This window comes from Paroedura picta, chromosome 10 (genome assembly GCF_049243985.1).
Source record: "Paroedura picta isolate Pp20150507F chromosome 10, Ppicta_v3.0, whole genome shotgun sequence".
Lineage (NCBI taxonomy): Eukaryota > Metazoa > Chordata > Lepidosauria > Squamata > Gekkonidae > Paroedura > Paroedura picta.
Genome location: NC_135378.1, coordinates 68,553,952 through 68,698,130, shown reverse-complemented (window position 1 = coordinate 68,698,130; position 144,179 = coordinate 68,553,952). Strand labels below are relative to the sequence as shown.

Genomic DNA, 144,179 nt, shown 5'->3' with positions numbered 1-144,179 from the left:
AAGTATGAAGGCCAGAGAAAGCACTCTTGTTAATAATCTGGAATTTCATCTTCAGGGGGTCGGTAGGAGGTCGCTTTGCACTGGAGAACCACATTTAACCCTTTGCTTCCCCTAAGCTACGAGACATCTGGTTTCATTCTGTTCACTCCTCGTAGCCAAAATTAGAAAGAGAATAATGAAACAGATTAGATTTTATATTGTGCCCTGATTGTATGAGCAGTTGTGTTAAAGTGTCTTCTTGGAGGTAAAGGGCCCTAACTACTTTTTCCCCTATCTGAAAACACATAGGTCATGGCTATACCTGTGCCAATTCTCCTCCTGTCCCCTAGACAGGTGGGGGGAAAAACCAAGCCTCTATCTTCACCCTCTTGCCAGACTTGTCGGGCGTCGGGTCACCATGCCCCACAGTGCTCCCCACTGGTGAGTCACTCCGGCCGTCAGGCTGCAGCTCCAAGTTGTCATCCCACCCCTCCGTCATCCCAGCCTGGATAAGCAGCAGTGATGATTATGGTCACAAACCGGTTGCCTCATTTAGTGTGCAAGAAAGCAATGGGTGGTACGAATGAGCTGATTGACCCTGCAGTGTTGGCTTGTAACGCTTGGTTTGGCTCGCTTCAGTGACAATTTCCAGTCCAAATTGCATTTGACCCTAACTCCACATAGTCCCCTGTCTACCTGACACTGGCTTTTGTCCTTCTTACTGACACATTTTGAAATTCCATTATGTCTCTTGATACTGCCATGCTGTGAACGTCTTCTGCATATGTCTATACATTTTTGTATGGAGACCTAACCTCTCCCCTCCCCACCACCAGAAGTCTAATTGTAGCTTTTTGTGTTTGGATTAGAAGAATGAAACAGATTTCCGCCACCCACAGTGTTTTAATTTGTCCTCTTCTCAGTTCTGATGAACAATGAAGAACTGAAGAGCTGTCTAAGTGCTATGTGTTTATGTTCATGCCGTTTGCTTTGTTGTGAGTGGAATAACTCTGAGAAATGCTGAATATCTAATCCCAGATTAATCTGCAGCAAAATAAAAGGTTGCCATTGGTATATTTGGAATGGTGCCTGGCAATCTCATATGTATGTGTGTGTTTATGTACAGATAAAAGGTTCTGCTTAAAGAAAACAAGGGAAATGAAGCTTCTTAGAAACAATTGCCAGAATTTTCTGCTGTATTTTCTGAAGGCTTTATCTAAAATTGTCCTCTCATGGCTCTATGTTCCCTAAAGATTCTACCCACTTCTCTGATTGCTGGGATGTAACAAAAGTGCTTTGGGGTCCTGCAGTCCTGTCATTTCTACTTTACAATTCTAACTTGCTCTCTTCTGTTTGCCACAAATGACACACTGTATCCCCATCAAGCTGATAATTGTTTCCTAACCCCAAATTTTAGGGATTCCTTTCACAATCAGCAACTGTTCATTAGCAAACAATCAAGTTCCAAGGCATTTTATTTATTTGGTGCACATTTATCTTGCCCTTCCTCCTAGGAGTTCAGCCTGTTATAAATGTCCCTCTTCTTCAACCTCACAACAATTTCCTGAGGTAAATTCAGCTGAGAGAGCGTGGGACTGGCCTAAGTTCATCTGCTAACTGATGTGTGAGGATACGTGGGTCAGCCCAGGTTTTTTTGACGACTGTGCCACACTAGTACAGGACAAGTCTGATAACCTTTATTTATTTAATGCATTTTATGAATACAGTGGCTCAGAGGAGCATTAGGACAGGCTTGTGTATTTTTGTCTGGCATCTTTCATCATGTGCTTTGCCTAGGTGTTAGGTGGTCTAAGCAGCGGCCAATTGCCAGGTATATTCATGTTACGTTTTGCAGCCTTGGAGATGCTTGTGGAATTGTAAGGCAGCTTTCCCATCTTTCATTATCACCCTGAGTTGGCTTACTGGGAGGGTGGTATAGAAATCTAAAAATGGATGGATGGATGGATGGATGGATGGATGGATGGATGGATGGATGGATGGATGGATGGATAGATAGATAGATACATAGATAATGTATCTGCAAGGCTAGAACTTAATGCTAGAAGAAGCACAGGGCTCCAGCAGAAAATAGTACTCCTTAGCAAGATTTTGCATTGAGCAGGGGGTTGGACTAGATGGCCTGTATGGCCCCTTCCAACTTTATGATACTATGAAATATAACTAACAATAATAACTGAAACAACCTCTTACACCAATTTTAAAACAATAAAATGTTCTCTCTCTCTCTGCCCCTGCCTGTCTCTTTTATAATCTATGACTGTGGCTATGTTTTCAAATATATGGCTAAAATCTATTTTTTTAATATGTCAATCAGTTTAAGCTGATTGGGAGCATGTCAACAAGTCAGGCAAGTTCTTATAGAACTAAACGTTTCTTCTTACTTGCCTGTAGGTAGCAAAGACAAGAGAAGGAGACTTATCAATTACAACACTGCTTCTAAATGAAGAAAATGTTCCAGTAGGTACCAATAGGTGAGAGCCAGTTTGGTGTAGTGGTTAGGAGTGCGGGCTTCTAATCTGGCAAGCCGGGTTAGATTCTGCACTCCCCCACATGCAGCCAGCTTGTGGCTCGCTACGGCACTGATAAAGCTGTTCTGACTGAGCAGTGATATCAGGGCCCTCTCAGCCTCACCTACCTTACAGGGTGTCTGTTGTGGGGAGAGGAAAGGGAAGGCAATTGTAACCTGCTTTGAAACTCCTTTGGGGAGAGGCATATAAGAACCAACTCTTCTTCTTCAGTAATATCAGGGCTCTCTCAGCCTCACCCACCTCACAGGGTGTCTGTTGTGAGGAGAGGAAAGGGAAGGCAACTGTAAGCCAATCTTTAAGGACCCGTGTCTGATATCTCTAAGTTCAGCATGTGCTCATCCATTTTTAAACTCATCTTGCAAAACAATTCTCCTCCCTAAAACATACTTATTTCAACATTTCTATCTGACTTTTCTCCCACACTGAGGATTCAAAAAGGCTTGCAGAGTAAGATCCACATAAAAAACACAAAACATAAAACAGGTGAAGAATGCAAGTGTGTCCCAGGCAGAGTGGCCGGGCCTTTTCTCTCAACCCATAGGAGCTTTAGGAGGAAGGAGGTAGATAGGGAAAAGAATCAATGTTAATGTATTATTTCCAAATTTCACCTGGAAGTGATGCCATGATGCCCTAGGAATTCCCCCAAACTATATGGGGAAACCACATTATTTTGGAGGCTTCCTAGAGTATTGTGACATCAATGACTCGCCCCTCTGGCCAAGCTTGCAAAATAGGGTGGGAAGAGGCTGATCCCCCATCTTATTAGGCTGGCTTAGATCTTACCAGTTTCCTTACGTGTACACCAGTCCAAGCTTAGCTTCAAAATACCTACAAATCAAATGAATCCATGTGCTTATCAGGTCCACATCTCCAATGACCACTTTATGGATCTGATAAGTTTTGTTTTTACTCATGAAAGCATATGCTGCAATTAAGGCATCCATTATCAAACCTCCAGCTGCTAATTTCTTCCCGCAGCATACTAACTTGGCAGCTCTTTTGGAATGACCTTCTGAAAACAGTAGAATATCACATTCTCAAACCAGAGTGAGCTAGCCTCATTGGTGTCCCTCCTTAACTGAACTCATACAACACAATTAATGTCCGCCTGCCATGTCAGTTAAGGATATGATGCTATGAAAAGGTAGATGGAAAACATCTTTGTCTGTTGTACTTCCATGTCTTTCCCTCTCTTCCCCCAACTATGTAAGTTGGCCTGGTGCTCACACACTGCCTTGCATTCTTGAGAGCAGCTTTTGGGCTCAGACCAAAATGCTGGGCAATAGGCATTCTGGGATGTCTGGGGTCTGCTGTGCTTTTCATCCTGGAGCCATTTCAAATTTCTAGAGACTTGGGTGGTGGGTTTTTCTTTGGCCAATTTTTTTTTTTAAGTTTCATCGTTGTGAGCCTCATGGGTGGTAGAGTGTCCAGCCATAACGTGTGAATGAAAGAGAGATGGAAAGGGAAAGCAGGGTTGGGGGATGTAGGGAAGGGGTGGGCCGGCAGCACCGTTTTTACAATAGATGTCTATTATTCAAAATAAGGGAGGCAGTTTTATAAGGCCTGCGAGTGCACATTTCCCAGCCTGCTTCTTCTTAAATTACCAGGAATGCAACAAAAAATAACCAATAGTTTGACCTCTTAAATCACAAATTGGATAGGTTTACTACTAAAGTGCATTGTAAATATGTTTCCTATTATTTAGCTCATTTAGCATGTTCAGCAGTGAACACTCGGATGTTTTGTGTATTATTTTTTCAGAGAAGGCATTTGATGATTTTTCGAAGCCATGGGGATGTTTTTAAAAAGACTGGAATACAACTGGCACCATGCTATAATAGGTCATCATAAGCCATCTGGATACAGACTGAGGAAGACGAAAGATGTAATACACTCAGATCAGGTTGTTTATATTGGAGGCCTGAATGATAAAATCTTTGTAACATACTCAGCATTGTACCAAAAAAAAATCCCTTGCATGTTTATTCAAACCTTATGGAAATGAGGCCTCAGAGTGCGATACTGATGCTATTCCCTGTATTGCTTGACCTGCCTTGCCATGGACTGTTTTGATGTCATAACCATATTTTGAACTTTTACCTTGTATTACTTGTATCGCTTGACCTGTCTTGTCATAGGTGGTTTCCTGTCCTGTCTGAATATCACTGTCGTCTTTGATCCTATAGGAGCATTTGATGCATTATTGATTGAAAGGTGTGAATGTAGCTAGCCAGCTTGGGATTTTATGGATAGGTCCTGTGTTTGAAGATGCAGAAATGACCTTCTTTCCCACCATGTTTGGGACTTCGCCAATGCCTGCATCTGTCCCGGCCATTTGGACAGGAAAATGGATGGAGGGTAGATAGGGTTGGCTGTAAGGGGCTACCCTTTTTAGTCTTAGCTAGAGCCCCTTGATGATCAGTTTGCTGTTCTTTCAATAAAGAGATTGTCCTTCAGTGAAGTCTGTTTATTGGGAGTAATTGACAGAACCTCACAGTGAGCTTAGAGAGTTGGCCTAGGCTCTAGGAGACTCAGGCTCCAATCTGAAGCTCTGAAGCTTAGGGTCACTCCTCCTCTCAAACCTACTTTCCAGGTTTAATGTTTTGAGGATAAAAAGGAGGTAAGAACAATGTTGTATGTTGTTGAGAGGTTTTCTTTTGCTGTCAAGGCAAGTGGCATTCTGAGCTGGTTTTCCATGTCCTGCCTCCAAGTAGTTGCCCTGGTATTTCTTGGTGCTCTCCCTTCCAAATACTGACCAGGGCTTCTGAGAGCTGATGAGATTGGGCTACCCTGGGCTATATAGGTTAGGGAGAGGGGAAATTATTGTATTGATAAATAAGCATTTCCTTGCTTCTGGGATTCTAGAGGGCTTTTAACATTTTCTGTTCCCTAAATGGGTTGTAGTTCTACAATTTAAAATATCTAGTCTGCATTTTCGATAGATCTTTCGCAGTTCCCTCCCCAAAATGTGTGGATCCTGATCACACTTCAGAGACATGGCCCAAGAGGCAGCCATGATATCTCCTGCTGTTTTCTTATCTGGTCTCATTGCCCATCCTTTCTGTTTTCTGTGCAACACACCTGCAGATTTGCTCATTACAGCAGGACCAGACAGAGGAACTGGTATGAAAAGCTACAGCTGCCTCTTCTCCTCAATGTATTGGGGAATTTAGACCTTCTCCCCCCACTCACTCCCATCAGCTGTATATAGATCATCTCAGGGCAATTTTTTTTTCTTTGACCAGTGACCATGGGAGACAATCTAAGGTTTCCAAGTGTACCTTTCCAAGATACTCAGAAGATACAATATAATGCTAAAAAACAAATTAGGGGCATACAGCTTGTTTTATTTTGGGGGTTTCCAGAATTTCATTCAATTTCCTTTCATTCATCATTGCATTCATTTTTTCCCATTGGTTTTCATGGGAAGCACCTTTCCACCTGTAACTTCCAAGCTGGAAGACATTACTGAGGATCATGTTGCCCACCTAGGAGACCAGGTCTGCCAAGTTTCACATGGATCAGAGAATGACTCCCAGCTTTATATGCATTTAAAGGCAAAACTCAATTCTGCTTGCAATGTGTTTATCCAATTTGGGATTAAATTCTCAGAAATTGTACCCTTTACCCAAGAGATCCTCCCTGCAGAATTTCAGAGCAACTGAGGAAAAGGGTATCAGTTTATTTAGATTATTACTTGTAGGGCAGGCAGAGCCATGGGCCGAAGCATGGCAGCATAATGTAGTAGGCATAAGACGGGTGGCAGGGCTCAACATCTGGCATTTGTCACCCCAAGTAATCAGGTAGAGTTACAAAGAACTACAAAGATGCTTAAGCTTCTCCTTTGACTGTCTGGAAGCCTGTGCTGCTAATTTGTTCTTTAAAACCATTCTGTAAAATGTTATTTGCATAGAGCTCATGTCACAGTGCTCTCCATGTTTTTGGCAGTGAACCCAAAGCCTTTAGACTCACTGCCCTACAAACATTTTGTAACTGAGGGGAAGTTTACATTTCTAAAGAAACCTGGTCCTCCCCCCCTAAAATCATAAGAGTCCGTGTAGATCCCCCCTCAGCCATTAGAATTTTGTTGTTGTTAGGTGCAAAGTCATGTCTGACTCATCGCAACCCCATGGACAATGATCCTCCAGGCCTTCCTGTCCTCTACCATTCCCCGGAGTCCATTTAAGTTTGCACCGACTGCTTCAGTGACTCCATCCAGCCACCTCATTCTCTGCCGTCCCCTTCTTCTTTTGCCCTCAATCGCTCCCAGCATTAGGCTCTTCTCCAGGGAGTCCTTCCTTCTCATGAGGCGGTCAAAGTATATGAGTCATCTTCAGGATCTGGCCTTCTAAGAAGCAATCCGGGCTGATCTCCTCTAGGACTGATTGGTTTGTTCACCTTGCAGAAAACAAGAATCAACGGAGCAATAGTGATAGTCCTGTTCTTAAAAAATGGCAGGTGGATCCTCCTCTCCTCTTGTACAATTCAAACTGCAACATAAGGTTGTATTGCTCAGGCCTTTCCCTGAATTGTTGTAATGGCATTTAATTGTGTTATTTTTCTAACATCAGGGTACGCTATCGTACTTGCATGATTGTAAACCTCTTTGAGTCTTGAGGAAAGGCACAATAGAAATTCTTGGAGTAAATAGTACCACAGTAACAGACTCTGTTGTTCTAGTTAAATCAATACTTAAACATTCCTTTGCTTTTATAATGTATATCCTGTAAATATATTTCCAGATTTCTCCGCCTGCATTTTATTGTTCTTTGGGCTTATTTTTCCATCATCCGTTTTACATATTTTTAAACTGAAGAAAATATGCACTGGAACAGCTAGGATAATGGAGGGAGGAACAAGGATTCCCAAATGCTGCATTAAGGAAACAGGCAGCCTTTCAATACCAAAGCCAGAAGTTGCAATCCTGCCCCATTAAAATTAATGAGAGTTTTGCTTTGATTTCTTTAGGTTTAGGATTGCACTCTGAATAAACTAGCTCAACACAGCCTACAAACCATGTAAAACTTTGCATTTAAATTGACTTTATTCCCCTTGGTTTCAATGCAATTGTACTGGCTTATGTGGTTGGCAGATCCCAGGGTCAGATCTTGAAAGGAAAGAGAATTAAAAGATCTTGGGCTAATGATCCATGGATGTTTCAACAGTTTATGAACTAATAGAGCATCCTTGGCCAGCTGCATCCATATCGAAAGAGCGCATATGTTAAGCAAGTTCATGCACTTCCCTGAATTAGGCCCCATGCCTTAAAAATTTATGAACATGTTTAATGGGTAGCTTGGGACTAGGCTCTATGAATATAGTAAAATTACCTCCATGCTGAAAGTGGAGGATAGACTTAATCTAAGTGTCCATGCACTGATTCACTCTTCTAATTGTGCATGAACTTGAAGAATCCATTTATAAAAGAATTCCATTAGCCATATGGCACAGGTTCGGGGCATTCTCTAGAACTCTAGATTTTGGTACAGAGGACGTCATGTATTTTGCTTGTGATAAAATTTACTAAGCCCCATTATTGACTCAAACGGTGAGCAATGCTGTCCTACAAGAAGGCTCAAGCAAAATGCCTAGGGGCTACAATTGTCTTGAGAAAACCCTAGAATTTGACTTGAGAAAATCATAGAAATTTAGGGCTGGTGTCTAGAGAAGTAGGAGTTTGGGAAGACGAGAGCTCAGTGGAGACATGATGCCATAGAGTCTACCTGCTGAAGCTGCCATTTCCTCATGGGCAAATTATTAATTCTGTGGGTTCAGTAAGACATGGAACCAACAACTTTACTGGAACCAGAAATTCTGAAAAACAGACAAGCAAACAGTGGAACTTACATACAATTTGGAACTCTCACTCACCCATTATGCATAGGGCAATATGCCGGGGCTGGCAGTGACAGGGCTGCGGGGCTAATTCCAGATTATGCCTGATGTTGCTGCCATCCCAGGTGCTGTCCAGCCCTGGCCCAACTCAAGCCCTCGGATGGCCCGCTGTAAGGGAACGCAGAGTCTTCTGCATTCCCTAGGATTCCATGAGCACCACTGGGGGCAAGGTTGGGCTGGCACTGTGCATCATCAGTCCCCCCCCCCCAACCTATAGTGTCCCTGTAGGGACACCACATGGCCATGTCAACTCTGCGGAGCTGGCCACAGCATTCCCCCACCCCCACCTTGGTGGAAGAGCGGCATGCCACTCCCCACCATGCTCCCTGCTTTCCCCTGTTGCCACTGCTGCCAGGCAGTGCACTGGGCTTTCCCGCTCTAGTGTTGTATGCTCACACATGCTACGCTAGAGCAGTCCGCATATGCCGAGGGATTCCCTTCCCCACGGGGAGCAACAGGGCATTCCACCCTGGTGTACGGACCCGGGAGCAGCCCATCATGGCTGCTGTCATGTATAATGGGTCACTGACACACTCAGTTGGTCATTAGTGAAGGCCTTGGATTGGTCCATAACTCTCTTCTGTTATAAGTTAAGAGCCTGGGGCTACCAAATCCCAAATCAGGATTACAGCATCATGTCTCAAGACCCAAGTCTTGCACAGTCTCTGAGTGTCTGCATACACAACACAACTGATTTCTAGAGTCTGGAGATCAGTTGTAATTCTGGAAGAACTCCAGGCCCATCAGTTGGGGTTCCTATCACTGTGCACTTCATGTAGCAGGAGTCCACATTAGTATGCAGCAGGACAGTCTAATCAGTTTATTAGCACATCATCTATTCTAGAAAACCAAGGAAATAAGTGTGTGTGTGTGTGTGTGTGTGTGTTTAAACCAAAGAAACCTGGGGCTGTTTGGATTACTTCCTAATTCTTTTGAAATCAGCAAGTCTGATTAAGGTGACCAGATTGTCCCCCTTTTGGAGGGACATCTGGGGGCACCTGGCAAATTGTACTTATGTTGAAATTAAATATATATATATTACAATACTATTTATGCGTTCTATGAAACTTTTTGTTGCTCCATATAGACCCCCCTCGGTCAATGGTGTCCTGCTTTACCAATGTTAAAATGTGGTCACCTTAAGTTTGATGCAGTCCAGTAAATGCTGAATGATATAGCAAGCAATCAAATTATTTTGATGCTGTTCAGCCTCCTTTTGGTCTCTGGGCTATGGCTTGTCTGTCTTCTTCTTTCCCCTGCAATGGCCTCAGCATCATTTGCCCTCTTCATGGCTTCATCAAAGCGGCTGTGGCAACTCATGCAGATTTTATTTACAAGCATGTGCAACAGCACCACACCAGATGTAGCATCAAATTATTAATTTAAAAATTATATATGGGTCTATGAAGACCATAGGACCAGAGCTGGAATGTACCAAGTTAGCCATCTAGTCCCGCCCCCTGCTCCATGCAGGAATATACCACCACAGAAAGACTGACTGATACATATCTAGCCTCTGCTTCAAGATCTCCACTACCTTCCTAAGGCAGTCCATTCCACCACTGAACACCTCTTAACATTAGGAAGTATATCTTGCTCAGGAGGTGGTAGACTCTCTCTGTCTCTCTCTGTCTCTCTCCCTTGACATGGGCAAAGGCTTCCCAACATATTAGCCATCCCTGAATGCTATGAAGGAGAGATTTATGTCAATCACTCTGCTCTGAATTTGACATTAAAGGTGCAACGGGATTTTAGCAAGTGTGAAATGTCTTTAAATTCCTTTATCCTCACACTGCTCAACAGCTACCCATATTAGCTAAAAGAGCCATGGTGTGAAAGTATTCCTGGTTGCTGACAATCCAGGGTCTAATGCTGTATTTAAAATTAAGCTCTGATTGCAAAGGATAAGGATTGTTTCCTTTAATTTTTCATCTGGGGAGACATAAAGTGACCTGTGGTTAGCCAGAGGAAATGAAAGAAGGATGAGACCTACAATTAGAAGAGAGCCAGGTGGTTTTACTGCTTCCTTATTTTTCTTCTTTCTTGCATTTCTCTCTCTCTTTCTTTCTCTGTATGTCTGTATGATGAAAACCTTGTGATATCATGAAGGGAAGAATGTAACTCTGCCATTTTATTTCATTTTATATAAAGGCACAATGTGTTTCATTAAAACGAGATTCCAGACGTGTTTCATTAAAATAAGATCGTTGAAAAATACTCCACTGATGACTAGATCTTAGGCAAAAGATTAATGGAATGCTTGTCATGGTCTGTGAACAGATAGCATTTTATCTGTAATTCCTGGGATATATTGCATACAATACACAGTATGATTATCCTTTCAAGTTGCCCCAGTAAAGAATATAGTTTAATGTATTTATTGGTTATAGAAGACCATTCTTGGGAGATTTTGCTATATGCATGAAAAGATTAGTTATTTTTGAAAGAGAGATGTAGTGAACCACAGCCAATTGAATATTTCTAAACTTCCTTGTGCTCCTGCTTTGATATTTTACCCTAAAGAATGTGGGAGAGGATAATCCACCTTCATACTGGTGGGAACTGATAAGGAATTCACAGGGAAAGATGGGGCAAAGAGAGGATAAAGTGTCTTGTTGTCATCCTGTGTCTATGAGCATAAGAACCCACTGGTGATCCATTCCATGTTTTGAGACCTTTCTGGAACTGGCTTCCGTGAATTCGTTCACAGGATCCAGGTAAGATGACCATGAGGAACTCAGCTCTGTGAGTAAAGATTTTTCTAGCCCTACCCTTCCCTCTGGCCCCTAACCTACTGTGTTAGCAGGTTTGGTGGATATTTACAAAGTTGGTGGGAAGGAACTAAAGAACTACTTTTGCAATCCCAAAGATTTCGTATGACCAGCGTAATAATGTATAATTCTGCTTTGTGTTAACAGTGGCTTTTTAAATGCCCTTGAATTTGAACATAGCTATTTATAGGGTATTGTTACCCAACCTCCAGGTGGGACTTGGAGATCTCTTGGAATTCCAGATGATCTCTAGATTTAAGAGATTAGTTCCTTTGATAATATGGCTGCTTTGGAGAGTAGACTCAATGGTACTGTTCTGTGATGAGCTCCCTCCCCTCCCCAATCTTCACCTTCACTAGGCTGCACCCCAAAATCTCCAAGAATTTTCTAACCCACAGTCAGCAACCCTGTTTGGGGACCAGGGTTTGCTACCTGTGTGCTAGTAGTGTAGTCCTAGGCTATCTTAGAAGTATGGGATGACTGAAGTGTGAATCATGGCCCTTCATATATAAGCTGGAAGCCAATATTTCATTTCTGTCAAGATACATCATGTATTCTGAAAGACCCTGCATGACAAAAATGAAAGGCTGACAGTGAAGGTGAGTACGTGTGTAGGACAGAGAGGCAGACAATGCATCAAAGACAAATTGTCTCTCTTCCCCTAGGAAATCACCTCCAAAATCTAGCATTCCTCCATCCTTGTAGTACCTCATTCTGATACCCTTTTATGCTGAGAAAAAGGAGCACACAGCATACCTGGTCCATGAATATAGTCTAGTCTCTCATACCCTCTTTACACCTAGGAGAGGCATGATGACTATAATGGTGGTGAGCCCTGCAGTGGATTTTTCTTGTTAGGAGTGAAATAGGGAAGGCCGTGCAAGAGCAGTACTAGTTGTGCGACAGATCACCAGACTACATAAATGAGTTTTTTTGGAGGAGATGGCACTTTTGTTGGAGGACATAGTGACTGTTTGTCACAGTCATGAACTCTCTTATGCCTTTCACTACTACACGAAACTTCTGATATCATTGCTGATCTTTCTGGGATCAGATACCAAGCATATTTAGTCAGTTTTCACTAGACAAGGAAGGAAACTAGCAGGTTGTTCATGTGTGTGTGTGATCTCTGCCTCCAACTGGAATCTTCTGCCACTCAAAGGAATAATGTTCAATCATCAATCAAAACCTTCTCAAGATCTTTTTACCATTCAGTGCTTGGGAGTGATGACAGCTGCCTGCCCTTTCAGGGTTACTAATGGATTTAGATATAAAGTGGTTTACAAAGTGCTAGTAATGATAAGACCAAAGTGGGCCCCAGAGCTGTATCTTAACAGCCCAGACTGTATTATGCAAATATCCTAAAAAGGAGGTAGTAGAAGATACAGTAAAACGATGGTAAGATTAATCCACAGCTGAAGAATGTGAATTTACTTTCAGCTTTTTAGTAAACTAATAGTAAATAGTAAACTGGCAAATAGTAAACTTTGAAACAAGCCCCACACAACCTTTGTTTTACAATTAAAGGATACCAACATTCAACCTAGTGGAATCATCAGATGTGCTCCGGTCCTTGAAACCTTTTAAGTACATCCTAAAAAAGCATGCAATTATAGTAAATTTAGATGGATTGTGATTGAGAAATCAAAGTTCAATTCAGATCACTTTCATCCATACCTCCATGGGTGTTCATCACTTTCATCAGAGCGTAGCTTCAGGGGGCACTCCTGCTTTTAGAGTTGGATCAGTGATTCATAAGTTGTTTTCATTTTGTGTTCTAATGGGTTGTTTCTATGTTGTTGTTTTTAACTGGAAAGTTCCACTGGAATTTGGTTCACATGTGCATGTACATTACTTAGCGACTGCTATGAGTTTCCAAAGACAGGGTGGAATATGAATTCCAAAACAAATAAATGTAAAGTGCTGGCTTGCGTGTATAAATGGGTCATTGCAGATGCTGTGCCACAGTTAGGCCTCAAATGCGATGTGTGCACAAAATGCAAGGGTTATGCATGCAGAGCAAGTAGTAGTAGCAGCAGGGGATCTTTAATATGGTCATAGACCAGCATACGCATGCATGCAGATCAACTCTGCCCATAGGTTGTTTGGCAAGGAGATTAAATTCAGCCTCCCACTCCCGCCCACCAAAGTCTTATCTTTGTTTATCAGCCGAGACTCTGGTTGCATAGCCCTAGATGTTGGACTGGGTCAAAAATCTCCATGCATTTGGAGACGGTCCCAAGGTTCAATCTCTGTCACTTGGGTTTTGCTCATTTATTTTGATTTTAACTGAAAAGGTTTTAAATTATTATTGTAATCTGCTTTGGAATCATGAAGAAAGGTGGGATATAACTAAGTAAATACATCTTCAGTTAAAGGATGCAATGTACATGATATGAAAGAACATGATTTCTAGCACCTGAGACCAGGTGAGATCTTCTGTGTATAAACTTTCCAAAAGCAGCCCCGTTCTTTCAGTGTCCCATGTCCTTAAAGCTCAGGTCATAATAAAATTCCTTTGTCTTCAAGGCTCACTGCAGGATAAATGTATCAGCTAATGATTCTGGATGGGGATGCCCATTCTGTTTTCATTAAAAGGCACACTCAGTCAGTTCTATGGGACTTGTATACAGATGTTGATGCAGACCCAGATGTGCACGTGCACCTGAATTAGTTGCAAACACAAGTTCTCTCTGCCTTTTTCAAACGTAACGTTTTTGCAGGGCCATCAATACTTAAAAAAAAAATCCAACACTAGCTCCAGTGGGGACTTGGAAAAGGCTCTGGAAAAAAGAAAAGGACATCGCTCCTGATTCTGTCCATTGGGAAAGTGGCTGAAAGCGCAACAAGACAGCGGAACCTGAAATGATTAAATGATCAAAGCATGCTGAAAAGTTGAAACATTGCATTTAAAATGAGTGTTATTTTTTTCCATTGGAAAACCCAAGAAGAAATAAATTGTATCAGCACCTGTAATCAGGACAAGGAAAACAAGGTGGAAGTTACACTTCCGTCAGCAAAACTTAATTGTTTGTTGACACTAATATTGGCTGATTTGTTTGTCCTTATAGGTAAGAACGAATAATTGCCCTTCGTATAGTCAAGGGATGCCATCAGGATTTTAAAAGGAACTTGTCTGCAATTCCCTGTATAGCCAAATAACACATTAATGCATGGAGTAATAGTGTAATCAAATCCTGCTATGAGACAGAGGAAAGCAATTTTTTCCCCTTCCTTTTTTTTTTTTTAACTATAGGAATTTAGCAACTTCCAGTAATCACATTGATATACGCTAGGCTCATACTTTCTCCTAGAGACGTTATCAAGGGAATAACAACAGATGCTAGACCGGGTATCAGTCTCTTGTGAAATTAAAAACAACATTGACAGCTTTGAGTGGGGAAGGTTTACATTCAGAAAGTGTTGGAAGATCTAGTTGAAGATTAGTATTAAACCTCATGTGGGGGGGGGGGGGAGGTGAAGTCTTGTCCATAAATCATCCAGATACTTAATTTGATATCAAACATGAACCTTAGCATGTGTCATATAATCTGGTTTAATACTCCCGGGGCTTATTAAAATGGTGCGAGCCAAAGAGTGCAGTTACTGAGACAAATCGGAACAACTCTTTGCAAGGAAGGAAGAAAAAAAAAACTACCTAAATTTATAATTGGTTTGAAATTAAAGAGAGTTTTTATCAGTTTAGCCACCAAAAATATAATTCATCAAGAAATAACGTTCAGACTGGAAGGTTTGCTGGGAGTACAATAGGTAAAGAAACAGCTGATCTAGAAAATACATGCAAGGTTGTACCTATTGTTGGTGCCACGCAAAATGAACAGGCTTTATCATCCCAGTGAAACAAACAGCTTCAGGAACTCCATAACCCAACCATCATTTGATACATAACTGTACATGCTAGGAGGATTGGTCTGCTGCAGCCAACATAACAATGAGTCTGTTGGCACCTTTAACAAACTAATTGTAGGAGAAAACTTTGTGGGCCAGCAAGGTTCTCAGGTATTAAGCTAATCAGGCAGGAGAGAAGAATTCAGAGTTGAGCTGGGGTCACAGCACTGGAGGGTCTGAGACCAACTTGAGAATCTAAGACAGGATCTGACCAGATATCAGGATCCATGGTGGTGGTGAGGATGTACGCAGTCTGAGAACAGGCAGAAGCATGGCTGAAGTCAAGCAGAGTCAAAATTATCAAGACTAGAGATCAAGTGAGCAGCCATAAAGAACCAGCTAACCAGAATTAATATAGCCTTAACACGTACAGTCAGATGGCTCACACTGAAGGGCCCAGTTTTATATCTGCAGGCCAGCTCTTATTGGATGCTTTAGCTACCTGATACTAGTAATTCTTCTTGGATGCCTCCAGAAAGGTGGCACATACATTTTCTAAATAAATAATGCTGCACAACACTTCCTGAAATACAGCTTAAAGAATGATCCACCACCATGAATCTTCCTTCAATGGGTAGGTAGAAGAAAATGTTGTCATTTCAATCAATGTGGGGCAATGTTGAGTATATGAGTCAAAGCAGACTTGATTCCAAGAGTTTCAGGTTCAAGGCACTCAAGCATTTTTTCTTTCTAAATAGCAGCCATGCAGGACCCAATTTTCACTAAGAAAGAATTATTGTAGAACCAGAGTGACATATATCAGCAAAAATTGACAAAAACAGTATATGGTATCCTTTATGACGTTACCCAGAGCTGATCAAGTTGTGATTAACAGCCTTATGGTGGAATTATGTATTATTCTTGGGGAACAAGTGGAATTTCAGACTGCATTAAGTATTCACTAAACAGAGGTAAGGCAATCAAGCTTAATCACATTTCCAGAAACTCACACATTCTTTCCCCTTCCTTTTTGGAAAGAGAATTCCATCAGCAACACTGCATTGTTCTTAAATCTATAAGGGGACACCAGCGGTCTACAGTTTCACTATCACTTCCTACAGACTATAGGAGCAGACATTTCATGTCACCTTTCCATGACAGAGCAAGGGAGAAAGTTCAACCCAGCTCATGAGATTTAAGTGCATATTGCTAGGGCAAAGTGGAGAATCGAGGTCTATCATGAAGTCAAGTTTGATGGACACAAAAAGTAAATGAAATAAGCAGAATCAAAGCTGAGCTTATTTTTTTGTCTTCCACAAATTATCTGTGAATGTTAAATATCTGGTGTGCATTTTTAGTACAAGTTGTCAGGATGCATGTTACTAGAGGAATTGTGCTAGATTTGAACTTTGATTCCTGATCATGTAGTGTTGTCATATGGTTTAAACCATTATTTTTTGGGTACACGGTGGATGTATTTTGCATTATGCCATAATAGGCTTATGTTGCTATGGAAGCACACAAAATGTTGTCTTAGTTGTCATAGGTAACCCAGAAACAGTTTCTGATCATGCCTGTCACAATGCAGCTCAGTCCAGACAATTCTGTTTCCTGTTTTCTAAAAATCAGGCTGCTAGGTTGAACAGTCAGTTGCATGAGAAAATGAACACGGAAGCCTAAATGACTGTGCAGGAAACATGGTTCTTCTCCATCTGACTCTGATTAGAAAGGTTGTTGGTAGTTTCAGAGCATCAGTTCTCTGCAGCCTACTCTTCTTTCCCATCCATAGAAATGAGAAAAGATAATAAATGACTGATGTGAACTGAGCAGTTTCCATCACTGGCATTAAAGGGTACTTAAGGTACATTCAGTGGCACATCCAGGAGTGATTAAGGGTTTGTGGGGTCCGTAACACCAAAGCCAGTTTAAGGATTTATAGGGCCCCAGAAGAGTACAATCATGGTGGGGTTGGGGGTGGAGGGGGCTCCCACATTGGAAAGGGTTGTTACTCCGAGTGTCCTTAAAGAGGGAAAAGGTCTGATCCATGGGGGGAAAGCACCATGCGGGGCTCCTGGAAGTGCTGGATCCATAGCATTTGCTACATATGCTACATGGTTCACTCCTGGAGAAGATGGAAGGATATCTGCTTGGCATGTGGAAGACCCTATCTACAACCCCTGGCATCTCTAGTTGAATGGATCAGTTTCTAAGTGATGTCAAAGACTTACTCCAGAGACCCTGAAAAGTTGCTATCGGTCAGAACAGACAATGCTGACTTTGATAGGTCAGTGGTCTGACTTGATATAAAGCAGCTTCATTTTCAGCTGTCCTTAAACCACAAACCTACTGATGATCTTGGCTCGGATATGAACACTGTTCTCGTCTTGTGAATGGTTCAACATGTCACAAAGTTGCTTCAAGCATGGGGTGGATGTACAGCCTTTGTCTAGAAATTATGGCTTTTCTGGGTGTGGTACCTGTTCCTGGCTACAATCCTCTATGGGCTCAGCATCAGGAGTTAACAGCACACAGCCCAGCACATCTGTGTTTTCTGGCCTGGGATGGTTTTTTTCATTACTCCATCCATTTGGGGGTGGAAGACGGAATCTGCTACTTAGGGGAGAAAAGCCAGGGAAGTGATTGTGCCAAACTGAATCATCCAATCAACAGCACATTTAAACAATCGTGACAATACCAGTTCCTTTCCATACCAGACATGTACAGTGTAATCCTAAACATGGTCACGCCCTTCTAACTTCATTGAAGCCAACAGGCTTAGAAGGGGTAACCATTTAGAACTGCACTGTGAGAGTACAATGAAGGCTGCAGTTTGTGCATATTTACCTGGGAGTAAATCCAACTGTATTAAATGGGATGTTTCTGAGAATATATGCGCTAACTGAAACCAAACAATGCGTTTGTTCCTATAACACAATTTGTCCACAGGGCAGGACTGCAATAAAGATTTCCAGACGATGATAAAGAGCATTGAAGATTTAATTGAGGATAACGTATGGAAAGTATTAACTATAGGTGTGATTTGTTACCATGTTCAGTCAAAAGGGCATGTTTGACTGTACCATACGTGCCGATGTGAAGGTGGCTCACTCTTCAAATTGAGAGCAAATTCACAATAGCATGGCCTGAGTATAGATATTATTACCTTCCTTCTACCACTTCTTATTCCCAGGCTAAAGGAGCTGGATCTTAAGGTGTTGCACCAAAATAAAGGAAGGGGCTCAAGCTGTACATTGACCCACACAGGCATTAATGATCTGCTGGCAAAGGGGGTGAACCTCCTTCCCCAATCTGAAAGGATAATCTAGTAAAATTGAGACTGTGTTGAAGAGAAACAGCAGACTCCAGCAAGCCGCATGAGCAAAAACTGCAACACCATAATGCCCACATTAAAGTATAAATAGTACATATCCCCTATAAACACTGTGCAGCGCAATGTGCCTCCCCCAAAAGGAGGAGGCAGCAGGTGCATCAAAAGACAGAACCATTTCCCAGACAGAGGTCCAAACATTCAGTAAGAGAAAATTCCCAAAGGAAGAGCAGGGGATCAAGTCTTATGATTGTTCCAGAGAGTATAAGGGAGCAGGTGACAAGTAACAGAGTGAAAGCTGGATTGGGTAGGACATGTATCTTAGATCAGGAGTAGTCATCCTGTGGTCCTCGAGATGTCCATGGACTACAATTCCCATGAGCCCCTGCCAGCATTTGCTGGCAGGGGCTCATGGGAATCGTAGTCCATGAACATCTGGAAGACCACAGATTGACTACCCCTGTCTTAGATGACACTGCGAAGCATACCGAAATACTCCACAATTTGTTGATATTGTGTATTGGGTATCTTAGATGACACTGCGAAGCATACCAAAATACTCCACAATGTGTCAATAGGTTCTGACTTCAATTATAGAGCTGGAGCCTTGAGTTAAAAGCAAACTATTCTTTTCTTTCCAGACTTGGAAAGCCCAGAGTGTCCTAAATAAGAGATTTCAGGAGAGATTTGGAGAAGAGAGTATGTATAAATCTTAGGTATATTTCCAAATAATGAAAGAGAGCCCAATCTCAGGGTGAAACTGTGTGGAAGACAGTTTTGACTGGAACATTGAATGGAAGTTTAGGTGCAGAATTGAAAGAACAAACAAACAGATTGCTGTGAACTGAGCATTTCTGTGTGAGGAATGTCATGTGGATTTAGCTCTGTCTAAGGCCTAGGTTCTAGTGAGATCATTATGTTAAATATTCTTAGATTAATCTTAGAGACGGTGGAATGCCAATACCCAAGTTGTGATCTGGAGATCCCTTGGAATTAAAGTTTATCCCCAGAAGACAGAGATCAGCTCCCCTAGAGAAACCGGCTGCTTTGGTGGGTGGGCTCCGTAGCATTACACTCCACTGAAGTCACTCCCTGACCCATATCTCTCCCCCTCCCAGCTCCACTCCCAAAGACTCCAAGTATTTCCCAACCCAGAGCTGGCAACCCTACACAGAGACCTTGATTAAAGTCTGAAGGCTAAATGTGGGGTAAGGCCTTTATTCTTTTGGAGGCTGTTATGGTTCCCAATTATTGTAATTAATTTAAGATGCCCTCACTCCTCTAGATTGTTTATGCACTGGGAAATTCACTGCCCCAGCTCCCAAGCAGGAGCACAAATTGAGGGTGGATGAGGTGCACCAGGCCAAATGCTACCCCATGTGGGTGCAGGAAGAGGTGGGGCAACCTGCCACGACTAAAACTCCAGCCTGCAGCCCGGCATGAAACCTCCAGTGCATAAACGGTCCTAGTGAGTGCTCAGAGGTCTCAGGTGTTAATGGTCAGAAACCTCTTTTTCTTGTCCCTTCCTAATCAAATAAAACTGGGCCCCATGTTCTCAAGGTGGAAAGAGAAAGGAAGGTGAACAAAAGGTAGAGATTTGATGACAATAGATCTTGGGGCCAAAATGCATCTAGCCCCTCCCAGTAGTGATGACTGGTGCTGGTGATGACTCCTGCTGGTTGCCAACCATTTGCTGGCCACTCTATCAGGGTTCAACTCATTGCCTAGAAGGAATTGCATGTTTCCTTTCTAGCCGATGATATTCTAATTAATTCCATATTTCTGGATCCAACTCATTGCCTAGAAGGAATTGTATCTTTGTTTCTCTGGCCCTTGCAATTCCAATTAATTCTATGACATTTCTTACAGATTTGTATACTAGCCATGACATCTAGCCTGGGCTATCAAAGCCAGGAGACAATTTAGCTCAAAAGTATTTAATTTTGACTGCAACTTGCCCATTCTTACCTTTATAGGCTGCCAGTATACTGTTGTAACAATACTTTTCAAAGCCACTCTTTCTTGACTTGATACAAATGGGTCTTGGCATCCTTACAGGCCTGGACTTTTCTCCTTTTGATATGTTTCTATAGCGAGCTTCTTATACATTTCATTTATATAGGATTATGATATGATTTATATATCACCCCTTTCGGTCTCACCATCTCAGGGTGATGGACAACAATGTCAGTCTTATAACATCCCAACAAGAAACATTAAAGTAGCATAAAATTTTGAATTATAGTAATAATTAAAATTACAGCAGCTATCAGCACCGGTGAAGGGTGGTCATAGACATTAGTATTATAAGATAAGGAGGAAAGCATCAGGGGTGGGGGGGTGGGGAGGCGCTGATGGATGTTACCATGTAGTTTCTGACTGGCCTCAATGGTAAGCCTGGTAGAAGAACTTCATCTTACAGACCCTACAGCAGGGGTAGTCAACCTGTGGTCCTCCAGATATCCATGGACTACAATTCCCATGAGCCCCTGCCAGCATTTGCTGGCAGGGGCTCATGGGAATTGTAATCCATGAACATCTGGAGGACCACAGGTTGACTACCCCTGCCCTACAGAACTTAGTACGTTCTGTTAGGCCCCCGATCTCCCTAGGGAGCTCATTCTACCCAGCAGCAGTCTTCAAATGCAAATTTTACCCCCTCCTCCCACAAACACATAGACAAACTATAAACTGCTTTGCATTGATGACTGTGCAAGGTATAATCATCGCGGAAAATGTCTCTCTGCTTTCCATTGAAAGAGTCAATATACTTCAGTCCCTCTGAAACCACTTAAGAGAACCAAACTCTGCACTGGGTTGTTGCTCTAATAAATGAGACGGATTGAGGCATATGAATGAACAGATTATGAAAGGGTGTCAATGGTCAAAAAGAAATGTGGGGAGGGGGGGAGCTTAGGGGCAGAGAGACAGAAAGCCAGCAACAGTCTGGGCAGGATTCAGCAGGAAAAGGGCAGAACTAGGAAAAGGCAGCTAAGAAAGACAGGCAGATCAGAATCAGAGACAATACACTCTTATTGGAGTAATTTACTGGCCTGCAAGTGGATTCCTACCGCTTCCTATGAAAAGGACTGCTGGACGGCCACAGCTATGGAAAGCAGTGACACTTAAGGTGCTTCCAGAGAGCTCACATCCCTAGGGTGGAGGAGCTGATTGTGAGAAGGAGATATACAGAAGTGTTTACATGGCTTCTTGACCGCTGCCCAGTGAACGCAGCTGTTTTTGATCACGCCAATTGAATAAAAACAAGCTTCATTGTAAATTTTGTTACAAGGAGAATTGGTTTCCACTGGTTTCAATGAAAATTACATTCATCATAAAGTTTCAGAACTGGAAGGAGCAGGAAAAGCTATGCAGTCTAATCCTGCTGTACAACAGGGCCCTTTACCTTGCTCTCCCTTCCAGATCAACCTATCCAGATCGCAAACAAGGAGCAGGTGCAGTGAAATGCGTAGAGCGGAGTGTTTCCAGTGATTTCATGCCAGTGAGCTTAGCTTCGTGATGGATGGCTGAACGCGGATGTGCATAGAAACTCAAATGGGTGATTGCCACAGGTAATGATCTGCAACACAAGCTCTGGGTTATTTCTCACATAGAACCCGATTCTCTGAAGGAACACCTGAAGGAGCTCCAGGGGTGTGCATTGCTGGTGCATATGTAGCCCTACTACAGAGGTTGGTTAGTATATTTATGAAATATACTATTAGAATGTTAGAAGAAGAAGAGTTGGTTCTCATATGCCTCTTTTCTCTACCACCCTTTGTCCCAAAAGAGAGGAAAAAATCCACCTGACACCTATATTGTGCCTATTGTGGATTAAAGCAACCCAATCAGGAATTTTTTGAACAGGGAAACAGAGAAGGGTAAAGAATTCATTCCCTTTTCCACTGTTGCGCCCCCAGCCCAGATAAGTTACCCCCTTCCCAGTTGCTTTTTTATGGCTATACTGCACAATGCCATACTTTCATGTGGGTAACCATGTTGGTCTATGGGAGAAGAGACAGATTTGAGTCCAGTAGAACCTTAAGGACCAACTGGATTCCCAGGATTTACTATCAAGTCAAAGCATCTGACAAAGGGAACTTTGAGTTTTGAAATCTTATACTCTGAAAAGTGTATCAGTGTTTAAGGTGTCACTGAATGCAAATCTAGCTCTGAATTCCATTCATTCATTCATTCATTCATTCATTCATTCATTCATTCATTCATTCATTCCCTGCCTTTCTCCCCAGTGGGGACCCAAAGCAGCTCACATCCTTCTTCTCTCCTCCATGTTTATCCTGGGAGGTAGGTGAGGCTGAGAGAGTGTGACTGGCCCAAGGTCACCCAGAAAGCTTCCTGGCACAAGTCTGGATTTGAACCTGAGTCTCCCATGTACTACTCTGACACTGTTGACCACTATGCCACACTGGCCCTGCAGCATCACATATAGGCTGCTTCCACACAGTGGCAGAAACTATGCTATTTTTTCTACACTGTAACAGTAACTCACAACTGGGTTTTCCTGTGTGGATAAGACAATTATTGGACAGCACAGGATCTAACATGGTGTGGATGCAGTGATAATTTTTCCCCATGCCTGCAAGCACTGCTGTATTGAAGCTATGCTATGTGATATAAACCATCCTCAAAGCAGAAGGCCCCTGTTTAATAAGGGACAAAATGGTACGGGACAAGTTTGTACGTGAACATGGCAGACAGTGGCAATGCAAGCACACCAATATTGCAGTCATCCTAGTGGGGCACTTGGCATGGAAAACCAAGGCTGGGTTTGTGACAGAGCCAACGAGCTGAAATATTATCAGTGAGGTATTTTCACTGTTTTCTTATTGTTATTCATAGAATCATAGAATCACAGAACCACAGAAACACAAAATCATAGAGTTGGAAGGGGCCACACAGGCCATCTAGTCCAACCCCCTGCTCAACGCAGGATCAGCCCAAAGCATCCAAGAAAAGTGTGTATCCAGCCTTTGCTTGAAGACTGCCAGTGAGGGGGAGCTCACCACCTCCTTAGGCAGCCTATTCCACTGCTGAACTACTCTGACTGTGAAAATTGTTTTCCTGATATCTAGCCTATATCGTTGTATATTCAGAAAAGGCTAGTTAACCTTTCAGTTTTTTGGCAACACTGATAAGAACTTACAAATGTTTCACATTCTGAATTGGAGAATATATTCAGTTTTGTAGTTCAAATTTGTAGTTCTTTAAAATTATTGAATGTACGCATAAAACTAAATGGGTGCCCCCTAGTGGAAAACTCTGAATTCTCAAGTTGATCAAAGCTAGAATTTCAAAATCAGTCAGTATCCCAGGATGATTTTTCAAATGCTTTTCACCCTTTATGGGGTTTTTTTTTTGCCTGTTATTGTCTGTTTGTAGTTTGTATTCTTTCTTCTTTCTCAGAGAAGCACCACAAACAATCGCTTGGTAACTTTTTCTTTCGTCAGATGTGTATGTTAGACTTATGTAGGGTGGACTTTAATAAACTCAGAGACATGACGAGAGTCATCCCATGGCCAAGAATGCTGGAGGAGAAAGGAGCAAGTGTAGGGCAGGCTCTCCCTAAATAAGAACTATTGCATGCCCATGACTATTCCAGCAAGACAGACAGGCCAGGGAAGAAGAAGGAGCCAGGTGGTGAGCTGCTGAAGTGGTGAGTGCTGCTTCTTTCTGTTCTTACAGTGCGTTAGTGTTTGTTTGAGGGAATATAACTTGCAGGAGAGTGTTTGAATAAATGTTGTTTTTGTCTGTTCATTGCCTAGGTGGTAAGTGACTGCAGCTGATTGGATTAGGTGGTTGGGATAACACTCACAATTGGTATATTAGGATTGAGGAGTACAACTTATTTAAAAGGGACAGACAAATAAAGAAAGGGGGAGGAATAGCAGTATATGTGGCAAACAGATGGACTGGTATTGCAATATACTTGGTGAAAAAAGAAAAGATTAGCCATAGAGCGCGCATAAATTGTGGGTTGTCAAATTGGTCCATTAAAAAAAATCCAAAATCATCAAGATTTACTTATTGGGACTATCTAAAATGCCACAAAGTAATGAACAGCTAGCCCAAATGACAATTCTGAGGCAATTGGTTGTCCTTACCGCCACTATCAGCAAGCCATCTCTCAGGGGGTTACAACAATAAAACCCCATAATAAAATAGTACAATTCCAACATTAAAACCCACTCTGACCCAGCAGTGAACTAAAACCCACCTCCTCTTGAAAGTTTGTTCTATGATATTATTATTTATCTCAAGGTATTCTACGGTCTTTGTGTATTTTTAATCTTTAATTCATATATTGTATATTTACCTGAGATACGATTATAATTATATTTTTATTCTACACCTTGAGGTGGTGTACAGGCTCCCCTCCACATGTTGTTTTATCTTCACGAAATCATTGTAAGGTAAATTAGGTTACAGTGACAGGCCTTTTTGGCAAAATAGGAATTTTAAATGTATCTACCCTTGGCCCTAATCTATTGTCATCATCGTATAATGAGAAGAGCTTTGGAGTCATCAGTATAGTAAACCAGTTGAACTGGTCTCACAGAGGTGAAGCTATTTTAGTCTGCCATAATGAAATTAAACAGGAGTCTGGCCGTACCATAAAAAAAAAAATTCAGCCCTTAAGGTGCTATGGACACGATTCATTTTCTGGTGTTCAAATTTTCCAACAATGTATTGTATTGGTGTTTGAACAATGCCCAAAATAAGATGGGGGGTGGGAGAAATATGTCTATTAGAAGATGCAGACTATATTACGTCAGTAATAAATATATTTTATATAAATGTTAATTTTTAAAACCCATTTGTGCCCTGAGAATGGCATCACAGTAAATTTCATCACGACTAAGACAAATTTCATGGAAGGGAAGATGTTTAAAACGAAAGAACATGTTATGACTTGAACGTTTATGGCAATCTTGCATGATGGACGGCCTGAGAATGCAAAAGAAGCTTTTGGAAAGGTCTGCTGCTGAGAGAATGTTAAACAAACACTTCAACCAAGACAACAATATCTCAGGGCTGCTACTGACAGGAGGAGAAGCCGCAGATTGGCTAGAAGTTTTCGCTGGCTGTCTTCGTGCCTTTGACAAGTTCCGGTCTTCTGCTATCCTCCCTAGTTATGGGGAGTTAGAGGGGTAAGTGTTATGCCTCTCTTGGGAGGAGAAACTTGAGATAATCTGAAATGAAGAAGAGATGGACTCTGGTGAATTAACGGTGATGAGTTGAAGGCACAGTGCACCTACAGATGAGTTTAACAGTTGGTCTCCTCAGGAGTGCAAGAGCCTTATTTATGGCAATGCAGCTGGAGGCTCGAAAACCTAGGGATTTAGTAGGCTTTAGTAATGGAAGTTTGCACTGACAAAAAGTTGGCCAGCGATTACCTTACAGGTAATTCAGATTGTCAGGGAACTGACTTATTGAACCAGAGCTGGTCAAAGCTATTAACTGGAGAGGAAAGGCAAGGTGTGGTTAAAGAACTTGGCAACACTAATTTCAACTACCTGACCAGCCTCAGGACTTGCCGCGCAAAAGCCTTTTTGTGGTCACTTAACAGCTCACAGGACCCCTCATAGTTCAGTGCCCCACAACAAGCAAATGAGTCCCATTCAGCTTTCTTCAGCTCACTAGCCAAAAAAAGAGCTATTAGCGTAATATCAGAACTGAAATTAATATAGGACAAGGAGAAATAAGATGCTGGGGGAGTTATTATCTGTCTTCCAGATGCAGAGGGTGAGGAAAATATGGGAGGAACCATACATTTTGAAAAATTCATATTCTGATGGCCACAATCCAGGACCTGACTAATGAGCTTGAAATGTTGCAGACAGAAGTTAAACAGGCATCTAGTTCCAGATTCTCAAGGGAGTCCTTGATCAAGGGCAGAGAGAGCCAAAAGAAAGGGGAAGCACTGATAACTGGAGCCAAATCAAGAAAGGGAAAAAAATCCACCAGATCTGTAACTACTACAAGTATTAATGAAAGGAACATCCTTTGCAAATTAGAAAATATTTGCTGCTTCTCTGATAAGGTTTTATTTTTTTAAAAATATTGTTATGGTTTAAGGTGAAAGGTACCATTGAGGACAGAGTAATTACATAAAAGCCTAGGGGGCTGGCCATAAGATCAAATGATCTTATTGAAGTATCTGGTGTGTATTTTGATTGTACCTGAGAATGTCAAAGAAAGGTGACATTCACAGAAAGGTGAAGGAGCAAGGAGACCATGCAAGGAGTAGAAGAGTTCAGCTGTGTGGTTGGAGGATCATCAAAATGGATGAGCTTCCTCAGAATATGGCTGTGCTATTTTCCATGAGCATTTCACTGTAGCTGATTCAAGAGAATCCACAATCAGCAGACTTGTTCTGGTTTGTTTGGGAAAGTGACATTTGACTATATAATTTAAGCATTTGTAGAAATAGAGGGATGCTTGAGTAAAAGAGATTTGTAGTGTGTGTGTGGGGAGAAGGGTCTGTTATTTAGGAATGTATAAACAAATCTTTCTGTATCTTTACCTGATCAAGAAGTTAAAGTTTACTAAAGTAATGCACTGTAGGTGAGGGTTGAATTACAAAGCCACTTCAGCCATGTTCTGTAGACTCTGGTGAAGGAATCCAGAAGGATCTCCACAAATTGAGTGAACAACAATATGGCAAGAAAAGTTCAATGTTGATAACTATAATTATGGCTGCAAGAAAAGTTCAGTGTTGATAAGTTTAAAGTGGTGCGCACTGGGAGAGATAATTCCAGCCTCAAGTATATGTTAATGGGTTTTGAACGGAGAGGGGAAAATGATGATTGATCTCCAGCCTATAGAGATCAATTCTCTTGGAGAACATGGCAGCTTCAGAGGACACACCTTCCAAGTGAAATCCCTCCCTCCCCAGGTTTCCCCTCCACTGATACTGCCCCCAAATCTCCAGGAATTTCCCAAGCTGGAGTTGAAATATTTAGCCTAGGGCAGGGGTAGTCAACCTGTGGTCCTCCAGATGTCCATGGACTACAATTCCCATGATCCCCTGCCAGCAAACGCTGGCAGGGGCTCATGGGAATTGTAGTCCATGGACATCTGGAGGACCACAGGTTGACTACCCCTGCCCTAGGGTACATACGAATGGGTAATTTCAAATTATCCACTGAAACCTTTAAAAAAAACTATTGAAATTCTGTGGAATATTCTGTAACAAGTGATTGTAAAATATTGTAAGAACTAGAAGGCAATGAAAATATTTTCAGGAAATGTCAGAATCAAAGAGGAGATAATACATACAAGTAGTAGAATTTCATTGTCTAAAATGTGCAGGTGTGCAATGTCTAAGAAGCCTTGCAATGTTTCAGTGTTCCCTACAAGGCACAGTTAATGGGTCTGCAAAACAATACCTTTCAGCTTATGCATTACATTTCCTTGTGGACTGAGTTGCATTGGCTATGAATGAAATCATTCTGTTCTACAGAGTGGTAAACACAGTGCTCCCTGCAGATTCATTTGTAGATTTTGATAAGCATGAGAGGCACAGAACTCCCTCTTCCCCCATATGCAGCAAAAATTGCAAAAAGAGTGTCATATCCTGTCGGCTTGTTCCACTAGTGGTGGAACAAGATTTCTGCTGATGCCTTTCCCTGAGGCTTATAGCCTGTGCCATAGGGGAAGGCTTCTTCTACTGAAGGAAAGTTGCTTTTCTAGTAGCATAGATCTGTGGGATCCAACTCAACACAGACCGTTTATGCACTGGAGGTTGTATGCCAGACTGCAGGCTGGAGTTTTAGTTGTGGCAGGTTGTCCCACCTCTTTCTGCACCCACACGGGGGAGCATTTGGCTTGGTGCACCTCATCCGCCCCCGATTTGTCCTCCTGAATGGGAGCTGGGGCAATGAAGTTCCCAGTGCGTAAATGGTTACAGTGAGCATTTCTTCCACACTGGGTCACCAATGGGTTCCATAATATCCATATCATATACACATGGTAGTCATGTATTACGTGCTATCAAGTTGCTTTGTACTTATGATGACCCTATGTAATAATGACCTCCACAAAGGTCCTATGATTAATGACCTTGCTCAGGTCTTCAAATGGGGTCTGTGACTTTTCTCTGATTGATCTATCTCATCTTGGGTTTTCCTTTCTACTTTCCCTAGAATTATTGTCTTTTCCCATGACTCTTATTGTTCTTTAATGTATGGTGGAATATTCTCAGAAAACTCTGGGTTCTTGAATGAGATATCCATGGGAGCTTGGAGCAGGTCTGAAGTGAGGTATCTGTAAGAAGAAATATACGGTATCAATTTGAAAGAGTCAGCAAGAGACCGAGATTGCTGAGAGAAAGATTGGCATAATGCAGAGTCTCTTTCTCTGGGATCTGATGTGGAGTAGTGGCTGTGCTGCCTTGTGTAAATGCATCCATGTCTCCACTCGTTCTTTGTTCCTATGGACATACGCCGCCAACCTTCAATATCCTGTTATTCAAAGGAAAGCAAACGTGGAACTTCTTACTGCTCGGAGAAACAGAGATACATACAGATGGGTTCTGCTCCATTAACAGTGTTGCTTTCCTCCAACTCAAGGAGCCTTCTGTTGATGCAAGAGGCAGTTCTGCCAGCAAAGCTGATCCACCCAAGTATGATATATAGTAATGGATCCTTCGACTAGAATGTAATGCAGTCTTGGCTCTGGAAAACCATCTGTCAACAGGGGAGAACGGGAGAGGGGGAGTGAATCCCTCTGGTCTTGCCATTTGAACTAGTGTTGGGATGGGAACTCTACCTTTTCTGGAAGGGAAACAGACCCTCGTGTGTGAGGCATATTTTGCCATCACATCATCAGAAAGCCTTCTAGTCCTTTTGTCTGAGGCTGGCTTCCAACCAGAATGATCTGAGCAGAAAGCCACCCAACCTTTTTTATTAACCACCCCATTACTTTTCCTTCCTTAATGGATCATAATGTGGTCTGGGCTTCTTCTTTTGCCAGTGCAGCACTTCCTTTGCGCACAGCTGGCAGGTCAAGATCGCACCTGTCCTCACCATTTTGCAATTGACAGGCGCTTAATTCACAGCCTCTTGGTCTTCCTTCAACGGGGCTTGCGGTGGATTTTCCAGACAATAGTTTAAAAAGTGATGCTCCAAATCATCTTTAGCATATGACTGTCATGCATCGTTGCTCTTAAAATATGAGGACTGGAAGTCCCATCCACAGCACATCCACCTTGGCTGCCTGACAAATGGAATTTAAATTACAGCAGCACTTCAGGAGCATTTCGGATTCCCAGCTATATTAAATGCATCTGGTGTCCTGTGGTGGGGATGGAGGCTGCTAAGAATTCGACAACAGCTCCATCCTCAAAGCACTTATGCCAGAACTTTTAAAGTGAGCCCCAAATGGCACCATTGACAGCAATGGAGACCTGACCTATGGCTTTGTTCATCTTCCCTGCTGTGAAGGCACAACTGTTCTTCCCTTCCTCTCTCCACAACAGACACCCTGTGAGGTAGGTGGGGCTGAGAGAGCTCTTAGAGAACTGTGACTGGCCCAAGGTCCCTCATCTGGCTGCATGTGGGGAATCAAACCTGGTGCTCCAGTTTAGAGGCTAACATTCTTAACGCATACACCAAGAATATGCAGGAGGAAGAAGAAGGCACTTATGCTGTTGCACCTTTCTTTCCAACAAGTGCAGGACTCTGTTCCATTGCTGTAACCATTGGTGGGGTCTCCAGATTGGCGGGTCCATCTTGCAGGGAACTACAGAGGCTGATGAAGCAGTGGTGTAATGGAAAAGCTAAGCGACTCCCCATTTGGAAACTCTCCTCTACCATGATCTCATTAGGTGGCCTTCTGCAAACCACTCTTTCTCACCCCCAGCTTCCCCCATCTGCCATATGGGGATAATAATACTGACCTTACAGCCTAAGGATTCCAACAAGATAAAGTATGTGAGTGATTTATAGGAGAGATCTGAACACAGAAGCCTGCACTGATCGCTTCTCTCTGGACCGCTGCCAGTGCATTTAGGCCAAAGAACATGAGAAGTTTAGGCCAAACTTTCCGCCTTCAGTAATGCATAAGAGCATCAAGTGTACAGGATTTTGTCTGCTGAGTTTGTTTCGATGGATTTGAGGCAGCATTTGCAAGTTTCTTGCTTGGAGAGATTGTGTCACAATCCTGCTGTTGCCGGGAGGATCTCCCAAAACAATGCCCTTGAAACCCACATTCAAGCCTAAGAAATGTGGCTTGGACTGGAACCATTGTTTGGAAGCCTCTCTCTTGCACGGCTTCCCTGCCATGTAGCAATAGGACGATGACATTTGACTTCCAACTCAGGATCTTAGTAAACACAAGATTAGTAAAATGTGAACCAAGATTCCAGAATGCTGAAAAGAATTTGTTCAAAATAAGAGAGAGAGTGAGTGACAGTGAAACTAGGAAGACCAGTGAAAAAACAAAAAAATGATTCTGGAGCAACATTTTTCTTTTGTTACAGAAGAGAGATAAAAATCTAAGGTTGCCAGCTCTGGTTTGGGAACTACTTGGAGACTTTGGAGGTGGATGAGGGAATGGGTAGGATTTGGGTTGGGGAGGGACCTCAGTGGAATATAATGCAATGGAATCCATCCTCGAAAGCATTTTCTCCAGGGGAACTGATCTCTGTTGCCTGGAGAAGAGCTGTAATTCCAGGTCCCACCTGGGGACTGACATCCCTAAAGTTACAGCCTTTTTCCTCTGCTCAAGGGCAGCTTGAAAAATCCCTCACTACCATAGTACTGTTGGGGCCTTGAGAAAACCGGAGAGCAAGAATTGGGTGAGCAGGAAAGCCAATGGAACTGGAACACGCACACTTACTGCTTCCCCCAGTCCTCTCCACCTTGTACAGTGAGGGCCAATTCATCTTCCTTTCCCAGCATGTGCATCTGACTCCTAAGATTCATCTTCAGGCTAAATATTTTTACCTTCGTGTCCGGATGGAAATACTATGAAGAGACAGCCCTGCACTGTTTTGGCACTCCTACAGACTTGGCTCAAACAGGAAAGTCCAGAGGTGCAGTGAAATGAAAAGCAATGTAACAAAGAATATATCATAACTGTCAGTGTGATGCATGCTGCAGCCAGACAGTAACTCCATAGAAGCTGCAGAATCGCGATTCCTCTGCTCTGTCTTTTAAAAAAGAAAACCCTATCGTGATAGAAAACACGGAGAATTAATGCACGTCAATAAGCATATAAGAGCCTTGCTGGATCATATCTAAAAGTCCACCTGTTCTAGCATGCTGTTGCTCACAGGAGCCAATTGGATACCTCCTGGTATGTCTACAAGTACAGCATGAGGGCCAAGGTGTCCCTTGGCTGCTGCCCAGCACCTGTTACTTAGAGGAACGATTCCTCTGAATATAGAGGCTCCGTGTCCAGCCATTAGCGCCAATAACCATTGATGAGCCTGTCTTCCATGGGTGTGTCTAGCTACCTTTCAAAATTATGCAGCCTAGTGTCCATGATCCCACCCTTTCGTAGGAAAGGTTGAAGACTAATTCTTAGGGATGCCAACCTCCAGGGGGAGGCTGGCAATCTCCTGGGATTACAACTGATTTCCAGGCGATAGAGAACAGTGCCCCTGGAGGAAATGGCCATTTGGGAAGGCAGAATCTATGGAATTATTTCCCATTGAAGCCCCTTCCTTTCCCACTCCCCTCAGGCTATTTCCGAACCCAGAAGTGGCAGCTCTCCTAATTCTGCATTTTGTGGAATTTTCCCATGAGCCTATGTGGGGTTTTTTTTTGGGGGGGGGAGGTTGTTGTTGTTAAGAAGGAAAGGTGGGACACAACAATTTAAATAAACCAATGAATTCATGAATTTGAGAAGAGACAGAGAAAAAGAAGCTGCAACCCCATGTTGACTAAATGCATGGGAAGGGAGAGGAAGCACAAGTGTACTTCCTCAGTGTGATCACTGAGAGCCAGCATGGTGTAGTGGTTAAAAGCAGCAGATTCTAATCTGGAGAACTGGGTTTGAGTCCCTGCTCCTCCACATGCAGCCAGCTGGGTGACCTTAGTCACAGGTCTCTTGGGCTGTTCTCACAGAGCAGTTCTCTTAGAGTTCTCTCAGCCCCACCTACCTCATTGGGTGTCTATTGTGGCGAGAGGAAGGGAAAGGTGTTTATAAGACACTTTGAGACTCTTGGGTAGGGAGAAGCAGGCTATAAAAAAAACAGCCCTTCTCTTCTGCCTGCGGCAAATCCACAGAGGAAGTACCCATACCCTCTCCCAGTGAGTAAGAACTTTGAATGTTGCTGATCATGGGGAGGAAGTGTGTGTGCAGATAATAGGGATGCCAGTCCCTTGGAATCATAGCTAATCTTCAGGCAACAGAGATCTGTTCCCCTACAGAAAACGGCTGCTTTGGGGGGTGGATGCCATAGCATTATACTCCACTGGGGTCCTTCTGCACCCCAAATCCAGCCAACTCCCACCTTCACCCCCAAAATTTCCAGGTATTTCTCAACCCAGAGCTGGAACTCTAGCAAATACTTATTCTGCACATGCACCCAGATTGTGGTGGGGAGGTAGGGCCAGTATGTTTGTGTTTGTGCTGTCTCTCCCTGCCCATTCAGTGCATGCACGGGAAGTGTTCTGTGTGGAGCTACTGAGAAAAAACTAATGGGTATGCAGCACAACTCCCTATTCACTTTTCATTATCTCCCGGGATATGACAAATCCTGCATATAGGCATAGAATATCCGGATCAGTACTAATCCAAGAGATGATATGCTAAGAAGGAATCCCCCAAAGGATCTTGTTATCACTGACATATTATGTGACCTTTTGGTGGAGAAATTTCAACGCCAGTACTTTATGTTCTCTTCTACGTTGGTTTCTCTTCCGGAGAGAAATCGGATATAAATGTTTCAAATAAATAGAATACGATCTTGTAAAGCCGGGATAATACTCCTGCAGTATCTTCCAGCAGTTCCATGAGAGCTTTGTTTCTTTGCTTCCTACAACTTTGAAGGCATAGTTGATGGGAAATGTGTACTGTGGCGCTATCTGACTGCATGTTGTTCCATTTTGTGCCAGTGGTTTTCTCCCCATTCAGAAAAGTTGTCTGACGCAAGAGGTCCATTGGTGGGGAAGCGGGGGAGGACTTGATGCAGCAGTTGATTCAGTGCAATCAAATGGTTGTCATTCATAAAATAAGCCTTAATGGCTGACCGTTGTTTGTAAATATGTGATTAATGCTCATGCGATGGCTGTGACAGTTCCAAAACCAACAAGAACAAACAGATCAGCAGTGTACTCCATCTGATGGCGTACTTATTTTCCATAAGAGTGATTGTGTTCCAAGCTCTATCTAGATGACATTTCCAGGGCAAAACATACTGTCCTAGTTCTACTATTCCTTTCCTGGCTGTTGCCTTTCAGTAGGAGGAGAGGGGCTTTGCCCCCTAAATGGCACAGCTGTAGGATGCTGCAATTATAGCAGGGTGGTCCCATTCCCTACTTCTGGCACTCTTTATCCACAAATAGATTTCTTGGTAAAATCTTTTTGCAGCCATCTGATGTTTCTTTATGCCCAAGGTGGGCCACATGGTTCTTCCATCCTCCATTTTATCCTCACAACAACCCTGAGAGGCTGAGATTGTGTGATTGGTTCAAGGTCACCCAGCAAGCTTCCATGGCAGAGGGGATATTCAAAAATACGTTGCCCAGATCTTAGCCAGACACTGTAAATTGTACACCACATTGGCCTTTCAGTAGGGTTGCTAGGCCCAGTTTTGTTTTGTTTTTTTACCAACATAGCAAACAGTGTTGCATTGCGAGACAAGGCAGCATGCAGCCTGGTCTTGTCTAATCCTGCACACTAAGCAGGGTTGGTACTTGGATGGGAGACTGTTACCCTAGAGGTAGCCCATAATGGAAGGGTGCCTCACACAGAGATATCTTCATGCACAGAAGCCCATGACTGGACTCTGAGCAGGTTGGCACACACAGAAACCAGCCTGGCAGAGACTGACTATGGAGTCAGTAGGGCCCCTTAGGAAACCTAGGAAGCCAGGCTAAGTCTCCATTTTGTTTGAGCTTCACTAGATTTCTTACATTTCCTCCTTGCCCAACTGACTGAGCTAAATGTGCACGTTATCTAAATCACCCCCCCCCCCCCAGCCAAAGACCATTAGACTATCTACAGGAAAGGAATATCCCTTCAAGGTACTAACTGCAACTTCTTTTGTCTCTCTTGTCCAGTGTAATTTCTGTCTAGCACCATCTCTTATCCCCAAATGTCTTCCCCCAGTCCTTCCTGATAAAACAAAGACAAGGCCATTAGCCACACATTACACCTAGCCAAGGTATTATTCTACTTGATGAGATTACTCCACACCTCCCACTCTAGTGACATCACAGTTCAAACTCACCTATCAGGTACTCATAATATCAGAGACCAATCATCAATCATGGACCTCCCAGTGGGCAGTCTCTGGGGCTGCCCAGGAATTTCAAACACTATATCTAGCCTTGCGCACACCCTGTGTGTGTGTGTGTGTGTTGTGTTATCCACACCCGGCATCCTGTCACCCCTGATGTCGTCAACCCTGTGTCTGGGCTGCTTGGATCCAAGAAAGGTGCAGTATCTTGAACTTGTCCCCCTGTAGAAAGTGAACTTGTCCCCTGTAGAACTTAGTGTAACTTGTCCCCCTGTAGAACTTAGTGAACTTGTCCCCTGTAGAACTTAGTGTAACTTGTCCCCCTGTAGAACTTAGTGTATGTATGTTTTTGCTCTGTGTGTGTTTTGAGTGTATCCCAATATTTTCCCCAAATAAATCCCATGAGTGTAAGCTTTTGTCTTCTTCATTTAAAAAGGGTTTCTTCCAGGGAAAGGACCCCGTAAAAATTGGTAGTAAAGATCCTGTGTTACCCAGCCTCTTGCTATCCCCAGCAATTTGGGTAACAAGACCAACAAGGAATACTCTGCAGAGGAAGGCACTGGCAAACCACCTATGATTTGATTTGCCTTGTTATGCCAAGAAAGTTGTTTTGAGTCTCACTTGCCTGGAAAACTCAATGTAAGTTGGTTGCAACTCAACAGCAATTATAGATGTATGTATGTATCCAGTGTTGCACTTGGATGATGATGCTCCAGGAGTTAAGACTGTGCAGGATTGTATTATTAAGCGAATATGTGCCAGACAGCATTGTACTTGCTAATAAGAGCATTAAACTTCTCTGGAAAGTGAAAATGAACTGTGTTTGCTGACTAAGATGGCATTTGAGTACCATCTATCCCCAGCAATGGAAGACAGGGTATGTAGGACAAAAAGAATCATACAGTAATCAGCACTAGGAAGAGATCTGGAAAAAGGATAAGGGGAAGAACTGAAGAACAGAACCTTGCTGAGGGCTCTGATGCTCAAAATGTCTCTGTAGTAGAGAAGAGTTCCCTCTAATTAAGCCTGGGCAGCAGAAGACTTTGATCACCAGGTTTACATTCTTTCCAAGTGGGTGAAGAAACAATAATCCCATATTACAAATAGAAGATGATTTTACAAAGCCTCCAGTATGTATGTATGTTCCACTTCATTGTCTAAGCTTATTACAATATTACAGAGAAAGGAACTAGAGAGCATTTTTGAAGACTCGTTATGTTTCCTTTGGTTTATTAATGGGGAAAAATCATAACGTTTCTAAGCAGCTAGAACAGTTGCATAGATTGATGCCTGTAAATACACCTGTGAAATAGGAAAATCTGATTAAAATGGGAGAGCTCGGACAAATTGTAGGGGCAAATCCCTCATGCGGAAATGGTCTCTGCATCTGAGATTCCAAATTCCCTCTTCCTATTGATCTTACTGACCATATTGAAAACTGCAGAAAGATCTATCAGGGTTAACACAGTGCCCTTATCCTTTGGACCATCACAGTGGCCAAGTGGGCTCCTCTCCCGTGGCACGAGTGCTTAGTGTTAAGAAGACGGACAATTTTTTAAAAACTTTAGGGCATGAGAATTGTCAGAAGCAACTCTGAACCTTCATCTGTACAGGCCCTTTATGGATTCGCTTTTCTTGTCACAACAGAGTGGATCAGAATTAAGGGAAGTGAATTTGCTTCCGTTCTTCCTTGTCCAATGGCTGAGTTTGTCCAGGAACAAAATTGAACTCAGTCACTTTTTATTTCTTGAAATGCAGGATTGCTTTTATTCTCCCCCTTTGTAAAATCCATGAAACCTGCAGCACAAGTATGCATTGGGTATATATTTGTCTGTTTTTGCAGTCATGTGCCAGTTTGCTTCCTCTTTCTCAGCCTCCTCTGGAGCACAGTCCATAGGAAAGTAGAACATCTTGGAGTGTTTTGCAGACTGGACAAGATGCAACACAAGTGAGTTATTCCTCTGAGAACCCTGGAATGGGATATTCATATGTAGCCCGATCCTCTTTTTGCTTATTCAATTAATCTCAGTTATATTGGTGGAACTTTCTTCTAAGTTAGAGTATATATAATTGTAGCCTTATCAGGATTTGTTTATGTCCAATAGGTTTCTGCGGGGCTGATAATGCAATCCTTTGTACCCTTATTTAGGAGTGGTTTTGCGGCTCACATTAAGATATGTGTGCATTTATTATTTATTTGCTGACTTCATTTGTACCATTCTTTTCACCCCTATTGGGCCCTCCAAAAAGCTTATATCATTTCCCTCTTCTCCATTGCATCCTTATGTGCACAAGACAGAGCTATCCAATGCAGATATATAGCAAAAGCAAGATTGGTTGTCGTAAGTGATTAAAAGCATGCCTTTCAGGTAGTGGCTTAGGGCCAGTTCACACATTACAAAAATAAACTAGGAAGTTGCACAAGTCCCCCCTGTACATCATCATATTTTACATATTTGTAAATCACAGCGTGTTCATGAAGCAATTTACATGTGTGCATGATTGTCACATGCGTTGATCTACATGGGGGATTTGTGCAATTTCCGACATGGAAATGACTTTTCACATAGGACTCTTGTAATGTGTGGGGTGGCTGTTATTCACAAAGCACTTAGTGTTTGGATAGAAAATATATTAATCACCAGGGGGTTAACAGTCTGTTGTAATGATTGAGGGAACCCAAAGCCTCTATTTTCTCTGCAGTAGGGTTATAAGTTCAACTGTTCAAGTTAAACTAAATTGATTTTAAAGGTGTTTTATGGGTTAACTTTAAGGACAAGAGCAAGGAGGTAGAAGTGTGGCACCTCTTTTACATATTCAAGGTAATTGATTTGATATAAAGGTAAAGGTATCCCCTGTGCAAGCACCGAGTCATGTCTGACCCTTGGGGTGACGCCCTCCAGCGTTTTCATGGCAGACTCAATACGGGGTGGTTTGCCAGTGCCTTCCCCAGTCATTACCGTTTACCCCCCAGCTTCCCCGGCAAGCTGGGTACTCATTTTACTGACCTCGGAAGGATGGAAGGCTGAGTCAAACTTGAGCTGGCTGCTGAGATTGAACTCCCAACCTCATGGGCAGACTGCTTCAGACAGCATATCGCTGCCTTACCACTCTGCGCCACAAGAGGCTCTGATTTGATATACATTGAAGGAAAAATGGCACAAATACAAATGTAACAGACATCACAATCATAAAGCTAAGGGGGGAAATGATAGGAAAACGTAGACATACTCATCTTGCCCACCTAAGCACAGTTGTACCAGTCTAAATCTATTGAAGTCAAAGGGATTAGAAAGGATATAAATTTACTTACGATGTTCCTTAAGAAGATGACAATGCCCTTGAAGACTGTTCAGAAGCTACAGCTGGAACAAAATTAACACCAACTGGAGTGGGTCATAGAGATCATACAATTCAAGATTTGTTCCATCATCAGTGGCTCTCAATTTGCTTCTGGAGCCACTTCAAGGTGTTGGTATTGTCCTTTATGGCTTCAGGTCAGTTTATCTGAAGGATCACTTATCCCCATATGAATCTAGCCAACATTTCCAGCCAGCTTGGAGGCTCTGTTTTAGGAGCCCTTGACATCTGAGGCAAAGCATGTAGCAAGCAGAGAAAGGCTCTTCTTGGTCATAGCACCAACACTTTAGAACTCCCACCCACCCCAGAGTGATCCACCTGTCTCCCTGTATTTCATCTACCCTCAGTGGATGGAGCCTTTCTTGTTTCAGTATTCCTCTCACTAGCCCTCCCTCCTCCTAGTCTGCGTTCTTGCATTTATGGTCTATGAATTAATGTCTTTATATTTTGTTCTGTATTCTATACAGATTTGTATTTGAACAGCTTTTTAAAAGTTTTAAATGTTATAATGTTTGCAGCCTTGGGGGACCTTGAATTTGTGGAAAGTTTGCCAAGAAATATTGTGAAATGAGGATGTCGGTTCTTATATACTGCTTTTCTCTACCAAGAGGAGTCTCAAAGAGGCTTCCCTTTCCTCTCCCCACAACATACACCCTGCAAGGGAGGTGAGGCTGATATCATTGCACTGATATCACCCAGCTGGCTGTGTGTGGGGGAGTACAGAATTGAACCTGGCTTGCCAGATTAGAAGTCTGCACTCCTAACCACTACACCAAACTGAAGAAGGTTCCATGACTTCCGTCTATGATAGATTTGCAAACCCAGTATTCTCTTTCGCATATTATAAGTGCCTACGATGGAGGCATGTGGTGAACAAATGTGAGCTCATCTTCCATATAACAAGTGAACCAATCATCAGATAACCAATTTCTAAATACATCGGAAGCTATCAGCAGGACAGGAGTACGCTAAGAAAGTCAAGCCCTCCATTTCCCATCACTGCTCCTTCTAGAAAAGTCAGCATACAGCAGTGTGTTTGTTTACTTATTTAAAACATTTAGAAGCTCGCCTTTCTTTAAGATAAGTGGGGCCCAGCATAGAGAGCAACAATAAAAGCAGCACAAACTAACATAATTCTGACACCAGTGGAATTAAAACAGTTAGCTGGGGGTGGGGGGCTTCTTTAACATTCCAGTAGGCAGCTCTGTTTTTTTAAATACCCACAGCCAAAATGTTTTACCCAAATTGAATAAATGACTTGGAAATGCATAGTATATTATGTTATTGCCTACTACAGCCTGTAGCAAGTATTAGTGGCAAATGTGAACCAAGTTGAATGAGAAGTACAATGGGGGGGGGGTGTCTTATGATGTAAACATGAGGGAAGGAAAATCCCACTCTCCCTACCTGTCAAGCGCACAGGAAACTCACAACAAAACTTATTCAAAAGAAAAATAGTTTTTATTGATTAGCACTACACGCAATGGACTGAAAAGTCAAATCTGACTAGAAGCCAGATTTGCCTCAGCTTATCAATACGTTTCTCCCGCCCAAAACTTGACAGTTCCCAAGGGGGGGAGGTGAGTGAGAAAAGACATATGTGAAACCAAAACAGGATTCCAAACTCCCATCCTTGAAAGAGGTGAAAAACAGCCCTTTCTGCCCATAACAAGATAAGGTTAACATAACATCACTATTCTATTTTATTGCTTACAAACTACAAGGCCGGGACTAGCAGGCGCCGGGCCCCATCTAGTAATATAACTGACATGGAGGAACTCAGGCTAATTTATGACAGAGATTCTACAATCCTGACATCCCTCCGCATTAAAACTAACTTCACTCCCCCACCTAGCCGGCATCAACCGGGCGAGGACAATCAGGAAATGCTCGATGGAAAGCCCGGAGAAGGCGGGGTGCCTTCACATTTCCAGCCTCAACCCACTCTTTATCCCCAGAGGGGAAATCCTTCCAATCGACCAAATATTGAAGGCGACCCTTATGCAAGCGAGAGTCTAAGATTTGGTTGACTTCATAGTGGGTGTCCTTATCGATGTAAATTGGAACAGGCATCGATGGAGGAGGGTGCCACTCGTCCGGGGCTGGAGCTCTTCGCAGCAGGCTGGAATGAAAAACCGGATGCACATTCCTATAAGTTTTTGGTAGAGCTAGCTCCACAGTCACAGCATTTATCAATTTCACCACTTTAAATGGTCCCACAAACTTTGGACCAAGTTTCCTGGATTTCTGCTGGCACCTTAAGTTCTTGGTAGACAGGTAGGCTAAATCACCCACTTTCCAATCAGGGGCAGGTACCCTCTTCTTGTCAGCTTGAGCCTTATAGGCATCTTTGGCTTCCTTGAGGCTAGCAACGATTTCTGGCCAGCCCGTACTGATGGAGGCTGCCCATTTGTTTATGTCAGGGACCTCTGCGGAGCTAAGTCCCCAAGTGGGGGCTGACACTAAATCAGTTCCATACACCACCTTGAAGGGCGATACCCCAGTTGAGGAGTGGACCCCATTGTTATAGGCGAATTCAGCAAGTGGCAATAAAGAAACCCAATCATCCTGCTGGTGGTTGATAAAACAGCGTAAATACTGCTCCAGGATTTGGTTTACTCTCTCGGTCTGGCCATTTGACTCCGGGTGATAGCCCGAGGTGAGGGCTTGCTCCACACCCAATAGTTTAAGAAGCTCCCTCCAAAACTTGGAAACGAACTGGGGGCCCCGATCCGTCAGGACACGTGTCGGGATCCCGTGCAGACGTACCACGTGTTTAATAAAAAGAGAGGCCAGCTTTGGTGCTGAGGGCACGCCCGTGCAGGGGATGAAATGAGCCTGTTTGGAAAAAGCATCCACTACAACCCATATGACAGTGTTCCCTTGGCTGGGGGGAAGGTCTGTAATAAAGTCCATAGTTACATCAGTCCATGGACGTGAGGGGGTGGGCTGCGGCTGCAAAAGTCCCTTCCTCTTGCCCCCAATTGGCTTTGAGGCAATACAAATGGGGCACCCCTGCACATATTTCTCCACATCTTTACGCAAGGATGGCCACCAGTACTGTCTCCTGACCAGGTGCAGAGTTTTCACAAAACCAAAATGTCCAGCGGTTTTGGCATCGTGGCAAAGTTTCAAAACCTTCCCCCGGGCCGCGGCAGGCACAAAGAGTCTTTCGCCTTTGAAAAAGAGCCCTCCCTTCTCAGACAAATCAGGGCGGAGGGAACAAAACTCTGGGTCAGTTGACAAGTCCTTTTGGACCCAGCCCCCTGGGATGGGCGTAACAGTCTTTGTGTGGCTGCGCGTCACAGCGGCCATCCCCAGTTGGGCGGGAGTAAAGACGGTATCTACCAATGGGTCTCGTTTGCTGTTGTACTGAGGCAGGCGCGATAGTGCATCAGCCAAAAAATTCAGTTTGCCAGGAAGATGCTTTAGGGAGAAGTTGAAACGAGCGAAAAACTCCGCCCATCTCATTTGTTTGGCTGAAAGCGAGCGGGGCTGTTTGAGTGCCTGAAGGTTTTTATGATCTGTCCAGACTACAAACGGGATTGTGGACCCCTCCAGCCAATGCCGCCACGTGGAAAGGGCCAATTTCACTGCAGCCGCCTCTTTTTCCCAAATTGCCCAATTTCTTTCTGCCGCTGAAAATTTCTTTGATAAATAGGCCAGGGGGTGCAATTTCCCGTCCCCCCCCTCTTGGAGGATCACGGCCCCCATTGCTACGTCCGAGGAATCTACTTGTACTGTAAATTGCTTAGAGGGGTCGGCATGGGCCAACACAGGTTCAGACGTGAATAACAGCTTTAGTTTATCAAACGCCTCCTGACAGGAGGGAGTCCAAGGGAGAGGCGCCCCAGGTCGGCTTGCCGTCGTCCCCCCTTTGGTTTTTAACAAGTCAGTGAGAGGCAGCGCAACCTTGGCAAAGTTGGGGATGAAGGTCCTGTAAAAATTAGCGAATCCTAAGAAACTTTGTAATTGCCTCCTGGTGCGGGGAGGCTCCCATGCCAGCAAATCACGCACTTTGCCAGGGTCCATTTCGATCCCAGCCTGGGAGACCCGGAAACCCAAGAACTCCACTGCCTCGCGGTGGAACTCACATTTTGACAGTTTAGCAAACAACTGGTGCTTCCGCAAGCGGCGGAGCACTTCGCGGACCAGCTTAGTATGACTCTCAACATTCTCTGAATACACAAGAATATCATCAATGTAAACCAACACCCCTTGGTACAATAAATCATGCATAATTTCATTTATCATATTCATGAACACGCCCGGAGCGCCGGCGAGGCCGAACGGCATTACGGTGTATTCAAACTGCCCCAGGGGCGTATTAAAAGCTGTTAAATATTCATGCCCTTTCTTGATCCGAACTCGATAGTAGGCTTCCCTTAAGTCCAGTTTCGAAAAAACGCGCGCCTTCCCCAAGTGGCCCAGCAAGTCTTTAATCAGGGGAAGCGGGTAGGCGTTGCAGGTGGAGACCGCGTTCAACCCGCGGTAGTCGGTGCACAACCTTAGCGAACCGTCCTTCTTTTTTACGAAAAGGACCGGGGCTGCCAAGGAAGATGTGGCTGGTCTGATAAAACCCCTCGCTAGGTTCTTATCCAAAAATTCTCTAAGCTCTGCCATCTCTCGCGGGCTCATGGAATACAGTTTGGCTTTGGGGAGAGGCTCTCCCTTCTTTAATTCGATGGCACAGTCAGTTTTGCGGTGGGGGGGGAGCTGGTTGCACTCCACCTCCGCGAACACATCACCAAAGTCCCGGTATTCAGGAGGGAGCGCGTCCACCCCCACCCCCAAAGCAGCCACCACCCCGGATCTCGGAGGACCCTGCTGCCGCGTGTGCTGCTCGCAAGCGGCGGAGGTAAATTCCACAGTCCCTTCCTTCCACTTCACAAGGGGATCATGTTCCCTCAGCCAATCCAACCCCAACACGCATGGGAAGGCAGAGTGAGGGGCCACCAAAGGTTGGATTTGCTCCCAATGTTTTTTTATGTCCAAGTCCATGGGGCGAGTCTTTGCCGTGGCTTCCCCACCGGGAGCGCATTTCCCATCTAACTGGGTGATTGGCAAGGGTTCTTTCAGTGCCACTTTCCCCACTCCCAAAGTCTCGGCCAGTGCCGGGCTCACTAGGGATTGGGTGCACCCCGAGTCCACAATACATCGGATTCCCACCGTTTTCCCCGACTTGGGGTTAGAAAGGTTGGCCGGTAGGAGTAGCAAGGGGGAATCACTCACCACGCGTTTGCCCCTGTTAGCGGCCTGCTGGCGGGGCGCCTTTACAGCAGACCGTCCTCGTTTCCCGACTGCTCCTCAGCTTGATCCTCGTCCTCCAGCCCGCTTCCCTCCTCCGAGTCGTCCACCGCTGGCACGGCAGCCACTGGAACCAGGAGAGATTTGGTGCTTTTCTTGGTGGTGGTTTTCTTGGCAGGCGTGGCTTTCGATGGGGCGCTGCTCGCAGCTTTCGGGGTTGATGCCGCTTTCGTTGGGCAGTGTGCGAGGAAATGCCCGGCATGGCCACATCCCAAGCACAGCCCTTTCTCCATGCGCCGAGTGCGCTCCGCCGGTTCCAATTTGGTTCGGGGCTTGGTCTTCACCGGGGTGGAAGTCTTCGCCATGGTTTTCCCGGCCAGGGCTTGCACCATTGAGGCCCGTTCCAAGCGGTTTTCCATTTCTCCAGCCAGCTGGACCCACCCTTCGACAGTGAGTGGGTCTTCCAGGAGGAGGCACTTGTCAGCCAGAGTGGGATTGAGGCCCCCTACAAACGCCAGCACACGTTGGGGCTCCGTCCAGTCTGGTACAGAGGAAGCCAGCTCCTTAAATTCCCTGGCGTACTCAACCACGGACAACTTTCCTTGCCGGTGAGCCCGGAGTTTCTTCTCCGCAGTCTCCCGTTCAAACGGTTCCACGTACATCTGGCGCAGGGCCCTCATGAAATGGTTGTAGTCGCGGGTGGCTTGGGGGTGGTAACGGTACAAATCCACGAACCATTTGGCAGCTTTGCCTTCCAGGGCTTGCCCCACGAAACGCACCCGTTCGGCGTCGTCTTGGAAAGTGAACCCCATGTCCATCATGTAGGCTTGGAGGTGCACCAGGAACGTGGGGAAATCGGAGGGGTCCCCAGAAAACTTTGCCTTGAACTTATAGGTGTTCCGCATTTCCACTCCACGGAGGTGGGCAGGTAGGCGCCCTGGGCCCCAGTCCGCCGGTGCTGGGGCCGGGGCCGGGGGTCTTGCACCCCGGCCAATGCCTCTCCCTCTCCCAGCCGCCACTCTCGCTCGCTCCGCTGCCTGCGCCGCTGCTGCTGCTCGCGCGGCCGCTCGCGCTGCTTCACGCGCCGCCGCCGCTGCCGCCGCCTCGGCTCCCGCGACATCCGCCGCTGCCCGTGCCGCCGCCGCCGCTGCTGCGTCCTCGCCTCCGTCCGCGCCGTCTCCACCAGCACCGTCGCCGCCAGCGCCACCTTCGTCCTCTCGTTCCTCGCCTTCGTCTTCTCTCTCCCTCTGCGCCCTTGCGCGTGCTTCCGCCTCGGCTTCGATCTCTAGCTGAGCCCGGGCTCTGGCCAGCGCCTCAGCCGCCTCTGCCGTTGCTTGCGCGGCCGCCATGCCGTGCTCCTGCAGTGCAAACCCACCGCTCTCTCTCCGTGCACTGGTATCGTGTGCACCCCCACCGAGCACGTCCTTTAGCAGGCGTTGTGTACGGCGTCTCTCCTCCGGATCCAGCCGACCCGAGAGGTCCTGCAGCCAGTTAGTCACCCTGTCCAGCTTGTACTGCAAGTCCTGTGTCTCACCCACAGGCTCCAGCGCGTAGCTAGGCAGTCCCAGGTGCTCCGGCCAACGTTCATCCCCAGTAGGGCGGTCGTATTTTGACAACCGCCTGCGCTGGGTGATGTGACGTTCCAAAAATTCCTCGGGTCCCGGGGTTGCCCCCGAGACAGCCCGCATCATGGCCGAGCTGTGCGGCCCCGCACCAGCGCCTTCGGCCTGGGAGAGGTCCCAACCCAGGCCCTCTCCCTGATCAGAAAAAGTATGTCCCTCGCCCTGCATTTTGCAGGTGAAAGGAGTTGTGAGATTTGACTTGATGTCAAGCGCACAGGAAACTCACAACAAAACTTATTCAAAAGAAAAATAGTTTTTATTGATTAGCACTACACGCAATGGACTGAAAAGTCAAATCTGACTAGAAGCCAGATTTGCCTCAGCTTATCAATACGTTTCTCCCGCCCAAAACTTGACAGTTCCCAAGGGGGGGAGGTGAGTGAGAAAAGACATATGTGAAACCAAAACAGGATTCCAAACTCCCATCCTTGAAAGAGGTGAAAAACAGCCCTTTCTGCCCATAACAAGATAAGGTTAACATAACATCACTATTCTATTTTATTGCTTACAAACTACAAGGCCGGGACTAGCAGGCGCCGGGCCCCATCTAGTAATATAACTGACATGGAGGAACTCAGGCTAATTTATGACAGAGATTCTACAATCCTGACACTACCCATAGCCACTTTAGAGCCAGAATGGTGTAGGAGTTAAGAGCGGCAGCCTCTGATCTGGAGAACTGGGTTTTATTCCCCACTCCTCCACATGCAGGCAACTGGATGACCTTGGGCTACTCAGAGTTTTCTTAGGGCTGTTCTCGCAAAGTCGTTCTGTCAGAGCTGTCTCAGCCCCACCTACCTCATACGGTGTCTGGCTGTGGGGAGAGAAAAGGAAAGGTGTTTGTAAACTGCTTTGGGACTCCTTGGGGTCGTGAAAAGTAGGGTATAAAAAACAGCTCTTTTTCACTCATTTTGCTCACTCCCACTTTCCTATTGCTGCCTACACCTCCTTCCCCCCACTCACCTGTTAGTGCCATTTTCTTTCCTCATCTCTCCCATTGCTGCAGTCTCCTCCATCTTCCTTCATGACAGGTCGTCTGTATCCATTGAAGGATACTTATTTGGTTTTTCCAGAGGAAGTAAAAGAAGACTCACAGGATCCAACCCAATGACTGTTGCTTGCAAACAGTCCTCTGAACATCTGCCTTGTGAAAGTGCCAAACTAAATATGATGGAGGCGTCCACAATTATTCATGTATTTGCCTGTTCATGTAAAGCTGGAGGGACTTGGGTTCTTTTACAAATCTGTCCCCCCATCTTATTATCTTGTTGCACTCCACAGCATGTTCACTTTTCTTCTTGAGTGTTATCCACACCAGAAGTGAGGAAACATGGGAGAAGAATGCTTAAAATAATAGGAAGTGTTAAGATGGCCTGAAAGATAGATATCTGTCTAAACTAGACAAGAGATTCTCTCCCCATCCACTTGAATGGCTAGAAAAATGAATGAATCCCGATGGAGAACACTCATTGTGTCTAGAATGGTTCTTATGTACACTTTGTTCCCATCTCTTAGTGACTGAAGAGAAAACAAAATCAACATTTCTTGGGAAAAACAACTCTCATGCTCTTTGCCCATGGTGCCCTACAGTAGCTTTTGAAGAATCTGCTTCTACTTGGACCCACCAGAAGACCTTATTGGAACATTTGTTTAAAGACCTATTATAGAGTTGTGGACTTAAATGGACTCCGGGGAATGGTAGAGGACAGAAAGGCCTGGAGGATCATTGTTCTTGGGGTTGCGATTGGTTGGACACGATTTTGCACCTAACAACAAGAACATAGAATTTATGACTGTTTATATGCACTGGGAAGTTCACTGTCCCAGTGCAGGAGCACAAATTGGGGACGGATGAGGTGCACCAGGCCAAATGCTCTCCCGTGTGGGTGCAGGAAGAGGTGGGGAAATCTGCCATCACTAAAACTCCATGCTGCAGCCCAGCATGAAACTCCAGTGCGTAAACGGTCATAATGTTGCTTTTCACCCCACTGAAGGGTTTCAAGCAGCTTGCAAAGAATATAAAAATACAATACATTCAAACCAAGGGGGGAAATTCATTGTAGCTCTTAGGCTGGATCAGAATCCCCTGGACTGGTTCACTAATAGCAAGGGGCTAGGAGACAAGGCCTAAGAATCAAGGGCAAGTAGCCCTTTGATTCTTGCTCTTTAGCTCATATCTCTGACTCTCCTTTCAAAACCTGCAAGAAGGCAGGAAGCACAAGCATAATCCAGATCTCATTCAGTTGGCAAAAACATTTCCAAGATCCCTCTGCCCTGCTATTTGACATAGGGCCAAGAGTCTAAATCAGGGGTAGTCAAACTGCGGCCCTCCAGATGTCCATGGACTACAATTCCCAGAAGCCCCAGCCAGCATTCGCTGGCAGGGGCTTCTGGGAATTGTAGTCCATGGACATCTGGAGGGCCGCAGTTTGACTACCCCTGGTCTAAATATTGTTCAACCTACAGTAGTTCAGCCAGGGCTTGTCTACACAAGAAACAAAGAGGCTTCTTGTCCCCCTGCCCTTCATCTCACTACACGCCATTTAGGAATCAGTCAGGTTAAAAATGTAGAAATATAAAAATAAATGAAATGGAAGGATGTCTTCAAATTGAGATGAGCCCAAGCATACTGGTAGAACAATGCATTTTTGGGTGTTGAAGGTCTGTCTTTCAGCATGAGATCTGAAGAAGCAGGGTTAGGAAAATCTTCCAGATTAATTTAGAAGAAAATGCTTAGGTGAAATACATTAGCATCCCCCGCCCCCCCCCCCATCAGCCATCTCTGAAACCTCATCCATTCTCAGCTTGTGGCATTTGCAATGGACCATGGATGTCTATAGAGCAATTCTTGGTGCTTCCAAAGGACTTTGGATATCCATAAAGTCCATAGAGGAAACTCTTGGTGATTCTAAAGAGGTTGTGGTGAGATTGTGGGCTCTCTTTATTTAACTCACTTACTGCTCACTACCTTTGGCCTGTGTTCCAACCTGGATGGTCCAATCTAATCTGATATATCATCAGATATCAGAAGCTAAGTCCAATGTTACTATGCAGAGGCAGGCAATGGCAAAATGGCTCTCTTCGTCTCTTGCCTCCAAAACATCCTATGGTTGCCATAGGTCAGTTGCACATTGACAGTCCTATCCATGATCACCTTTGATCAACGTCGAGCGCTGTACATCTGGCGCAATAGATCTGAGCCTGAGTGACTTTAATTTATGTAGATACTAGATTCAAAGCCCATTCGTGAGAATGGGCTTTGAAAGGCCCACCCCTCCCCCAGCGTGGCCGCCCACCAGACACATAGAGGTGGCATTGCCCCTGGGTACGGCCTTTCTGGGCCCGGTGGGAAGGCCTGCTTCACCCTCCCTCCCCCCGTCAACGGCGTGGCCTTCCCCTCTTCGAGGCCCCAGTGTGCTTCTAGGCCCGAAGGAAAGGCCTCCTTCTTTACTCACGATGTCCTGCCGCTTTCCCGTCACTTTCTGTCCTGTCCTGGTGAGGGCCTCGAAGCATGTCCTGGTGAGGGCCTAGAAGCCTTTCTGGCCTGTCCTGGTGAGGGCCTAGATTGTGCCCTCACCCAATTGGCTAGAACTGCTGTCTGTCCTGGCCCCGCCCACTCTCTGCCCATTTTGCCCTTAACGAATTATGAAGAAGGGAATGATATCAGAACACTGTAACAGAAGACTGATTGGAATAGAGGGTAACCGCTGGTTTCTCCGCCATTTGTGGATGTATGGTTTCTTTTTATAACTGTATAAAAAGTTGTATGGAATTGTAGGTTTTGGATGTTTTATGGAATTTTATGGAGTATGCTGTTTTATTGTTGAAAGCCGCCTCGAGTGGCGGGATATACATCAAATTATAAATAAATAAAATAAAAATAAATCTATAAGGAATCAGGCAAACATACAAGGACAACAGTGAAAAGGGGCACTTCATATATTTAATCTTATTATACATTTCTTTCTAAATTACAAAGTCAACAAGTTGCAAGTATAGTTTGCTACAAAGCTTTCTGTACGAAATATCTTCTATAAGAAAATACATCTCATTAAACATTTCCTGTAAATAAATTATTTCAAATACTAGATCTTGCAGGAGAATAAGGGAAAGGCATGCAGAAGCCATCCTTTAAACAAGGTTTACTTTTTTTCCTGACTTTGCAACTGCCGGGTGTGCCAAAGGACTCCTTCCTGTCGTCTCATAGAGGCAAGAGGGCAAGGGGCGATACCATCCATTTCAGTAAAAGGGAAAATGTCTCATTGCAATGAGGCACCCGATGACCTTGTTCCTGCTTTCATTGCACTCGCCTAAACCAGTCACAGCTCCCTCTTCTGTTCAAAACAAGGCCCAGTGAGGTGCAATATCGAACCTTTGCAGTTTAAAGTTTAAACAACCTGTACAATTTTATTTTTAAAAAAGGTCTAAGCTTTGGGATGGCATGCAGTATGACATGCAAATGTCCATATAAGGGCTCTCTTGGTTTTAAGCAGAATGCAAAACAACCCTGAGAGGCTGCAGTTTGGAATGGAAGTTCTGTGTGGCTAAAAGGAGCACCTGTCCCTTACTCTGTTGGCCAGTTCCTGTTCAAAATCCCCTCTGCAGTGACTTTCCCCTCCCAACAGGTTGCCATTTTTATATTTCAAGGGGAGCTTCACCGCTGGATCTCTGTTGGGGAAAAGAGGTTTAGGGGGAGATTCTGAACTGAAGAAAGAGCCAATAGAGAAAGAAGAAGAAGAGTTGGTTCTTATATGCCGCTTTTATCTACCCGAAGGAGGCTCAAAGTGGCTTACAGTCGCCTTCCCTTTCTTCTCCCCACAACAGACACCCTGTGAGGGAGTTGAGGCTGAGAGAGCCCTGATATCACTGCTCGGTCAGAACAGTTTAATCAGTGCCATGGCGAGCTCAAGGTCACCCAGCTGGCTGCATGTGGGGGAATGCAGAATCGAACCCGGCATGCCAGATTAGAAGTCCGCACTCCTAACCACTACACCAAACTGGCTCTCAAGTGATTCCTTTTCCCATTCCTCTGTAACATTTTTCAGCCTCCTGAAGGTGTTTTTCATTTCTACGGTATCTATTTGGGCTTTGTTACAAACATTTGTGTAGCTGCTTTATTTCTGGAGAACACAAGCTATTTGAAACGTTAAGAGCGACAAAGATGAGTGGGGATTGTTAGGTAGGTCAAAGTGTGACCCTAATTGTGTTCATACACTCTGTCCTTAAACCTATTTAACTTTTCTGGCTTTTTTTTTTTTTTTACATTCCATTAAGGATTGCACAGGTAAGGAAAGGAGAACTGTGAACACCGTCAGCATCCTCACTAAACTAGTATCTTGGAGAAGAAACCATGGGAATTAAATGGACTCAGAACCAGTTTCACTTGTCGCATAGAAATGCCCCTAAATAATTTTAAACTCAATTGATCCTAATGGCATGATAATGTATTCTTGTTAATCCAAAATATGTGTATATAAAGGTAAAGGTAAAGGTATCCCCTGTGCAAGCACCGAGTCATGTCTGACCCTTGGGGTGACGCCCTCCAGCGTCTTCATGGCAGACTCAATACGGGGTGGTTTGCCAGTGCCTTCCCCAGTCATCACCGTTTACCCCCCAGCAAGCTGGGTACTCATTTTACCGACCTCGGAAGGATGGAAGGCTGAGTCAACCTTGAGCCGGCTGCTGGGATCGAACTCCCAACCTCATGGGCAAAGCTTTCAGGCGGCTGCCTTACCACTCTGCGCCACAAGAGGCTCTTATGTGTATATAGAGAGAGCTATTTTGATTTCCAAGTCTGAGTTACAAACAAGCCATAATTTGCATGCAGAATTATGGGCATCAAGAAGCTTTGAAGAAAGGGTTGTGGGAAAACGTAGTAGCCACAGATGTCATTTAGTTTAAACTCCTTTAAGATGGCTCATTTCAACATGGATTTGATATGCAGGGCGGCACAAGGGAAAACAAAGAAAGGAAGAGATACACACGTTCTTTCAGCCAATCAACCCTATTGCCTGGGGTAATCCTACCCCTCCATTGTTCTCCCAGCCTCTTCTGCTTACACAAATAACACATTTGAAAAATAAGTGAGTGTAGCAAGAGAAAATGCAGAGGTGCCAGGAGAGAAATAAAGCAGATAGTGGAAGTCATCATTCATTTGTATCATTCCATTAATACTGCTGCGGGGATTGAGAAATCATTGTTGTCCACTACAATCCAAGGAAGCGTTTGATCCTACCCACACCGTTAACATGCATTTGAAATAAGAACACACTCTTATGACAGTCTGAGCTGTTACATTTCATCATGTGATGTCATTTATGAATATCCAATGATGTGTCCATGCTCGTGGTCGCTTTCACCGTATGGCTCATGGATGCTTCCATTTTTAGTGTCTTCCAAGTTGATGTGTGCTGAACAGTCCTCTTGGCATTGTCTTTAAGTAGTTCACAGCCAGTCGACAAGGGTGTCTCCCTTTGAGGCAAAGTCACAAGAATTTACCAGGCAATTCCCGGCATTCTGGCATTCACAACTAGCAGCTCAAGCATTCCATTCCACTCCGGAAGCCTCCAGGAACAGCTCAGTTTATATCTCAGCTACAAATCTGCCAGCATATAGACATACAGAAAGTGTTTGCTGTGTTATATGTAGAGGATGCCCTTCGGATAAAAACAGTCAGTTTGTGAAACTATACAGCACAGACTATCATTGTTGCTTCTCGCCTATTTTCCAGGTTAACACCGTCTTCGAAAAACATTGACTATTCAATTCCTCCACCGTCCACCAAGCCACTTGCAAAATGGCGGAGTGTTCTTGTTTGGCAGAACACTCTTTCCGATTCACACAACAGCCTTGCATTGTTAAACCAAGTAAAGTTAACAGGTGACGACATTCAAAATAACTTTTTCCTCCAAGTATCTTTTGTTTGCTTCCGAGCCCTTGTTTAGTATCCAAGAATATGTCGATCAAAATGTCCATCAGCAAAGCACTGCTTTGTGTTGTGCACACATAGAATAGCATTTATTTTACAATCATATGGGGAAACCTAACCCACCATGAATGCAGCCAACTTGTTGAGAAGTCACAGGTCATACATATAGCACAGTCAGTTTCAAATGTCATTGGTATTGTGCTTTTCCACAAAGCTTTGGCATTTCTGGCAGAATGACCTTGTCCAATGAAGACATTCCAGCTGCCTTGGCATTCCTCTCCAGGGCAGAAATGTCATTCAGTCTGGGATGATGCCCATTCCTGCCACAGTTGTTACTTTGGTCATTCTGCTCTTATTTGCAGTCCGCATGTTCCGCCATGCAGCAGTGCACTCAGAACATAGGGCCCATGTCTTGTTGGTTACAGGCTCCGTCTCATCAGATCTTTTGACATACATGAAGTCTCGCTTTTGAAGAGTAGGTGGCATCTTTCCAGATTTTGCATGACAGCCCTTTGGCACAGTCACATCGCTGGAAAATCTCCAAGCCATGGGACCCTTTCTTGCGCTGTTTGGTGCACACCTCCCCTTGGTGCAAGACAGGCTTACAAATTTTGGTCCAGAAATGACGGGCACAGCAGAACCCCTCGCTACAGTCCGAGGACCTTAAACAGGGGTCTCCTTCATGACCTAAAAATAAAAGAGGAAATCATAACAGTCAGTAAACGGGGGGGGGGGGGGGGGGAGAATGCAATAAACAGACCTATGCAACAGCACAAACTGGAGGGGGGGAACGATCCACTCCCAAAGAGAAATTTATTAAAATCTATTTTGAAAGACATGTACAATTTCACAGAAGTGTATAAAGAACAGGAAAATCCAGAGGCTACTTCTAAGCACACATGATTAAGAAAGTTGCACAAGGACTGAGTAGCATCATTATATAGCCAGACACAAAGAAAAGACAGGGGAGGGATCTTTATCATCAGCTTTCACTTCAAGCCAGCTCCAGTTATTTGTGTTATAGTTTTATAGTTATGCAATGTATAAAAAATATTACTTTAAAAGATGGCAAGCCACCCCATTTTTTAAAAGTCCACATGAACTTGCCAAATATGGAATCAGACCACTGGTCTTCCTGTCTTGTCCATAGGGAGGTTGACTGGTTTTATCTCTCCAGTATCTCAGGTCTTTCTTATCCTCTGATCCTGTTAACTCAAAAGGCTGGGAACCGAACCTAGGACCTTCTGCATGCAAAGCTGATAATCTACTGCTAAGTCAGGGCCTCTCCTCAAATTTTAGGGAACATACATTAGAAATAATGTAAACACAAATCAATGCATGCTTCTAAAAACCCTGTCATTTGTATCTGTATAGTTCACATTAGATATGATCCAACAGAGTGACCGTATTTGGAAGATTTGCATAAGGAGGATAAGTGTTCTATGCTTCTATCCCAGATCCTGCAACCAGCCACCCTCCTTCTCTGTTTGGAGCTAGTCTCTTTTGCTTCAGAGTGGGAGGACTTTGAACCAAGAGAGAAGGCTGGATGAGGATCTAGACCAGGGGTAGTCAAACTGCGGCCCTCTAGATGTCCATGGACTACAATTCCCAGAAGCTCCTGCCAGCAAATGCTGGCAGGGGCTTCTGGGAATTGTAGTCCATGGACATCTGGAGGGCCGCAGTTTGACTACCCCTGATCTAGACCATACACATAAGCACCCAAGATGGGAAGGGAAAAGAGATGTCCATTGAATTTATAGGAACCTTGTATATATGGATGCATTTCCCATAGTTGGGTCTCCTTATTTATTTTTTTGATTAGGTCCTTGCTGATTTGTGGGTGGGGTCTGAGAGTGAGCCTTTTGTGACTCATTTCTAAATGTCTCCCATGTTATAGCTAATGGTTTGTTACATACATTGTATATTGAGGGCAGCATCTTTAATGCAGCAGAGAAGGGGGGGGGGGTTGGATGATTCCAAGACAGACAAGAACACCTGTGAGTTGCAGAAAGTTCAAGTTCTGCATCTTTCTCAGACCAAAGAAATACCCATTTAAATCATTCTTTCATAATAAGTTCGTCTCAAACAGCTATTTCTGCTGGTGAAGAAAAGAGGAGGGGTCTTCCTTCAGCTACACAAGAAAAGCTATATGCAGAAGCCATGTAGGATGAGTACTGAATAAGGAAAAGGACTGGGTATAGGCTAATTGAAAATTTTCCTGGATCCAAGGCAGGGTTCAAGAAAATTCAGGAAAAACTTGATAAATCTTTTGGAAAAGGAAAAGATCTTGAGCCCAAAGTGGCACAAGGACCATGAGGTAGTCACAGACTTTTTGGCATTGCTGAGAGGCAGAGGAACTGCCCTTTCCAGCAGACATGAGAGTCTCATAACTGTGGGGAGAGTTCTTCCTTACAACTTGGGGGCCACAAAGAAGTAGGGTATGTCTGTATTGATGTCTCTTTCCTGTATCCTTTCGCCTTTCCTCCTCATTCAGGTTTCCCTGCATCATCTTTATCTGGTTTTGCATGGGTTTCCCTTGAAGTAAATGCTTAAGAAAATTCTCCCCCTTTGAACTTGACTCTGAATTGGCAGGGGTGCTGGTGGTTCTGAATGCAATCAGCCTTCATTTAGTCATAGGTCCACTGATTAATTACAGCACAAAAATCATCTTGATTTGCCTGCATGAGTTCAGGATTGCTTCTGAATTGTGCTTGGATTAAACACATGCATACATTGATTGCATCCCCCCCCCCCCCGAGAAACTTGATGAACTTGTTTGCATTGATTAAACCACAGTGCAAAAATGAAACAGGAGCTCAGTGTAGAGCTGCCCAGTAGGGATGCTTGGGAAACTGTTAGAGCAACAGCGTAATGTCAACTCCGGGATGAAATGAGTTTCCATTGAATCCTAGAATGTTGCACTGATGCACAAACATTGTAAGTCAGAGCTCACTTCATTAGATGCATAAAGTGTATATCCATATGCTGCGCGTGCATGTGATTTTTATGCATGTGATTTGGTTGTCAATCTCAATGTGTGAATACTTTGGTAAAACAAAATGCATTCCATGTTTTACCACAAGGTATATCTGAGTTTTATATGTACTTCTCACACAGCCCAATCCTATGCATGTTTACTCAGAAGTAAATCCAACTGAGTTCTGCAGAATTTGCTCTCAAGTAAGCCGACACAAGATAGCAGCCTTGGAGAGCAGCATGACAGGCACTTCTTGGCTTTCTTTGCATATAATAACCCCTGAGCAGTACACTATTATTATTCCTAGCTTTCAGATAAAAGCTGAACTAATGAGATTCATATTAGTTCCCAGAAACAGTAGATCTGGTCTCCATTTCACTAATATCCAAGGGAGACTACTATAGCATGTGCTAAGGGAGCTGCCTTTGAAAGGGGTTCAAAGCTAGCTCCTGCAGCTTGCGGTGCAGCTTGTAATGCTGATCAGGGCCCATTGTGGAGATCACGTGTCTCCAGGTTTACATCAGTTCTACTGACTACCATGTTAATGTATTTGTTTATTCATATCTTAATTTTCTCCCCTAAGGGGACCCAAAACAGCTTACAGCATCCTTCTCCTCTCCCCATTTTATTGACAGAACAACCTTGCAAAGTAGAATAGGCTGAGAGAGTCACCCAGTAAGTTTGCAGGGCAGAGTGGGGATTCAAAGTTCAGACTTGCAGGTCCTAGCCTAGCATCATAACCATTACACCACACTGTCTACAGTTGTTTCTAGGCTCAATTTCTGTTCCTGGTGTTGACTTTAAAAATAAAATTAGCCTTGGACCAGGTTTTCGGAGGAACTGCTTGAACCTGTATGAGCCTGCTCATTCCTTTCTCTGTACCTGCCTTAAGCCAGAGTAGGTCATCTTGGCCAGGGTCTGGAATTTTCTATCCAAGAAGCATTGTCAGTAGGGCTGCTAGTTTCCAGGTGGCACCTCATCTTCTCCTGCTACCAGCATTGATCTCCAGATGACCAAGAGCTTGAGATGGAGAAAATGGCTCCTTTGGAGGGTAGACTCCGAGGTCCCTCCCCTAGCCCTGCTCTCTTCAGGGTCCACCCCCAAATCTCCAAGGCTTTCTCAACCCAGAACTGGCAACCCTAGTCATCGGCCCGCTCTCTGCTGCCACTCTAGAGGTTTTCTTTTTGGAAAACCTTTTTAAGAAAGCTGGACCTGATTCTGTGATTTTCATGACATGGTCCACTATGTCTTTTTTACTTTCTCTGTTACTTTACTGCCTCTTTAGGTCTTTATTGCCAACTGAAGTTATAGATTTGTGTTTTTTCAGAGCTTTTGAATATTTTAGACAGTTGTGGCTATTTTCCAGAACTGCCTATGCCTGGCTTATACACTTGTCTTTTGTAGAAGAGTGGGACACAAATAAAATGAATTAATAAGCTGACTTTCTCAACGCGCCATTGTATACTTTTTTTTACAGAATCCTACCTTTTACATGTGTCAGCTTGGATTGCCCTTTCCCTAGATTCTGCCAGCCCAAGTCCTTGCTGGGATAGTGGTTGTTTTTCTTGTTGCGGGGCACTTCCAGGGCTGGGATATGTGGCGTGAGAATGCTTTCAGTCACTGGGATGCAGATACCTAGGGTGATCAGTCAAACAAGGAAAGCCAGAAAGAACAGTGTGACAATGGGCTCATTATTCACTCAGGAAGAGCCTGCTGAAAGAAAAATAATGGTTAGGAGGCCATTCCATGTTTGGTTTGAACAGATCGATATGCCAGGTTTAAGTTGGGCTGGTGCTTTTATTCCCAGGTTGTAAAGGAGAAGTGGTGCTGAGAAAGTGGCCTACAATCACCTCTTGAACCTGTGGCTGGAAGGAAGCTTCCGCTGGGTACTTACAGGCCTGTAGCTCATATTTATAGTACCATCCCAGGCTTAGTTGTCTCAAGAAGTCCCATGTCCCTTCCAACTCTATTATTCTATGTTTCTATGATTTTATGAAGAGGGTGTAATTCTACGGAAGACTGCACAGTTAGATACATAGCTCTCAGTGAGGTGGTACCCAACCTGGATAGATCAGGCAAGCTTGACCGCATCAGGTCTCAGAGCCTAAGCACAGTCAGGCCAAGGATTCCAGGGTAATGATCCTGAGGTGGGCAATGGCCAAACCTTCTTTCACTGTCTCTTGCCTGGCAGCCAGGCAACTGGAGGATCTGCTAGCTATATTACATACATGCCAGATGATAAATAGATAAACACTAAAGAGCGTGTATTGTCTCTGGGTTGTACACCTTCAGGCTGCCTGTGGGAACCTCAGATGACTGAATGGTCCTTCAGGGGTAGTCAACCTGTGGTCCTCCAGATGTTCATGGACTATAATTCCCATGAGCTCCTGCCAGCAAACACTGGCAGGGGCTCATGGGAATTGTAGTCCATGGACATCTGGAGGACCACAGGTTGACTACCCCTGCTCTACATAAAATCACCCAAAGTTGCCGTTTCATCCATGAGCACTGATCTTCATAGCCTAGAGATCAGTTGTTATTCCAGGAGATCTCCAGGCCCTACCCTAACAGCAGCTTTATGGCACTCCAGATGTTATTGGCTAACTCAACATGAAATACAGAATGGGATGGCCTTAATTTTTACTTGTTACCCAGCTGTTAGTCATTGTTAAACTCTATTTATTAAATTATGCAAAAATAAACCATTTTTGCTCTATGCTGCAGCAGGCAAAGTGTTGACCGTTACATGTAAAACAAATGACCCATTTCAGATATTTCTGGTATTTAGGGCTCCTACTTGTATATCAAATTTCAGCCTTCTAGACAGTGTGAAAATAGCGTAACTGTTCACAAGTAGGCTTCATGTCCTTCCCCTCAACGGTGTGAGAGATATTCAAATGCTTCCCCTTGAGTCTTTTTTTTTTAAAACAACCAGGCCATTGGGAATGGGACTACATCCATAGCCATTTTGGCTTTCTGAGTAATGAGCAAGCATTTTTGCTATTTGCTTTATACTCTCCTATTGAACAAGAGCTTGGATGCCTAAAATATTTGCATCCATTTTCTCCTGCAGCAGACAGACAGCTCCTCCCAACTATTTCTATCCCCCCCCCCCCCCGAAATCAGCATTATGGATTGCAGTGGGAGAGAAGACACTGAGAAGTTGCTCTCCACAGATAGAACTTTGGAACACTGAGGTACCAGACATCCCTACAGGTGCGCCAGATTTCAACTACTGTACTGTAATAATGTAAGAACACACCTTGAATTCCCTGTTTTGAGAGATGGACACACAGAGTTCCTAGTCTGTTTTGAGACAAAGGTGTACAACACTCCTGTTTTCTCATTTATGTAGTGATCAGATCCTCTCAGACTTTCTAAGGGGTAGTCAAACTGCGGCCCTCCAGATGTCCATGGACTACAATTCCCATGAGCCCCTGCCAGCGTTTGCTGTCAGGGGCTCATGGGAATTGTATTCCATGGACATCTGGAGGGCCGCAGTTTGACCACCCCTATTCTAAGTAATGTGGAAGTGTTTTGACTATTGCAAGAGTCCCCTGAATGAACCCGTCAGTGGCTGAGGCTGAAATGATTTTTTTTTTGATGGCATAACTATATGCCTCTCTTCTTTTGATCTAGGTCTGATTAAGCTGATGCCTTGATTCTTGGTTATTCTTCTCCCTTCCCTCCCCCTGCATTTTCTTGGCTGGACCATTCAGAATAACTAATTGGCGGACCAAGTCAAATGCACATACAGTTTCCCATTTACGTCTTTAAAACACCTGAGAGTGATCCACCTACCATTGTTGCAGCGGTTTCCAGGGCAGCACATGCCATCTCTGTGACAACGCCTCTTTTTCCTCCTACAAATCATGCAGGCAGAAGTAGCTTGGTGGGGACTATGGCAATATTTCCCAACTTCACATTCCTTGTCATTGGTACAAGGGTAAGCCTAAGTGGAGAGAACAGGGAGAAAACCATTATTAGTTAATAGTTTGACAATGACAAAACCAACAAAGGAAGGGAAAAGGAAGTACAGCACAAGGGAACTGTTAGACTTCAATAATTTTATGATAGGAAATGGTCTGACACCCCCAAAGCCTAGATTTATAGCTCTGTAATCATCATTGGTCACAGCTGATACCAAAAGAGCTTTCTGTTTTATTCTGTTTTTCTTTCAGCCTTTACAGACTGGGAGCCTGCCAACTCCGTGTATCAGGAGTGCGTAGAGCCCATAATGCATCTGATACTTTATTTGTTTGTTTATATTCTGCCTTTCTGATCAATCAGGCCCACCAAGGCAGTTATCCCAGCATATTTGAGGGACCACCTATCCAAATACATCTCCCAAAGAGCGTTATTCTCTGCCAGTTGCCTTGGCAAAAAGAGGTCTGTCTGGCCTCTACCAGGGCCAACACCTTTATGGTCTTAGTCCCCACTTGGTGGATTGAGCTCCTGGAAAAGATGTGGGCCCTGTCAGAACTTAATCATCTCCATAGGCCCTGCAAAATGGAGGTCTCCCACCAGGTATTTGGCCAGGCTGCCAGAAATACCAAGAGCCCCCCTTCCCCCCTCAAACACTCTTCCTCGTAACATCTGGATGTGGTAAATGATTCGGGAGAATAATGTGTCAGGTAATGAGATGGGGCCGGGAGCAAGGGATATCAACGGTTGTTGGATGGGTCAGTGATCATTACATTTTAATTCATGTTGACTTTAAATTATTGTATACTGCCCTGAGATGGCTGGGCTGTGAGGAGTGGTCCTATAAATCTAATGATGGATGGATGGATGGATGGATGAATGAATGATCAACCATGTCATGTGAGTTGGGCAATGCAAGGCTTTTCCATGTGACACACATGGGGGTGGAGCCTGAAGTGGACAGGGTTTGGGGAGGGGAGGGACTTCACTGGGGTATAAAGTCCACCTTCCAAAATGACAATTTTCTCCAGGTGAACTGATCTTTGTCATCTGGAGATAAGTTTATTTATTTATTTATTTATTGTATTTCTATGCCACCCTCCCCGAAGGCTCAGAGCGGTTTACAGGAAACAACAAAATAGTACAGGTAATATAATAGTTGCAATAGTGAGAGATCTCCAACCACCACCTGGATGGCGGCAGCCCTAAGCAACCCTGTGCAGGAGGCTGGACTAAGAGTATGAGTCTGTCCATGGGGGTGGGGTGTCAGAGATGAAGTCTATCCAGCTACTCCATGGCCCAGTGTTCACTTCACTGAGCCTCCGAACACCTTGAATGACTTGTGGCAGCCTTCCAAAGTAGTAAATCCAGAACAGGGGAAACAAATGTTTCCTATAAAAATTAAAAATACTGTTTTCATCCATAGCTGGGGGTTTAGAACAATGCCAGCCTTCTCTGTTAATAATCAGTTAAGCTCCAGCATTTCGACTCCTCAGAATCTGGTGATAGCAATGTTTTGTTTTGGGGTTTTTTTTGCCTTCCTTTAAAAAAGAAATCCTCTCAATATTCTCACATAAATCTTTCCTCCTACCAAAGACCCATGGCTTGGCAAAACATTATAAAGTTGAAACACTTCTCTGAATTTATAGCAGCCCTTTGATCTCACAAACTTGGCACGAGAGAACCCTCAAGCTTGTGAGAATCCCAGTGGGGCGCTTCTTAGTTTGAGTAGAGCAGGAAACACTTCTGGGGTGTGTAGACAACACTCAGAACAATCATCTCAAATAGAGCACAATGAAGGGCTTTTAAGTGTTATCTAAACATTTAAGACTCTTTTTTGAGGAGAAAAGAAAGACGTTAACTTTCCATTCCAGGCTTTTATCAATGCATGCCTCCCTGTGACCTTATTTCTTTCTTACTTGGCCAATATTCTAACAATCTGCCTGGAGAGACTGAACTTAAGGGGACCAGCTGTTCTTTGGTACTACCTTGAACTACATGTTTAAATCCTGTGGCACTGAAGATGACAACTGTGCCATTTCAAGGAATCTCTTTAGGATAAAAATGGTGTTTGGACACTGAGATTTTGATTCCCTATGCCAGGGGTAGTCAGACTGCGGCCCTCCAGATGTCCATGGACTACAATTCCCAGGAGCCCCCTGCCAGCATTTGCTGGCAGGGGGCTCCTGGGAATTGTAGTCCATGGACATCTGGAGGGCCGCAGTTTGAATACCCCTGCCCTATGCATTTTAGCCAGCCTCAAATCTCAAGTTTGCAAAAGTAGAGATGATCAAAAGTAGATTTGTGAAAAGCCTTTCTTCCAGCTAATGTTATGTTTCTGGCTAGAGGGATAAAATATAGTATGATGTATGAATTCGCCCTGCATCTGCTTTTATGTGGCTATATCTTGTTTCACTAAAACTATTTATGGTTTGAAGTATGTTACAAGCACTGTGTGTGTTAGAGCAGGGGAAAGAGGACTTCAACATCTGATTGTTTTAAAATAGAGAAAGACATACAGAGTAAACGCTTTCAAGGAGACTCTGGGGAATGTTCCTCTAATTCTATGCCATGGCATGTGGAGTCCTTGGATCTTTCCGTGAGGAACACAGAGTGTGCCAGCCAAGTCATAAAGAAGCCTGGATGCTAGAGGCACAATGTGCCTCCCAAAATAGTGCCTTCGTTGTAAAACCAAGGGCTCTGAATGAACCATATGGATTGGATACTCAAGGGAAATTACAAAGTCGTAAGGAAAAGCCAGAAGTCCCGAATGCAAGCAGCAATCTGTCTGCAGTAAAACAGACCAACCTATTTCTCATTTTCCAATACTAACAATAACATCACTAGGGTTTATTGGAGAACATCTTTGTACAGCTCAAAAGCTTATATGTTCCCACTACTCCCAAAATGTTATCTTCCACAGATATTTCCAAAATGTGCATGCCTGAATGGAAAAGGAAGAACAGCCATGAAGAGCATTTTTGTTATGTCCAGTACAACCTGGCTGCAATCCTGAGAGCACTATCTTGAGAGTAAGCTCCACTGAATAACATGAAGTTTTCTTCTGAGAAGACCTGCTTAAGATGGTTCATCTAGCCATCTCATTGCCACCTCTCAGCACCCTTTCACCATCACTGTCAATTATATTCATTAAAAAGGTTCCTTTCTCAGAGAAGCAAAATGGATTGTAGGTCAGGAGTGACCCTAAAGACTGTTTCCCAGTGTATTTGTGCTCTTATTGGAAGAGGTAATTTGGAATTTTGTAGTGTTTTAAACATGCCTATGGAGACCAAGTATAAGAGCTGGCCAGATGCCCGAGCTGAGCAGCAGTGTTCTTATCAGGCCGACAAGTGAAGAGAGCCAGAGGAGTTTCCAGAAAGTGAGGTTGTTTCAGATCTGTAGGTCAGGAGTCCAGAGATGAATCAAAACACAGGTCCCAAAGGCCAACGTTTCAAAACAAGGGAGTATCAACTTCAGAGTGCACTTTCATCCACACTTCCCTAGTATCTCTCAAGCTCCTAGGTAATAACCAGCCACCTGTATGACCTTAATCCCGTGATGACTCAGCATGACTTTCAGCTGGTAGGTGCCCTCACAGAGCACTCTTCCTTTTAATCTGAGTTCTGCGCTCAACCTATGGCTATGTTCTCTACTAGCTCTGGTGCACCCAGGGAACTGGGAGCAGGCAGCTGATCTTCATCAGCCAGCTGAGAGCTTTGTGTGTGTGTGTGTAGGAGGTGATTAGCAGACAGTTAAGTTGTTTAACATAAACCAAGCCTGTGATCTGAATTTCTTAAAATTACAACAAATGTTTCATTTAACGATAATATAGGGTTTAAGTAGTTTACATGTAAACATTGGTTTAAAAAAATTAAGTTCCTTTGAGTCGTGGCTAAAAGTTGTAGGTACCTGCAGCCTTCTTTCTGGAGGATTCAAGATTCTATGAAGAGCCCCTGGGTGTTGTTTACGAGGGCATTCAAAATGAATCAGTCTGTTGTGTGCCACTCTGGGGCTATAACCCTGCGTTAGCCCAATGGCAATAATATCTCTGCTTCAAAGCTCATGCCAACAATTCCTATGAAACGTGGGCCTATTTCAGAGTACTAAATATGCCTGAGGGAGAGAGGGTGATATATGTAGCCCGAATGGGTGACCACCAAGGAAGACTCTTCAGAGAAAGGCAATTGCAAACTACCCCTGCTGCTTGTTTGCCTTGAAAGCACCATGCTGGCCGTGATGCTTAGTCAAGTCTCTAGAGCACTGCATATTTCCTTATCATTCCCCATGTCTAAAAAGGTAAAGGTATCCCCTGTGCAAGCACCAAGTCATGTCTGACTCAATACGGGGTGGTTTGCCAGTGCCTTCCCCAGTCATCACCGTTTACCCCCCAGCAAGCTGGGTACTCATTTTACCGTCCTGGGAAGGATGGAAGGCTGATTCAACCTTGAGCCGGCTGCTGGGATCGAACTCCCCGCCTCATGGGCAGAGCTTTCAGACTGCATGTCTGCTGCCTTACCACTCTGCGCCACAAGAGGCTCACTTCCCCATGTCTAGCAATAGCAAAATGAGATACATTGAGTACATGCAAATGTTCATTTATACACATTGTGGAACTAGGTCTTCTAATGCTCTTGTAGCTCATGTGGTACATCTCTGGGCAGCTCCACTATGTAGCTTTCATCTGTGAGTTTGTGCTTTCTGCATCCTTTTGGTGGGGTCTGAATCCCATTGTGTGGATTTCAGCATAATAGTTTGCCTAAACCGATATAAAAAAAGTAATACTGAATTAGCATTTCATTGTTTTCTTAAGAAGAGCAGGTGGTGCTTAAGGGACTCTGGAGACCTGAGTTAAAATGTTGATTAAGTAACAGGCGAGAATGAGTTTGATGATCTCAGCATTGTCCCTAGAGGACATTTATTCTCCCCATAAGACAATGCTGTTTTTGATATACTGCAGTTATTTCCTGTTTTGGATGTAGGGAAATAGCACACTTCTGTTGTGGGTCAGTAACTGAAAGAAAACCGCTGTGGTTAGTTTAACTTTTATTAGCATTATGCGATAATTACTTGAATGCCTCTATCTATCATTGTGACCTAATTCCAAAGGACAAGACGAAAAGCCAAATGGAGATGGATTTATTCACCAGGTGGCTGGAAATTAACAAGCCCCATCAAACACTAAAGCTTGCATTATCCATACTATAAAAATGAATACTTGGTGTTAGGTTGTCAACTTGCATCTACCTCAAAGTAGAAGGAAATAAAGGACTATTGAGAAGGTTAACAGACTTATGATTCAATGAAGTTGAGGAATGTGGTTCAAGTCAGTATCTGTAAGCCTGGGAGACTGCCTTTGTCCCTGTGCCCAGTGGTTATCTGTAAGGACCATGTGCTTATTTTTAAGGGGGAATAGAGATTTGTGGTTACAGTGAGAGTTCTGAGCTATCTGATCCATTCTGAACTATGCAGCTCATTGTTATTGACTTCTTACCTGGGACCAGTAGATAGACATTGTCTGGGAATTCCATGCTTCCCAGGTATGTTTGGGTTCAAGTTCCCCAACTCAAACAGCCTTGAGAAGGTGCCATATGGCCCAATGGGGAAAGCTTAATACGTATTGATAGGCCTACACATAGCCTTCCCCAACAGGACAAACAGAGGATAAAGATGACCAAGTGAGATCAGGAAACCAGATGCAGGCTTAACTTCCCTCTCCCTGCATGCCATGTTCCCAATAGAAAATGGGCCTAGATGTTCTGGGGAAGCAGAGAAGTCTCAAACCATGTCTGTCAAGTAGACCAGAAGAAGGGCCTAGGAACAGTACATTGTGTAGCTAGGACCTCACAAGACATATTCAAAGGGCTCTTTAAAGCATTCTTCCCTAGAAGGTAGGCATTGTCAGGTTGCTTCCCTTTGAGATCCTAGCTGATCACTCTTTTTTGCTTCCGTCTTGGATAGGGTAACTCAACTATAAGATCAAGGGTTCAAAGTTTCATCATCACTTTTCACACTGGGTAAGGAAGAGTTTTATCACCCCTTGTATTTGTTTTGCTTTGCTCAGAACCACATCAAAACTGCTGGGTGCTTCTGTCCTTTGCATTACAATTCAAAATTAATCATTGCCTAGGCAAGTACACCATATTCATCATGAAATGTTGTAGCTTTCATTTAAAAATAAGAACCTTCTATGAACAAAGGGTGTGTAGTGGTCAAAGGGTTGGATGAGGATCTGTTGGGTAGCCCGATCTCCCATTGGCCAGCTCTCTGTTGGCCAGATCTGTTGAGTGGCCAGATATCCCATAAAAACCTTCTATGAACAAAGGATGTGTAGTGGTCAAAGAGTTGGATAAGGATCTGTTGGGTGGCCAGATATCCCATAAAAACCTTCTATGAACAAAGGATGTGGAGTGGTCAAAGGGTTGGATGAGACCTGTTGGATGACCATATCTCCCATCAGGCTCCTACTGCTTCAGACTCCCACTGCTACTTGGTGAAGCAGTGGGGAAAAATTAATGAAAAATTTGCATCCCAATGACACTCTAAGAATTCCTAGAGCATCACTGAAACATCATCCCTTTCCCACCTCCAAAAGCTCCCAAGGGTAGTCATCAGATGAATGGAAACCCTAAAGATCTGGGAGGCCCAGGTTCAAATCTCCACTTGGCCATGGAAGCTCATGGGGTGACCCTAGGTCAGTTACTCTCTTAGCTTAACTTGTCTCTTGCTGTGAAGACAAATGATAGAACAATGTACGCACTCTGAGCTTCTTGCGAAAAGGTGACATAAATATGTATAGGTATATACTGTAGATCTGACAGTGAAGATACTCCACACAGGTAGGCTCTTAGGCTTGGCAGCAACCACAGTTTGGGGAAAGGGATTTCAGTGGGGTCCCTGGTGCAGCAGTGATGTCCTCACTGTACCAGTTCCCTAATGCAGATTACCCCCTCTCCTTTCCAGGAGTGAGTGCTTTCCATGTGATAAGCAAAAGCAGGCCCCTGTAGGTTTCCCCCCATGGGTGAAATAGCACCTGAGCGGAGTAAGCCAAGGTTATGAGAATGACACTGGGGAAAGGGTGAAATGCCACAGCCCCAATTCTGATCTCCCCAGGTGCTTCGAAGGAAACTGACTGGTAGACCCCTTCACAGGCTCACACTGGTCCTGATCTTTTTCAGCATTGTCAGTGGCTGTCAAAGTGATTCATGTTGGCAGAAGAATTACCACACTGGAACTGTCACAGAACTCCAGACAGCAACAGTACCTAATATTTTGACAGCTGTGACAAATGTCGCCTGTGACAAGAAGACTTTATCACTTGATTTGATGTCCTCTCTGAGTGCCTCACCAAAAAAAACCTTTTGACAAAGATTGTTAATGCCCTTTATTCCCCATCCAGCTTTTTCAAAAGGATCTTTCTTGGCTTTCATGTCTGCTCTCTCCTTCCCACCCTCTGTCTGCTAGCTTGCTTTTTAGTTTTGTCTCTGCCTAGTAATTTATCATCTGTCCCAGACGTAGATCCTTCTGGCTTTTTCAGCAGTCTGTTTACTGCTAAGGAGAACAGTGGCTTTCCAAAATATACAAGAATCATAAAACCACAAAATACTTCTGGTAGGTCTTTATCTCTTTTTGGGAAAGCTGAGTGAATTCCTTCCACTGAAATTGTGTAGGTGATAGACCATTACATGTGAGAAACAGGCAAGCAATTGGAAGACACGGCTTATAGGCCCCATGCCAGACTTATCTGCCTTGGACACGGAGGAGTGCTTCTCTGTCATGCTAAATGCCCACCAGGCAAGAGCCGGACTGGGACATCTGTTGTGTTCTGTTATCTAAAAGTTTATCAGTCTACAGAATGTACGTGTCATGTGTCCAGTACTTCAGCATCTCATTAAGCCTCCATTAAAAGGTAAAATGATTTAATTCTCTCAGGCAGTTGGCAAATATATCTCTTAATGTACTTTGCCCAATGTGCTTTAATCTGAATTACCTGCACATGCTGGTGAATTAGCACAAAAACAAAAAAGGGAAAAATGCCAGGTGATAATAGTTTTATTTTACAAAGTCCCTACATGTTTAGTCCTGTAGGCTTCATCAGGGGGAATCAGAGCATGCACCTGGTACTGGAACTGTCCACAGTAAATGGAATCTTTTACAGCAGTGGTCCCCAACCCCTGGTCCAGGGACCGGAACCGGTTCAAAGATCAGTCGATACCGGGCCGTGGCTCCTCCTCCCCGGCTGCTGCCTCGGGGGCTGCCCTGCCACTCTGCCGCCAGGTCAACTTTGGTGCTCTCCAGCAGCCGCCACGGCTGGGGGCTCCTGCTCGGCGTTAATGCCCCTGCATAGACTTATGGTGCAGCCTCATTTGGCATACTGTGTATACTTCTGGTCACCATATCTCCAAAAGAACCTTGCAGAGCTGGAAAAGGGGGACCAAGATGAGGGGGTTGGAGCACCTTCCCTGTGAGGAAGATACTAAACTGGGAGGGGTAGCAAACACAACTGAAGACTGCAACAGAATACAGGATGATCTTGATAGGCTTGAGAAGTGGGCTAAACTGAATAAAATGAAGCTCAATAGGGATAAATGTGAAGTTCTGCATTTAGGTAGGAAAAACCAAATACACCAATATAAGATGGGGGAGACTTGTCTTGGCAGTAGCATGTGCGAAAAGGATCTAGTAGTAGACTATACATTGAACATGAGTCAGCAGTGTGACTCAGTGGCTAAAAAGGCAAATGGGATTTTGGGGTGTATCAAATGGAGTATCGTGTCCAGATCACGGGAGGTGATGTTACCATTTTAATCTGCTCTGGTTCAGCCTCACTTGGAGTACTGTGTTCAGTTTTGGGCACCCCACTTGAAGAGGGATGTTGACAAACTGGAACATGTCCAGAGGAGGGCAACAAAGATGGTGAGGGGTTTGGAGACCAAGACTTATGAAGAAAGGTTGGGGGAGCTTGGTCTGTTTAGCCTACAGAGGAGACGACTGAGAGGGGATCTGATAACCATCTTCAAGTATTTAAAAGGGTGCCATATGAAGGATGGAGCAGAATTGTTCTATCTTGCCCCAGACGGACAGACCAGAACCAATGGAATGAAATTAATTAAAAAGAAATTCCATCTAAACATCCGGAAGAAGTCCCTGTCAGTTAGAGCGGTTTCTCAGTGGAACAGGCTTCCTTGGGAGGTGGTAGGTTCTCCATCTTTGGAAAATTTTAAACAGAGGCTAGATAGCCATCTGATGGAGAGGCTTATTCTGTGAAGACAAAGGGGTGGCGGATTACAGTAGATGAGTGATTGGGATGTGAGTGTCCTGCATAGTTCAGGGGGTTGGACTAGATGACCCAGGAGGTCCCTTCCAACTCTATGATTCTATGATGCATACAGAGGGAAAGAGGTGATAGAGAAAAGTTTCTCCCTCTCCCAACATTCTAGAACTTAAGGGCATCCAATTGAACTGATGACCCTTCCTGCCCAGCTACAGGACCCCTGTCTTTGAAGGGATGAGCTTCAGATGACTCTGCTTGAGCCACTTCATCACTGCTTCCAGGCAGCTGGCTAATGCTTCTGGGGGAGAATCAAGGTGACCATCCATCAGGAGGAAGAGCTGGGTAATGGAGAATACTTTTTGCTAGTTTGCTATTCAACCCAAGGTTGCGTTTTTACCTCAGTTTACAAAATCATGTGTGCTGTATCAATGTATGTGAGCTGTATCAATACTCAAGAGCAGTGGTCTCCCACCCATGGGCCGGGACCTCAGGTGGGTCACAGAGCCCTAACTGCTGGGTCATGAGGCCCCTAGAAGTTTTAATGCTTTGGGGAAGGGCTTGTTGCTGATGTGCATGCATAAAGAGCACCACTCCAATTTCCTCCCTTTGCCTGCACAAGCAGGAGGACACAGAGGGAGTAATCCTGGACTCTGAATCAGAGATATATTATTCCAGATCTCCCTTCTAGGGTTGCCAGGACCTGGTGATTAGCAGGGAACTTATAGATGGTATCAGGGCCTCACTGGCAACATTATGACTTCACGGCAAAATTCTGACATCTCTTCCTGTTATGTCTGAGCATCTCTGGGTGATCCCAAGTGCACTCTGGGACTTGGAGAAGAAGAAGAAGAAGAAGAGTTGGTTCTTATATGCCGCTTTTCCCTACCCGAAGGAGGCTCAAAGCGGCTTACAGTCCCCTTCCCATTCCTCTCCCCACAACAGACACCCTGTGGGGTGGGTGAGGCTGAGAGAGCCCTGATATTACTGCTCGGTCAGAACAATTTTATCAGTGCCGTGGCGAGCCTAAGGTCACCCAGCTGGATGCATGTGGGGGAGCGCAGAATCGAACCTGGCATGCCAGATTAGAAGTCCGCACTCTTAACCACTACACCAAACTGGCTCTCAAAACTCTATGGGCAAAACTCTTGGGCAAAACTCTATGGTTAAACCATATTTGTCCAAATTCCAAGGTATCCCCAGTACCACCCAGTAATCCACTAACATCACTGCCAGGTGCATAAGGAGAGATGTCTGCACCTTGGCATTCTCCTGCTGCCCCCCCCCCCATTTGCAGCCATCCACCCACCCCCAGCCCGCTGAGCAGCAGTCGGGAAGTGTCTACTTGGGGCAGGGGGAGTACGGAACATGGCCATGGTATTAATCCTTGCAGTTCAGCAGGCCCCACATTCTCTGAGATTTAAAGGCTCGCTTCAGGGCTGGTACAGTTAAAGGCTTCTGCTGTATAGAGACAATCCATATACCAAGAGGTATAGGCTGCCCTTGAAAAGTTCTCAGAAACTCAGTTAGTAAAAATCACATTTGCTTGTCACTTACATCCTGTTGTACCTATTCTGGTTGATCCACATTGGCTGCCAGTCCTTTTTCACATGCAACTTAAAAGTGTTGGTTTTAATGGCCTAAATTGTATGGGCCAAGATTACCAACAAGCTCCCCCCCCCCCCGAGGTGTTGAGATTGGCAGGTGGAGCCCGCATTGGCATACCGCCCTTTCCTCAAGAGGCAACATGTCACATTATCTCTTGTATTTCTCCTACCCAGACTCTTGGGCTTGTAGGAGAACAATAGCATGGCATTAAGTTCAGGCCCGGTTAATGAAGACCAGGAAAGTGCAAAAATGAGCCCTCGGACAGCGAGGATTTCCTGGCACATCAACCTCTGTGGCTGGGTATATTTAGTCCGCGTGGTAATGAAATCCATGTCGTTCATTAAGAAACGCGTCAATTATCTCCCTTAATGAAGAGGCCAAGCTCTCAACAAGGTTCTTTCACAGAAGTACAGAGGGCGGCAGGGCTGCTTTATGGGGCCCTGCTGGTACTGTTTGTTCTGTTCCAGACAGTTGTTAACAGTCTAACACTTCATTTTTCAACATTCTGAAGGCTTTTCTTTGACACTTTAATTTACTTTGGAAGAGCCAATCAGGCAATAGAAGAATGGGAGCATAGTTGGGTTGCCAGGTCTCCCCAGTTCACCAACAGGGGATGAGGGGTTAGGGCTGCCAGATCCAGGCAGGGAAACGCCTAGAGATTTGCGACAGGCATGGACCCCATTGTGCTACAATGCCAGGGAGTCCATGTTCTAGAGCAGGGGTAGTCAACCCGTGGTCCTCCAGAGGTCAATGGACTACAATTCCCATGAGCCCCTGCCAGCAAATGCTTCAGCAACTATTCTTTCTTATTTTCGCCATGTGCCTTTTAAACACTGGGAGAGGGCAGCAGATGAGTGTAGTGGCACTGTGAAAAAGCCATCTAATTATGCAAGACAGCACAAATGAGATGCATACACATTAGCTTGGCTGCATCTGAACTTCACACTGAAGAATTAGCTCCTTAATCATGAACAGCAAGCTGGAAATGAACCTAACTGGTACATGCTGGAGTGTAACTAACTTTAATGGCCATTTTCTTGATTTTATTACTTCAGTTGTTTTTAAAGTATTATTAGCCAACCTTAGGCTTTGGGCTGTGTATGTGACATTTAGACATGTAACTAAATGAAATATATTAAAATGTGCAAATACAGAAACGTTTGCCTGTAGCAACTTTATAACACAATGTGACCGCACGGCAGTGGTTCCCCCACATCATGCTCGGCTCCTGACATTTTAGCCCCCCCCCACACACACACACACTCTGTTTCACAATAGCCTTTTGATCTGTTTTAATGTCCTGGTTTTCTTGAAGCAGTATTGTTTGAATGTTTCATTCAGGAACCTCATCTTTCCTCTCGAATGTCTTTGAAACCAATCAACACCAAGTCATTTTTAAAACAAAACAAAAACCGCTAAATCCTCTGGGCTTGGCACTACATCTGACTAGTCTGTTTCTTTGTAGAATAAATATCCATTACGGATTTGCTCCTTTTTCACACTGGTCACCCTTATTGTCAAGTGGGTGGCCCAATGGTCATTTATCCCATTGTACACATTTTCCACTCCTGAAACAAAGTTGTTTGTCCAAACTCAGCTATACCACAGTTACATTTTAACCAGTAAAAAGTTGTTGTGATTTATCTGATTCAGATGTAATACAGGCTAAAACTGCAGGGAACGTCAGTGTAGTTATATTATACCAGCTCTGTCTGTCTGTCTGTCTGTCTGTCTGTCTGTCTGTCTGTCTGTCTGTCGTCTGTCTAATAATTTTTCTAGTGTAACGCAAACCACAGCTGATATTACAACCAGCTAGCACTACTGTTGCAAATTAGACATCTGCTGTTAGGCCCTGTGTGAGCCCTGCTGGCAAAACCAGCCCCACCCCAGAATGGCTTCCTGACATCATCTGCTTCAAGGTTGCCTATATAAATTTTTCTGAATTGAATTTGTAATCAAATGGTTTCTGTATAGTGTATTCCAAACCAACTGAAGTTTGCTGTTGCAACATTCTCTCTCTCTCTCTCTCTCTCTCACACACACACACACACACACACACACACGCGCACACACACACACAAATGTATGACCCATTCTGGAGGTTTTATCTTCCCCAAAATCATAGCAGTTAAAACACATGCCATTGCTAGCAACGTGGTGGCACCATGCCAATCATGCCCCATTCTCCCAACATCTCCCACCCCCGCTGACAAGTGGGCAGCAAAAGAAGGGGGCTGGAGATCTTCCTCTAAAGTAGAGACCCTTAACAAAACTGTATGCAGATCCTAACTGAAAATGCATTTAGGTGGTTGGGCTTAAGCAGGAGAAACACGTTCGAATCCGATGGAACCTTTTAAGATCAACAAAGTTTCATTCAAAGCATAAGCTTTCATGTGCACATGAACACATACGTTGAATAAAACTTTGCTGGTTTTAAAGGTGCCACTGGACTCAGGTGCCACTGGAAAAAATTTTTTCCTGAAAATATATTACTTGAAAAAGGAAAGTATCTCTTTCAGGGAGTTGGACTAGATGACCGTGGAGGCCCCTTCCAACTCTATGATTCTATGAGTCTACTCTATTCTAGGTGGTTTGAAGGGTAGATCTAAACAGTTCTTTTCAGACATTACAATCACACATGCTGTATTGGGGTATGCACTGTCTGTGATACTTCCAATGTAGCCAGTCACCTTTTGCATATGAAAAGCGAAATATGCACATTTGCTTATACATATGTCATAATTTCATTGTATTTCTTCATACCATGTACATAATAATCACATACTTCTGTTATGGAGTCCATACTGACTACAGATTATTAATAATATCAACTAAAGAAATTATACATGTCATGAAGTTCCACGGTGTAGAGGGTGAGGAGTAGAGAACCATACTGAGGTTAATACAATGCTAATGTAAATTAAAATGCACCCCTCCATTATTCACTACTGGGCAAACATATTCACACACCCTCCAGAAAAAGAATAATGATGATCATTACTGAGACTATTTAAATGAACACGATCAACAAAATTACTGAGCTGAAAGCTACAAGGTTTATTTAAAATTGCAGGCAAGAATGTTATTTCAATGTAATTGTAATCCTGACTGATGCCATTTTGAAGGTGGAGAAGAGTTCGGACCAAGTTCCAGTCTCTTTCCAGGCATACCTCCAATGACTAATTACCCCGGACTATGGAAAGCCATAAAACTTGGTGCAACTTATTCGAAACTGCTGGCCAATTCTGAATATTGCCAAGGAACGTAAATCCCAGAGAAACACACACACTTCTCACTTGTGTTGCCCCAGGTGTAAATGCAGTTGATAGCTTCCTTCCCAACTCTGCTAATTCCAAATTGTGCACCCCTGGGATGGTGGAATGAAAGGGAATGGCCTCAACGTTAGGCTTCTTAATACAGGAAGCCACAGCTACTGGGAAACGCAGCCATAAATCCTTTTTCAGCACTGAGTGTCAGATATCACGATTCATTAGCAATGATGATTTGCTTCATTATAAAACATCTGTCTTACTTTGTATATGTTAGCGCTGAATGAAACACCAATTGAATTCAGGTCAAAGGCAGAATTTATGTGGACTTTGTTGATTCATTTATTTAAAGGATGTTTTTGCATAATCCTTTCCACCAAGTTATCCCAGGCAGCTGACAGTCACAAAACATAATACACCTTAACCAAAAGCAGCAGCAGCCTTATATATAAGTCATAAATTAAAACGGTAATCAAAGCATTGCAATAAAACACAGCAAACCCTCAACAGAAATACAGGAAAACGGCAGGAATTGCAAAAGTGTCAACCCTCTTAGCACCTCCCCTCACCTCAACTAGTTGGATGCAGCCTAAAAATATTGACCCAAACCAATGGGAATGAGAACGTCTTCATCGAATGCTAAAATGAACGCAAGGTTTGTTGTTAGATGCTTCTGAAGAAGATTAGTACAGTTCACTGGCAGCACCACCACTAAGAGAGCTCTTCCCAGGCTTGGCCAACAACTACCATTGAGCAAGTAGGAGTAGCCAGTGTAAAGCCTCTGATGAGAATATTGATAAAGAGCAGGACTATTTAGGAGCAGGTGGCTGAGATGTTAAACCTACAGGGCACTCCTGTCGACATCCTGGCTGCATTTTGGAACAGCTGAAAATTTTAAGAAAGCCATCCGGTCCAACTTTGAATTTTTGGGGAAGGACTTCCAAACTATGTAACGGGAAGCAAGAAACAGCACATAGACCCATGCAACTTAACACTGCTTTTAGATACTGATCTCTATGCTAATCAGTGGTGCTGAGGGGAAAGGGGTCATTACATCAAGACCAAGAGATTAATACATTTATCTTCTTGGTATCATCACTTCCATTTAAATTGGGAGGCTAACTGTAGCACATATTGGTTTAGACATGGCCCAGGTAAAGTGGGGTTCATGTACACAGAGAGCAATTTAGTGGAGTTCTGTAAACTTTGTTACCAGATCAATAGATGTGTCCTTATGTAACTGTTAAAATAGGATTCTAAAAACTTTGCACAATATACATTTTTCTTTGTTTTCTAAGCTTATAGCTAAGCCACGGCAGGCAAACTAGCAATTAGTCCAAACCACCCAGGTTTCTAGCTTAGCCACAAACAAGAGAGCCAGCCTGGTGTTGTGGCTAGGGTGCTGGTTTAGGACAGTTAGCTGGTCAGCTACGGAAACACCAAGGGACTGGGGTGAATGGGACATCCAAATGGAATCTGTCAACCACTCAGTGTTTCTACTTACATAACTGGAAGTGACACCATCATATCACAGGACATTCTAGGGTTCACTCAAAATTCTACAGCAAACACCATAGACTTTCAGGTGAATCCTAGAACGTGTTACAGTATAGTGATGTCACTTCCAGGTACATAACCAGAAGAGACATTATGACATTGTGAAGGATGCTATTTCACTCCCCTTCCTCAAGACATTGGCAGGTGATGACATGTCAAAGTGGAGCTCAGGTATACAGATAGGATGTGGGTAGCATGGCCAGCCTATGATCTGTGAGGCTCAGGTTCAAATCCACTCTACCATGAAGCTTGCTGGTTGAAATTAGGCCAGTCATTATGCCTTAGCTTAACTATCTTTCCTTATTGTAAGGATAAAACAGAGGATGGAAAAGAGACTTGCATTAGACTGTGCTGCTTAGAGGAAAACCAGACAAAATGGGTTCAATGACTGATTTTCCCATGAAGGCCTACCCTTAGGAGATCTGCAGCATACATCACAGGTCAGCCACTGAGACAAAACTGTAGTAAAGAGGCAGTTGCCCCAACTATTCTTGGATTTTTTACAATCATGCTTATGGGATCCTCACAATTCTCCTTCAGCTACAATGACTGATCCTGGGCACGCTCCTTTTTCTGTTGGCTACAGCTGTTACAAAGTGCAGGCAATGTAATCTGGCATACTTGGCTGGATTGTGGAACCGATGAGCCCCATGATTGCTTTCCAGATGATAAAATAACATCTCCCAGGAGCCTAGCAACAACTACATATAACAGCAGGGCACATTTGCCAAGAACCTCCTGATCTGGGCAGTCACTGCATGGTATGGATAGGGACTAGGAATGCCAGTCTTCTGGTAGAAACTGGGAATGCCCCAGAATTTGTCTAGGGTGTCTCCTGCTTAGAGGGGAGGTGAAAGGATGCCAAATATTATTTAGATATAATTTAGGTAGGCAGATTAGCAAAATGTTAGATGTTAATTTTTGAAGCCTCAATCATAGACCTGGCGGAATAGCCCAAGCCCTGCGGAACTGTCCAAGGTCTCACAGGACTCTGATGTTACCAAAATGAATGTTCCACTAGTCTGGGGCCAGGGTATGACAAGCTCTGACCCTGGCTAAGGCCAGTTTAATTTCATTAGGATGGTGGAATCTAAGCAGATCCCTTGAAAACCTCTATATGGACAGTGTTCATATGACATATTATTGGAAGAATGCACAGTGATGTATTTATCAGCCATATCCAAATGTAGTTTAAAAATGTCTTTGGACACACTCAAAACACAAGCAGTGGACTATTTAATGAGAATCCATAAGGCTCAGTTTTCTTGTTGCTTCTTTCTGAATAACAAGTAACACAATTCACAGTTACTGAATACAGAAACTCTGGAAAACAATGTATCACACAAGCATTTTTGCTGTGGGTCCAACTGGGAAGAAAATGGTGTCAGTGAATGGGAATGATCAATAAAGGACCTCCCCCATGTCACAGTGTAAAGTATGATACTAACGTACTTTGAACTAAAAAAAAAGCTAAGAAGTCACGATCCATTCCTAATGAGACCAGTCCATTGGCCTCTATAGGGTCAATAATGGGTTTGCAATGATTTACATTAAAGGCTACTCCCATGAATAATAGATTACTCAGTGGGCCCTGAAACTCTTGCCTAATGCTAATGTCAAATACAGCAGGGCTGACTTACTTGAAAGTGACAGATAACTCGGGGAAAAGTCTGGAATATGTGCCATTCAGAAGCTGCAGGGCTCATGGTGGGCTTGATTCAAAGAAATCAATTTTAATAATTTTAAATAATGTGTTTTTTTAACTGGATGGAGAGCTTATGTTTCTGTTTTGCTCTTTAGCCAACAATTTGCTCAGGGGAATAAAAATAAATCAATATACATTATAATTAAAGTTGAGTACATAAAGTGGCCTTATATCAAATTGGATTAAAATCATTGCTCATAAAGGCTCATGTAATGGGTGATGTAAAAGATCTCTCCCTGATACCTGGGGGAGTTGCTGCCAATCAGGGAAAACATCGACCCTGATAGCGTTGACAGAGTTCAACTATGCAAAGGAGTTAAGCACCAGCTGCTTAAAGAATAAATGGTTTTATTTTGAAGAGGAACAAGCTTGTAAAGAGAGAGGAGAGATATAGTCCCAGCAATCTAACTGAATAACTGTTCTTCTGGAGACAATCAGGGAGGAAGTATGCTCAAAGGAGTAGAAAGTCTTTAGTTCAGCCAATCAGGAGGAGATTATTTGAAAAACACCGGGAAGTTTCTGCTATCTACACATCTCCTCTGATGCCCCCAGGATAGCTTCATATGCTGTTCAATCATGCACACTACAGACCTTGCATATTCCAACAGAGAGAGAGATTTTACATTACCTTTTATGTGAGCCTTTTAAATCGAGATGAATCTGGGACCATCTGCCTATACAGCAACTGTTTTAGCAGTGAACCATAATTCCTGCCCTAAAGTTCACTATACATGATCTTTGAAGAGGGGATTCTTCAGTGCCAATGCAGGAAAATACAAGCAGTCTTATATAGACTGATGACTGAAAGTATAAACTAGGATAATAGTTGCTGGTAGATGCAGAGGGGGAGAGAGCTGTTGAATTCATGCCCTACTAGAAGCCTTATTAGAAGCATCTGGTTGGCCATTATGGCAGACAGGATGCTGGACTGGATGGACCCTTGTTTTACGTAAGTACTAAAGTGAAAGAAATGACGATTGTATTGTGGTTTGGATACAGAGACTGCCTTGTATCATAGAAATAATCTATCCATTTACTCTGCCTGGCAGTTGACTGAGTTCTCATGAGTCCTCTCCTTTGGATCTGGGTAAATAGTGATGTTAAGGACTAGACTGTTGCAAAGTATCTTTTTGGAGCCACTGAGCAACAGCCCTTCCGCCCTCGTATTTGAATGAAGTCACACAATGTTTTTTTCCATGCTGAAATTGTCTTATAGACCAGGAGTAGTTACCTGTGGCCCTCCAGATGTTCATGGACTACAATTCCCATGAGCCCCTGCCAGCAAATGCAGGGGCTCATGGGAATTGTAATCCATTAACATCTGGAGGGCCACAGGTTGACTACCCCTGTTATAAACTACTTGTTCGGGAGCTCCACTTTTCATGTTACTTGAGGTTAATATCTGCAGGCCCTGTGACCCAAGAACAGTTCTAGATAGTAACATAAATAGGGAGGGGAGAACTCTTATCCATATGTGCAAATGTATATTTTAGACTCTGTGATCCTATCCATGTTTACTCATACACAAGTCTCATTGAGTTAAATGGGATTTACTCCCCGGTAAGAATGTTGAGGAATGGAGCAATGAAGCCTTGCAGTGAATGCCTTCTTCTGTCTCAGCTCTACATAATTCTTTGATTTCACTGTAGTCCACAGACCACGTTCTTCTTAGTTATCTCCTGAGGACTCCAATGGGACTTACTTCCAAGTAAACTGTGCTGAGGATCACAGCCTTAGGAGAATTTTTATTTCATTTCCTCTCCTCCATTCCAAGCCATTTTCTATGTATTTTTCTTTTTACGAGCTACCAAATTACATATGACCAAATGTACCTATTTAGTGAAAATGGGTTCCATTAGTTTGTAACTTTAGCCAAACATTGTTTTCTTTTGAAGGAAGATAATGGAGAACAGGTGGGGATGTTTAGCATCAGGCTGCTGTTTCTAGAATTACATATCTTATGGGACTCACCAGCAATCTCTGAAAGCTGTCAGGAGTGCTCAAGAACAAGTATGATCCAGAGCACATTTTGTACATAAAAAGCCTTTTTAAAAAAAAATTTAAGTAGGTGAGACAGGAGAAAACTAGTTGGCTGGCAAAAGGATTTTAAAGTGTCCTTGTTAAAGGTCAGGACTTCCTTCTGTGCCCCCCATTAACTGAAACCGGCCTCAGTTCCCCCAGGAGAAGCATCACGTTCCCAACATCCTTTCAAAGGCACACTCAGAGCAAGTCTCATTGGCAATTTCAGACATTAGCGACATTCATACAACTCATTCATTTGTGAGGATCAAAAAGAAGCTTTTTCGTGTCCAGGTAATAATGTCTGCCCAGTGCAAAAGTAGCTGCACACAAGATGATCTCCCTGAGTGCTTCCTTTACAAAGACCCTGTGGCAGGCACAAAACATCCAATTAACATGAACAATTTAAAAAGCTGTGAGCGTGCATGCCTCCTGGGCAGCAACATCCTCTTTTCCAGGATGTAAAAAGCATCCATTCTAATACAATTTGTAGCATTACTTAGAATGATTCAGTATGATCTAACAAAATGGATCGCTATGTCCTACATTCCAAATGTCGCTGATTATTTAAAATCAAGATGGAAGCAGCCCTCCACTGAACTGTAGTTCCTGTTCACATCTCCTGTCCCTTCTAATTCATTGTTTCTTCAGATTCCTCCCTCTGATCTTGTCTTTTCTTCATTCCAGAAGACTACCTATTTCCCACCGTTTCCCTCTAGCCCCTGCTCATTTCCCTTGCAAAGCTGCTTGTATCCTTCTGTCTTCTTGCCTTTCTTCAACTTCTTGTTCTTCTGCTTTTCTGGCAGCTCTTTAGGACCTGAGCGATTCAGCACATGACAGCCACCACTTCTGCCTACCCTTCTCCTCAATGTCATCAGAGCAGTCCAGACAGTTGCTACCAGAACCACTGGTGCCCGCATGCTTGAATACTTTTCATTTATATATATATTTTAAAACTTTTAAATATCAAGGTCCTTATATGCAGATACAATGTATGTTGTTTGCACAAACAATTCCTAAGATAGCATGTTCACCACCTTCCTGGTGGTCAATGGCCACCCACCATATTTATATCTTTATATTCCCCCTTCCAAAGGTCATTCTGGGATGATGCTCACTTTGTTCAGACAGAAGATGAAAGACAGATAACTAACTTGGGTTGCCATATCCCAGGTGGGACCTGGAGTTTTCCTGGAATTACAGTTGATCTCCAGAGCTTCCATGAGAAAGTGGGGGTTTGAGTGTGGGTCTTCCAAAGCCTAGTCGGGCACTCTAATCAGTGTACATGCTTACCTCCCCTAACTCTCCCACTGAAAACACGGAATGGAAAGTGCTAAACTTTCAAAAGAAGCCAAAGTTAATCATCACCATTATCTTTATTTTGTATCCTGAACTTCCTATGCTCAAGGTGCATAGGATTAATTACAATTAATAACAGTAAAATCTTAATAATAGTATAAATACAGCAAAAACTTTCTGCTATGCATAAATTCTGGTTTTTATGGGGGGGGGGGAATCCAATATTTCCAGTCCATGCAGGACCCTTCCACAGAAAAGTCCATTTTTTAAGCTTTAAGGAACAGATTTCGGGGGGGGAGGGTTCATTCATTTCTCCCATTTTTTAGTCTTGCCCTTTTTCTTCTCCACCAATCAGTTTAATTTAGAAGAGTTGTTTTTTATAGTTCACTTTTCGTTACCTGAAGGAGTCTCAAAGCAGCTTATAATATCCTTCCCATCCTTGAAATATTGTGCACACTGTATTATGGAGTTTACAATGGTCGGTATTTTCTTCCAGCTTACAGTGGGACGAAACAGAGCAGCAGTGTAAACATTCAGATGATGAAATGGATGTGAGATAACAACAGCTGTCTGATGTAAAAGAGTTACAGCATCAGGAAAGTTCAGATACCGAAAGAATGCAGAATTCTTGTTGCTGTGGTAACGGTAAAACATGAAGCCAACAAAAAAACTTCTTAAAGACGGCAATGTGGAAAAGCACTGAAGCTATCTGGTAAGGATTCTTACATTCTGTGAATATTAAAAACGGACAAAATGGCAAAATCTACCCCACATATATTTAGGTGCCTGTTATACTTCCAAACATTGAATAGAAGCTACCATTCTATCAGGGAAAACAGCTGCAAAATCTGTTGCCAATTCCAGAATATGAGTTTCATCATTTTTCTATCTCGCCACTTAGTATTAACCTGCCTTGTTCCTTTGCTGTCGTCACAGCTGACTTATGGCAACCCCATAAGGTTTTATGGCAAGTGACATTCAGAGGTGGTTTGCCATTGTCATTGCCTGCCTCTGTATCCCTGGACTTCCTTGGTTGTCTCCCATCCAAACGCTAACCAGAGTTGACCCTACTTAGCTTCCGAAATCTGATGAGAGCTGCCTAGTCGAGGCTACCCAGGTCAGGAGCATGCAGTCTGATACAACATATGGTGACCAACAGTCCAGAGCTAGCAGGAATAAAAGAAGCAAAATAGAAAATGTCCTTTGGATGCTTTTCACTGACACAACAACAGTTCCCCTCAATGGAAAAGCAAGTGGTGTAGCAGCTCACAGTGCACTGGTGAAAGACTCAAATATGTGCTTGTATATGTCAAATTACATTTGTCAAAAAACTTTACATCAGTACTTTTCCAGCTGTGTTGTGGGCCATTCCCAACATGCCTTTAGACAGAATGAAATGTGCCTCATGAAATTGTTGCCACCATGGATGCATCTTTATCCCTTCCAATATTTCACAGAGGAAAATGGATCCATGTTTGTTGCACCCTCGAACACAGCTGAGAAGGTCTGTTCTCCCTGCATAGGATTGCAAACTCCAACCTGGGAAATTCCTGGAGGCTTGGGAGCAGAGACTGTGGAGGAGAGAATGTCAGAGTGGTTTTACCTAGAATCTTCTTTGGAATAACTGATTTGAACATGTAGGTTCCACTGCAACTTAAGAAAGGTATCAGTTTCTTAACCTCACCACATATGCTAACCTGCATTCTCAACAATCCCTCAGAAAGGCGAAATGTCCTCTGTATTTGAATTGATCTCTTAATTGGAACAATTGATTTGAACCAGCAGATTGTATGTAACCATGACCAGTATCATGCAATGTAGTTTGGAATATTAAATACGCTCTTCTGTGCTCTGTGAGCAGAGACAGCCAAGTGTTCTACTTCAAAGAAGATGCTTCCATGCTTGAGAGGACAGATGGGCAAGATCTCAGGTAACTGCTGTCAGCAACTGACTAACTACTAGAGAGTTTGGGAAGGGAGATGTACTCTCAAAAATGAGCATTCTAGCCCAGGGGTAGTCAACCTGTGGTCCTCCAGATGTTCATGGACTACAATTCCCATGAGCCCCTGCCAGCAAATGCAGGACCACAGGTTGACTACCCCTGTTCTAGCCTACTAAAACTTCTGAGAAAGTCCACCCAACACACAAATATAGGGGCAGGAACAGAATCAGTAAATAGGGATGGTTGTAGCAAAGAAAACCCCGCAGCATTGCCCCTTCCTTCCACTTGGGAATGCCCAGGAGTTTCCAGTATCTACAGCTGGAAGAAAACCTAGGGAAGGAGTGGGATTCACTGATAGATTCCCTAGCAGGGAAATTATCTAATGCAGCTGTTTTTACAGTTATCAGATGTGGGGAGATCTCATAAGGATCACCATTGTCCAGAAACCATGCAAGCCCTGAATGATTGGGCAACCTTAGGGGAGATGCCAAGAATTAGGAACATTCATGATCACTCACAGGAGTGTTTCCCAGATGTTGCATTTAGGAGGATTAATTCTGGGATTTATATATCCCGAAAATGCCCCAATGAGTGATCACGGAAGTCCCTAATCCTTGGCGTCTTTACCTAAATGATGTCAGCCTGGTTTACAGGCCAGGCAAAAGACATCTCCAGGTGATTTTGCATGGGCTAACCTATGCTACAGCCCATGTAGAACACGTAGGACTGTGGGTCTCTAATGTACACATTAATCACGCACAGTAGATTTTCCCAGGTTGCAAGGGTTTCAACCAAGACCCCATTTAAATCAAGCCCCAGCCAGCTGAAAAATACCTTGAAAAGCCCAACCTGTCAGAGAGACAATACCATGCCAAATGGACCAATATCTGGCCTTAGCCAATGAGAAGTTCATATATTCCCTCAGTTTGCAAGTATCATATTCTGAGGTGCAAGAGCAATCGTGTCCGTGGGATGCTTGGCTATGATGAAGGCCAGGGTATTTCACCAGTAGGTGCATTCCGCCAACTGCGAGATCTACCCTACAAGCCTTTCCAGGAAAACCTCTTGAGGAGTAGGGTGTTTAAAAAATCCAGAGTTCCAAAATTTGGTTTTTCATTTTTAAACATGTCTTTCCCACCCTTTGATTCTGCTCCTTGAATCATGATTCGGCTCCTATTTTGAAAAATTGTTTGCATGCACAGAGGGGTTAATACCAAAGGGACCGGTCCAGTCCTACAGTATGTATGCAGAGTATTCATATGAGAAAACAGAATTCTGTGTGCCACTGTAAAACCTGGGGTCAGAACTACATGTACAATATCCAGATATTGGAGGCAGCAATCCAGTCACCTGAACCACATAGCACCTTCTGTGCGTGCATTTACCAATCCAGCAGGGAACTCTGTCTGCAAAAACTAACCAGGGTGGTCAGCTACTTCTGTCACTTGTTGCAGCACGTTTATTTTTAGTCAATAATTTCTGAAATGTAAATGCCACCACAAACAAAATCTAGGTGCAATTTATTGTGCAATTTATTGTGCAGCACATGAATTCTTCTAAACCTTTCATCTGGCTCAGGTTTTGTTTTAAAGTCAGTGGGAGAGAAACACAACTCTCAAATCATGATGTTGAAGCTCATCAAACACAGGATTCTTGGTTAATTCAGGGGATGCTGGTATCAGATCGCACTTGCCATTCCATGCAACCACTGAAAACAGCACAGTATCCTACCCATGATGCATACAAAGGGATCTCAACATAATGGCCTGAAAGTTGTGCTTCTCTTCTTCCAACTGATGAAGAGGTCTGGAGAAGTCAGAAGGCATCACAAGGTGAGTTATTTTGGCTGATCTTGAGCAAAGGAAGCTACATTGAGTTTGTTTTGAGATTTTGCAATGGATCAGCTTTTTTATCTAGTTCACCAAGTAATTTCTGAAACACACTCTTCAGAGAAATGTTAGTCTATTCTAATATCTTTCGATCTAACCTGGTTCTTTATAACAAGAATGCCACATAGTTATTAGGAATGTTACTGATATGAACAGATTTCTAACCAACCTGAAGGGAGAAAAATGTCCTGTCTCTCAGAAGCGTAATGGGATTTAACAAGTGACATTAGCAATGAAAAGCTTCAATTGTCCATTTCTACATACTAAAGGGACAGTACCTTCTTCTCCAGGTTGGGTGGTAACTCTAGATATTAATGGCTGAGGTCACGATTCACCCAAAGGTAAAAACTCTTGAGTCCTGTTGACCAATAGGTAAGAACATACTTAAATCTCCCACTGAAATTTTTGTTTCTAGGGCATCCATTATAGAGTTAGCAGCTTTAGGAAAAAAATTTGGGTGGGGTGGGCAACTCAACACGGTACAAGGCCAAGGAGTCCTCCCTCCAAAGCAGCCGTTTTCTCCAGAATCATCTGAAAATCAGTTGTAATCGTGGCAAATCTCCACGTAGGGCTGGTATCCCTAATTATCTACCACTGAATATTCTGCTTTTTATTTCTTGCAGATATTCCAAGAGGTCAGACAGAATCACACTGGGAATGAATGATTTTTTAGCAGAAGAAAAACGAGATTTATTTTCCATTAAAAGAGGAAAGGAGAAATGAATAAGAGTAATAGGGAGAATGGAATGCTTGATTTGAAGAAAACTTCCATTGGTGCAGAATATTTTGCAATCAGAGCTTGATTTGGGTTTCAAAGGAATGAAATCTTTAATTTCAAAAACATGTCTTTCCAAATAAATCTGTGCTCAATTATATCCTTCACAACCAGCTGACAAATCTCCCCCCCCCCCCAATGTACCACAATCTTGCCATGACTCTATCATACACTCACAAAGTGGCTTTGGATTTAAGGCGTGGGGGGGGGGGGTTAGTGGTGAAACTCCCCCCCCCCATTTATTTTTGCCCATGTTGCATCCCAAATATCACCTTGGGGCGACTGCTCATTGCAAAGCCTAGCCCGGAATTTAACATAACGCAACTAGACCTCTTGGGAAACAGAAATCTGGATCCAATTTTCAAATGAAAGACCATCTCATTAAACATTTCTTTTTTTAAGACTTTGGAATGGCTTTGTCAGTGTTGGGGGCACAGGCTCTTTTCAGACCTTGGGAATTATTATTTATTTAGATGTTGGTTTTAGATCAAAATGGTTGATGGAAAATGTTTGTGGGGCTGGAGGGGATCATTTGTGACTTCAAACCTGACTGATTTCTAAAGTCAAGGAAAACAACTGGTCAGCAAATAACAAAGCTTTCAGCTTATTTAAATACGGTTTGCAACTTCAAAAATCATGAAGCTTTAAGCAGAGGAGGCATTAAATGACAGGACAGACTGCCTTTTTAAACTATATTGTTAGCTCAAGCTAACCAAATCCCATCAGTTCTTGGAAGCAAAGTGTTGGCAAACTAATTTAACTGAGCAAAGGTGCATAACCTGATTAAAGTATAGATAAAGGTTTATTTAGGAACTAATATACTTGATGGTAAAGTGAAGAGACAGAAATAGGGTCCTAAACACCTCTAGCTGAGAGAGAAGGGAAGACTAAGTGAGGGACTTCCGAGAAGAGTAGGATATTGCCCTAAGAGTAACAATCTAGAGATAGGCAAGGAATAAAAGGAGGAAAGGGATGACCAAACAATCCTAATTGTTCTCTTGCTGCCCCCTGAAGGGTTGTCTTCTCTTCTTTGTACACCAGACAGTGCATATTCCAACACTAAGCAGGGTTCGCCCTGGCTGGTATTGGGATGGGAGACCTCCAGGAGGTGTGATTCTGAGGCAGTCAAATGCAAACCACCTCTGAACATCTCTTACCTTGCAAACTCCCACAGGGTTGCCATAGGTCACTGTGGCATGACAGCAAAAACCAAGAATGCTGTATTGTGGCTGATATAACATATCCCCTTCTTGTGCAACAAAATCGGCAAGAAGTTAATTTTAACTGAGTTTGTGGAGTAGCTACACAATGTCGGATGCTTCTGGACAGAAGGCATTTGACAGGAAGTCTCTACGTTGAGATCATCATGACGATTTATATACTTTACAGGTAGCAAGGGCAGGTAGCAAGATTTCTGCTCAAGGGTTTTGTGGGAAACTACAGGTGTAAAATTTTACATGCATGTACTTCCACAAACCAACTTGGGCAAACACATTCTACGCCTCTTCCCTTGTTGCGCCGCAGACTCCGGGTATTTTAGTCCAAACTGCAGTGCTGCAACATGCCTCTCCCTCCTCTTTCATGCTTCTCTTTTATGGGCTCGACCCCACACAGCTGCTCTGCTAACAGCCTACCCCTGCCGCTCGCTGGCTCCCTCCCCTGATGCAAGAAGCTTTCACAATCTCCATAACACCTTTCATGAGGACCAACCCAAATGACACGCAACAGGGCACAGGCTTTTGATTTCACCAGAACGCTTCATCAGGCCAGAAGGTATACAATCAGAAGGGGGGAAGCAGATTTGTCTGGTCACGGATTTACTTTTGGGGCAACATTGCTGTAAACAACTTGCCTACTTGGAGTAAAAGAGCCTCAAGAAAAAGCAACTTGCATTAGAGGAAGGCATGCCTGTTCCTGGAAAACAGCTGATAGATCCAACATTATGTTGCTTATAATAATAATTCCTAACTTTTCAGAATCTTTGTTGGATACAGACAAGATTCAATAAATGTGGAATTGTACACAACCCCAGGCAATGTCCAGTCTTAGTTATAAATACTCCAGGGAAAAAAGAAAACCATTTTGCAAAAGGATGCAGGCTGAAGGCAAATAGCATTCATTTACTAGTATGGAGATACAAGCATGGGAGCAACTAATTTCTAGACAAAAAAATGCAGTCTATAATTCTAACACATATAACTAGCCAGAACCGACTATATGACATGGGATGCCAGCCTCCAGGTGGGGCCTGGGGATCTCCAGAAATTACAGGTCATTTCCAGAATATAGCTCTCCTGTAGAACATGGATGCTTTGGAGGGGGGGACTCTATGGCATTGTAACCCCCCCCCCTGAGGTCCATCTCCTCCTCAGGATCCACCCCCAAATCTCCAGGGATTTCCCAACATGGAGCTACCCCCCCCCCCGACACAAACACACTGGTTGCACCCAAGAGACTAATACATACAAATATCACAGCAGGGACCAGATTGTTCCATTATAATGCATACCATAGAGACAACACAGGAAAGCTGCAAGATCTATCCAAAGTTAAACTTTCCATAGTCTAAACAGCCATAATCAAAGGCTGCCACTAGATAACTAATATGCTGTTAGGATATGCAAGATCTGTAGTGTGCGTGAGAAAAAAAAAACATATGAAGAATATCCTACAAGGGGCATCAGAAGAGATGTGCATTAAGTACGATGGAAACTTCCTGATGCTTCCAAATTCTCCCAGTGTCCTTTTCCTTTGAGCCCTCTTCCTCCCTGCTCGCTTCCAGGACAGTGAACTAAGTTAGACAGACTGCAGGACTCTCTCGCCCCTCTGCTTTCTATACAAAGGTTGTTTCCCTTAACAAACAAAAAAAAACCCTATTTTATTCTTTTAAGCAGCTTGGTTCTCCCCTCTGCTTTGCAGATTAGATAGATTTATCAAAATACGGCTCCAAGACAGCTACAAAACTCACACCATTTACGAAACCATAATTCAGCAAATCATGGTCGTGTACAAATGTCCAACGATAAAAACATTTTAAAAGCTCTTCGCAGATTTAAACTCTGCCAATATATACAAGAAATGTTATTATGTACAAAGCCGGTTGCATTCAGGAATACAACAGGCGCTAGATGGGGGGAGGGGGTGGAAGAACTCTGTCGATGGCCTCCCCCTCCCCCCAGGACCTGGAAAGGCTGCAGGCTGGAGCCCCCGGGAAGGGGGATCTGCACAACAAGGATCTGCCCTGAGCCTCGGAGGGAAGTGGAAGAAGGAGGGGGTGATATTGGGTGGGGGACAGAAGGTGATTGGCTGGCCACTAGACGGACAGGCAAGCTGGTTGGAGGAGGAGGCACTCAGGGGCGGGACAGCTGCCCTGAGTGGATATTAAGCACTGAGTGGCACTTAAGCCATGAGACCAGCTCCTCCTCCTAGCCCTTACCAGATATATTAAGTGGAACAGATACTATAGTTATATGTTGCATTCTGCACTGAGCCAGTCCACTGAGAAGGCAGTATAGAAATCAATATATCAATCAAATTAATTAATATTAATAAAAAAAACAATATCTGGTTCAGCAGTTCTTTCTTTTTCCTTTCTTTCATTGCTGAAACTGCAGTATGTATACAGCGTGACATTTTTGGTGGTGGAGAGTAGGTTTACTACTTCACATGCTTATAGAGGAATGGTTAGATGGGCCAGCATGATGATATTGTACTGTCTGAGAGTCGAGATATTAATTATACTGTGGCAATATGTGAACCTAAGCATTGGTCATTAAGTGTAGCTGAAACACACATGACCCAGCAGCCTCGCTGAAACTATTCAGTCAGTGCCTGAGTGGGAAACTTCCAGCCAACCCTACGTGCACTACCTTGAACTCTACAGAAGAGAAAAGGGGGGCAAACCTCACAAGAAGGTAAGAGAAACAATAGCCCAAGTGCTGGCTCTCCAGGACTGCTCAAAATGTTGGCCAAGGGGTACAAAACTATGCAGTCCTGGGTTTGGGCAAGGTCCCAGTGGTTTGCAGCTATAAATTCAGCAATCTTCTAATGGAGCAGAGAAAGAAAGGAGAAATATCCATACAGTGAATGCCAAATGTTAGCCTATCAGTGCTAGTGGTGTCCTAGCATTCCCCCTGCCAAGATATTTATACCTTGTGTATAGTGTGAGGGAGGACTCAGAGGGCAACAAGCTGGCTCCTGGCACCCTTCTTTAGTGGAGTAATTAAAGAGCTGTGTGGGTGCAACAGTTCATTCGTTTAGAATACTTAGGGACAGAAACTTTTCCTTTCCAGAGTACAGTTGTTCTAGCCTTGGTTTTCCTAGTTAGTTTTGGCATATGCACCTCCTTGTGATATGTTTATTAGGGATGGGCACAAACCGGGAAATGCAGTTCAAATTGGTTTGTGGTTTGTGGCATGCATGGTTTGCCAACCACAGACTGTCATGAATTTTTTGTTTGCTAGATGCACTTGCTTGGTTCAGTAGATGATGCAGTAGAATTCGCCCTGGCATGCTAGAGAAACCAAACTCACAGGAGGTCTCCAGCTGACTCTCCTCTACCTGTACTCCAGGTTTGGTGAGAACTGGGTTTACAGGGTCTACGTTACAGCCAACCAAAAAAGGTGCTTCCAGGAAAGTACTTTCTGGGGAAATGACAGGTGCAGGTTTAGGAGTGTACAGAAAGGATCTTCTGCAAACTGGAGACACACCAAACTCATAGAAAATCTATAGCTGACTCTCTTCTATCTGCCCTCCAAGTTTTATGAAGTTTGAATTTATGGGGTCTGAGTTACAGCTCCCCAAAGTAGATGCCCCATCCTCCATCTCTGCAGCAGAAACAGAATGTGGGGGGAATTTTTGCAAGTCTAGCGGAATTAGTGCTACTATGACAGCAACCCCAACAGGACCAAGGTCAAGGCAGGAAAGTACTTTTAGAGGAAATGTCAGGTGCAGGCTCAAAATTGTATAGAATGAGCTTCTGCAAGCTACACGCACCAAATGCACAAGGAACCTCACCCTGCCACCTGCTCCTTTAAAATCCCTCCCAGTGAGAGGCAGATTACATTTATGGGATCCTAGTTACAACCCTCCCCCCCTCCCCAAAAAAGAGATCTTCCTCTAGAAAAGACAACTGCAGTTACAGGAGTCTATGTAATGGCTCAGGAATGAGCCAGTGACACCAAACTCACAGGGAAACTTTACCTGGGCTGACTCCCCACCACCAGACACTAAAAGCTTTGAGACCCCTGTGTTTTCAACCCCACTGGTCTCCAAAGGCAGGTTATGAACAAGGCAAACATGACAAGAGAGTTCCACCAAGAGTTCCCAAAAGCTTGGCACACCAGCTAGGCAAGCAACCCAGTCCCACCAGACAAGCAAGGGGAGCATGCCCAGTGCCTACATCAACAATACCCCTCCCCAGTAAAACAATCTGCCCCAAATTCTCCTACTTTCCAGAGGGAAAGAAACACCTGTTAGGCTAGCTGGGCCACCCATAATTCTCCAAAGGCAGAATTGGAAGGACAGAAAGGCAGATGTGACGAGACTTCCAACTGGGGCTTTCCTGAATAACTCTACCACAACTTGTCAGACACTCCAGCTCCACCAGGCCGGTGGAAATCAGAATTTTCCATTTAAAGTAGTGAGCGATGCAAACCACCTTTCCTCATGAACGGTCGTGCCTAACCAAGGGTTTATGGACTGAAGTGCTGACGTATGTTCATGCACTGACATGATGCACAGGGACGATTTAAACTAAGTTGAAGAAGAAGAGTTGGTTCTTATATGCCGTTTTTCCCTACCCAAGGGAGGCTCAAAGTGGCTTACAGTCGCCTTCCCTTTCCTCTCCCCACAACAGACACCCTGTGGGGTGGGTGAGGCTGAGAGAGCCCAGATATCACTGCCCGGTCAGAACAGTTTTATCAGTGCCATGGCGAGCCCAAGGTCACCCAGCTGGTTGCATGTGGGGGAGTGCAGAATCGAACCTGGCTCGCCAGATTAGACGTCTGCACTCCTAACCACTACACCAAACTGGCTCTCTAAATTCCTCTAGGGTTGCTTCCAAATTGGCGTTGAGGACTGGCTGGATTGCTTTTCTAGGGTCCCAGTTATAGACCCCCGCAAAGCTCTCCCATATCACCCCACAGCAATGTTTTGTGCCATGTTGTCTGTATCCATCCCCTGCACATGGGGCAGGACTACTTTTTAGCCCAGGGAAGGATTGTCCCCTCCCAGGGCCTAAGCTGTGCCCCAACAGTCTGCCATGAAGTGCATGGTTCTGCCTTGAACTCTGGAGAACTGGGCTTACCCATCACCATTGCAGCTGGAGAAAGGCTACTTCCTCCATGAGGGAAACCAGCTGGCCATCTGCAGCAATCATCTGACAAACGCCAGGGCCAGTGACTGCTTCCTGTGCCCTCCCAGGACTACAGCTGATCTCCAGATTGTAGGTATCTGCTCCCCTGGAGAAAATGGCTCCTTTGGAGGGTGAAACTCATGGTATTATCCCCCTCTGAGGTCTCTCCCATCCCCAAATGCTCTAGAGCAGGGGTAGTCAACCTGTGGCCCTCCAGATGTTCATGGACTACAATTCCCATGAGCCCCTGTCAACTTTTGCTGGCAGGGGCTCATGGGAATTGTAGTCCATGAACATCTGGAGGACCACAGGTTGACTACCCCTGCTCTAGAGGCAAGATGTATCCCATCAGACCTTTCAATTCAAGAGAGCCTGCAGAGGAAGCAGAACTTTGAATGACAATTTTAAGAACTGTAGAAACAAAATTTTAACAAAGTGAAGAGAAAAAAAAGAGAGGAGTTTTATTGGGGACATATAATAGGAACTGTCCCTGGTAAATAGGGACAGCTGGAGAAAAGTCAGTCTGCAGACTGCTGTTTAAAAGGACAGCAAAAAAATAAATCCTGAGGGGGGGAAACAGATGAGACGGTAAAAATGAGATGGAAATAGTCATTTGTCCCAATGAAGAGACAGAACCATCTGCAAGTGGAAACAAATTTCCACTAATGAATCTCTCTCCTGTCAAAACACAAAGATCCTGCATGGGTGGAAAAATGTGGCATTCTGCTGTATTCGGTATTAAGGCAACAGTTCTAAGATTAGTAAAATAACATAGTTGGAAAAGATCTGTATTTAGAAACAAACACAGTTGATGCCAGAATACCAAATTACTTAGAACTGGTTCTCGCATGTGCACTTGTCACTTGAAAACCGCAATATCAAGTAATGATTTGCATGTCCAAAGTCATTTTTCCAATACAACAATGAACAGTGAAGGGTGTACCAATCTGTTGGGATGAATTCATAGACAGGACTTCAGTATCCTGCCTTCATCATGGCTTTGCCAAGGTTAAGTTATAGTGATAAAAAGAATTCAGTGTTCTTGCTTCCTGTGAATATGTACACTCACAAATTAAGAAGAGTTGGTTTTTATACCCCACTTTTCACTGACCAAAGGAGTCTCCAACTGGATTACAATCACGTTCTCTTCCACTCTCCACAACAAAGACCCTGCCATGTAGGTGGGGTTGAAACAGCTCTGCAAGGACTGTGACTAGCTGAAGGTCACTCCGTTTTTGAGGACTAATAAAGCAAGTATAAAATCTTAACTCTAAAACCTGATTCTATGATGCCAAATGTTGTATCAGATCTGCCTCTTTACAATATTCAGATGTCTCAGAATTTTCCCCTGGAAAACAAATATTTAGCTATCAAAGACTTTTTTCCCCCAGATTCTATAGGAACAAGCATTTGTTGTGGCAAATGAGAAGGGAGCATTGTGACACCTTAAAGGAAGAAGGAGCTGGCTCTCTATACCCCCACTTTTCACCACCTGAAGGAGTCCTACTGACAAACATCCTTCCCTTTCTCTCTTCACAACAGGCATCTGAGAGAGCTCTAACAGAACTGCTTTGTGAAAACAGCCCTAAGAGAACTATTACTATCCGAAGGTCACCCAGCTGGCTGCACGTGAAGGAGCAGGAAATCAAACCCTGTTCTCCAAACTAGAAGTCACCACTCTTAACTACTATACCACCTTGGTTCTCAGTTATTGAATGTGACGTAAGTTTCCATGGACTAATGGAGCAAATGCCAGATTATATTTTAACCAGTAAAATCATTTCTATTATGGACTTTGTGGCTATGCTCATCCTGACCACATAACTCGAGCACGCAGCATCAGAAGATACAGTGGCCGTGTTGTTTGTGATGTAGTGCTTAGAGTGTCGGAGTGGGACTGGGAAGATCTGGGTTCGAATCTCCACTGAGCCATGAGGTTTGCTGGGTGATCTTGGGCTAGTTACTGACTTGGCCCTTACCCATCTCCAAGGATTGTTGCAGGAGAAATTGGAGGAGGAGGCATGCAGCTGTGAACCATAGATGCTACTTGGATGAAAGGCAGAATAAAAACCTAATGACACAAAATTAATCATCCATCTCTTAGATTCAAACAAGGAAAAGGAGGGAGATGAGCAGAGCTGTATGGAGAGAATCACTGGACAGAACTTCTTTCCACCTCTAGACAGCTTCACTCTTTGGGTGGTCTGTTCTGTCTCAGCACTGGGGCTCCTCAGAGCAGCCCCAACCTGCCTTTGAACTTCTCCCTGACTCACAGGTGAGCTGTCCTTTCTTCACAGGGCTGCCACCAGGGGGCTGAGAGGACACGGCCTCATGGATTGCTCCTGCTCAGTGTTGGGACTGCCTTTCGGAGTTCAAACAATAAAGGTATGTCTGTGTGTATTTAAATGTGGGGAACTGAATAATGGATACCCTGGAATCTTAACCAGTATGGCCTTCAAGGCAGACAATCCCAATCGCTCTCGGAAAATGCAGAAAGATAAATCAACTAACATTTTGCTGTAACGTAATGGCATTTTAAAATCTGTCTTCTGAGCCAGTCACCTAAATCTGCCTAGTAATCTGTCTCAGCCTGTTTTCTGAAACTGGTCTTAAGCCAGTAGAGGACAGAGTTTAAGATTTATTATGCCTTAGAAGTTTAATTGGATAATAAGTGGATTTTAATGAGTATTATGTGTTTTCTCCTTAATTCATTGTTACCACAAGCCCTGGGGATATGGGTTTTTTAAATAAATAAATACACTTGACCTCCTTTCCCTGACATGAGTATTTATCTTTGCGTCCAAAAAGATAATTACAAAAGTGACTCTTAGTGATTATCCATGGAAAATATTTCAATAGTCAGCATGTTATCTTTCAAGTCACAAGGCAGCCCAGAAGACCTTCACAAACAGAGGGAGGTCAGTCAGTGAATTAAACCAGCTAGCATGTTCTTGTTTATAGCCTTGGGACAAAATCCTGATTGGTTCCATGTCTCCAAAAGACTGGAATACAAGATTTGGGGATGGAGCCTGGGATGAGCAGGGCTTGGAGAGGGAATGGCCAGGATATGATGCCATAGAGCCCCACCTCCAAAGGCTCCATTTTCTCCAAATGGGACTGATCATCTCAGCCCCCACCCAGAGTCTGGCTACCCTTGTAGATGTGCATGTGAGTGAAACCTGGAGTTAAGCTCATCAACGGGTTATGACCAGCTTGGTGTAGTGGTTAGGAGTTGAATCTGCACTCCCACACATGCAACCAGCTGGGTGACTTTCGGCTCGCCACGGCACTGATAAAGCTGTTCTGACCAAGCAGTAATATCTGGCTTCTCTCACTCTCACCCATCTCACAGGGTGTCTGTTGTGGGGAGAGGAAAGGGAAGGCGACTGTAAGCCGCTTTGAGACTCCTTTGGGTAGAGAAAAGCGGCATATAAGAACCAACTCTTCTTCTTCTTCTTCTTCTTCTTCTTCTTCTTCTTCTTCTTCTTCTTCTTCTTCTTCTTCTTCTTCTTCTTCTTCTTCTTCTTCTTCTTCTTCTTTGTTCAGAGTTTGTGACACTGTTACTGTCTATCATGCCAGAAGTGTATTCCTCACCCTTGAGCCTATTCTTTCAACTTCACCTTCAAGGGATCTCTTTGAGCAACTGTGACTACCAGCCTGCTCAGGCCGTGTCCCTTGTGGAAACCCCTTGAAGCAGATTTCAGGAGGCAGCAACAGTTACCTTTGGAGAAAAGCCTGGAGAATTTTGGTTTCTCTGTGAAGCAAATAAACTCTGGAAGAGAAAATGCCATAGGACTGAAAGTCTGCAGCTGGGCGGTGGAGAGAGATTCTATGGGAATGGCGATTACAATTTTTTTTTTCTCCCAAGAAAAAAAATTAACATATGTATTAATCATGGCTCCAGCTGGAAGGGGCAGGGTAGACGAGAAAACGGTTTCTTAAATTATTAAATATGTTTATTCAATCATAACTTGTAACAGGAAACTGCAGCTGTGGGAGGGAATGAAGGGAATGAGTGTGTTTTTTCTTTCGGACCATATGCAAGCACTTGCTTTCACCCAGCACAGAAAGCCAGACCTTTCTGATTCAACATCAAAGTGGACAAAGGTCTACTTCAAATCCATAGTAACCTTTTATTAGCATTCTTCAACTTCCTGTGCACTTGCTTTAGCAGCTTTAACTCAGAAAACTTGGAATAATAGTCCTGGGAGGGAAGCCAAACCATTCAGGCCAGCATCCTTGCTCAAGAAAGGAGCTGGGGTCACCACGTCTTCCTTGCCCCTGGTAGGAGATTTGGGGGGGGGGTGTAGTATTGCCAGATCCAGGTTGAGAAACTGCTGGTGATTCAGGGGTGGAGCCTGGGAAGGACAAGGATTTCGGGGGGTACACTTCCACAGAGTCCTCCCTCCATAGCATCCCTTTCTGCAGGGGAACTGATCTGTGTAGTCTGGAAACAAGATGCAATTCCAGGGAGTTCCCAGGTTCCACCTGGAGGCTAGCAACCCTAGCAGGAGCTGAGCCTCCTCCTCCTGCCTCTCCAAATCATCTCCCATCATCTGGACCATAGAGAGACATGAGCAAAATCAGGACTGAACTTTGTGGCACATCAAAAGCCCACAGACCAGTGTGTCAAATTGCATATTACTGGGATATTGCATATTACCCCAAACTACACAGATCCCCCCCCCTTTATATGGAGTTATATTGCCCATGAGCAGGAATGGTTTAAGGGTTCATGGGACCCATAGCAGCAGAGCCCTAACAGAGTACAATTACGGTGGGAGTAGCCAGACAGGGAGGGGCAGAGGGGTCCCCCACAGTGGAAAGGGGTATCACTCCAAGTGTCCTTAAAGAGGGAAAGGGAGGGGGGGAAGAGGCTGTGGCCCTAATCCATTTGGGGAGAAGAACCGTATGGGGCCCCTGGAAGTGCAGGTCCTGTAACACGTTTTACATGTGCTACAAGGATAAACCAGCCCTGCCCACGAGTAGGTTTTACTCCTGAAATAAGCAGGGGCACCCATTGCATCCTGACAGCTGTAAGCCTGTATACTTGATGCGTATCTTCCAGAGAACATGCCTAAGTCAGGCACAATCCCATTCCTCTTCCCTCCCCAACAAGTATCCATTCTACTCAGGATATCTGGAAAGAGCTTTTGTCTCTTAAGGTTACCAACTCCAGTGGGGAAAACTTCTGGAGATGTGGGGCAGTGCCTGGGGAATTTTAGTTTCTGGGTGAAGTTTTTGTGTACATAAATGCTGGAAGGGAAAATGCCATAGGTCTGAAAGGGCATTTTGTTTCCAAGAGAGGGTAGATTTTGGGGAGAGTGCAAATGATACTGTAGACTACTTCCCTAAATTGACATTTCCTCCTGGGGGGGAACTAATCTCTTTTGGCTGGAGAATATTCGTAATGCCAGAACTCTACACACACACACACACACACACACACACACACATACACCACCCGAGATCGGTAACCCTAGAGTGCCTTTATATTTTCTGGTGCTTATGATACAATGTTGTTTGAAAATGTTCTCTCCTTTGCCCTGGATATTCAATCTTACCAAAGTATCGTATAAAAATTCCTCAGGTCTTCTGCCTGAGGAGGAACCTCCAAATTCAGTTCAAATTTTGCTTTAGTTAATTTTGTGGTGACAGCTCTAACGAAATCCTTTTCAAAGCAAAGCATCATGTTTCCAAAGCTCCACTGCGTGCTCTCCTGTCCTTTGAGCTGTGAGGAGTTCCGGAGTAGCCCTACTGGGTTAAGTTTCTTTTCCAAGAGAGAGCGTTGCAAGTTATGGCGTTTGTGTGCTCTTTGTTTTATGTGCATATATACAACAAGGCATTCCTGCAAGACAACAGATCTACTATCCTCTCTCCGGTCTCCAGAGAGAGAATCTGGCCTTCACCCAAAACCTTTAACCAAATCACAGCTCCATCGCTCTGTCTTTCTCTTTCTCTCTCTGCCTGTTCCAGAACTGGGAACTGCTGTTTCTTCAACCACAGGTGCATGCACACCTGGCTCCTCTTCAGCTGGCGGGGAGTTATCTCCTCCAAACTCAGAAGAGGAAATCACTCCAGCACAGAGAGGTATTGCTCATCAGTCAGGAAACCATCTCTAACAATTAGGTCCCATTAATGCAACCTTGGCCAAGCAACCTGGGCTATTAGCCTACCAGGAGACTGGTCAGCCAAGCAGCCATGAAAGAAAGACACCTGAATGGATTCTTTGGGGGGAGTTTAGAGAACAACCTCTGTGCACTACTAATATTTATTCCTGTCTGTTGCCAGTTCTGCGTTAGGGCCTGAATTTTCTGCATCATGTATACAGATCTCAAAGATATAGACATATGCATAAGGGCAGAAGGAAAGAATGGGATCCCCACTCCCTTCAGTTCCCTTTTTAAAAAAGAGTCTAAATAAATTCTAACCAGCAATGTGGAATTGCCAGGTACCCCCTGACAACCAGTGAAGGGCAAGGAGGGCTTAGAGGATGTAGAGGAAGACTCACCTGGCATCTCAGTAAGGCATCTCACCTGGCATCTCAGTCCAGCTTGTGCTGCAACATCATTCTGTTGTTGGGGAAACTCTATTATGTGGGCAAACTCTATGGCAGAAGCTGTTTTTATGGGGGAGGTGAAAAGCATGTCACCTCATGAGCAATGACCTCACTGAGACACCAGGCTGGGCCTCCCCCACTGCCAGTAAGTCCCCCCCACCAGCCGGCTAATTTGCAGCAGGTGGCAGGGCCTGGAGATCCCAGAGGAGGATCCACTCCCTCCAGCAGGGACCTGGAAACCCTGAAGCACTGATATTGCTTTATACATACATAAATACTTGGCAGGAACCAGCTTTATCATTTGTCCTCACCCAATTCTCCTTATAGATACAGGTCATCTGTGAAATGGCTTATATCGATCATGTCCCACAGCCTCCAGCAGAGCCTTTTGGAGAGATCAAAAGGATCCCTGCTCCCTTTTTCACCACAGGAAAAGCTGGTTGGATCCAACTATTTATCTTCAATGGGAGGAAATGATAGTTTAATGCGTAGGATCTTTTCTCACAGGGGCAGAAAAAGGACTAGAATTCTATATGATCTTCGCATCATAGAGTTGGAAAGGGCCATACAGGCCATCTAGTCCAACACCCTGCTCAGTGCAGGATCAGCTTAAAGCATCCAGGATAAGTATCTGTCCAGCCACTGCTTAAAGATCACCAGTGAGGGGAAGCTCACCATCTCTTTAGGCAGACAATTCCGCTGCTGAACTACTCAGACTATGAAAAAATATTTTCCTAATACCTAGCCGGTATCATTCTAAGGTAAAGGTAAAGGTATCCCCTGTGCAAGCACCAAGTCATGTCTGACCCTTGGGGTGACGCCCTCTAGCGTTTTCTTGGCAGACTCAATACAGGGTGGTTTGCCAGTGCCTTCCCCATTCATTACCGTTTTACCCCCCCCCCCAGCAAGCTGGGTACACCTTGGAAGGATGGAAAGCTGAGTCAACCTTGAGCCGGCTGCTGGGATCAAACTCCCAGCCTCATGGTCAGAGCTTCAGACAGTATGTTGGCTGCTTTACCATCCTGTGCCACAAGATGCTCACAAGAGGTATCATTCTACACGTAGTTTAAACCCATTGCCCCCTCAGGTGTGGTCTGACCACTGTGGCATACAGCAGGACTATGACATCTTGTGACTTTGATGTGATGCTTCTGTTGATACAGCCTTCTTCTTCACCGCATCACACCTTACATCACTAGCACATTACTTGAGATCTGTGGTTCTCAGTGTTGGGCTTTTGGGGATTTTTGCACTTTCTTGTTCTAAACTATTTTAGACTGGCCATTTTAAATTGGCTCTGCAAATCCTCATTCCACCAATATGCTGACAGCTTAAGTAAAAGAAGAAAGTATTTAATAGCACTGTGTGGAGGCACTGCTGTGTGGTGGTTAGAGTGCTGGACTAGGATCTGGGAGATCCAGGTTCAAATCCCCACTTGCTGTGAAGCTTACTGATTGGCTTTGGACCACTCTGTGATCTCCCTGAGCCGTACCTAGCTCACAAAGTTATTGTGAAGACTTAAGAATGGAAGAGTGGAGAGAACAGTATAGATGCACTGCAGGAAGAATGAGACAATAGGTATCCATAAACATATTCTTCCATTCTGGCGCAAGTGAGACTAGACATGTTTTTGCCTTCCAGTTCTCCTTCCAAAACTGGATGGAGAGTCCCAGCACCCCTCCATTCCATCACACACCATTCTTGGTTCCCTGTCTTGCAGGAGAGACTTAGCATTGTGCATCTTCCCCGTGGGTTGCAAAAATAGTCCCTGTTCATACGTTTCTAATAATGACAGTGCCTTGAAGTACATGTGTACCAAATTTCATTGTCTGACATTTGGGGAAGCGCTCTAAAATTGTCAGTCCCCGCTGATTCAGTCCATAAGTGAGGCCCAAATGTCATTCTACAGATGATGTTCCTCTGACATCTCCCCATGGAAATACTACCACCGAACACGACATTTTCCCAGGCTCGCATCCTGCCCTTCTTATCATGCAGGTACGAGGCTGCTTGCTGATAGGTGAGCCAAGGAGATGCTATGTAAGAAAAGAAATCAGAACCAGCTCTTTGGCCACCGGCTGCGTCTTGTGTTCAAATGACCTGACTCATCCTGAATTGGGGCGTCCCACCTCACACATGGCTTCCACCACGAGCACTAGATTCCTGTTCAATGGGAAACCACTCAGATGCTTCTCTGGAGAGCAACACGGTGCCAGAGCTTCTGGAAGGCTAAAATCAAAACAGACGCGCCAAGCTGCCTGTCTGAATTGGCACCGCCGTTCCAGCTGCAGAACACATGAGACACCAGTTTGTCTTTTCTAACATGTAGCAAGGCCAGGAAGGGATTCATTAAAGGGAGGGGGAGAAGAAGCCACAACTCTGCTTGTAACATCCTTGCATCCCTGTCCAGTTTTATATCGAAAGCAGTAGATCAGGGTAAGAATAAAGGATTATGGGTTGCTGGTGAAAGGAATGCTTCGAAGATGAAATTCATCCTGCACAGCAGTTGTCTTTCAGACCAGCAATGCACCACGGATCCGCACAGCTACCGAACTATGGCTACGCTTCTCCAACCAGCAGTTGGCAGCTGGCAGCCGTCCAGAGCGAACAGATAAAGGGCTGATGTTTCTGTATAAAAGCTACGGGGGACATTTTGATCATTCTGCAAGATGCTAGACAAAGCGGGGAAGGAGGGCTGGGGTTCATTCCATCGCTAAGTGCAGACAGACATGGGTGAAAAATACTTAACAGCCATCCTTCAGAGGCATTTGGTGGAGATGGAATCATCCCAGCAAGTTGCTGGAAGGTCAAATGGTTTCGTGAAAGTTTCTCCCAATCCAAGTGATGTGGTAACAAGTGATGGCGACACATGTCCCAGGACACTGGTAGGATTTGGGGAAGCTGCTTCCAGTTGCTGTTTTACAGTGAGAATTTACAAGGATGGAGGGAGAAAAGACAAGGCAAGAAAAGGAGGACAGCTGTTGGACTGCTCTTGAATGTTGCACATATGGCCAAGCCACCACTTTTCAGACATACTTTCAGAGTAGTATTCTTTCAGTGTTTTTTTTTTATTAAAAATGTACCCCATAGCAAAAAGCAACATGCAATACAGTAAAAATGAAATTTGAAGAAGAAGAAGAGTTGGTTCTTATATGCCACTTTTCCCTACCCGAAGGAGGCTCAAAGTGGCTTACAGTCGCCTTCCCATTCCTCTCCCCACAACAGACACCCTATGGGGTGGGTGAGGCTGAGAGAGCCCTGATATCACTGCTCGGTCAGAACAGTTTTATCAGTGCCGTGGCGAGCCCAAGGTCACCCAGATGGTTGCATGTGGGGGAGCGCAGAATCGAACCTGGCATGCCAGATTAGAAGTCCGCACTCCTAACCACTACACCAAACTGGCTCTCTCTTAAAAAGAAATCTCAAACCCAAAAACTCAAACCCACTATCAAATATTTTCTTCACAGAGAGAAATGATCAAGCTTGGTGGTGGGTGGAAAGTGCCATCAAAGCATAACCAACTTCTGGCAAACTCACAGAGGTTCCAAGCCCAGAGACTGCCAGAGGTTGTTCACCATCATCTGCCTCTGAGCAGCAACTGGACTTCCTTGGTGGTCTCCAGTTCAAGTATGGAGGCCAACCCTCTTTAGCTTATGAGATCTGAAGAGACTGGCCCATCCAGATCTGGCAGCCTTTCCCCTTCATAGGCTTCTCCTGTCTATTTGATGACCTTTAGCCATCCTCATGTCCCTTCTGGAGTAAGAGACCAACAGTGCCATTCGAAACAGAGTTACACCCTTTTAAGTCTGTTGGAGTCAGTGGATTTAGAAGACCATGACTCTACTTAGAATGAAAACTTGGGTCCCTGGGTCCCTTGGGAAAGATTTATTCAAGGCATCAATAAATCCTTGTTGGTCTTAAAGATGTTACTGGACTCAACTTTTTTTGGTGCTACTTCAGATCAACGTGGCTACCCACCTGAATCTTCTTAGGATGGTACTGCAAGTTACTCAGGCAGGCTAGCCCTTCATTCAATGCCGTTAAGCTTGTATAGTACTCTAATTCTTAAAATACCCAAGTTGATGACACAAAGATGTTAAACAGATAGCAGGCTGACTTTTCGTTCCTTAGAACTGCTGTAATTCCCCTGCAAAAATGTATGCTTAAAATGCTGCTACTATAATCTTCAACTGAACATTAGGGTTATGAGCAGGATTTCCTAAATTCCCCAGCCAGGGCAAAAGCAAAGTACTCAAGGAAGCCTGTTATCCCCAAAACGTTTCAGCCCTTTTGAAATAGTACGTGTTGACCTTTACGATGTGCATATTTCCCAGGAGTGCTAATTCCACCCATCAAATGTATAGGTTCCAAATCTGATGAGCTTCTTTCCTCACCACCATCTGTTTACACCTTCGACTCAGGACATCAAGGATGAAGCATCATTTGGCCTTTCCTACCCTTCCTTTCAATGCCAATTAAATTAGGTAAAAAGTTGAAGCATTTGAGTATTGGGTTACTTAAAACATTTCTTTTCCACCCCTACTTGGCTGGAAGACTAACAAGCTAACAAGAAAACCTGAAACAGCCCCATGAAACACAAACTTGACAAGGAATCCAATTGACAACCAATACAGAACACATTCATCCCGGCTTGGGTAGCCCCATCTCAGGAGATCTTGGAAGCCAAAGTATTTTGGCTAATATTGGGATGGGACAACTCCAAGGAATACTAGGGTCATGATGCAGAGACAGGCAACATCTCTTGCCTTGAAAACCCAATGCGGTTGCCATAAGTCAGCCATGACTTGACAGCACTTTCACCACTGCCACCACCATGTAACGCATTCTCATGGCAGCTTCCAAAATGACCGCTAAGGATGTTTCATACAAGTCATGTGCAGGCTGATATCAAGGGCCAAGCGTTGCAAGCACTGACTTTTTGCATGTTCTTTTAAGTACTCACACACAGAGCTTTGCACATGCCAATCATCTGCCTACACATGAGCAAGTGCTAGGGATGCCACCCTCCAGCAGGGACCTTGGGATCCCCTGGTATTCCAACTCATCTCTGGACTGGAGAAAATAGATGCTTTATAGGGTGGATTCTAAGTACCCCACTGTGTACCCCACTGAGATCCCTGTGCTCCCCAGGTTCCATCCCCAAATCTCCAGGATTTTCCCACCTGGTTTTAGCAACCCTGCCCTCCCCATCCCCAACCAGTGGCTGGGAGGACCCAGCAACCCTATCATATGCTGGGGGTTAAAAGGTAGCTGTGGTGACAAAGGTGGCCATTAAAAGGAGCTTAATTATGGCACAGGAGAATTGCATTGAGTGGAATTCCCTCTCATCTGTGTCAATGTTATAAGTACAGGAACCCTGGATCTGTCGAACAACCCTAAACAAGAGGGGAAGGGGGAAGCATATGATCTACATCATTGTTTTTGCAGAGCCATTCAAGACTCAGAATAAAAAGGAGTTAACTACCTTGGCTTTCCCCAGAAAATCTCAAAAAGGACATCACAGCGCCCTCTTTCTCCCTCCCCTCCAGTATCTTGGGGTTGGGAATGGTTATTTATTGTTTTTCCGATACAGCTCTTGTTTCTGTGCTGTTGTGTTATGTATGGGGGTTTATAGGAGTTTTTATTGGGGTTATATTGTAACTCACCTCGAGCCGACAGGGAGAGGTGTGTAACAACAACAACAACAACAACAACAACAACAACAACAACAACAACAATAATAGACTACTAGTCTGATCCGGCAGGGCTGTTCTTAGATTCTCATTGAAACTGGAGCCAGAAAACGAAAGCAAACTAAAACTAAATTCTCCTTTGCTCCGTCCCAAAAGGGAAATGGGTACGGCTGAGGGCAAGCACCTCCACGCTGCTCATTGCCCTCTCCCCTCCATTGTGAAAGCAGCCGTCAGAGTTTACAGATGGAAAACTACTTGAAATCCTTCTAGTAATGCCACTGTAATTACAATGCTTCTAGTGTTTTGAAAAGCAGTTACCTTTAGCATATATTTATCTATATCTTGCTTTTTTGCTGTCCCCAGTTGGTACTCAAAGTGGCTTGGAACATCCGGTTTGAGAAACAGCGTGGTGTCATGGTTAAGAGCAGCAGACTCTAATCTGGAGAACTGGGTTCAATTCTACACTCCTCCACATGCAGCCAGCTGGGTGACCTTGAACTTGTTACAGTTCTGTCAGAGCTCTCTCAGTCCCACCTTACCTCACAGGTTGTCGGTTGTAGGGAGAAGAGGGATAGGTGATTGTAAACTGCATTGAGACTCCTTCAGGTAGTAAAAAGCAGTATACAAAAAAAACCCCAGCTCTTCTCCTCCTCCATTTTCTAACAACAACCCCCGTGCGATAGACCAGGCTTAGAATTTGTGATCAGTCTAAGGACACCCAGAAAACTTCTATGGTAGAAGTGGAGATTCAGCCCAGGTCACCCAGGGTCTATCCAATGTATGGGCACCATCCAGGGAGGATAGAAAGATAAGTTAGAACTTCCTTTTGGTGGTTGGTCCTTCTGAGCAGGCAGCAGAGGAAGGGGGGAGTGGGCTTACTGGGAGCACAGAGTCTCACCCGATGTTTCAGTGATGTGCCCACACAGCATCCAATGTGAGTCAGAAGTGACAAAGGCACATCAGGGCCATTGGGGCAGTGCTGTTTGGGGGGCAAAAACTCTATGGTGGAATTAGCTTCTACCATAGAGTTTTTGCTCAGAAATCAGAGCATCACCCTTGTGTCCTCAAATTGCCTCTGTCACTCCTGGGTCATGTTGAAGTCACAAAAGCACATTGCTAAAGCATCACATGTTCCTCCCATTTTTGTAGCAAGTCCCCCCCCACCATCGCCAGTCAGCTGATCAGTGGTGGACAAGTGGGGTCTGGGAGTGGGGGACTCCCACTGAGAGGTCTGGCATCGCTACTTTACAGGTCTACCCTTATATTTAACATGGCCAAGGCAACATCAGTTGTGGACTTTGACCTCTCATTTCACATGAAGCCTCACCTGCAATCTCAACTGGTACCGCCTAGCTGATTTTCTCACCACATTTACTATATGTGTGTGAACTGACTTTTTGGCCAACCCACATACTGGATAAACATTTAAATGGCTTTGTGGGCCTGGTATGCATGCCAAAAGCACAGAAAATCCTTTGGCTTAAAAAAAGGGTGACCGACCTGTATGCTAACACGGTTGTGTTACTGTGCGGTAGGAAAAAATAATGATACAAAGTGCTCCAAAAACATATGGCGGGATAGTTTAACCTTGAATATACATAAGCAAACCCTTTAAAACCATGTCAGGAATCTTGCTCTGTCATCTCCCCACCCCCCCCCCCCCCCGCTCCCCCAATCTGAAAGGGCAATTTTACACTTTGGTTCTATACTTTTTGTTCAAAGGGGAACGGGAACAATTGAAGCAAAAACAAGAAGTTATCAGAAATATCACCCCAGGCAAACCTTACAGAAGAAGTTCAAAAGAGAAGCTGAAATAAAACAGCATTCAGCTGAGGGAGGCAGTTTCTGCAATCTCCTGGCGTCGGAGAGCCTAGTGATAAATATGTATATAGTGCTTATTATTCTGTTTTACTGTTAGAGCTCCAGTTGTCCTTTAAGTTCGATTTCCTTGGTCACTTGGACTTTTAAATTTGAAGATCCAATTGAGACTAAAGTTCATTTGCAATTTGTTGCAGCTGCTGTGGTAGGAACCCCCTGGAAAAAATATAATTTCAAGAGGATTCTTTTGGTTAAAAAGCCATTTCCTTACAAGGGAAGTTCTGGAAGATAGCAAAATTGAAAGGGGGGGGGGGGAGAACAAGCCCAACAGTTTTACAAGCACTCCTAAAAAGTATTTTGGAAGCACTGTATTAATTCAAACAATCGCAAACCCTTTTTTAAAAAACCTGAGTTAAGAAGCATAGTTCTTCCAATGAAACTTTTAATATAGAGTGAATTTTTAACCTAACTTTTGACAGACAGCTGTTCTGCTTCAGTGAACACATTACCCTTAACAAGATGCATATGAGGCAAAACAAATATCACTACGTCTTGCTTTGGGAATTATAGGAAGCGGGCTGGTGGCCAGTTTTACTTTGTTGCTCCTTCTGGGGACAATGGGAGCCACTTTGTGGGGGGGGGGGAATGCCACGGATTCGGCACAAACAGAGACCCTAAATATAGCACAGCACAGACTCTCTCAGAATAGTACTTCTCTGGCGAAATTATTTATCTGTGAATAATATTGTCGCAAATGGAGTCCCTGGATTCTTCATTTTATTTGTTGTTGGCATGAGTTCCACAAAAACCTTGGATGAAAAAGTGTCCAGGCCGTAAGTGGACTGAAAACTGTTATAGGTCATTGTTTGGGATCGAGAAACGGGAGTTTCTTGTTGGTTGCCTAAGTCACATGATAGGACATCTGCTTGCTGACTGGCTAAAGATTTTCCAGCACACTAAAAAAATAAGTATGTGTACCAAGGGCGGGGGAGGGTGAGGCAGGACATCTGGGATTTCTTTATACCTCAAGGCTTCCTTCCATATGTTCACACTTAACAACTAATATTATCCTACAAATAATAATATAATGAAATCAGCCCGTTTACTTGTGGATGTAGTTATGAATTGATATTTCAATATTTGCAGGCTAGCTTTGGCGTCCACCAGCCATGCCATCCCAGTATCTTGAACAAGCTTTTCTTCTCAATTCTGCACATTCTCCTCCCGTCACACGTTTGTTAACATCTCCCTTTTTTTGCAGGATTTCTTCATGCAAAAGTCAATCTTCTTTCCTCACTTTTGTGAGGTATCAGTCAATTCCCTGCAGATTTAAAAAATTGTTCAGTGTGTATCTTCTGGCACCCAGCTCCCTACAGGAGTGTGAATCCTCAAGCTCCCATCATTGTACTGATTTGCTAAAGAAAAGGTGGCCAGGAGGAGTTTTCCTTAGGCTGGAAACCGCAGTTTTAAAGAGAGTGGAAGGTAGTTTTAATGGAGCCACCTCGAACCATGGGGTGCATTGTTGTTGTTGTTGAGTGTTCATATAACCAAAGAGGTTTTGCAGGTTTTTGAAGCACCATAAAAACACGTGAAATGCGTAAACACAATGGGCACTAATGGTTCTATTTCACATCTAGTAACACCATCAGAACGTACGAAATTCCTGGGGGATTAGCTTTTGAGAGTCAAAGCCCCCTTCATCAGATATTTATCACATGATGGTTGACGAGCTGGATGCAAACAATTGCCACTATGCATGCAGAATAACATTATTTAAAATGTTGATTTTTAAAAATGAAAGTAGGTTATGCAAAAGCTTTGTACATGGGAAATCAGATGGCATCTTACAAATCTCTTTCTCACGCTAAAGTCATAGCCAAATGTATACATAGTTGTACAGGGATCTTTTTTGTGTGTATACAGGTGATGTATGCTTCCTTTAACTCTTACCCCCCCCCCCCATTTCCACATTATGTTCCTAACCCCTTGTATAATTATTCAATAATAATAATATTAATATTATAATTATAATAATAATAATAAACAACTTAATTTTTCTAATGCACCCTTCTCATGAGGTTCACAATAAAATGCAGTCATAAATAATGTTAAAAGCATGTATTAATTTATTTAAAAATTTGTGCCATTAAAGGTTATCTGTATCTGTATCTGTTTGTTAGAAGCATTCTACATTTTTTACCATATGTCTGCCAAACAAATTCAAACCTCTTAATTGGGGGGGTTAGGTATAGATAAGATGAGCCTGGCTGGTCTGTTTGGTTGCTGTGAGTTCTTTGTTTATTTGCTTTGCTTATACCCCACTTTTGCCCCCAGCGAGGACCCAAAGTGGCTTCCAACATTTTCCTCTTTCCAACAACCCTATGAAATAGGCTGGGGCGTGAGTGTGAGGCTGACCCAAGGTCACCCAGCAACCTTCTACAGCCGAGAAGGCATTCCAGCCCAGATCTCCCAGATCCAGGCCCAGCCCCTGTGCACCAGTGGCAGTACAGATATAACCATGTGGAACTGCAAGTCGTTTTAAGTCCACTGTTCACCACCTTGTTCCTAGCAACTGTGGATGCATGCTTTTTATTCCACATGCATGGTGACCAGCAAATCATACTCTGTACTAATTGCCTTTGCTTGGCTATTTTCAATCAAGCTTCCTTCTCGAGTCAAGTTGCATCCATACATCATTGGCCATTGCACCACAGCCCTCATTGGCAAGTGGATGGTCTTCTCCGCAAAGGAAAATCTGGTCACAGATCATTGCTGCAACACAAATGTTTCCACCCTATCCAATACGGGGCTCTGCAGTAAAGCATCTGCTAGGCATGAAGAAAGCCTGAAGTCCAGGCCCTGCCTTCTCCAGTTAAAAGGCTCATGTCATTGATGTAAAAAGACTGCCTAAGACCTTGGACAGCAGCCAGGGGTAGCCAAACTGCGGCCCTCCAGATGTCCATGGACTACAATTCCCAGGAGCCCCTGCCAGCGCTTGCTGGCAGGGGCTCATGGGAATTGTAGTCCATGGATATGTAGTCCATGGATACGTAGTTTGACTACGCCTGGAGTAGACAATACTGACACTGAGGAACCAAGTTTTCTGACTCAGTATAAGGCAGCTTCCTATGCTCATGGTATCTATGTTTGCAGCCTAACAGTGCAACCTTTAAAAAAATCAATGAGCAGTTCAAATGAGGAATTCACTATCAGAAGATATAGCTGCAGACAAAGAAAGCTTTAAAAGGGGATTAGACATATTCATGGAAGACAGTTCTATCAGTCTACGGGGCTAATAGCTATGGTCACTGAGGGGAACCTCCACAGTCAGCAGTGGTCATCCCCTGAATCCCAATGTCAGGAGGCAACCTCAGGGGAAAGCCCCAGACTCTGGCCCCTGTTGTTGGATCTCCAGAGGAACTGGTTGGCCACTGTAGGAGACAGGATGCTGAACTAGATGGACCAACATCTGAACTAGTCTGATCCAACAGTGCTCTCCTTATGTCCTCTACAGATTGATGACTCCAGATATAGCCAATTAATTTCATTGTTGTTGTTATTATTGTTGTTAGTTGCGAAGTCATGTCTGACCCATCACAACCTCCAGGCCTTCCTGTCCTCTACCATTCCCCAGAGTCCATTTAACTGCTTCATTGACTCCATCCAGCCACCTCATTTTCTGTCATCCCCTTCTTCTTTTGCCCTCAATCGCTCCCAGCATTAGGAACTTCTCCAGGGAGTCCTTCCTTCTCATGAGGTGGCCAAAGTATTTCATTGTTCATTGTTCTTAGGCAGGAATAACTGTATGCAGGATCACACCAAGTGTTCAGGAGGATTGCTGCCTTAAGTTCTAGTCTTCCTTCACAACTAATGTGAATGGCGCGGACCCAAGTTATGAATCAGGAGAGTCAGGGGAGGGTCACTAAACTCTTTTTTTTGAGTGGGCACTGGGACCTTTCATTCTAAAAAACAGAGCTCCAGTTTAAAGGAGGACTCATTATCCTGCCAAACCTTCTCTCTTTCCCCTGCCTCACTGGTTTGAATTACACAGCCATCCAATCAAATATCATCCCATCTTCGGAGCTTTTGTTCATGGCTCAGCCAAGTAGGAAAGGCTCTGATCATGACTGCAGGCTGGTGCTTATTACCGAAGAGATAATAAAAGACATCGTGGCATTTTCCCCCTTTCAAGTTAGCATATTAAAAATGCAATAAATCAAAGGTGGCTCCATATGAGAAGGTGCAAGCGCCGGTGCCCGGTTTCTCTAACAGAGAAGGAAAAGGCAAGAGGACACACAAAAAGAAAGCAGTAATGTAATAATGTAATATTAATGCTTGGGTATGATAAAGGGGAACATGATTGCATTGACTCCCACTGGTCCTTGAAAGTGGCAATTGCTTCTGGTTTGCAAAATTAGGTTTTACCCAGGGGTAGTCAAACTACGGCCCTCCAGATGTCCATGGACTACAATTCCCAGGAGCCCCTGCCAGCAGGCTCCTGGGAATTGTAGTCCATGGACATCTGGAGGGCCGCAGTTTGACTACCCCTGGTTTTACCTATTTCCTGGGTGACATTTTCCACATTCATGGGTGGCTAATGACTTGAAGTGCTGCAGTTAATATGTCTGGCATTCAAGAAGCTTTATTACTGCCAGAGGCATGGGATACAGCAGTGGATTATTCAATGCTGGGCACTCTTATTTGCTTGCTGGTATGAAATACCGTCTAGCAGTTCTTCTAAGGATGGGACAAGAAGGTTAACATTCATTTCATGAAAGGCTGGTTCAGACTTGAGAAACAAAAAGTCTTGGGCTTAAATTCACCGACCACACAGTTTCCAGGGGTAGTCAACCTGTGGTTCTCTAGATATCTATGGACTACAATTCCCATGAGCCCCTGCCAATACTGCAGACCAACAAGTGAATGGATAACTATTTGACAAAAAGGAAGAACACTGATTCAACAGCTCCACAAAGATCTGACTCATGACCTTCCCCCCTCCTAATCCAGAGAACACAAGTCAGCTTCTAGCCTAAGAACCGTTTCCTGAGACTTGTCTCAATCCACTTAAGAGTTTAATGCTGTTTTTATTCTTTGGCTGAGTTTCTAATGTCGAGACTTTAACACTAGGTATTTAACTGTGAGGTGATGGTTAAGAACTTTTAATGTGTTTTTTCTTCGTCTCTTTTACTTGTAAGCCATCTTGAGCAGCTTCTTTGAGAAACAGCATAGACATGTTCTAAATAAGCACATAAAGGCAGTGTGCATCATTCTCGTCTCCTCTGTATCTTCACATGAACACCTGGTGCCTCCTTTGTTTCCCATGTTTGTTCCAAAATCTAGTAACACACACACAAAGGGGCAGGTTCAGGTGGGTAGCCATGTTGGTCTGAAGCAGCAGAACAAAGTTTGAGTCAGGTGGCAGAAAGTTCGGTTTACGGTTTAAGCTTTCACATGCATGCACACGTCTTCAGATACAGTGCAAAAGATGTCCTCAACCCTTAGTTCAGGCTTTCTCAACCAGGCATTCATGAACCCTGGGGTTTCTTGTTGGCCAAGGGAAGGTTTCCCAAATGGGTGGGAGTTAATTTAAATTTTTTAAAATTTATTAAACATTTATCAGGTGATATGACCATATATGGACATGTTGACCCACCCGCCCTTCCCAAACTGACCAATAATTGGCCTGGAGGGGTGGTAAGGGGAGGAGCTCCAGGTGGGCATGTATGCAGCGATGCTTCCCAACCATATTCTGCATGATCGCACCATTTCTGGGGTTTCTCGAAGGCTGGAAAATGTTTAAGGAGTTTCTCAATGGTAAAAAGTTTGAGAGCGGGTGTGGTTAGTGGAAGGCCTAGATAAAATCAAGATGCATAAGTAACTGGTCTGAGATTGGATTAAAGCAGTTGGTAAGATCTGTGAATAGCAGTAAATTAGCATACAAATATAAGAGTTAACATACAAATATGAGAACAGTGGCACCTCCAAGACCAACAAAATTCAATTTTGGGTATAAGCAAGAATGGCAAGATAAAGCCTTTGTACATGCATCAACCAACTAGGAAGCACAGAAAATTTTATCCTCCCCTTCGTCTGCTACTGGAAACATGAAAAAAGAGACATGTTGATTACATATAAGCCAAAAAAATACAATTACCCACATTCTGTTACCAGCTGTCCAAAATAATGATAGAAAGTACTGTCATGTTGCAGCCAACGTAAGGTGACCGCACAGGGCTTTCAAGGCACGAGATGGTCAGAGGAGGTTTGCCATTGCCTGCCTTTGCCTAGGGACTTTCTTAGTGATCCCTCATGCAAGTGCTAACTAGGCTTGACTCTGTTTAACATCTGAGATGTGATGAGATCAAGCTAGCCTCAGCCACCCAGGTCAGGTCACCAAATGAGCCTTGCCTGTTTGCAAAACGGCAGGCTTCGCATGATGCAAGCGGCAGGCCTATGCACACTTAGCTGGGATTAGGTCCTATTTCACTCAATGGCAGTTACTTCCCAGTAGACCGACTGATGATTCATCCCACAGCAGCTTAACATTCATATATATACAGTTGCATATATATGCGTGAGAGGCTTCATACAGCTCCCCCAGACATGCACAAAAAGACACAGGGAGACATCCTAGGTAAATCGGAAGCAGTGGAAACTTGGAGCATTTGCAAACTGGGATTGTTATGGCAATAAAGGTCACAAGCATGTTACCAGGCACTAAGGCAACTTCTATGAGTCTGTTCCAACAAACCTCACATTCTACACATGCCAAGCTGCCTAAGAGATTTTCTTCCAGCTAAATCTTCCATCTGATCCTTCTTTGGTCTTTTACTAACCTACCTCCTCCTCCTGACGGGCAATAATATTAGGAACCTGGAGGAACTGAAGAAATGGGCCGCAGTTATTAGAGCAATTTGAGCTGTTGCTGAATCATTCCAATCCCCATTTTTATGAGGTTGTTTAACACTCAAAAATTCATAGTTAAAAAATGGCTGCATGCCTTCTTGACAAGAGCATTGAGTACAAACTCAGTAGGAAGCCTGGATTTCTTGTGGCAGACTGTGCGGAATGGCCACCCACAGACATGCAAGAGGAGCACAAACTATGAGATCATGAAATGCAGTACGGATTGTGCCTCATCCTTGCATTATCAATAGCAGATCTCTCACACACACAGAGAGAATAGCACTCAAAGGTGAATTTGGCAGGCACACAGATTCACCAACCCAATATACGCTGTATAGTATTCTGTTGATGTTTAATCCTGTGAACCAGAATCAATTGTCTGGTTGAGTGCGATTATCCCTCCTTGGAGATCTTCAAGCAGGACAGCCGTCCATCAGGGATGCCCTAGATTTGGATTTTTGGTGTTGAGCAATAAGTTCGCCTACTTTGGCTATAAACCCCCTTTCCATCTCTTTGTTTCCATGAAAGGTAGCCCATTTGCCTATAATGGGCTACCTTTTGCAGTTTTCTAACAGCAAGCCAGACTTTAACCAATCTGTTTTCCGCTGTTAGGCTCACATCTGTATTCAAAGTCATTCTCTCTCATAATAAAGCAGGCAATCTTTGATTCAACCAAATAAACAAACTCTTCCAAAGCCCAAAGACACACAAAAAGAAAGGAGAAGAAGAAAGACCCACTCTTTTAACAAACAAGTTCTTGTATTCCCCAAACAATGTCATGTAGTCTAAACAAGTTGAGGAAGGCTACTAATCTAATAAAGGCCCATTTAAAACAAAATTATTAAAATGTCATGTACTGAGTGTTCAGGAGGCTTGAAGCCTTGATGCTTAAATTCTGCCATTTCCCAACTTTGAAGCCACAAAGATCAGTAGAAAGAGGGCACAGCTGCAAAGAAATATTAACGTTGTACCAATTTCAAGGCGGATCAGCCGGAGTAACAGAAGGATAATCCCATCACTTGCCCTATGTATACTAGCGGTAATATAAGATGGCATGCTCAGGGGCTTCCCATGGATGATTATGTGTTTCCTATGGGCATGTGTCCTCACGGATTTCCTATTGCCACGAGCAACTTCTTTTGCTTCTGATCCTTTGAGCTGTCATTTCCTGGCAAGAAACCCCACTGACTTGAGAAGGGTTACCTCTTTCCAAATAAGCTGTGTAGCTAAAGGGAGTGATTAAAATGTGTTCAAGCAGCAGTTTTTGGCCTGGATTGTGGACTGGATTAAAACTCCAAGGCAAAGAATGGTAAAATTTGAATCAGCAAACCTACCTGAAGGTTTCCACATTATTTATGGATAAAGAAATCAACCAAAATAGTCATAACACAAGAAAGGAGTCATATAATTAAAGATTTTTGCAGATGTGCTTCCCATACCAGAACAGAGTCCTTTGAATTCAGGCTTATGTCCCCAATAGAAGCTTATAGATCATGATAAAATATGAGAAATAAGAGTGTGCGTGTGTTTAATGTATGGTAATATCGTAGGGGAAACTCAAGGCCTGGCAAGGTATTAGAGATGAAGGAATCAGCATTGAATGGCTAGTATATTACCAATCAGTTTCAAGATTTTAAAAGATCATCAACATGGAAGGTGGATCTGTGAAAAAGAAAAGAAAAAAAAGGAAGGAGATGCATGGGGAAATGCAGAATATACTGTATTAGAATGTAAATTCCCTATGGAAGCTAAAAAATATGCTTATAGGAATATTGCCTAACAAATTACCAAAAGTATAGGAAGAGATATTCAAATACATGGTGGCAATGGCTAGGAACATTCATGCAGCAAAATGGAAAACATTTGTCTGTGCAAGTTTAGAAGAATGGGAAAATAAACTTGCAGACTATACAGTAATGGTGAAATTAACTACCCATTTGAGAAACAAATCAATTTTGAAAATTGAAGAGATGCAAGCAGAAGACTTAGAATAAGAAATAGCTTAAAACAGTAGATAAATGTATAGTAGCACATATAAATGTACTGCAGTGTAGAAGCAGAATGAAAATATAAATGTATAAAGAAGTGGATTCTAGCCGAAGTATCCTCTACCTTCTTATTATGAGATATATTATAGATTTTCTTATTGTACTATGATATATTATAGTTAAAAATTATAAGAGGTGGCAATATATATATAATAATATATAATAATATCAAATATGTAGTAAAGATGAAATCAATAATGTAGTTGTAAAATAGATTATGGAATTTGAAATTTAAAAGATTAATTATAAGCATAGAAGTTAAAATTATTGCATTTTATGTATGTAAATGGTGATGAACGGGGTGTTAGGGATAAATGTTCTTTGTTTCATACATCCTGGGTTACATCATTATTTTTGATATACATAATTATAATATGCAATTCCTTTTTCATTTCTGAATCCCTTTCAAATCTTTACTTTGTTTTCTAAAAAATAAAATATATATCTGCAAAAACAAAGAAAGTGATCAGAAAGTGGAATTTGCTGTCAGAGGACGTATGGACAGATGTGGACAATTTTACAAGGGGATTAAATAAATTGATGGAGGAGAGGCCTATCAGAGATTAAGAGCCATGGTGACTCTCAGAGGCAGCAAGCCTCTGAATACTATTGCTGGGAAACATCGTCCTTAGAAGGCCTTGTTCCTCTATGACCTGTTGTTGGCCCTCCAGAGGAACTGGTTGTGCTCTGTGAGCTAGAATGGAGACTAGTTGAACCAGCATATTGTCTTAGCAAGAGATAATGAAATCAATATAATGACAATCATGATAGTAACATGCCAATCACAAAATACAGATAATCATTCAGAGACAAGGGATATATAGAAAAAGTATGGCTCTATAAATTAACCTCCCCCTCAAGGCTTAATGAGGGGGAGGTCTTGAGTGGGAGGTTAATTAATAGAGCCATACTTTTTCTATTAATTAACCTCCCCCTCTAGACCTAATAGGAGCCTCTTGCGGCGTAGGATGGTAAGGCAGCCAACATCCTGTCTGAAGCTCCGACCATGAGGCTGGGAGTTCGATCCCAGCAGCCAGATGAAGGTTGACTCAGCCTTCCATCCTTCCGAGGTCAGAACACGCTAGAGGGCGTCACCCCAAGGGTCAGACATGACTCAGTGCTTGCACAGGGGATACCTTTACCTTTATCTTTACCAAGGCCTAATGGATACTAAATATGCATTAAGTGGCATGGGATATTGAGGGAACTTAGAAATCAGTTATTGGGGTGCAGTGGATGGGAAAAGAGGCCTGTCAGCCCCTAAGAGTTTACAGAATACTGCAAGGAAGTTTGAGTATATGTGAGGAAGGGGGGAGAATTTACATATTGTTAATCCTCCCGCACACAGTGTGTGGCCTCTAATTGCAAGTTTCTTGATTATGTTCCTGTCAGTAATGAATAGAAATAGAGCTATTGAGAGACAAGGAAAGAGTTTCTGTATTCTCACAGCACTCCCCAGCTCTGCAGCAAATATGACTTTGTAAATGAAAAGAAGACTCCATAGAACCATCCGATGAGGACTGGACATGTTTTAGGAAACACTGACAGAAACTGCACATCAGCTGAAGTGGGAATAGAAACATAAGGTAAAGGTAAAGGTAAAGGTATCCCCTGTGCAAGCACCGAGTCATGTCTGACCCTTGGAGTGATGCCCTCTAGCGTTTTCATGGCAGACTCAATATGGGGTGGTTTGCCAGTGCCTTTTCCAGTCATGACCGTTTACCCCCCAGCAAGCTGGGTACTCATTTTACTGACCTCGGAAGGATGGAAGGCTGAGTTGACCTTGAGCCGGCTGCTGGGATTGAACTCCCAGCCTCATGGGCAAAGCTTTCATACAGCTGCCTTACCACTCTGCGCCACAAGAGGCTCATAATGGAAACATAAGAATGGGGAAATTGGCTTAATGAACCCTTTTAAGAGATTATAATATCTTAGAAGAGGATATCTGGGTTGGGGAAAATGGAATTTCCTAATTAACAGAGGCTCCTCCAATTCCTCATTCCCCACCTTGTAAGGACCTCTGATTGAACCTTGTTTTGCATTCCACACTGGAAGACCTTCAAATTGCCACAACGTTTTGTTAAGGGGCATCTTATACAAATGGTCGAGGGATGGGATGGGTAGTTTTGGACCCCAGGTTAATGACAAGCACTTTTACTCCACAAAGAAAAAAATTCTCCATGTGGAGGAGCACATATCCCTTTTTCCTTGTCATGTTGATCTTATAAGACCAGCAGGGTCTTTGAGAGAGGGGAGACTGAAGCAGAGGCTTACTGTACCTGAAGCTTGGTCAAGGTATTTCTCCAGAACAACCTTACAGAATGAACAAGTAGTCTTTATTCATAGCAGCTACAGTAACATCCAAATCCAATCTGCAAGGTTCTCTAGGTAAAATCCCAGTTCTCTAGGTAAAATCCCATTTATCCGAGCAGATTCATTAACTGGAAGATACCCTCGATTTTAGTGCAAGCGTCATAACACGGTGCATCGCATTTAGCAGTTTTATATGTTAAGGTTGCAAGTAAATTTTCAAGCATTGCTCCAGGAACCTATGAAGCTATTAGTTGCATGCAATGTATCTCTTTTACATACTCTTTTGCCAGTTCGAGTCAATGATACCCTGGATATTGATTTTAGGACATGTGGGTACATATACAGAAGGAGAAGCAACATTGGGGAAATGCTGCTCCTATCACAGCTTCTACCATCACCAGGTAATTATGTGATGTCAACATTAAATAGGCCGACTACAGAACATACTTGAGATGTGCCTCGTCTCCATCAATTACAGAAGAAAAAGAGAAGGGAAGATTAGAGATGGACCCAATCAGTGGTCTTGAAAGAACAGAGTATTAGATGAACACGTGAAGCGGAGTCAGGCCATTGATCTACTCTGACTGTCAGCATCTCTCCAGGAGTACAGATACAGATCACTCATGTAATTTGGTGACCTGATGGAAGCATCAGCTGACTTGATGGAAGCAGAAGTCAGGTGCGGCTAGGATGGAATGTCAAGAAGGGCATGGCTGCAAACTGATTAGGGAACAAGAAATGCAAGGAAGAACAGAAAGGATTCTTGGAGAGAGGAATCTCAGACCACTGCCAGTCTCAGCAGGACAAGATTGACCACTGAGTTCTATAAAGCAGGGGTAGTCAACCTGTGGTTCTCCAGATGTTCATGGACTACAATTCCCAACTGCTGGCAGGGGCTCATGGGAATTGTAGCCCATGGACATCTGGAGGACCACAGGTTGACTACCCCTGCTATAAAGCACAGCTTCTTGCATTCCTGTCATTTGAGGAATATAACGGTGATCATTCCAACCACATGGGGCAGCATGGTGTAAGGCACGGAGATGGGAATGGGAGAATGGGAGAAGCAGGGAGAGGATAGCCAATAATATTATAATGGCATAAGCCTGATCATCCTCTATTTTTCTGTCTGTTTAAGCCTTTGAGGTGCCCCAGAAATCTCCCTTCAATCTGTCACTTATTCCATAGGATAGCAGCAAGATTTAGCAAGCCATCAAAATCTATCTTTCACTACCTTGCCGTCAGAGAATCACTGTGAAGCAGGGGTAGTCAACCTGTGGTCCTCCAGATGTCCATGGACTACAATTCCCATGAGCCCCTGACAGCAAATGCTGGCAGGGGCTCATGGGAATTGTAATCCATGGACATCTGGAGGACCACAGGTTGACTACCCCTGCTGTGAAGAATCAAAGTAAAAGGTAAAGGTAAAGGTATCCCCTGTGCAAGCACCGAGTCATGTCTGACCCTTGGGGTGACGCCCTCTAGCGTTTTCATGGCAGACTCAATACGGGGTGGTTTGCCAGTGCCTTCCCCAGTCATGACCGTGTACCCCCCAGCAAGCTGGGTACTCATTTTACCGACCTCGGAAGGATGGAAGGCTGAGTCAACCTTGAGCCGGCTGCTGGGATTGAACTCCCAACCTCATGGGCAAAGCTTTCAGGCGGCTGCCTTACCACTCTGCGCCACAAGAGGCTCATAAAGAATCAAAGTAGGTGGTGCCAAATTTATCAACTGAAGCACGTTAGGGCACATTGCTCTAGAACACATTCTAATGTTGACCTTTCCACACTTGTTTTGGGGTAAAGAAAATATATTGATCTCCCCTTCCTATACCCATCCCTGTGGTCCCCAAACAAGCGTCACTTTTAAATACGTTTCAGAAACATCTCCCGCTCAAGAATGTTGCCGTATCATTTCAGTTACTGATGACAAGAGCCAGGTTTTGGAAAACTGCAGATTCCACAGCATCAACTTCAAATTCTATTAAGTAAGCCAACTAAATCTATGCAAAAAAAAATAATCCTGGTTCTCCAATTGATGGATTTAAGATTCATGGAAGCAGACAGTTGTTAGTGTCAAGCCATTGTTATATGGTTTTATACTTTTAGAACAGTACAGGGTTGCCCCCCCCCCCCACTTCCTTAGGGCAGGGCACCCATCACAGTAAATGGTTAATTCCATGCATTCTTTTATTAAGAATTTGCTGTGAAGTCGGTCCATGGGCCATAGGCCTGTGGTTTTAAAGACTCCTTCTGCCTTTCAAAAGATGCCTGTCAACAATTAGCTTCCGTACTATTTGCCCTTTCATTGTGGAACCTTTTGCTTCACAAAATGCCAGGATGTCACCCTCAGCGTTGTGTTGGGCTCCCCCAGTCTCTTCCACTAGCAGCCCCTTGCATCACAGGACGGCTCCTCACGCTTGGGGGAAGGCGCCACTATTGATGGAATTGATATGCAGGATCCAGCCCAAAGTGAGATGGAGTCTGACTATCAGTGAGAAGGGGAAGAAATGCATCCCTTCCTGTACATAAAGTTTAGAACACAGAGTACACCTCTGTCACTCCCGCAGAGAACACCAGACTATGTCAAGAGCCTAGGTAGAAGAAGAAGAAGAAGAAGAAGAAGAAGAAGAAGAAGAAGAAGAAGAAGAAGAAGAAGAAGAAGAAGAGTTGTTTCTTAAAGGTAAAGGTATTCCAAGCACTGGGTTATGTCTGACATAAGGGGTGATGCCCTCCAGCGTTTTCATGGCAGACTCAATACAGGGTGGTTTGCCAGTGCCTTCCCCAGTCATTACCCTTTTACCCCCAGCAAGCTGGGTACTCACAAGAGGCTCTTTCTTATACCACAAGAGTTGTTTCTTTTACCCCACTTTTTGGCTTACGATCCCCTTCCCTTCCTGGCCCACAATCATTGCCTTGTGAGAGAACTCTGAGAGAACTGGGTGGCCCAAGATCACCCAGCTGGCTTCACCCGGAGCAGGAGTGGGGAATCAAACCCGGCTCTCCAGATCAGAAGCCTCCATCCACCACTTTTAACCATCCTGCTGGCTCTCAAATGAGTCTGACCAAAATGTCGCTTCCTGAAGGGTAGTCACATTGGCCTGCCAGGAGATCAACAGCTGTGTCTGAGAGATCAACAGAAGTCTCTCCTGCAGCTAGAATGCTAGAATAAACTGTATTAGTTTTTGAGCCTCCTGTTCTGTCCCCTTGAAGTTTTCTCTTTCCGCTAGAAGAGAGAGAAAGCGAGACGGAAACACTGTTGACAATCCAGCTGCAAGGTTTCCTTCCTTCCCCTTCCTTGACCTTAATCTGGGTCGGAGCAGCGGGCCGGGCAGGCGTTGGGCTCCAAGCCTTCCGCTGTCCGCCCCCAGCGCAGAGCTAGCCTTGCTACTCTCGCTCTCCCCCAGTGGGACCACAGCAGCGGCCTCCCTGCTCTGAAAGACAAACCTCACACATCTGTTTGGAAGGCAGTCCCCTGGATTTCCAGGGAGCTTCTTCCAGGTAAGTGTGCTTGGAAGCCAGGCCTTGCTTTCAATGGACTGCCAAAGTCGTGGTTTTACTCTGAACGATTACCTTTGGGCCCCTTCTCATCCAAAGTGGAAGGGCTCCCGCCATGCAGCGTATGGCAAGATGATCCCATGGCATCACCCCAGCTCCTCACTACAGTCACCACTGTATTGAGAGAGACACACAGAGAAAATGCCAGTGTGGTGGAGTGGCTAGGGGATCAGATTAGGATCTGAAAGACCCAGACTCCAATCCCCCCTATGCCAAGGAAGTATACTGGGCACCCTTGGGCCACTCACCTAGAAAAAGAGGAGCTAGTTTCTTCATACCCCGCTTTTCATACCCAAATCAGTTTACAAACACCCCTCCCTTCCTCTCCCTACAACAGACATCCTGTGAGGTAGGTGGGGCTGAGAGAGCTCTAACAGAACATCTCTAAGAGAACTGTGACTGGCCCAAGGTCGACCAGCTGTCTGCATGTGGCAAAGCGGGGAATCCAACCCGGTTCTCCAGATCAGAGTCCGCCGCTCTTAAGCCACCTTGTTGCTGTGAGAATGAACAGGAGGAAACAAAGATGCTGCAAACACCTTGCAGTCCCTGCGGGGATCTCTTCATTCCCCGCCTCAAGGGCTGGTAGAACTGAGCAACAGGCCTGACTGTGCCAATGGATGCGAACTTTATTCCCATGTAGAGATGGCAGAAGGGAAGAACTTCCATGTGCAGGAGCAGTGTGGCTGAGACCTTATTTGTGGGCTCAGCAGGGGGCAGCGGAACGGGTCCCTCCCTCCCGCCGTTTCCCAGAAGCGCCTCGCGTCCGGACTCGGTGGGTCTCAGCCTGCCCCCGCCCCTCCCAGCCGCCCCGGCTTCCCTGTCTCGGGGAGCGCCGTCCGCTCCTTGCCGCTGGGGCGCGTCTTTTGCGCGGCCGCCGCGCGTGCCTACCTCGCCTTGCCGGTGGTAGTGCTTGAGGGGCTTGCCGCCGGGCCCCAGGACCTTGCCCTTCTTGCCGCTGCCGGGCGCCGGGCCCAGGTGGGGCGGCGCCGAGCGGTTGGTGGGCTGCGTCGGCGTCTCGCCCAGCAGCGTGGCCTTGATGGAGTTGACCTGGGCGCCGTCCAGCTGGGCGCTCTCGGCCACCAGCAGCGCGGCCACGACGAGGCCGAGGAGCGGGCGGGCGGCGAAGGGCAGCCGGCCCCGCATGCTCATCTCCCCTCTCCCCGCGGCGGCGGCGGTGGCGGCGGCAGGCTCGGGCTCGGGCACGGGCGGCGCCAGCGAGGGATGCCCGGCCGCGTCTCCAGGGTGGCGCGCTGGAAGCCGCCCGGGCGCGAGAGGGCGCGGGGCGGCGGGTTCGAGCCCCGGGCAAGGGAGACGGCCCGCCCGGCGGCCCGATGGAGGAGCCTCCCCGCCCGCGCCGATCTGCTGGGGCCCGAGAGCCAGGCAGTCCCCGGCTGGCCGCCTGCTGCCTCCGCGCGCTCCTGCGGCCCCAGGGGCCAAGGCGGACCGCAGTCCCCTCCGAGCGGCGGCTGGCGTGGCTGGCTGGCTGGCTGGCTTGGTCCGCGCGATCCCCTCTTCCTGCGCCCTTCCGTTAGCCGGCGGCGGACATCCCGACTGTAGGCAGGCAAGCGCAGTCCCCGGGCGGACGAGCCAGCAGCCCCCGCTCCGCCTCTCCGCCTCTCCGCCTGTCGCTCCGTCTGTCGCTCGCCGGTCCGCGGCAGCCTCGCTCGACTCCGCTCGCCTTCTGCCCCCCTTCGCTTTTATAGGCTCCCCCGGTGGAGTTCGCTTTCCTCCGCCCCCCAAAGCTGCGCAGTGACAGGGAGGGAGGCTGACTCATTCCCTCGCCCACTCCCCACTTCTCCTCCCAGTTCCCACCCGACGGCCTTCCCGGCTGGGAGCATCCGCTCCGGAACCAGGGTCTGCCCTGGAAAGGGGGGATCCGGAGCGTGCCCAGAGTGCCTCTCCCGCATCTGGGGCGCCTCACATCCGTCGGGGCGGGAGGGGAATCCGTGCTCTTCATCACGGTGATGGCGAAGAAGTGTCACCGCCAGCCAGGCTGCGGTTCCAGATTTAGGCAATTTCTGGGGAATGGCAGGGGTTACCTTCGCAGGAGTCTCGCTGCGCCAAGCAAGTGTCCGTCGACACTGGAGCCGAGGTGGCGTTATTCGCTCAGCTCTTGGGATAACGGGCACAAGGGCCACCTTCTTCTCCCAAGGCCCTCTAAACTTTGCTCCTAAAGTTACGGCACGAAGCCGAGGAACTGCAATCCTATCTTATCCTGAAGGAACAAGGTCCAGCTGTCAGTGAGATTTAATTTGCTGGTCTCCCACACCTTGGTCCAGCGTGCCCTGGACTTCCCTTTCTGGTTTCCACGCTCAAGAATGGTGTGAAACAGGGGTAGTCACTGTGGCCCTCCAGATGTCCATGGACTACAATTCCCATGAGCCCCTGCCAGCGAATGCCGGCAGGGGCTCATGGGAATCGTAGTCCATGGACATCTGGAGGGCCGCAGTTTGACTGCCCCTGGTGTGAAAAGACTCTCTCTGTCTCTTTCTCTCTCCCCGGGACTAGATGTGTGCACACAGTGTTATCCCCCCCACACGTGGCTTTTCCAGCCTGCAGCCAGAGCTCTGTGTGACTCCGAAAGCCTGCGAGTATTTGCACCAGAATGACGGCCAATACAGCAGGACGGCCGCTCTTTTCGTCTCACCCTTGTTCGGTTTGCACGGGAATGCAAAACTTTTTAAAAATGGCTTGGTGGCCAGTGGAAAGGGGCTTCTTCCCTGAAGATCGTTCCCGGGGGTAACTAGATTCGAGCCCGGTAGCACCTTCGGGACCAACAAGAGATTCGGGGTATAAGCATGGGAGAGCCGCTCCTAAATTTAGATGCTACCGAACTGGAATCTAAATGGGCTCCTTTCAGAACAAAGTCTGAGTCCAGTGGCATCTTTAGGACCAACACAATTTTATTCGCGGTGCAAGCTTTCCTGGGCAAGCCCACTTCTTGAGGTGCCACCGGGCTCGGAGGTCTAGTCTTGCAAGAAGCCGACCTCCTAACGCCGGTGCCCCCCAGTCCGCCGGTTTCGACCCAAAAATGGACGTCCGGGTTCAGATCGGAGGTTCTGTGCCGAGTCTCACCTGGCTCCAGCTCGCAGGTAGCTCAGCCTTTCGGCCGGAAGGCGAGTCCCTCTTAGGCTTGGGTCCGTGGGGGGGGGGGGGGGAATCAGGTCGTCTGGAGCTACTCAGAAGAAGATTCAACGCGAGGGGGGCAGGATCCGGCGCTGGCCAAAGCTGTGAGGTTCCACGCAGGTAACCTCCCGATGAGCCGTCGCAGGCAGCGCTACTTGCCCCTTTTGCTGCTGGTCTGCCTGGCCAAAACGGCCATCCAGGTCCTCTCTCTGCAGCCCGGCCCTTGAAACCTTCCCTTATCCTCCCGTTACATTCAGGCAGGTCGCCACGTCGGTCCGAAGCAGCCAAACACCCTTTGAGTCCGGTGGCACCCTGAAGACCAGCTAAGTCTCGCTTCTCTATTTAATCAGCGGGAGTGCGCGTGCCCGCGGAAGCTCCCGCCTGGAGTGAATCTGGTTCGGTCTTCAGGGTGCCCCTGGGCCCTCCATATTGTTGCGCTGCTTCAGTCCAACGCGCTGCACACTTGAATGTGTCTCCATTCACCTTCTATGAGCTTTCGTGTGCATGCATGGGAAGGCGTGCGCGGAAGAGCTCGCCCCTTGAATCAGACTTCGTGAGTCTTTAAGGGTGCCACTGGACCCGAAGGCTGTGCTCCGGATCATGTCACTCTCACATTTATCATCGCCGCCGGCCTCGTTGGCTAAAAGGGAAAGCGGCTTCGCTGCTCCCCTCAAACCGACGTCCCTGCGGCTTCCAGGCGCCTTGGCCGGAACTCCCCTGAACGGGGCTGCCGCGTCCGGCCCTCGGTCCATTCAGGTCCGTATTGTCCGGCCGGCAGCGCCTCTCCAGGGTCCCCGGTAGACGGCTCTCCCGTCACCCACTTGCCGCAGCCTTTAGACTGGACGCGGCCGGCCGGGAATGCGGGACTTGCCAAAACCGAGCCCTGCGAAGCCGTCTCGCTGAGCATCACGGGGCTTCTTCCCGAGCCCGCAGGGAAGCTAGCGGTGCCTGGCACGGGAGAGAAGGTCGTCGGCCTGGTCTTTAAGGATTCGGATTGGGATTGCCGCGGAAGGCTGACAGAGCAAATCTAATACGCCGCCCTGAGCACGCTGACATCAGTGGGCTTGTTGGAGCGACTCTCCATGCGCGATTGCCGTAGCAAGGGCACCCCACTGGCCGCCACTAGAGGTCTACTGGCACCCACCGCCGCACCCACCCTGATCGAGTCGCACCCACCCTGATTGACCCTCTCGTCCGGAGCTTGCTCCATAATGTGTCTCGCGTAATGGGCCAAGCCCACCCCCTTGACGCTCTTTCCACACGCGACGGAGAATGCGCGGGCTCTTCCTGTGCAAAACAGGGGGGCCGACTTCTGAAGCGCCTCGAAAGCGTGCATTGTCCAGCGCCTGCAGAACGAGCAAAGTCTGGCTCTCTGGGCCGCCTGGAGGAGCATCTCGGCCTCCCCCCGCCCCGTCCCCCCGTCCCCCGCCTTTGCAGTTAGGTTAAATGCTGCGGGAGAATTTGAGTCGTAGTGCAACCCTCTGCGGAGTCCTCCTAAGCCCAGGCGAATCAGCGGACGTCGTCTGGATGGTGGCCCAATGGAACGGTGGATCGGACGCGTCTTCTCCCCGTTGGAGCTGGCCGTCGGGCTCTTCGGCTCCATGCTGGGCCGGGGGTGAGGAGGGAAGGGGACGAGAGGGGGCGAAGGCGCTGGCCTGCCCCGTCCTGCGCGCCGCCTGCGGTCCGTGTCCCTCGAAGGAGGGTCTCTCTTGTCAATTTCTCGCCCTGGGGGAAGCCGGTGCTCGTCGGAGCCTCTCCCCGGATCCGATCGACCGGCGGGCTTGTGTGACCGCGCAAGAACCTTCCCAGCCCCCTCGCCCAGATCTCCCGCCCGGGACGGGAGAAAGGGAGAGGGGCGGGATCCAACTCTTCAGGCTGCAGCAGCATCCTAGCAGCTGAGGACGAAGGGGAGGGGAAGGAAGCCAGCGATCCAGAAAGCCCCCTCCGCGGCACAAACCAGGGGGAAATGCTGCCCTATCCTATCAGGCCCTGAGAAACCGCGGGGCAGCTGCCTTCAGGGGGCCTGGATGACGCGGCAGTGACTTGAAGCTGGAGGAAGGGGTGACTCAGAAGGAGGAAGGAAGGAAGGAACCTAGAAGCATTCCTCGCCATTTGGCTTTGTAGGGAGCAACTGAAGTGGTCCAGAAACATCAACATTTGCAAAGAGAAATGCCAACCCTCTGCTCTCTCCTTCTGCTCTGCCCTGGGCCTTCTGTGCCCAAGTTGACCTGTGCAGGGCAGATCTGGTAATATTGACTGGGAATGCCTTGGGAGGTGGGAAATAATTTTTAAAAAACATTTGCTGCTTGTCCATAATCATATTAGGCTGTCTTATACTACATTAGCCCATCTAGCCACTGTGCCTGGAAGGAGCATTCAAGGGTCACAGGCAGAAAGGAGGAAATGCAGTATAGTGGTTAGAGCACTGGGCTAGGACCAGGAAGACCTGGGTTTATATCCCTGCTTGCCTTGAAACTGAGAGAGGAGTTTGATTTTTTTTTTGTCCCCCGCTGTTTGCTTCCTGAACAAGAGGCTTCTAATCGCCTTCCCTTCCTCTCCCCACAACAGACACCCAGTGAGCTAGGTTAGGCTAAGAGAACTCAGGGAGAACTGTGACTGACCCAAGGTCACCCAGCTGGCTGCATGTAGAGGAAGGGTGGGAAATCAAACCCAGTTCTCCAGATTAGAGGCTGCAGCTCTTAACCACTTCGCCACGCTGACCAAGGATGGCCGTGGGCAAGTCATTCTCTCTTCCTTGAAAACTGCTTCTGAAATGGTACAAATAATGCTCCCTCAAAACTATATGCGTATCACACAGCTTTGAAAATCAACAGTTGCATGTTATCACACACCTTCTCACAAATCACATTTCTCCTTCATCCAAGAACAGTCTAGTCCAGGGGTGGGCTAACTGTGACCCTCCAGATGTCCATGGACTACAATTCCCATGAGCCCCTGCCAGCATTCGCTGGCAGGGGCTCATGGGAATTGTAGTCCATGGACATCTGGAGGGCCACAGTTTGCCCACCCCTGGTCTAATCCATTCAGCCCTTATTGAATTGCATTTTAAACAAGAAGACATACAGAAGAATTGTATCTCTAGTCAGACTTGACTAAAAACCTAATCAGGATCTAAACAATCCTCCAGACATAACTGCATCTTCCTAAGATTTTGTTCAATATCTGAATCAGTCGTTTCTTGAAAACAGACTTGCCAATCTTCTTAGCTGCAAAAGAATCTACTTTTTGATTATGGTATTTTTGCAAGGCCAGCATCCGGCAGCATCCCCTGGAAGAACCAAATTTCAACTGCTGTTTAATACAAGGATCCATTAGGCTTATCCCTGATGTGTTAATACCAGAAATGCCAACTGACAGTCAGATCAAGTAATTAGACAATTTATATAGGGAGTTTTGGAGGGAATAAGGTTGCTTTGTCACATCTCCCAGGATTTGAAGCCGCCATCTGGCCTGCCTCTTCTTGACAGATTGTCTTCTCCTGAAGCAGTAAAGATACAAGCCTGTTTTTTCACTTTGGAATCTGAAGAAGTATGTTTAGGACATGTGAATGCCATTCTGTTTTATGATACTGTCCAGAGAAGTTTCTTTATTTTCTTTATTTATTGCTTATATTTATATACCACCCTCCCCTGCGGCTCAGGGCAGTTTCTATAGAACATAGGAGAACATAAGGATAAGTACAGTATAATTCAGTAATCATCAAAGAAACCACAGGAATAACAGTGGTTTCTTAACATTCCATAACCAGTGGCAGTATTAACTATGTAATAACAATAACTATGACCCCAAAGGTTGGTCAGTTCAGGATTTGGGTCAGGAAAGGGGTTCGGGCGGGGGTCCAGTAGATGGTGTTGGTTCAGTCACCCTCAACCACGGGCCAGGAAAGAGAAAGATCTGTCCCTGGTTATGGTCAGGCATGGTTCTTTGGGGCTAGGGATTACCAGCCAGTTGGAAGTTGCAGAACGTAGAGCTCTTTGGGGGGTATAGACAGCAAGGCAGTCCCTCAGGTACACTGGGCCCAGACCATGTATGGCCTTAAAGGTGATTACCAAAACCTTAAGTCTGATCCAGAATTCAACTGGGAGTCAGTGCAGTTGTTGGAAAGTGGGCAGATCCTGTCCATTAGAGCAGGGTAGTCAACCTGCGGTCGTCCAGATGTCCATGCTGGCAGGGGATCATGGGAATTGTAGTCCATGGACATCTGGAGGACCACAGGTTGACTACCCCTGCATTAGAGTTTTACAGTGTGGTGCACTTCAGTATTTTTTTTTCTTTCTATAAATGAAATGTACACATTTAATGAAATGTTAGCTTATCAGCACCAGTAGTTCAGTTATCAAGATCAAGACTGTGCTTGGCTCATTATTTTGGACACAAGGAATCTATAGGTCTCCTTGTGCTGTGCTCACCAGCCTCCAGATGGGATGTAAGATCACCTGTAATTACAACTGATCTCCAGAATACAGCTGGACAGGGAATTGGGGACACTGTGGGTGGGCAAGGAGTTCTGCATTTTGCAGAGGATTGGACTAGATGACCCTGGGGTCGCTTCCAACTCTATGATTCTATAATTCCATGATTTTCCAGACTGAACTAGCTCCAAGCTTCAACTCTGCAAAATATATTTTTTAATTGCTTGCACAAGAATAATTAAATTTGTATCTTTATAGGGACAAATTAAAACAATATTAAATGAAACAGGCAGGGGGGAGCCTCACTTTGAAGAAGAAATTTAAAAATACAAATGTGAGATACCCATCAAATATTTGGAAAGCAGATTTATAACATACTGGTACAATATATGATGAAAAGCAGGCCAATTAATATTCGTGAATACATGAGAGTATATGAGAGTTAATACATTGAGTTGGGACATTCCAAACTCAACGCAAAACAGAGGTTGGGATATAACAGAACTTTTCTACCTTCCTCCTCTTAGACCGATTATGCACTGGGAATTCACTGCCCCAGCTCCCGGGCAGGAGCACAAATCGGGGGCGGATGAGGCACACCAGGCCAAATGCTCCCCTGTGTGGGTGCAGGAAGAGGTGGGGCAACCTGCAACAACTAAAACTCCAGCCTGCAGTCTGGCATGAAACCTTCAGTGCGTAAATGGTCTTACTGAAGCCTGCTCATCACCATGACATGCCACTCCTGGAGGACAGTGGAGCCTGAGGGATTATTGTTAAAATACTGTTCTTGTTGGTATGTTATTGTTATTGTCATATTGTTATATTGATTTTGAGAGTGTTCTATGTAAATGTCTCAAAATGTTTTATGTAAACCACCTAGAGCCATAGGGAAGGGCGGTATAAAAATCTAAATAAATAACATAAAGTGGAGGGGAGTGTGTAGCTAGAAGGGACAATCAGCAGACATGGCCAGAGTCTGGTCCCAGTCCATATTTTTTTTGCGGTCCTATCCCAGAATGTAATTACTTCTGAGAAACATCAAGCTACCTGTGATGGATAAGGAGAGGTCATGGACTGCAGGGCTTGGGATGGATGAAAAAGAAAGGCAGAGGAAATTGTCTTTGACATGCCCCATGTCTAAGCTTGATCTTAGCTAGTGGCCTCACAGATGTTAGGTGAGGGGTTGTAGCAGCATTGTGGGTAAAATATTTTGGGGGGGAGGTAAAATATTTTTAATTAAATTATCTCCATTCTACAAAACACCATATATACAGCTGATTTTTCAAATATATATACATATAACTCTTTTATGTACAAATCTTTCAAGTAACTTATTCCAGTTTACAAATTACACAATTCAACATTAGCAACTTTGAAAATTATAAATTACAAGATTCAAAGTTACACCAACCATAAACAACACTCCAACAGTTAATTTTTTTTTCCAGCAGTAAATTATAGATACTGTCCCCCACCTCCTTAAATTTCGCAACCCTCCAGCCACAGGCACCATCTGCACCAAACTTGTACCGGTTTTCATTCTTTGTCATATGCAGACATGCTTTTTAACCAGTGTGTTATGTTCTCCACTGTCCTGTCTACCATCCCTGTTTTCATGCCTTTCATTTGTTGAAACCTAAGACGCGTAAGGTGTAACACTACCACCAGGTTTATGATCCATGCGGTGGTCCATGGCAGACTCCTAGCCTTTTTCCTAGTCTGTAGGCCTACTCTGACTGCGCCCTTTTCTCATGTTCCCTCAGAAGAACTGATTTTAGCAAGGTGCTATTCTCTTATCTTTTTTTACTTTAAAATTAAAGAGAGAAAAGAAAGTCCGAGATAGAAAATGGCAGTCGTCCTCTGGACCTGAAACGCTGACAGCCTACAATCCAGGGAGATATACTCCCTAAAGGATTGGAGACGGCCCCAAGAACGTCCTGGGTAGAAAGGTGAGGCGGGGTTTGCGTACCCCTCCTCTTTTCTGCCAATTGTTTGCGCAATTGACCCCTGTCAGGCTTCAGAGATAGCAGAGCAAATGCCCTGCCACCCTCTCAGAATGACATCTTTCTTCTTTTATCTTTTTTTGACTTGTACAGGCCTTGGTCAAGGTTCCATGGTTCTATTCCAGAAATGACTGTATCCAAGTCTTGATGTTCCATTTCTGGCCAGCGAAGGATCTTTCCCATGTTGTTCCATACATTGCAGGGCTCTTGCAAGAAAGACCCTGCTGAGACCCTGCAAGAAAGACCCGGCTCTTGCAAGAAAGACCCTATATGAAATCAGCCATTAATGATCAAGCAATGGAGCCATCTTTTAAAAAATCAGGGCTTAAAATATGCTACTTAAAGGAAAGGAACTGGACTAAATTATCCTGAATCCTTTATATCCCACTGAGTATGCTTCTAGGACAAAGACTCCACCTCTGAGAAGCACGAGAAGTGTAATGCATTTACCACTTCTGATCACCTGCCTTGGTGCATCCAATAGGTATGTAAATTCTTCAGCAACCGGATATAAATTATACAGTGGATTAAGTGGAGTCCTTGAGCCTTAAAATTCTTTTTCCTTTAGAAACGATTTCCTGCCCTGGAGGGTGAATTCCTCTGAATAACACTGGACCATCTGTAAGAAATGACTTTTCAAAGTATTGCTTTCTAAGTATTTCTGAAGGAGGGATGGCATTCTAAATTTCCAGGACTGTAGAGAGATTAGATCAGAATGAATGCTGACAATATTGCCTCCTACCCAGAAACAGCTGAAAACGTTACCAGTAAATCTCAGCCAGATGCAAACTGCAGCAGCGAGAAGCAAAGACAGAAAAAGAAAAGTTCAGAGAGGAGCCTGTCTGCGATTGCACTGCATATGCCACATGACAATCCTTAGCCACTGAGAGCCAATCACTGAAAGTTAATCCGACCGGGAATACCCAGTTCCTGGGCAACTTTGAAGATCATAGTGTGCCCCTAAGCCAGGCTTTTTTTGGGGGAAACCCTGGGGTTTCTTGATGGCCCTAAATGGGTGGGAGTTAATTATTTTTATATTTCTCTAGCAACGATACAATACGAAAATGTTTATTGTATATAGCCAAAGGCCATTACAAAGCATAATTAAAGCAACATGGTACAAATACGAATAAAACAATATTTCTCCAGTATTGCATACATAAAATTGTAAACATGGGCTATTGAGTTGCAATAAGAAAAAAATGGTGTATCAAGGTGGAGACTCCTGTAAAAATGCTTTGGCTCGGATCTTCCTGGCTGCCAGAGCGAAAAGTGCCACCCTATATAGGGGTCGACATCTGATAACAGGTGATTTTACCAGAATCAGAAATGGGGTATGAGTTTGGTAATAACTTGGTAAGAAATTTGCCCCTGGGTTCGGAGTACAAGGGACGAGCCAAAACATAGTGGTGCAGATCCTCCACAGATGAATTTCCACATATACACACATATTTTCACATATGGGCTGTGGGTATTTGGAGATATCGCCCAGAGAGCATGGCTGATGGCATCATTTCAAACCGCAAAGATGTTAAGGCCATTCTAAGCCTGTCAGTTGAATTCTGGATCTGACTTCTGAGATTAGATGGGTAGTATCCTGGGAGAGAACTTAAGCAGGGTTGATCCTGGCTAATATTTGGATACAAGACCTCCAAGGAATCCTAGGCTCATGACACAGAGGCAGGTCATGGCAAAACTACCTTGAAATGTCTCTTGCCTGGCAGCCAGACAATCCTAGGATCTCCTGTCTATACTATACGTATGCCATACAGAAAATATAAATGCCTTCTCCATCAGGGCACCAAAACTGTGGAACTCTCTCCCAAGAATTTGCCTGCCTTCCTTTCTTGCCACCTTCCACTAGTGGATAAGAACTTTTTGTTTCATTTGGCTTTCTCTCAGCAATTACACCTTCTTGCCCAAATTTTTAAAGTGCTGTTCTTATGTCTTTGTATGTATTTTAGCTCTCTGGATATTAATGTTCATAATTTCCCTCCCCCTCTATTTCGCCTGACTGCAATCCCCTGACTACAGTGAATCTCTATTTTTATAGTGCCACAATATCTATCTTCATTTTTTCTTCATGTAGAAAACTAGTCTCAGAGATCAGAGTTTGGTGGAGCGCTCTCCTTGGCATGCTAGTTTTCTGCTTTATGAAAACATTTTTTTTTTAGTAATTGGGACATTCCAAAATATTATTCTCTAAATGCAGTATGAACTGGTAGTGTCTATTCTACCCATTTAAAACTCTACTACTTTATGCTGATTAATGCAACATTCTAGTCTAATTTCACCTGCCTTATCCTTAGAAACTCAAATCATTCAAATATATGTTCCTTATTCACAAAGGTAGGAGTTCATATTCAGATCCTATACTGTTATTCCCCTTTAAATAAATGTAATCTGTTTGTAATTCTGGAGGAAGTTTGGAGACACTGACGGAATGAAAGACATTATGGAACATAAAGGTCTATTGTTTGATAATACCGAGGTTTCCACCCCACCCCCAATTCACCTATCCAGCTGCAATGAATTTCTGCCACCCAATGCAGCAACTCGTATAAACCAAAGACAATAAGAGCATCCCTTTTAGTATTCTCCTGCAGAGACTATTTTTGGCAGTTTGTTTCATTACTCACTGATATTGGTATCATTAAGCCATTCCCCAGTTGTCCATAATAATAATTATAATGGACCAAGCAAAAATATGGATAGAGAACAGAAATGCATATAAGCACATAGGAACAGCCCTGCTGGATCAGAGCTACAGTCTACCTAGTCTAGCATTGTTTCCCACAATGGTCAACCAGATGCTCTTGGAAAGCCTCTGAAAATCAGAGCTGGATTTTATATACAAGCTAAATAAGCTATAGTTTAGGACCTCAGACAACAAGGGGAGCTATAAATATAAGAAAATTACTGCAAATGACTAAATTACCATTTCTAGTATTGCTATGGGGCCTCTTAAAGTTGACATAGTTTAGTGTCTCTGCATGTCTTAATACAGCCCTAAGTTCCATTTAACCATAATGGCTAGTAGCCATTGTTGGACATCTCTCTCCATATGTCCATTGATGGATGTATTTCCCTGCTTTATCTAACACATTCATGGCTTGCCTATTGATGACATTCAGATTCTATCATAAATTATCAGCACAACCCACAAACTATTTAAATGGACATAACTAACACTGAGGCTTGCTCGCAAACCAGTTCAGGAGAAGGTCGCTTCAATCCTAACATGTAAACCTGGAAGCATTTATTTCAATGAGACTCACCTGCAAGTGGAGGGATTTCTTGTACTGCTCCTGTTGAAGACAGTAGGAATGAGCTGGCCTATGTAACAAGCCAACCAAACCAGAAGGTGAATGCAGGAATGTTTAGAGGACATGATGTGGCCATTGACCAAAGTAAAACATGCTAGATCTCTTGGCCAAGGTTTTAAAGAGTCAAGCTGTGATTTGGGTCCTCAGAGAACAATATTATTGTCCCCCCCCCCCAATATTCATGCATTTCTGCACACTTCTCCATCAGCTTTCTGTGTTTTCTTGTTTATTGCTCTTCATAGTTCCCTCAAAAACTAAAATGAACGATACATCAGGGAAAGCTGACTGAATTGCCGGTTTAGGGAAATGACCCATATGAGTAGGGAGAAAGGGACCAATTTACATCAGTCTAGAAATATGTGGTTTAGAAGCAAATTGAAGTGTTACCAGAAGTTTGGGGAACGATTTTTTTTTTTAAGTCCAAATGAGGAAAACAGAAGGGAGCATAAACTTTGAAAAGTTAAATAAAAATTTTAAAACCCTAACAATAATGCAGGTCAAGAGGGAATTTGGGGGGTAACTGGCTATAAACATAAGAAGGAACAATAAGAATGTTTTAAAACGATATGGAACTAGGAAAGCTTCCAGACAGCCAATAATATTAGTACGTTGCTACAATGAGATCCTATGTATAGTTTCCCCCTAGTGGAAGCAGGGGTTACTTGGCATAGGATTGCAGTGCTGAACACTGAAGAAAGGCAAAATGAGTTAGTTGTGTGAGGATTCATGCAGGATACCCAGACTTATGGGACTGGCAGCCTCTCTAGTCATGTGCTAATCCCTGTGCTGATTTTAGAAATCATAAGAAGACCTGATGCCATTTTTTAAAATCAACATTTTGTGATTCCGTTCATTCAGAATCTTGATTTTGGCAACCATAGATGGATTCACTCCAGCACAAGGCAAGACTATTGTTCAAGCTGTTGGGACATGCAAGATCCGTAGTGTGCCGGATTCAAAAACATCTGAAGGATATCCTGCTCCTTTGTATACAATTCCTGCTTTCCCTCCAAAACGTTAGACAGTAAGGACCATCTCTCTCCTCTCTCTCTTCTCTCTGGCGAGACTGAAAATGCTACTGCTTTCTGAGAGAGTTCCTTGGGGCCTCCAATCTGGGGTCAGAAGGCAAGGAGGGTAATATTTCTCTCAAGTGCCTAAACTCATCCTCTGCACTTAGAATGCATCTGACTACATTATTTAAACAGCTCTTTTCTCCCCATGGGGAGACACCAAGTAGCTTGCAACATTCCCCCCTTCTCTATTTTATCCTTGTAATAACAACTCTGGGAAGTAGGTTAGGCTGAGAAAGGGTGATTTATCCAAGGATAGTGTGGTGTAGTGGTTAGGAGTGGCAGTTTCTAATCTGGCAAATGAGGTTTGATTACCTTCTCCTCCTCAACATGCAGTCATCTGGGTGACCTTGGGCTTGTCACAGCCCTGATAGTGCTGTTCTGACCAAGCAGTCCTGTCAGAGCTCCCTCATCCCCACCTACCTCACAGGGTGTCTGTTGTGGGGGGAGGAAGGGAAGCTGCTTTGAGACTCCTTCGGGCAGAGAAAAGAGGGATATAAAAAACAATTCTTCTTCTTCATAGCAGAGATCCAAACCTGTGCCTCCAAACCCTGGGCCAATTCTGTAAACAATACACACCACTGGCTGAAAATTAAATTAATCTAGTCTGTTTTCACATACATTGGATACTGCACGCTCATTATAGCAATTGAGTTTGCAAACTGATTTTTCTTTTTCACATAGGAAAATCCAGTTGTTGTGTTACACCGGAAGTATATCTAACAATGGGTGGAAGCAGCCATAGTGTGAGATGGTGGCTCAGCATACGTCTGTCCTCTACAGGCACTTCTGTAGCAACTTGCAATAGTTAGAATCACAAACACATTTGAAAAGCAAAATAATTGTTTAAATTGCAAAGGCTCAGGAGACGTTTACTCCATTGGTTAATAGTCTCTCAAATGTGAGCACTGCAAACACAAAGAAGGATCTCAAGTTTGACTGGGACCCTCTCCAGTGGCCACATGGTAAATATTCCCTCCCTCCCTCCCTCTTTCTTTCTTTCTTTCTCTTTTATATTCTTTTCTTTCTTTGTCTCTCTTCCTCTTTCTTTTCCTTCCTTCCTTCCTTCCTTCATCTCTCTTTCTTCCTCTTTCCCCTTCTTTCTTTCATGCTATTTTCCTCCTTCAAGACATAGGAGACCCCCCCCCCCAGTTGCCAGTGAGTACTGTCACAAAAAAGTCCTGATGTTGTTGCGGTGGACCTCTACATTTTCCTACCATGATCATGTTTTCTCCCTGTCCTTCATTCCCCTGCTCTAGTCAGCCAAACCGAAACAAGAGGCAGCAACAAACAGATCGTATTAAATAGCAACAGATAGAAGCCGAAGCACAATTTGATCATCAAAACAGTGTTTACATCTCTGCCATCCCACTGAGAAGAGTACACAAGAAGTGGGGCACCAAAGCTGGAAAAGTCCTAACCCTGTGGCCTCTTTCCTATTTGCTGAAAGCAGAGGCACTTCTGGAGCAGATCTGAAGAAGCAGGCAAATGCAAAGGACTTTCAGTTGTTTTGCTGCAATAGTTTAAGGTGTCTGTGCTTTTGAAAGCTATCCCTGCCGGTTTCATGGATCTTAAGCAAACAAAAACATATAGTAATGCTATTTGGGGGCAGTGCCTAGAGAGGGTGGAGTATAGGAAAGGGACAGAGCTCAGTGGAGATACGATGCCATAGAATCTGCCTTCTAAAGCTGCTATTTGCTCCAGGCCAATGGATCTCGGCAATCTGAAGATCAGTTATAATTCAGAACTTTGCGTTCTCCACCTGGGAAATGGCAACCATAGATTGGGGGGGGGGTTGGTGACACTGCTGTCAACAGACACATTTCAGTTGTTCAGATGCAATTAACAGTCTGTTGAATTCTGGCTCTCGTGACTGGAATGTGGGTGGAGGATGGGAGCCGAACTGGCAGATGATCACTAACAGTACATTGAAAACATAAGGGAAATGTGACAAAAGCCTGTAGTTGTCTGTCTTTCATCTAACATACTTATAGTCCATCTTTCTTGCATAATATCAAAATGGTATGAGACCTGCCGTCAATAGTGCAGCAAATGGATTACAAAATCAGAAATCAACGCAATCGAAATGATACATACAATAGAGTGCCATGCAACCAGCTACCACCCTCTTCTCTTTATTTTATTAAAACCCCTTTGAACTGTAATGTCCAAGGTGCAGCATGACTCCCTTTCTACAAAAGCTCTCCTGGACAATTTGTTCTTGCACATTCTGCTGAAAAACAGACGCGTGGAGGACTTCCTGCCCTCAGAGAGGTCAGTCCCCCAGTTGGGAGCCACGACTGAGAGAGCTGGGGAACAAGCAGCTGTTGAGCTTACCAAGTTGTCTGGTGACACCTTCAGAAAGCTTGGCTCTAGAGTTGCCAGGCAATGCCTGCAAAGTAGCATGAAGGTTGCGGGAGGAGAGGTAGATGGGCACAGTGATGGTTGTGTACTATGTCACTTCTGGTAAAAATCAAGATGTGGCATAGGGTAACTTAAGGAATCCCGAGAAGCTCTATGCAAAAGCTATATCACTTTCAGAGTTCTACCGGACATGATGTAACTGTGCATGTGGCACGGCCAATTTTTTAAAAAAATCTCCCACTGTGTCTTGGCGAGGTGGCAGGCGATGGGAGCTGCTGGGGGAATCTCCTACCCTAACTGGAATCTTAGCAGTTGAGCAAAGCTTAGGTTTGTCTACTGCCAGCAGTCAGTGAACAATCCCTTAACTCCATGTCTATAGTATTATTATTATTATTATTATATTTATATTTATACCCCGCCTCCCCCCGAAGGCTCACCAACTAATTCCCACCAACAATCAATGAGGTACTCCAAAGAAAATAAGGGAGAAAAACCACCAACACTGTGATATAATTTCAGATAAAAACCTGCATGTTTTGCCAAATGTCCACATCCGCACAAACATACGTATGCTCCAGGAATCTCACCAGACTTTACAGTAGAGATTTGTGGGTTTCCTAGAGCATTTCAGGGTGTTTGTGAGGCCACTTCCCAGGACCGTGGCTCTGGAAAGCTCTTGGGGTGTTTGTCATCAATGGACAGGAAACCCTGACAAAACTGTCACATAAGGAAAGGCAAGCTGGCAAGTGTTTGTGTGGTTTTCGGAGATCAGGGGAAGCAGATTCATGGGTCACACTATGGAAAGGCTCTTTCTGCACTGGGGCTCTGCAGCAAAGATCTGCTCATGTATAGAAAGGAACTGAACTGAATGGGCAGCTCCAAGTCAGTAAGGGTCACGTCTGTCATCAACCCCTGTAACCTTAAAAAAAAAACATGTCTGATCACATTACAATTTGATTCCAAATTAACAAAATATCAACCATGTTTGGTCAGCACCTTTCCTTCTTTCTCTTTTTTCCTTAATTTTAGTGAGATCAGAGACAGTCTGCATGCATGTTTGGGAGGGGGAAATAGTATGATAAAACAGCCCACTTTTAATCCCTTTGTTTGGGTCATAATGGTTTTGCATTACAACGCAATCGTGGTAATTAAAAAAAATTATTTAGAACTTGGATTGACTTGGTGAGTTTTTTCTAGATGACAATGATTGACGAATAAAACAGATGGCAGGAAGTTTTTACTTCCTTCCCTTGGCTATCCCATGTATACACAAATCCTAGGGGGAAACAGGGGCAAGGACTCCCCATTGGGTCATCGAAAAAGATTGGGGGAGCCAGCCCATGGAAAAAACCAGGGGGCAGCACAGCATAACAGCTGGGTGAGACCTCCATGCAGAAGAGGCCAAGGACTCAATTATTAGTTACCCCCAAAGGCGGGCTGGATATATAACTTTTACCTTAGAACTTCCAGTTATTCTTTGTAAACACATAACTCCTAGGTTTCATCTGCTGTTCTCACAACATCATGGATTGTATCCAATTAGTCTTTCCACTGGTGAACAGGGGTTAATTCTAGCCCTTGGTAAAAGCCCTAACAATCCAGACTGGCCCCACCTTGCCAGAGCTCAAAAGCTAAGCAGGGCCAGGATTTGAATGGGAGACCACCAAGGAAGACCAGGGTTGCTATGCAGAGGCAGGCAATGGCAAACCACCTCTGCTCAACTCTTGCCTTGAGAACCCAACAAGGTGGACTTCCATGGGTTTGCCATGAATTGGTGGCAATGCAACAGCACACTTGACCTCAACCCTTTGACCATCAAAATGGCTGCACTGAGGATCATGGGACTTACATGGATAGTTCAGGAACTGAAGTGAGATGGAAAGAAAAAAGCCGTCTGGACCAAACCCGATACGTTCCGCTCACAAAGACAGGCATCTTCCTATTTTCATCCTGCTGTTTGAAATCGCATCCGATGGGAATTCACTGTCTTGTGCTTTTAATTTAATTTCAGAGTTTCTAAACTCTAAATTTACTTTCAAAGATTTAATTAGCCAGCTCCTCTCTATTGTATGCACGTACCAGCTCCAAAAGGCTGGGAAACAAAAATAAAGAATGTGTGGGTTTTGGCGTCAAGATTAGCCATGCTTTAGTAATCGACGGTGCCAAACTGTTTCTTATTAATGGATCATGCAAGCCCTCTGCACTCTCTCTGCCCCGCCCCCTCCAGTCTGCCACTTTCTCAACATATCAATAGCAAATGTTCTGTGAAATGCAACTTTTTCTGAAGGAGCCCACCCTGACTTTTATGATGTGATCATAAGCCACCATCAAACGTTAGTATCAGAGGGAGTAGAGCCTTTCTGGTGTTGCGAAAGGGAGGGGGGAAATCTCTCAAACACACACACACACACACGCACACCTTCAAATGTGCCACTTAAGAAAAGCATTCTGCAGAAGGCCATCTGCATCAGTATGCAGTGATGGCCAGTGATGGGCCTGAAGGGGGTGGGAAGTGGAGGGGCCCTAGGTGGGGGCTTCCTAACCATATTCTGTGCAGTCATGTCACTTCTTAGGTTTCTCAAAGCCTGAAGAACGTTTCAGGGGCTTCTCAATGGTAAAAAGGTTGAGAAAGGCTGAAGTAGACAATGCTGACATGGAAGGACAGGTGGACTGATTCAGATAAGTCAGTTCCGTGCATTTGTATGTGAGAGTGTGTGTGCAACTGTGTAAGTTTTGATCTTGAGATTATCCATCTTGTTCTCCCTCTGTTTCTCCTAGTACCAGCAAATGCATCTATGTCTCAGGCTGGAAATTTTCATGATCCTAGAAGCAACATAAGACATTTCTGTTTCTATTTCAGTTTTGTCAAGGCCACATTCTACTTTAAATATGAATGCTCCAACAAAACAACAGTATAATAGCAAAGAATAATTCCATGCACTAGTCATCTATTTGTTTTTGTATTCAGCCCTTCGTCCAGCATCTCAGAGAGACATACACTGTTGTCACCCTCTTGGTCATCACAACCCTTTCAGGGAGGATAGGCCCAGAGAATCCGGGTGAAGGTCTCACAGTGAACTTCTCAGCTGGGACGGGATTGGCACCTGATTCTCCCCACTCTTCATCTCACCCTCTAACCAGTACACAACAGCTGTCTTGTTACAGCAAAAGGATCTTCTAGAAAGTGTCTCAGCCTTAGTCATGTTCTCTCACTTGAGCCGGCAACTAGGTAATGCACCCCAGGTGAAATTAGCTGCTGACATCCAATGGAAAAACATGCCTGCCTTCTATGAAAGAGGCAAACCACTTCCTGGAAATATGTGAGAATAAGTGGGTCCCAAGGTACTGCGTCCAAGTGGACGTCACAGACCGTGGCTAATTATATTGGCTGCTTTAAAGGAAAACAGAGAATCTTTTTTTTTTAATTGATTAGTCAAGGATAATCTCAAGGAGATGTTGTGTCCTGACATTCTCAGAGTCTTGCACAGTGAAATAGCCCTCCTTCAAAGAACCCCCACTAACTTCCCTCTGTGTAGTAAAGGGATGTTGAATATCTTCATTAACAATTTGGCCAATTTCTGAAGTCTCGAGGAAGAGATAACTCTTCCAATTGCTTAGGATGAGTTCATTCAGAAATCCTTTGGGGAAGATTGTTATGGGGGGCAAGAATGTTAAGGTCATTTTTTTTAGAGACTAAAGGAGCTAATCTAAGCAGGTCTACTCAGATGTAAGTTCCATGTTATTCAACAAGGCTTATTCCCAGGAATGTGTTCTTACAATTGCGCTGTCTCAAGTTCCTATACTTGAATTACTCTGGTTTAAGGCAGCTAGCCATGTTGGTCTGCAGCAACAGAACAAAGTTGGAGTCTGGAGCCTCCTTTAAGACCAACAAAGAATACAACCAGTTTAATGCGAGCACCACTTAAGAGTGGTGGCCTCTAATCTGGAGAACCAGGTTTGATCCCCCAGTCCTCCACATGTAGCCAGCTCGATGACCTTGACCTTCAGTTATCTCAGAGCTCTCTCAGCCTCACAGGGTGTCTGTTGTCGGAGAAAGGAAGGAAGCCACTTCTCCTCTTCTTGTCTTCAAACTTCATTCTGCTACTCCAGTTTAAGTATCCGGACTAACTCTGCATAGTATTACATCATAAGACTCATGAAGAGATGAGTGTTGCAAACCAAAAGGAAGTTACTCCTCTAGGAAAAGATTTGGCTTCCCCATAATGGGGTTATAAGTAGTACTTTCCAAGCACTTGACAAACCAACAAAACCGTCTTGGGAGTCTGACCTTGAAACCTTTTAGCCATGAAGGGTTAGATACTACTATTACCTGCATATTTAATTTTAATCTCACTATCTTCAGGAGCTCAACAGGGACAAAATGGTGGTAGAAAGTGCCGTCAAGTCACAGCTGACTTATGGCAACCCAGGAGCATTTAATTAGATTTTTAATGCCCCAATGATTCCCCTAGAACAGCCTTTCCCCACCTTTTGACGGTGGATGAATCACTGAAATATTTTTCAGACCTCAAGGAAGCCCAGCATGGGTGACATACCCCTTCAGAGAAGTGGGTGTGAATGTAAGATGCTGGAGCCAGCCAATCAAGTGATCAATCCTTTGCCATCATTTTGGGACAAGAGACTAGGCCTGTACAACTGCAGAGGGAGTGGGCTCCAGTGACAACTAATAGAGATGCTAAAGACCATCCAAACATTTGGGAAAGTGTGCATACCCCCTGGGGAGCTCTTGCCACAGAATTATCAGATTCCTTTCTGTAATGTCAAAGACTTGTTAAATGAGATATTGTACAGATTGAGATGTGAGACAGTGAGAAATGTTGCTGTTACTTTTCATACATTTTAAAGCCTCCCTCAAAATTCTACAGAACTTCCAAACGCACATTGAATTTAGGCTGGCTTGCAGGACAGCTGTTTCAGATGGTGTCCTGATCACTAGTCATGCTTTTTCAATGATCAGTTCAATGGCTTGCAACTCGTTTGTGGCTGATCAAAGTGTTGCTGTACACTTTCCTTCACAACACAATAAAGCATGGCTGGTTTTCCCACATGCACATTGTTATGGAGCTTAATAGAGTTCCCCACCCCTCATGCTCTGCATACCACTTTGCTCCACAGTTGAAACACTGCATTCAATCAATCAGCAAACATGTACACTGCAGATAAAATCATGCTGTTAGTTGTTGCTGTTGTTAAACCCCTTCCTTTGCTTTTAAATTCTGTGTTCCTTGGGGAAGGCAATGGCCGCTGATCAATTTGGATCAGGAGGGTTTCATACACATGAATCTGGGCAAAGTATCAGGGCAGCTAAAGTCCCTTTCCCTATGTCTTTTATTTCCAAATATGTTTCGAATATCTTTATCTAAAATAACTCACAGATACTTGATTTTTCCTGGATTAACTTCACATTCAGTTTCTGTCTTTATATCGTTCAGCAGTTTTTCTGAGGCCCCTATCACCATTATTTTAGTTTTTTATCCATTTATTTTATAGCCTGCATGTTGGCCAAAACCTTTCAGAATTTCTAATAACCATGGAACTGATGCTTCAGGGCTGGTCAGAATAAAAACTACATGATCTGCATAGCTTCTCATCTTGAACTCTCCTTGGACGTACAGCCCAGGAAGTTCTCTTGTGTGTTTGATTTTTGTTGCTATTTTTTCTAGGACTAGATTAAATAATAGTGGGGATAGTGGGCAATCTTGTCTGGTACCCTTCCTTAACTGGATTTTATCACATGTAAGCATTCCGTTAACCAAAATTTAAGCTTCCTGTTTTGAATATATTTGTTGGATTAATTTCAGAAACATCTCCTCACATCCCAATGTTTGTCAAGTTGCTAGTAGGAATTTCCACTGAACATTATCAAATGATGTTTCTGCATCAAGAAACACAAAGGCAGCACATTGTTTTGTCTTATGTATATATTCTATTGCATTTGATACTAAACAGATATTACTTTTCATAGGCCTTTTTGGCAGAAAACCAGTTTGATCATTATGCACAACATCACCTATACATCACTTGAACCTTTCTGTTAAAACTTCAACACAAAAAATTGTAGCCCACATTCAATAGTGAAATCATACTATATGATTGTGGTAGAACTGGCTCTGTCCCTTGTTTATGCAGGAAAGCTATTGATGCTTGTTCCCATGATTCTGGTATCAGTCTTTCTTGTGCTTCCATTATCTTATTAATTAATTGATGGAATAGTGGTGTAACCACATGTGTCATTTTGTTGTATAACTCAGCAGATAGTCCACCTGGTCCCGGTGCCTTATCTGGCTTCCTTGAGATTATTGCATCATTGATTTCTTAAATTGATATTTTCTGACTTAAAATTTGATGACGTTCTTCAGTAAATTTCTTTATAGGAATATCTTTCAAATAGTCCAATTCCTGTTCTAAATTGTCTCCTTTATGTTCTGAATAATATAGGCTTTGAAAGAACCTTACCAAGCTCTCTTGAATATCCTTTTCAGAAGAATATTCAGCTCCTTTATATTTCAGTCATGAAATAAGATTTTTCTGGAATTTGTTTTGCAGCCTATAGGCAAGCCATTGTCCTGATTTATCTGCATATTCAAAATTCGTTTGTTTTTGTCTAAATCCAGTTTTTTCTCATTTCTTCAATTTCAATATGATCTCTCTTTAATCTGAAGTTCTTGATTAATGTCAAGGTTTGTTTGGATTGTCTTGCCTGGTGCTGTTCTTCTAATTGTTGTAGCTGGTCTTGAATCTCTTGTCATTTTTTCCCTTTTCAACATGGTATTTTGTCTGATGAATATCCCTCTCATGGAGGCTTTGCTGGCATCCCATACTGTAGAAATGTTCGCATCAGGTGTTTGGTTAATTCAAAAAAACTCCTGTAAATCTGCTTCACATTTCCGTAATTTCTGATTATCTTCAAGAATGTAATTGTTCATCCTCCATCTTCTTATCCCTATTCTTTGGTAATTTAATTATAGTTCCTACGGATTGTGACCAGCAATTGTATTTCCATATTTGCTACTGTTGATAATAATGACTTGGAATGCCAACATTGATCAATCTTCAAATAAGAACCACGTTGCTGTGGGGAAAAAGTATACTTTCATTTTTGTGTATTTAATTCTCTCCAGACATCAACCAATGATAGTTGAAGAAAATTCAATAGTGCAGTCTTTGGGAGCTTAGCTCCTTGTTTTCTCTGAGACTTATCAAGGGTCGGATCTAAGACAGCATTCAAGTCCCCGATCAAAACAAGCTCTGCATCTAATACTTCAATATGCTTTTGAAAGAATTCATCATAAAATTTGTCTTTGATATTGTTAGGTGTGTAAATATTTGTCAAAATTAGAATTTTTCCATCTAATAGCGGGATTAAAACATCAGCTTTAATATTTGGGTTAACTACATAAGTTACTATTCTTTTTTTGACCGAAGCTGAAACAGCAAAAGCTTTCCCTAGCCTTTTACTGTCTAAAACTTTCACATGTTTTTGTTTGATGTAGGTTTTTTGTAGGCATATATGATAATATCAGCTTGAATTTTTTTTAGTTGATTAAAAAAAATTGTTCTCTTGGCCGGTGCATTTAATCAATTAATGTTTACCCCCCCCCCAAAAAAAATCTTACTTTCTCCATAGCTTTAGCTGGGACCTTATGTACCCTGTTGTGTTTATATGGCTGAACCAGATGTGCCCGGTTGTGTAGGTTGAGCTGGATTCTGTTGCTATAATTGTGGTATTTGTCTCCTGGGAAAGTTGTTCTGCTAAGTCCTGCACTTGCTGAAGTGTTTTGATGATTCTCCTTCTGGTGGGCAATATAACTTCCAGGGCAAAAGATAGCTTCCCAAAATATCTGATCTCTTTTTGGATGAGTATGGAATTTGCTGAACAAAGTGCTCTTGGGGGGTATATTCAAGAGAGAGGCGGTCCCTCAGGTATGTAGGTCCCAGACCATTTAAGGCCTCAAAGATTAAAACCAACAACCTGATCTGGAACTTGGATTATCAGCTTCATGGCAGACCTCCAGACTACAGAGACCAGTCTCCTGAAGGAAACACAATTATGGAGAGCAAAGTACAGAGCAGATACCATATATACAGTATACCAATGAGTCTAGGAGAAACAGAAGTCCTAGAGTGATCTCACAATTCCATTGACATCATATCTTAATCCCTTTCCTCCAAACGCCACCCTCCCATCTACCCAAAATCTCCAGGAATTTTAAAGCTAAAGTTCACAACCATACACACCTGGTGTTACAAACTTTTGAAAGCTAGGTAAAATATTAACAGCAATCCTGATCATGTGGATAGTTAAACAAAGAGCTGCCACATAAAACAGAGAACGATACACATCTTTAAACTGCCCGTGGCGCCACGGGCGCCACGGACTATATAATTCGGT

General features: G+C 44.3%; 1 protein-coding gene and 1 long non-coding RNA gene across 2 annotated transcripts; one reads left to right on the top strand and one right to left on the bottom strand.

The window, feature by feature from the left end:
* The first annotated feature begins 24,928 nt into the window (after nucleotides 1-24,928).
* On the top strand, nucleotides 24,929-46,872 carry LOC143819890 (uncharacterized). Its single transcript, XR_013225139.1, has 3 exons — nucleotides 24,929-25,540; nucleotides 36,677-36,751; nucleotides 46,548-46,872. It is a non-coding gene; the product is annotated as an uncharacterized LOC143819890 (long non-coding RNA).
* A 3,397-nt stretch (nucleotides 46,873-50,269) lies between these two features.
* Nucleotides 50,270-121,167, bottom strand: DKK2 (dickkopf Wnt signaling pathway inhibitor 2). The gene is made up of 4 exons (XM_077300671.1): nucleotides 120,333-121,167; nucleotides 58,739-58,889; nucleotides 56,423-56,572; nucleotides 50,270-52,647 (listed from the first exon to the last, which is right to left on the bottom strand). The coding sequence occupies exons 1-4, from the start codon at nucleotides 120,591-120,593 to the stop codon at nucleotides 52,397-52,399; spliced, it is 813 nt and encodes a 270-aa protein (XP_077156786.1). The 5' UTR covers nucleotides 120,594-121,167; the 3' UTR covers nucleotides 50,270-52,396.
* Between the last annotated feature and the right edge of the window lie 23,012 nt (nucleotides 121,168-144,179).

Excerpts from the sequence above, each read along its gene's own strand:
- DKK2 (XM_077300671.1), bottom strand. The coding sequence starts at position 120,593 with ATGAGCATGCGGGGCCGGCTGCCCTTCGCCGCCCGCCCGCTCCTCGGC. Across the intron at positions 56,573-58,738 it reads TGGAAACCGCTGCAACAATG|GTATCTGCATCCCAGTGACT; the intron begins GTAGGTGGATCA and ends TGATCACCCTAG. Across the intron at positions 52,648-56,422 it reads CAAGCTGACACATGTAAAAG|GTCATGAAGGAGACCCCTGT; the intron begins GTAGGATTCTGT and ends TTTTATTTTTAG.